The 121,896-nt window shown below is 34.5% G+C and overlaps 8 protein-coding genes across 9 annotated transcripts; 4 read left to right on the forward strand and 4 right to left on the reverse strand.

Annotated features, from left to right (window-relative positions):
- Positions 1-18,280: 18,280 nt before the first annotated feature.
- LOC130623280 (uncharacterized) lies at positions 18,281-22,253 on the reverse strand. The gene is made up of 5 exons (XM_057438749.1): positions 20,599-22,253; positions 20,318-20,451; positions 19,898-20,248; positions 18,760-19,840; positions 18,281-18,413 (listed from the first exon to the last, which is right to left on the reverse strand). The coding sequence occupies exons 1-5, from the start codon at positions 22,251-22,253 to the stop codon at positions 18,281-18,283; spliced, it is 3,354 nt and encodes a 1,117-aa protein (XP_057294732.1).
- A 113-nt stretch (positions 22,254-22,366) lies between these two features.
- LOC130623281 (uncharacterized) lies at positions 22,367-23,343 on the reverse strand. The gene is made up of 2 exons (XM_057438750.1): positions 23,295-23,343; positions 22,367-23,238 (listed from the first exon to the last, which is right to left on the reverse strand). The coding sequence occupies exons 1-2, from the start codon at positions 23,341-23,343 to the stop codon at positions 22,367-22,369; spliced, it is 921 nt and encodes a 306-aa protein (XP_057294733.1).
- A 20,957-nt stretch (positions 23,344-44,300) lies between these two features.
- On the forward strand, positions 44,301-45,019 carry LOC130623282 (uncharacterized). Its single transcript, XM_057438751.1, has 2 exons — positions 44,301-44,392; positions 44,536-45,019. Exons 1-2 carry the CDS (start codon positions 44,301-44,303, stop codon positions 45,017-45,019), a joined length of 576 nt encoding a protein of 191 aa, XP_057294734.1.
- A 27,759-nt stretch (positions 45,020-72,778) lies between these two features.
- LOC130624164 (A-kinase anchor protein 5-like) lies at positions 72,779-76,685 on the reverse strand. The gene is made up of 3 exons (XM_057439728.1): positions 76,663-76,685; positions 73,577-73,694; positions 72,779-73,500 (listed from the first exon to the last, which is right to left on the reverse strand). The coding sequence occupies exons 2-3, from the start codon at positions 73,656-73,658 to the stop codon at positions 72,842-72,844; spliced, it is 741 nt and encodes a 246-aa protein (XP_057295711.1). The 5' UTR covers positions 73,659-73,694; positions 76,663-76,685; the 3' UTR covers positions 72,779-72,841.
- A 3,063-nt stretch (positions 76,686-79,748) lies between these two features.
- LOC130624122 (uncharacterized) lies at positions 79,749-88,607 on the forward strand. Its single transcript, XM_057439691.1, has 7 exons — positions 79,749-80,136; positions 82,412-82,596; positions 83,768-83,876; positions 85,547-85,919; positions 86,387-86,414; positions 87,198-87,308; positions 88,104-88,607. The coding sequence occupies exons 1-7, from the start codon at positions 79,899-79,901 to the stop codon at positions 88,359-88,361; spliced, it is 1,302 nt and encodes a 433-aa protein (XP_057295674.1). The 5' UTR covers positions 79,749-79,898; the 3' UTR covers positions 88,362-88,607.
- An 8,723-nt stretch (positions 88,608-97,330) lies between these two features.
- Positions 97,331-103,449, forward strand: LOC130624089 (transmembrane protease serine 6-like). The gene is made up of 6 exons (XM_057439656.1): positions 97,331-97,481; positions 99,010-99,153; positions 100,153-100,401; positions 101,470-101,646; positions 102,273-102,560; positions 103,105-103,449. The coding sequence occupies exons 1-6, from the start codon at positions 97,445-97,447 to the stop codon at positions 103,371-103,373; spliced, it is 1,164 nt and encodes a 387-aa protein (XP_057295639.1). The 5' UTR covers positions 97,331-97,444; the 3' UTR covers positions 103,374-103,449.
- Positions 103,450-105,355: 1,906 nt separating this feature from the next.
- On the reverse strand, positions 105,356-118,055 carry LOC130623639 (uncharacterized). 2 transcript variants are annotated; one of them, XM_057439144.1, is made up of 9 exons: positions 117,947-118,055; positions 110,664-110,735; positions 110,297-110,412; positions 108,590-109,016; positions 108,018-108,235; positions 107,079-107,193; positions 106,894-106,995; positions 106,525-106,601; positions 105,356-106,244 (listed from the first exon to the last, which is right to left on the reverse strand). In XM_057439144.1, exons 3-9 carry the CDS (start codon positions 110,326-110,328, stop codon positions 106,130-106,132), a joined length of 1,086 nt encoding a protein of 361 aa, XP_057295127.1. In that variant the 5' UTR covers positions 110,329-110,412; positions 110,664-110,735; positions 117,947-118,055; the 3' UTR covers positions 105,356-106,129. The 2 variants fall into 2 exon arrangements, with proteins under 2 accessions (XP_057295127.1, XP_057295126.1); XM_057439143.1 differs by lacking the exon at positions 117,947-118,055 and having other exon boundaries at positions 110,664-110,864.
- Positions 111,571-114,891, forward strand: LOC130623283 (uncharacterized). The gene has a single exon (XM_057438752.1). It carries the CDS (start codon positions 111,571-111,573, stop codon positions 114,889-114,891), a length of 3,321 nt encoding a protein of 1,106 aa, XP_057294735.1.
- Positions 118,056-121,896: the final 3,841 nt, after the last annotated feature.

The raw sequence follows: 121,896 nt of genomic DNA on the forward strand, positions 1-121,896 counted from the left end.
TGACCAATATTAAAAAAATTAACCGGTAAAAAGTGACTAATTTTTGCTAAGCGACTAACTTTTTTTGCCGACTAAATTTTTTGCCGACTTTTTTTTACACCGACTTTTTTTTTACCGATAAGGTATATGATAACGGCAACAAATATAAAAATTTCTAAAAAAAAATTTGTATTTTATGGGGACGTTGCTGACGTCAGCTAAATTTTTAAACCCATATATCTTAATAACCCTTTATTAAGAGCGCATTATCATATACATTTTCTTGATCAGCGCTTCAAGCTCTACACAATGGAGGCAACATGAAAACAAGTTTCTCGATTTATTTATTTTGTATTTGCACTGCTGACGTCAGCAAAAAATCTAAAACAACCTATTTTCCACTGTCCTTCTGCCTAAGTGGATTACTCCACGGGCCTTATCGACTAGTATCTTTATATTTATCTATACTATACAGAGAATATAATTTTTAAGCAGCTACCTGAGTGATGGTCTATCATATATACATCCACAAGCAACTTCAGTAGTAGCCAAAAACCTTTAAATACCAGCAAATTTTAAATCTTTAGACCTACCATCTCGTGAGACCTTTACCAAGTCGCCAAAATTCACCTTCGTTCTGAAAAGCTCACAGCCAAAATAACGCAGTTCAATAAATTTAAAGCAGTGTGACCAAGTCTTGACAAAACATGAGTACGATTAGACATAAAATCGTTAAATGTAATTGGCTAAAAATTCTTATTGGCTTCCGTTTTGGCGACATATTGGATTTGTTCGAAATATAACGCACAAGAATCGCGCAGGCGCAGACTAAATTTCCCGTCTTAAATGGCTGTGTGGAGCGGATAAAGGCAATGTAAATTACGAGAACAATGTAAATAATAAAAGAAGAACAGAAGCAGCAGTTATCGGGGATTTGAAAAGGAAATTTTTCAACTAACAACCACCTTTTGTGTGGCTGGGAGTGTTTAATATTATTTAAGAAAATGTGTACAAATTTGTTTGTAACGTGACAGAATATGCGCACGTTTACGATCTTGTATAAATTTTAAATTTGTTTAGCAAAAACGATGCAAACAATTATGAAGAAATCATAAACTATCTATGATGAGCTTCCTAATTCTAAAAAACCTGTGTCATTTATTGCAAGCCGCGACTGGTTAAAAAAAGTTGCGCAGACATGGACTTACATCTATTGGCCAAAAAGATCCACAGCAATTAATCAATCGGCTTGTCTCATATGTGATCTATACTAGAAGAATACAAATGAGATGCAATTTTAAGCCTTCCCAAATCTATGCAATGGATGAAACACCAGTGTGGCGAGATAAGGACTTACCATGCACTTGATTATATGCGACGGTGGTATAATGGCCGTTGTCTAAATTTCTACAGTTGTTGATTGCAGCCCTTAAGTTGTAGTCTTTGCGACAAGAGACTCTATTTACTACAATGATTGATGTAGAAAGGGTAATGATGATGAGGTGACAAAACAGCTAGCTGTAATAATATTTCTTGTCTAATGACAGCTGGTTATGGAGCTCTTATTCGCAGTCGCTAGTTTCATTCCCCTTTTCACATGGTGACTGCTTCTGAAAAACAAGAGGTTTGTGAACATCTTTGAAAGCAACATAGTGAACAAATCCAACTGATTGAAGGCAATATTTTCATAATGTATGATGAGAAAGTTGCATTCTCATTTGTACCTGCTGGTGATACTGCTTAGTTGTGTTGAGCGGGGAATGCAAATGCAACTTAACACGTTCACCTTTTTGTAACGTTTACAAAAGGTAGCTACAACGCATGGATTGGTCATTAGGTTATGACTCCAAATCAACGTAACAGGTAACAATGTTCCTACCTACTGGCATTAATAAAGACACCAAACGTAAAAAATGCTTGGCTTTTTATGGCAGAAAATGGTATGCGACAACTTAGAGACTCAAGAATTGGCATATTTGCAGACCGTATGAACGCAGATACCCTGCACCTTATAATAAAAAAATAGACCCACTGCCTTAATGTTAGATACCAAGAAGCTGTTTGGCGAAACAAATTTAGGGAATTCTCCACCATAAAATGCAACAATAGTAATGCAATGAGTGGTTGTGGAATTAGGTTTGTGGGAAAATGATTGAGTACACATCTTCAAAGTACACAACAGAATTCAGGTTTCCATTAGCGGATTTAAAATTATGCTATTTTTAAACAATGGAAATAATATGTAATTATAAAAATATGTATACGTGGAACATTTTGCAATTAGGGTTTTTATGAAAAATGCAGAACTTATCTTTGCACTTGGATAGTTTTTATTTTCCTGTCGATAAACTTTTACATAATTTTGCAGAACATATTATCGTGATTTTCTCAAAAAAGATAATATCAATCGGAGTGAAAGTAAGTTTCCATTTTATATTTCAAGGTTGAAAAACCCTAAAGTTCAATTGATTGGTGCGCAAGCAATTCTACTTCCCCAATATGAATACACTAAAGATGGAAAGTGAAAGCGATGTAAAAGCTGTGAAAAGATTAGCGCTTGCTCAAATTGTGATATCACTGCATGATGTGGGGTCGTTGAATAATAAAGTTTACATCAATAACAAAACCTATGCAAAATGCACATCTTGTAAAAAACATTTTACTTAATAATATACATCCTTCAACAAAAACTGTAGAGTAACGTTATAGCCGAGATGTGAAAAAGATATGGTTTACTTTGGTTCATCAAGTCCAACATATTTTCTATCACCGTCATGTCTGCCCAACATTAGCAGCAGTCAAAAAAATACACAAGACATGGACAATGCTGTTCTTCATGTTATCAAAACAAAATTGGCTGATTCTGAAAATAGAAGCATCGAATTCCAGACTGGCGGGCCTAGGGTATGTATGTGCCTAAGGGGCAGGTTTTTATGGAAAGGAATGTCATATTATAAAACCGCCTTGGACAAACAAACTGAAAAAGTTCTTCCATTACAATCTCCCTTAGATATTGTTAAAAAAAGGGTTTTCACATAAAACCGAAAACGAATTCTAATATCTAAATTGTTGATACATTAAAACACTATAAATTATATAAACATAGTACTTCCACAATTATTTAAATAATCTTATTACTTATTTTATTTAAATAAACTGTAATGAACATACAACTAAATTAAAGGGGTGGTCCCACGAAATTTTTTATTTTTTTTTATTTGTTCTTTGGATTCTCCGCTATTCAATGAGAGAGAAAGAGAGAAGCTTTGATACTCAGATCACATATATGAACACAGACACAGCGAAGAAGAATTAGAGTATGATATTATTGAAGCAGAAAACAATTTCAGAAGTTGAGGACGGTGATAATGAGATGGAAACCTTTGATGAGCTTTTTACAGGCACAGGGCTGCAACTTTTTTTAATTCTTTTAATTCGAGACCATTAAAAACAGAGAGAAACGATATTTTTAGTAAAACATTGGGAAAGTTTTCATGTTGGGAGAAACGAATGGTGCAAGTGCGATAACTGCAAGACTGAAACTAGGGAGATTGATTGTCTTTGTTGCACGGAAGTGGATGAATTAACAGACAAACTATTCCAAGGTATATGCGCTTAAACATTATTTTTTAAATATGATTAAGCTACATAAAAAAGTATTGTTAAAATATCAAATAATAATGATATGCATCGTACAAATATCCGTTGTTTTTTTAGGAATAAAATGTATAACTGAGAATTAGGATTTCAAGCAACTTTTAATATGCTTACACCAGACAAGAAAGAAATTTCTGCAAGAAACGCCTACAAAGAATTTTTTTGGTTTGCTGCTTACAAGCAATTCATTTGGTTCGTTTTCTAACGACTTGGAAAAAGGCAATCGCCGAGTTATACCGTCGTGTGTTGTGTGGAAAATAAGACAAGTTTTCCCTGAAGAGGGTGGTGTCTATGTCTCTTACTCGGAAGAATAAACACAAAAATATATAATATATAATATGTGATTATATTGCTAAATTGTCTTAGCACACAAAAAATCATTCGCCAACTATGACGTCACAGCTATTTAAATAGGATTGTAAAAAACGGCCGAATAAGAGAAAAAAAAGAACTTTTTTTTTAAAAAAAGGTTTTTTATAATAATAAATAAAACATTTCCGATAAAATAAGATGAAATATTTTTTTTTTGATTTTTCGTAGGACCACTCCTTTAAATTTGTTATTTGCTTAACCGAGGCAAAAATAAATGAAGAAGTACTATAAAATACAAAACTCTATAAATATCTAATTATTTCTAGCCAATTATGTTAACATCAAATCCTAAACCAGTAAAACATACAATCTGTGCGTTTGAAAGAACAAAACGAAGAAGAAACAGCTCTTGCTATTTGGCCAACTTAAAACAATTTGTGGTAGCACAAAACAATCCCCCATTATCTAAGCAGGAAATTTGTTAAAAAGGTTTTCACAGAACGACAGAAGAAAATAATTTACAAAGAGGTGGCTAGCCACCGCAATGATGAACTCAACCTGTTAGGTCTTTGGAAATAAGCTAGAGGTTGTACTCCTCTAGCAAGCTAACATCATGTCTCATGGAAATTGATGAAAAATCACTTGCAGCAATGAAGGTAAACATGGAAATTTTGTAGCAAAAGCTGAGGACAATGGCAAGGTATATAAAAACACATCCAGATATTTGTATCTTTTTTATTTAGAAAGTTAAATATGCTTAACGTGAGCGTTTCTTCAAAAGCAAAACAGGGCGTTATTGCAAAAAGATGGTGTTGTAATGTGTACACAAAGTGGAATCAAGTCCTTTCCTCTTTCAGTCAAAGATGACAAAAACAAGCAAAATATATATTGGCAGCTCATATGAGCCTACATCAACACTTCTTACAAACCACTTCTAAAATGGAAATAATTTTTCATACAATGTTACATAATTAAGATAGGTAAAAACATTAAAATGCATCAATAATAAATGCCTTAAATATCAAGAGCTATCAAAAATTTAACTCTATTATATATTTGTTAGGAATGAATTGATGATCTAAACAACGAGGTTCACATTAAAATTGGGAGATCATGGCGATGCGTCATTCAAAAAGAAGAAAATAATTTACAAAGAGGTGGCAAGCCACCGCAATGATGAACTCAACCTGTTAGGTCTTTGGAAATAAGCTAGAGGTTGTACTCCTCTAGAGAAAATGCCTCTAAAAGCACAATTCTCCCTTTTTACAGGGAATTAATTAAAAAATATATATATAAAAAAATAAAAAGGACACAACACATTTGAAAAGATGAACAGAACTTTAACCAAGGGCAGGTAGGTTTCGACCCATATTTCTGAACCTAAGTACCCTGGATGTCTAGCTGGGTCACCTCGAAGAGGTCCGCGGACGGTCATCAGCAGAAACTAGACATCCCTATCTTCCTAAAGTAAACTTTGACCATTTTCTGTTCAACTGTGCTATTTTTTGTTTTTAACTCAGGTAATAAGTGGAGTCGTCACTCTCCAAAGACAAGACCTAGTATGATCAAACCCCCTTGCTAACTTATTTTTTATTTGATTTTGTTTTATTTTTGACCAAATGCAACAATTTGCATCCAAATAGCAAGGATAATACTGTGGTCTTTAGCATATTTGAAGCGAAAGGGTAGTTGGCCTTAGCAGGTTTAGGAACCAAGTTGATGATTTACAAGCATCAGTATGGCAGTGAGTATAAAATTTTAATGGCTTACATATTTATCAATTTTACTTAAGTTAAAGTTCACATTAAATTTAAACACTACAGCAAAACTGTGAAAAAAGGTAAATAAGGTATACCCTAGGGGAAAAAATTTTGACAAAAAGAAAATTTGGTGGAATTGGTGATATTTAATTTGGCAGATATGGGAAAAGAATAACTCTGAGCAAATATGCGACAGTCTACAAACAACGTGGTGATAAGAAAGAGTCAGGTCAACGAAACATCATGCATTTTGGCCAGGAAGATAGCGATGTACCTATGGTGCCACAAGATAGAGTTATGCTACGTCAAGGTCACTATTTTTAAGCCAGAAAAGAAATTTATTTCAAATAATTCAGCTTCGAAGAAAAGAAAAAGTTTTGAAGCAGAAACTACCAACAATGTTGAAGTGATAGGAGTTTCGTACAGAAAAGTTTTCACTGATACATTTTATGCTGAACCGAGATTTACGAAGAAAAATTATGTATCACAGAAATGTACATATGGTAAAGAGCTGAATGTACTTGAAAGCCGGTATGTTTGAATAAGTAAGTTTAATTTTTTATTTTTTGCTATTTTATTTGTAATTTATAATGTTCTCCTTTTACTCCGAGAGACAATAACATGGGAAATATAGATGGAGACGATGACAAGGATAATGAATTTGGAGGGGATGTATATTGGTACTGCCGATCAGAGATTGCTGGAGACTTTGTGCTTTGTGGCAACAACTCGTCCCATGCTAAGTGGTACCCCTCTCAGTTGCGTAGGGTTCGACTCAAAAATGATGGTGTATTTGTAGAAAAAAAGGTATGAATATTTTGGGTTTCATTTAAAGCATTTACAAAACAGATTTTCAAAATAAAATTATTTTCCAACTAATAATTCCCTAAGGGAAATTATTCTATATTGTAAAACAACATTAGTAATTTGTCACATTATTGATGAGGATTTTATTCCTGTGCCGACATTTATTAATCAGTTCGTTCCTTTTGTTCAATAATTCTTTAGGGTCAGAGTGTAGGATGCAAACTTTTTGCAGATATACACAGGTCACAACGTTTATTTCCAGATTTGTATTGACTTGCGCGCATTGCAACAGACCAATTAATTCAAAACGCACGGTTTTCGTCATTGAGCTTCCATAAAAACTTAGAAAGCTTGGTTTCGTTCTGATATTTCCGGTGACGGAAAGACTTGGTGTGGTAACCCACCTTAAATTCACCTTAACCGACAAAGTGGAAAGTTTTTTAAAAAGACTTAGAAGGAAAGCGCACTTCTATGATTTAAAAACAACGTTGAGCAGGAAGAACAAGAAATGCAATCGTTTGAATTCAAATCATCCCGTCTTCCACCGCAACACGAGCTTTTGCACGGCTTCGAGCACGATATGGACAACCTTATGCGCAACATCAGTTTTCGGAGAAATACAAACGCCAACGATTCCTATTAAAATTGAACGAAGACAGTAACAACATCAAGACTTGCAAAGATCTCCCTGTCTCCGCTGATAAAACAAGCAACATCTATGAGCTTTCGAAAGATAGATACAACAAGTTATTGTTAGAAAACATAACGAAGACGTATCAGAATACCGACAATGCTACAAAAGCTTCGATCGATAGGGAAACAAAAAAATTGGCAAAAAGTATCAATTTGGAGAAAAAATTGGAGTGTTACACCAACAAACCTGCTTATATCACTCTTAAAGACCATAAAGGAAATTTTCAGGACCAATTACCGTGTCGACTTATTAACCCAGCTAAGTCCGAAATTGAAAAAGTGGCTAAAGCTTACCTCGAGAAAATAAATGCTGAAATTGTATCTAACACAAACGTCAAGCAATGGAGAAACTCCCAATCTGTTATCAAATGGTTTAGTCGCATATAAGCATAGTGCAAAGTTCATTAAGTTTTATATTGCCGAATTCTACCCTTCCATCGACGAACGCCTTCTGAAAGCAGCTATAGCATATGCAAGAACCATTACGACATTACCCGATAAAATAGCAGACACCATCATGCTAGCGAGGAAGTCTCTATTGTTCGATAATAAAAACAAAGTATGGAAAAAGAAGGGGGAAAACCCCCTATTCGATGTCACAATGGGATCATATGACGGTGCTGAGGTATGCGAACTGGTTGGTTTATACCTATTGAACAAACTGTCATCTATTGTTGATAAGGAAAAAATTGGCTTGTACCGTGATGACGGGTTATGTGTTGTGGAGGAGGCCAATGGACCCATGATGGATCGCTCACGTAAAGATATACCCAACATGTTTAAGAACGAAAGACTATCGAAACCAACTTAAGAATCACAGAGTTTTTGGATGTCATGTTGGAGTTAGAAAGTGCAGAATATTTCCTTTACAGAAAACCAAATGACACGACCAAGTAAACTCTAAATCAAACCACCCTCGTAGTATCATCGCCGAACTTCCGAAAATGGTTAACAAAAGAATTACTCACTTATCGTGCAATGAGGAAGAATTCAACAAGGCGAAAATTCATTACGAAAAGTCATTAGATTAGAAAGTGGTTTCACCTAACTGCTTTAATATAACAAAGAAACCGGCATTTAACGCGTTAGAAACAGATCACGAAAAATCATCTGGTTTAACCCACCGTATAACGTTCCTGTCGAAACCAACATTGGAAGTATCTTTTTGAAATTATTCAAGAAGCATTTCCCATTTAACAACGGCTTCAGCAAAATTTTTAATTGAAACACACTAAAGATCAGCTATTCATGTATGCCGAACATGGCTAACGTGATAAAGAAAATTTTGAACATTGCAGCAAGACACAATGAAATACTCAACCTAAGTTTTAGGGTTAAATCATAGAGGTTTTGTTCCTCCAAAGTTACTTCAAAAAAGCCAGTTAAACTTCCTTTTCGCAGGATACACAATATCAGTGAAAAAAAAACCCAAAAAAAGACACACACACACAAAACACACACACAACACAGATTGCACAATCCCAACCTTGACACCAAACGGTTTCAAGTGGTCGTCAGGACATAACAAGATCTTGAGTGACCATCTGAAGGAAGAACAAAGGCCATGTAACTGTCGAACAAAAGCTAATTGCCCACTTCATGGAGATTGTCGGATTACGAACATTGTATACAAAGCAGAAGTTACCACTGATAACAAGTTGTTCTGTTATTATGGCACATCAGAAGGTGAATTTAAGCTGCGTTACAATAACCACACCAAGTCTTTCCGTCACCAGAAATATCACAAATTGTTGTTATAAAAAAATTGTATTATCAATTGGATACTTTTTTTTTAGTCCGCAGGATTTAGATTTTTTTGCTTTTAAGAAATATTTTGTTGAGAAACACATTTTATAAGCAACGTAGCGTAAAAATATTCATTTATTTTATACCGTCTTTTCTTTCACACAGTTTTCACATATACTTTGATTTAAAAACCCGCTAATATAGGTTTGCATTAAGTTTTTGATAGGATTTCGAATGTTTTAAATAAAATATATTTGAAAAGTGTGGGCACGGATTTCCTTTAGAAAAAAGACAACGTTTAGTTTTCAGCAATTGTTCTTAATAAATCTAATTGCTCTTTTATTTCTAACAAAATTGTCTCCACGTTCTAGACATCTTACTCGGTAATTGCAATAACCTTTCTCATGACTACATGCGTTGTCCGTTGCTTATTTGTTCGCTCTCTTACAGTACAGTCATATCCCTTTGCACAGATGAATCCTGGTACTTTGTGAGTAAGTCGCGGTTAAACGTTGTGCGTAATTTGCAAAATTGACGATGTGCCCGTATATTTCAAACGCTTTTTTGTGGTTATTTTGATTATATAGGGTTGTGGCAGCGTTTAAAAGGGTAATAAGGCAACCTCCGGAGCACAGACAGGCTTTAATCATGACTTGGCAAAACTACAGTTTCGTGCAAAAGCATCCCTTCTCTTCTTAATTCGAGGGTTGCAGGAAAATAAATGTCCCAGAAACTGTCTGGTGATACGGAATTTTTAATTTTTACGGCATGGTCTGGTGTAGATATCGATTCTTGGCTACTGTAAAAACAAGTTCCGATTTTATCATAAACAACAAATGCTAAGTGTAATTAATGGGTATGAACAAAAGCAACGCAAAATGCAAAATATGCTACGAATAAAATTTATTCTCCCTCCCCTTCTCCTATGCAGTTAGCTTGGTGTTTTTTAGCAGCCTTGGTCGATGGAAATTCTTGCCACACCGGCACACATGTTTTTCTCCTTCAGGTGGGTGTACCTGACGTGCATATCCATTCTGTATTTCGCCACAAAACGCTTTTCGCATATTGTGCAAGCAATATTCGTCTGCATATTTTGCTGGTTCGATCTGCTACTTCTTTATCCCTTTTTCATCTTCGTGCTCATCGTTGTTAATCTCCACTGTTTCATGCAGGAAAAAAATGTCATGTCAAAAACACCTCGTTCATAATTTAATCTGCTAATCTACCCCATTATAGCAACCTGGTTCCCAGTGATTTCTACAAAATAATTATCGCTTACCAGAACCACATCTTCCCTGCTTACGTCTTCTCGTCACTTCCATTTCCTCCAAAATTACTAGTTGTTGCTACGTCAGCCATATTTCTAAAGATAGATTAGAAAATTCCTAGCTATGGTGGAGAAAAATGAGCCAACTTAGGCTCCCTACAGAACTTGGATTATAAGTGGGGTCGTTACATCCAAAGACAAGGCAATTGCCAAGTCCCTTTGCTAAGCTTCTTATAATTGCTTGCAAGGAAAGCGGCGAGTGAGCCAACTCGTGAATAACGGTAAACTGTATCTGAAACACTTAGCAGGGGTAATTTTAAACGGCTAGTAAAAAGAGATCCCTCCCCCTTTTAATATAATGTATTCCTGTTTTAGTTTAAATATTGACAAAAAATAACACATGCACTGTGGAGTTATTTATATCAGATGGCTTGACACTAATCACTACCCTATCATCACATTTTAACTATGTATATAACACCCTGATCTCTTATGTAAGCCCAATAGTGACCAGCTGCTGCCAGTGTGCCTGAAGAAGGAAAATAATTTACAAAGAGGTGGCAAGCCACCGCAATGATGAACTCAATCTGTTAGGTCTTTGGAAATAAGCTAGAGGTTGTACTCCTCTAGAGAAAATGCCTCTAAAAGCACAATTCTCCCTTTTTACAAAGAATTAATTAAAAAAATATAAAAAAAATAAAAAGGACACAACACATTTGAAAGGATGAACAGAACTTTAACCAAGGGCAGGTAGGTTTCGACCCATATTTCTGAACCTAATGTCTAGCTGGGTCACCTCGAAGAGGTCCGCGGATGGTCATCAGCAGAAACTATACATCCCTATCTTCCTAAAGTAAACTTTGACGACTTTCTGTTCAACTGTCCTATTCCTTGTTTTTAACTCAGGTAATAAGTGGAGTCGTTACTCTCCAAACACAAGATCATGTGTGATCAAACCCCCCTGCTAATATTTTTGTGGCAGTTAATTTATATTGGTTTGTGAATGATATATCCTCTGTAGGATGGGAATAAACTTTTAGGGTGTCGTCACCTTGGGCAAGGCAGAAAACAAACTTATTATTTTTCACAGATCTTCCTTGGAGTCTGTTAAACCTTTTCAGTTGGATGATCTCCATTTTCACCACACTGGGTGAAGACAGTTTCCCGGGTACTGTCTTGAAGGGAAAAGCGCTATGGGCACATCCTGTCATTTCCAGACGTATATTCTGGTTGCAAAAAAACCTTTAATGGAGCCTGTTATGTTGTTGAGATAGGGAGTGGCAGAATGGATATACTTTTCTCCCTACTGGAAGACAAGAGGCATGAATTACAAGATATCGTTGTAGTTAGTTTGTTGGTAATACTGAATGGGTTGTTCCTAGCATTTTGCGTTGTGATGCTCGGAGAAAGGTGGAAGGGTCTACAACTGAGGTGGATTTAGACAACATGGACATAGTCAGCAAGACGGACTTGGCCAGGGAGGAAACAAAAGGGAACTCCCATGCACTTTGCGACCAAAGTGCAGGAATTAAAGATAATTCTTGCAGGATATAATTAGCATAGCATGTATTCCCTTTTTTAATCAGGGTTGGTTTCCTGCAGTGCTGTTTGTAGGCGGTGCTGGGTCTGGGGGTAAGTGACCTTTATCTACTGTTGACATTCGTTGTTGATGATGTTGTCGTTGTTGCGGGCTTGTAAGTTTTGGCAATAGAGGGGTAGGCACAGATGTTGAGCCAAATACAGAAGGATGCTTTTATACAAATGTCGCCTAATTTCTGGACGGCTTAGAAAGCTTCTTTGTTTTGGAAACCCAATCTTTTCAAACAAATTGCAACCGACCGAGGGCAATATTCACGTGCACTCACTTCGATTGCAAACAGACTTACTTACCATCCACGATAATAATCATCTTTTCAAATGTGTTGTGTCCTTTTTATTTTTTTATATTTTTTTTAATTAATTCCTTGTAAAACTTTGACCAAGGGCAGGAGAAGTCTTCCGTGGCGTAATTAATTGGCCACAGATTTAATCAGAATATACAATACTGCACTTGGTGTTGTTAGGCGTTATGGGGAACCCTAAGAAAGGGAACCTATTGTGTGGAACCTATTGTTTGGAATTTGCAATGATGTAAACATGTATAATAAACATACAAAATATCCAACCTTTTTATGGCTAAATTGAAAAAAAGGATTTTGTGCACATAACAAACTTTCTTTTCTTTTTACTATATTACAACACATTTTTTGATATGTTTTAAGCAGGATAGTACTATAACTTTTTTATAAAGTTCCTTCCCCTGTTATAAGTCAGCAAATATAATGTGGATAGTGTCATTTTAATTACATATATTTTAACGTTTCAGTTTTCCTCTCCATAGTTTGAGAATAGTCTTGTGTAGTACAGTTCCTACTTGCTTTAACGAGTCCTAATGGATCTGTGGGCTTTTTCTATTAAGTTCTTAGATTATTATTATTTTTTTTTTTTAAATAATTAATATTGTTAACTTTTTATATTTTTTAACTGGGAGAAAAACGATTGTACATATTGGATATAAATAAAAAAGTTATTATTTTATGATGGTTATTACATCCTTAACCCATGCACATACAACAGAGCCCTAACAAAATGGGAGGTTTGCCAGTATACCTGAAATACGGATTATTATTATGTCGTAACTGTACAACATTGTCTTCAAGGCTTGTTCTCGCTATACTAAATTATCATAAAGATGAAAAAAACTGAAGTCGGGGTTGGCATATAATAAGTAATACGGGAATTAACATTGTCATATTAATAAGAATAAGGCATTTATTATCCCACATTAGTGACATTATGGGTTCTTATTTTGTTGATAAGTAAGAACACGGATTTTTATTTGCAATATAAGTAAGAATACGAAATTTATCATCCTATATTTGTTAGAATGCGTATAGTCCGATAACAAAACAGCAAGCTGTAGTAATTTGACTAGCCTGGTGGATCTTATTTTAAGTTGTAGAGGTTAAACCCTCTAAAGATCTCTATGCACAGCAAGATCTCCCTTTTACAAAATGGTCTGTACAACCAAGTTAATTGAAACTGTAAAAGGAATGACATCGCAACAAAACAAACATATATTGACATGAAACGTATATATACACAATTAAATAAAAACTATAAAAATCAGGCAAACAATTGCCTATGCGCCAGGACTTGTGAACCTGGCTGTGGCTTGTTACGGGCCTTACACAGTTGATTGATGCTTAGGACCAGCCTGAAGGTACTGGTGTGATATGCGTGAGCGTAAAACTACGAATACATGAAAGAGACATTTCACACGTCCATATGGGCTACCTGTTAGCATCAATGATAACAACAACAAACTACTTTTACTCAATACTTTTATGGTATTTGTTGGTCAACCATCGACAGGAAAAAGCACGGCCATTAAATCATCTGTGACAGCACGGTTATCTCATACAAACCTTCATAATAACAACATTTCCAATTTTACAAGCTAAGGTTTAACCAAACTTCTATCCGAGAAGAACAAATTTATTGTAAACCCGGAAATTCAAGATTACATGAAATTGCTTTGTAAAATTTACAGTGGCGAAGCTTGCTCCTCTCCTTATTATGGCAAAACAAAACACTATTTTAAAGTCAGTATGTCTGAGCATTTAGGTATTTTTGCACTTACAGGTAAACGCGTTAAACTTGGTCCCGAGGCCAGTGCTGTTCTCGAACATTTGATGTTTTGTGATCACTTTCCAGCATCGCTTCACAATTTCTCAGTACTTGGAGAAGAGTCTAATGATTTTACACTTACTCTGATGGAGAGCTTATTAATTGAGCGAAACCGTCCCATTTTAAATAACACAGCAAAATTTATTTTATGCCTTTAGAATTATTATAATAGTTCTATTTTCTTTCTATTATATCGTATTATGTTTAGTATTTTATTTCCACATGTAAAAATTGAAATCAGTGTGAACATGCCAACCTGGGCGTTAGCTTGCTGAAATATATATTTGGGATATGTCGTAGATTTTGTCGTTCTTACCTTTTTAATATACCTTACTGATAAAAAATTTATAAAGTATGAATATTTTTAATAACAGGTTTAAGTGACTGATAAATCTTGTTTATCAGTGTTTAAATTCCACAGCATGTACATACCCCCATTGAGTATCCTAGTACTCCACTCCATGTGGGTCAGCCCCACTCCTTCTAGAAGGTTCCTCCCAGAATCCCTTGCCTCAGAGTATATATAGTTGGCACATGGTCTTCAGCCGAATTTGCTAATCATTGCACCCATTGCTGAATTTTACATAGCTAGCAAGCTACTAATTTTATATTAAAAAATGAATGTTTTCACTTACATTTTGCTGGCCTTTGTATCCTCCGTACATACATCAGCTGCCTCCTCAGACAACGATGCTGCATCACAAGCAGGCATCCTCCATCTGGCAGCACAGAAAAAATGTAAGCGTCGAAGACCGGGTTGCCCTGGTTGTCGAGAGCCAGTTCACAATCATGACTTTAACCCTCCAAGTCAACTTTGCCAAGGTCGAGAAGTGTTGTCCTCTCGAGTGGACTCAGATCGACATGTCCAGCAGCAACACCTTTCATCTCCTCAGTCTACAACGCCTCAGCGTCAATCCACCCACCAGAAGTCTTAAAACGAGACACAGGACCAGTCAGCAGTAGCTCATCCACTCACTGACCTTCGTAACGAACTGGCTTGCCTTGAAAACGATCATGCCACTCTTCAGCGTAGCATCAAATCTAACTTCGCCAAGAGATCGCTGAGCGACAGGCTCAAATCCAAAAACTGCATTCGGTCCGACCACAAACAGAGCCACTTGTTACTCTATCAGCCACAGCTAATCATTCCTGTGATGACCCGAACCTCCAAACAAGGCAGCAATTTATGATTGATCATCTGCTGCGCCCATCGACTATGTTTTCCGAAAATTTTGGCCATCCTTTGGATTAACGATAACAACGCTCCTTTACAGACGTTTATCACGAGCAAGAACATCGTTCCTCTGAGCTGTTTTTGCGACCATCTCGAACCTCGGATACTGGACAGGGTAAGCCTTTGCGAATTGTCGATTTTATGCTCCGTCTGCGGCCTACTGAGGAAGAAAAAGTTATCACTACCGACTCTGGTGCACAAGCTAGGCTTATGTTGTCGATTGGTCATGCAAAACCGAAATTGGAGTCCTTCAGCCTCGAACGATTTTCAATCGCCAATATGCGAATTTTTTACGAATTGTTGTGTAGTAATAGGCTTCCTACGTCTTCCGGCTTGCGAGACACACAAATTGGTACATCACTATCTGGTTATGGCAGATTTTTACAAAACAAAACAATAAATTTCCGTATTTTGTAAAGGAAATTTTATGTGATAAAGAAACCATTCTGCAATGGTGCATATAAAAGAGCTTTATGGAAAGACTAAGGCAATGTATCATATGCAACAACTTCATGCTTTTAACACAGTTATAACGACGTTCACTTATGATGTTACATGCCGTAAGGCTACTTAGATCTCAACAAAAAGATTACAACAGTTGATAAGACATTAAGCGGATAAAACGGATGGTATAGTGTTTTATGTTGCAGGGTTGAAATTATGCCTTTGTAATATACTCAAATTGTTCTAAGCGCATCATCATTATTGAACTTACTTGTCCTTGTGAGGAAAACATGGGATCTCGGCATTCCACCAAGCTTTCCAAATACTTCCCTTTGGTCGAGGTAATACGTAGCAATGGGTGGTTTCCGCATATTTTTGCAGTAGAAGTGGGTGCTAGGGGCTACTCTTCAAGGTCTCTAACTTGCTGTCTAAAAATCCTCGGTTTCGCTAGCAAATCTGCGTTTTTAAGCGCCCGCAAGCTTGGCGATATACGCATGAAAGCATCCTTTTGCATTTGGATTGCACGAGACTCACCACATTGGTCACAAGATCTTACGCACTGCAGTCCGCCAACATTGCCACGACCAAAGGATAGTATACCTCATGAAAAATCCTCGTCTGTTACCAAATCCATTAAAAGTCCATCTTCAGCCATCTCTGACATGCCAAAACCCACGGAACACCATAACCTTAGCCAGGAACTTAAACAAAAGGTGAGCATCGTTCATGCTGGTTTGATAAACAAGGGGAACACATGCTACGCAAACTCCATTTTGCAAGCATTAACGGTTTTTCCAAGACTTTGGTGTCAATTACCATCAGAGTCCTCTTTGTCATCTCCTCTAGTAAAGTCTATAGTCCTAAATATGTCACTACTGAAACGTTCTCGTTCACCAATTGATCCTTCCAATTTCTTATGAGCGCTGCAAAACAGAATGCATGCTCTTAACAATAACGCGTTTTATCACAATCACCAACAAGATGTGCCCGAGATCCTTCAAGTTGTTTTTGATGAAATTATTGGATCTTCCCCTTTGGTTGACAATCTACTGTCTGTAACTGTGACCACAACAACGTCATGCAACTCCTGTTGTTTCTCCACTTCCAGGGAACAAAAGGATTCAATTTTAATTTTACCAACGTGTAAGTCAATAGCAGACTCTTTTAACAAATTTTTACAACCTCAAGAACTTCTAGGTGACAACAAGTGGTTCTGCCCCCAGTGTTCATCGCATCAAGAGGCCACAATTGAAACTCAGATTTCTAATTGCGGTGACTTCCTTGTTGTACAATTGTTAAGATACACATCAGTAAATGGGTCTTCTTTTAAAGACAACAAGTTAGTCAATTGCTTGCCTAAAAGACATCATGTCTTAAAGGTAAGCATCTCACCCAACTGACGATGTGTCTTTCAACAACAAGTATAACTTGGTTGCTACCATTAACCACTCAGGTACATTAAAAGCAGGTCATTACTGGGCCTTCATTAAGGACCAACAAAACACCTGGTTCAAATGCAACGATCGCTGTATTTCTCAAGTAGACACATTCCACTTAAATAATTCTTCGTCATACATACTTTTCTTTTCCAGAAGTTAGCTTATTTGTATGTCACACAACAAATGGGGGAGGGAATCCATGACCCTAGCGGTTTTATTTACCCCCAGCTGATTTATGTTGGTCAGTGCACCGTGAAACCGGAGTTTGCTCACTCCTCTCTTTGTATAGAGACACTGTAAGAAGCACAGCAAGGGGGCTTGATATCATATCTTGTGTTTGGGCTTAACGATCCCAGTTATTACCCCAGTCCAGTACGGAGGCAGAGTTTGCTCACTTTGCTTTCAGGATTGACAATCCTGCTGCCCTTAGTCATTTTAGAAGAAGCTTTGCAAGGGGGTTAGATTTTCTTATCTGGTCTTCGTGGTGTTACGCGCACGCATATTACCCCAGTTATGACAGGCTAGTACTGTCATTAGGCAGGTCCACAGCAACAATTATCTGTGTAAGGCTGAGTGTTGGAGCTCCATAACACATGGAAAGCTACAGCCAGGGTCACAAGACCTGGCGCGCAGATAGTTGTTTGCTTCTTAAACACATTCTCTAAAGAATAATTTTAAATTTATCCGTTTAAGGATATTCACGTTATGATAAGTTTTATTTATGTCATTTGTACCTATTCAATTCATTTTGAATTGCTTTAATATTTATTGTTTAGTGTTGTGTTCTGTCGCTGTTGTATTTTTCTGCCTTTTACGGTCAATGTTTTTAGGAAATCCTTGCAAAAAGGGGGATTTTGCTTTTTTGAAAAATCTCTAGAGGGTTGCAACCTCTAACTATAGTAGAACCAGCTGTCATTAGACAAGAAATATCATTACAGCTAGCTGTTTTGTCACCTCATCATCAAATTATTTTATTTTCATAAAAAGAAAAGTATTGCTGACCTGGCTGCACAGAGTTTTGCTACACGATTTCTTTAATAAACAAATAACTACCGTCGCTCCTATCTCCCAATAGTATACGCCATTAGAATAAAATTTTGAGCCATATGTTTGTCACATTTATTTAAAAACTGTTATGAATATATTTTTTGCATCTTTAATAAAATAGAAAGGCAGATTAACACTTAGACTTATACTTTGAAATACGAATGTGCTATCTGTAAGTACTTAGAGTTAGAAATATGCTATCTCTATTTAGTAGGTAAGTAGTAAGTAAGTAAGTAAGTAAGTAGTCATTTATTCGGACTAAGAAAGTAAGTAAGTAAGTAAGTAAGTAAATATGTATTCTGTTTGAAGAATAAAGTTACAACTAAGTATACACAAATACAACCACAAGGGTTTTCTAAGCCGTGTACACTATATAAATATATAAACTTTCTTTTTTAAAAACTATATACATTTAAAAAAAAATGTTATGGGGGTGGGGGAACCGAGAAAGAGCAAAAAGGGGAGTGTTTTTCTTTGACAATGAACTTAAATAAGTTATAAAATTAAAGGAATAGGTATTGAAAGATTACAAAAACTATTGAGTAGTATTGGTAATACTTTGAGCAAATGATGTTGTTTATAAATAATAATAATATATTATATAGTATCGCATAAAAAATATGTTTGATATACTATAGAACTAACAATTTCTCTTTTAAGTGATGTATAAATGTTGATATGAGAGAATCTTTTTTCAAGTTTACACAATATTGATTCCAGTAAGTAGGACCAAGATATAGTAAAGGAAGATATCTATTTCTGTGAGGAATATGAAGACCCATGTTTTGAGACTGTCTGGTGTTATGATTATGTACACTATCAGATTTTTTAAATATGTTGTAAACATTAGGAGGTAGGTTATTTTTATGAAACTGAAATAACAACCTGCAGGCATTAACCATGTATATCTGATTGAATGTTAAAAGTTTCATATCGTTTATAGTTTGATTATTATTGGTTATTAGAATTTGGTGACAATTATTTACTAATCTATTGATGGTGTTTATATTTTTAGTGTTTGGTGATCCCCAGTTGATAACACCATATTGGATATGTGATTGAACTAAACTATAGTATATGGAAAGTAAAGATTTGCATGGAAGAATAGGACCGAGACGCCTTAGGATACCAATACCTTGTAAAATTCTACTTAAAACAGATTGTATATGATTATCCCAGGAAAGTTCGTCATCTATTATTATTCCCAAATACTTGACAGAATTCTTACGAGTCAGGTTCTTTCCTAGTAACTTGATCTCCGGGATATCGACATGTTTTTCTTTGCTAAAAAATAAGTAGTTAGATTTGGTAACATTCAGGCTCAAAGCATTTGCAATAAGCCAATCACAGACAGAAGTTAGCTCGTTATTAGTTTTTTTAAATAATTCTTGTTTGTTGTTACTATCAATAAATAAACTAGTATCATCTGCAAATAGTGTGTATTTAAAAGAAGGGGAAGCATTAGAGATGTCATTTATGTAAAGTAAGAATAATATTGGTCCTAAGATTGAACCTTGTGGAACTCCACAACTAATATGTAATTCACTTGACAGAATGTTAGAAACTGATACACTTTGTGTCCGTCCAGATAGATATGACTTGAACCATTTATTAGCTATTCCACGAATTCCATAGTGTTCTAGTTTTTTTAGTAGTATAGTATGGTTTACTGTGTCGAATGCCTTGGCAAAATCAAGAAAGATAGCGATAGAGTGACTCTGGGTTGCTAATGAAGAAGATATTTTGGTAATTAGATCCAGGACTGCATAGCTAGTTGACTTACCTTTTTGAAATCCATATTGCGAAGAAGATATTATTTTGTATTGATCCAAGAAAGTCATTAGTTTTTTATGCATAATTTTTTCAATTATTTTGTCAAATAACGGAAGAATCGATACCGGTCTATAGTTTTTTGCTTCATGCCTTGTCCCATTTTTAAACAAAGGAATCACTTTTGCATATTTCAATGCGTCTGGAAACACACCTTCAGAGAATGATTTATTAATGATAATAGATAATGGTTCAGATAGGAGATCACAATTTTGTTTTATGAGTTTTATAGGGAAATTATATACATCAACTGCTTTAGTGTGATCCAACTTAGATAAGTGGTCTTCCACCTCTTGTGGAGAAACTGCAGAGCAAAAAAATGAAAAAGGGTTTCTGTCTTTTAAAAAGTCGTTAAAATTTTTTTTGGAAGAACTTTTTGGTAATTTTTTGACCAATTCTGGAGCCACATTTGCATAATATAAGTTCATCAAAGAGGCAATGTCTTTTGGATCAGTGAATGTTTTACCATCTTGCTTTATAGCAGTTGGTGTGTTTTTATTTTTGTTCCTATTCAAAAACTGATTAATTCCTTTCCAGAACTTTTTGATGTTGTTTTTATTGGTGTCAAAATAATTTTTATAGTATTGGAATTTTTTAATTTTGATACTATGATTTATTTTATTCCTCAAGAATTTATATTGAGTATATGCTTGCCTATTGCCACTTCTCATAAACATACCATAGAGTTGATTCTTTTCTTTTATCATAAGTAGCATGTGATCATTTATCCATGGTTTTACAGATCTTTTCAATTGAGTTTTTGACATTGGTTTCAATGGTGCATGTTTATCTATTACAGTTGTCAAGTTATCATGAAATACATTATACATTAGGTTTACATCATCCATTGAAGTTAATTCTTGTTTGTTATTTATACCCATAAGTTCATTTCGAAATTCCTCTGTATTGAAGTTTGTATAATCTCTTACCTTTTTGTTGTTCTTCACGCGACTCGTATGAATGTCTTCAATGGCTAAAAAATTTGGTAAGTGGTCTGTTATATGTGGAATAAGGTTTCCACTGATGCATTCATCTAAAATATCATTGTAAAAAATGTTATCAATTAATGTGTATTTACAACTTTTAGCTATTCTAGTGGGTTGTATAATGTGTGGAAGTAAAAAGTTACTCAACATTATTTCCAAAAATGAATTTGGCTCTTGATGTTCTTCGAATTGGAGAAGGTTGATGTTAAAGTCTCCCATGATTACTATTTTTTTATTTTCTTTGTTTATAGAGAAAAGTAACTTTTGCATATGGGCCAGAAACTCTGTAGTGTTACATTTAGGGTGCCTGTATATTACTCCTACCAATATATTTTTGGAGTGATCATTAAAAATCTCAATAAACAATATTTCGAATTCCTCATTACTCTCGTTAACTACTCCTGAAAGATCATCTCTTACTATATATTTGAGTTCAGAATTAATATAAAAACCACATCCTGCATTTTGAGAATTTCCACTGATAAATTCATATGGGTGATAACCTGATGGGGTTATTGAATTAATTTCCTTACCTGAGGAGTGCCATGCCTCTGATAGGCCAATGATGTCGAATTTGTATTCTAGAGTATGAACTAGATCACACAAATTAGAAATGTTTTTTTGATAAGATCGTATGTTTGTGTGCAAGAAGGATAATGCAGCATTGAGTTGCTTTGATTGTGTTAGTTTATGAAAATCTTCAAGACTATAGTAGTTAAAATTTAGAACCGATGAGCTGGCATCATCTCTACCTATATTATTAGGGTGTTCAATCTCTAATTTAGGGAGGTTTAGTAGATCATCAAGATTTTTATTTATTAGATATGAGTTGTCATACTTATCAAGCGATGAGTTATACATTAGGTTAAAAAGTTGTTCACTATCCATATCGTTAAAAGGAAAGGAGTTACAATTGCTACATATCCAGTTGTTTATGTTAATGCTTTTAAGTTTAGATTTGTTTAAATTTGCACACTTTAAATGGACTTTGTGTTTACCAGTGCTGCAGGTTACGGTGGAATTTACACATTTTATGTTTTTGTTGCAGAAATCACACTCTTTGAAATTATCGCTTATACAAGAGTTAAAAGTTAGAGAATTCAATGTTATATCAGTAAGAGTTGTACATGGAAGGGTTCTATATATGCATTGTCTACAAAACCATGGGACTTCTTCCTGAGAAAGCTTATTGAAAGTACTTTTAGTCATCTTGAGACAAGACACATGTAACCATGTGTTGCACAAATCACAGAGAATACAGTTATTAAGTGCTATTTTGTTGCAGATGTGACAAATCACATTTTCAATCCTGTTAGATGACATAGTCAAAGTTCAAAATAGTCATAACACAAAAGATATAACGCGAAGAATAAGTGAAATAAAAATAAAAATAAAGAAATAAATGAAAGAGAACAAAAAAGTGAATAAAAATTGAATCACTGAAGATCTGATGCACATTTAAAAATATCATCTTTCGATTTAATGTTAATGATATCTGCAGTGTCTGTTTCTCTAACGTAAACTTGCCCATTTTTTGTGCACACATACTTTACTAATTTCTTGCTCAATAAATGTTCTCTTGCCTGACGGAAGAGTTCTCCATTCACTGATGTCAGACTTTCGTTTATGTATATTTTCGTAGATCCTTGAAACCCCAAGTCTTGGATGGTCTTTTCACTCAGCTTCTTTCGACCTTCGTAAAAAATATTACGTTTGTATCTTGAGTTGAATTTTACTATTATACTGGCCTCCTTTTTGTTGGAAGTTCGATGGCTGATGTCTATATCTTCCTTTTCGATTTTTACTTTCATCAGTTCAGCCAGTTGTGTCGTCAAAAGTGTTGTATCTTCATTCTGAACTCTAGGTATGCCTCTGATATCGACCATCACCCTTCTCCCATATTGCTCCAGATCGTTAATTTCGGCTCTGAGCTTGTTGATTTTCCCTTCTTTAGTCTTGTTCTCTTTTTTAAGATCACTGATGTCCGTTTCAATTTTTGTGTTTCGTGATAGAATGTTGTCACATGTGAACTTCAGACCAGTAATTTCTTCTGTGTGGTTGTTAATCGTAGTGTCATGACTTGCTTGTTTTTCTATAATACCGCACTGGTTTTTTTTAATTGTATCTACATCGGATTGAAGCTCTTTCATTACTGTGAGGGTGCTTTCGATACCTCCTAGACGATTTTCGATTTTGTTTATTTGTTGTAGCATGAGGTCGATCTTTTCTTCCATTTTTTCCGTTTGATACGAAATAATCTCTCGAAATTGGATATTTTTAATCGTTAGTTGGCTGTTGCTGTCTGCTTCTGCATAAACATCAAAGATTACTGAGATATACCACGGTTTTAACAAGAATTTATACCATGTTTTATGTGCGTCGAGTTCAGCGCTAAAGAAAACACATCCGCCATCTTGCTCGGTCTCCGGTTTTGTTTGAAAAACGAAAAAAGAAATTTACAAGACTTATTCATTTGTAACAAAAATAAAATACAATATAAATATAAAAATAATGATATCTACACAACTATAAAAATTATGCAGGAAACCACACTATAGCATAGCTAGAAAAATATGAGGCTACCTTTGATTAAAGAACTATGATCAGTGACAATTTAGGGATATATGGAATGGGGTATCAATTAAATAACCAGAAAAATAAATAAATAAATAAAACAAGCAAATAAAAAACAAAAACTGCAAACAATTGGAGACACATTTTACACACACACACACATGACCCTAGTGTAATGACAAGGTTTTAAACAATTGGCTTGAAATAAGCAATTTAAGAAATAAGGAACTATTGTTGGGCATAAGATTGTAAAAAGAAATCAGTTAGTGTAATCCTTAAATCATTAGGTGATAAATTGAGGAAGGATAAGTTGAAATGTTGGATAAGCTTGTTCCATGATCGAATAGATTGAAAGCGGATTGAATTTAAACCGTAGGATATCGTTTGAACAGAAGGAACACTTATGAGACCATTACTATATCCATGAGTACCGTAGTTAACAGAAAAGTCAATACCAAAAGTTTTAATGACAGAGAACGGAAGTGTTTTTAAAGTAATTTTTTTAAGAAATGGACATTATGAAGGTGGACATAATCAGGCAATTTTAAGATTTTAAGTTAGGAGAAAAGTAGAGAGGCAACAAAAAGATCGCAGCTGTGGCTCATGGTTAAGATGTGACGATAAAGCAGTTGTTAGAGTTGCACCATCTGATTTAAATAACTCTCCTGTGTATGTTTTGTTTTTTGTGAAAATGTAAAAATTGTCTGATTAACATTCACATAAAAGGGGGAGGGTTATTTTTCCCTAGCGGTTTTGTATTACCCCAACTGTTTCTGTCACAAGCAGTCAACTGTGAACCTAGAGTTTGCTCACTCTTCACTCTCTTATAGAGTAATCATAAGAAGCATAGCAAGGGGTACAAAGTGGGGTGCGACGACCCCACTTTGTACCTCAGTCCAGTAGGAAGGCCAAGTTTGCTCACTTGGTCTACAGGGTTAACGATCCTGCTGTACCCATAGTTACTCTTGTAAGAAGCTCTGCAACGGGGTGTCAAATTTCTCTTTCATGTCTTCATGGTTTTACGCCCACGCATATCACCCCAGTAACTTCAGGTTGGTCCTGACCAAGGCTGGTCCTAAGCATCAATCATCTGTGTAAGGCTGAGTGTTGGGATCCCGTAACACGTGTAAAGCTACAGCCAGGTTCACAAGTCCTGGCGCATATGTAGTTGTTTGCCCCCTTTTTATAGTTTTTATTTATTTGTATATATACGTTTAATTTCAATATATGTTGGTTTTTTTGTTTTGTTGTTGCAGTATTTGTATTGTCCAGACGGTTGCTTTTTCAGTTAACTTGGTTGAACAGACTATCCTTGTAAAAGGGAGCATAGAGATCTTTAGAGGGTTTAACCTCTACCACTTAAAATGAGAGTGATTAGACGAGTCGAATCACTACAGGTTGCTGTTTTGTTATCTTATAATCAATAATAAAAAGGATTAACCATTAACGTGAAAACATTAGGCTTATTAGCAAGAAATCCTTTTTGCTCCAAATGTTTAGCGAATGTTTGATTTAGCAATTGCGCGGAAAAAAGTAATCAAATATGGCAGCTGTTCAAGGGCTTAGAGAGGTTCGTTAAGCTATTCTTCTTGTGTGTGCTTTTGATGCGATCGCCGACGAAGAATATTTCTATTCTTGTTATCAGAGTTAAATGTGTCAGGAGAACTTTATCCTTACTGGAATTTTCCTACATTTGACATGAACTTATGGGATGATTAACGCTGTCTAACTGGACTGAGATTTCGCAAACAGATTTGAGTTACTTAAAAAATGCCCTCCAATTACCAGGTACGATTGTGACTATTCAAAGTACAGTTTGTTCAGGAATGTAGGGTTATGCATCTTTCTCAAGCGCTTAGCAATCTCTTGATTTTCAGATATTGTTCCTAGTTTTGGACGTAATTCTACCGAGTTATCCTTGATTTACAACTTTGTAATTAGACTTTCTTTATGAAAATCACAATCACAGAATAAACTCATGGAACCAAGCTTTCTTACAACCGACCAAACTGCAACAATATTCAGACACAATATATCAGAAAGGTGTACCGCTGCTGAATTGTTTCGGTTTTGTTGATGGAACAGTCATAAGAATAGCCAGGCCCAAACAAAACCAAAGAGTAGGTTACAATGGTCATAAACGTGTGCACGCTGTGGCGTTTCAGAGTATTGCTTTGCCAAATAGACGTATCACTAACTTCAAAGGGCCATTTGAAGGAAGACAACAGCACCATGCTGCTGCAATCAGGGACATTAACTACAAGCCCATGCATGGTATAACGGTCAAGCTCTTTGCATTAATGAGGAACCTGCTTATCCTCTGTCTGTGCATATACAAACACATTACACCCGCAAGCCAAGAGTGCAGTACGAGTGTTGGTAGAATGGTTGGTTGGCGATGTAAGAAATATTTTTAAATTTGTGGATTACAATAAGGATATGACATTTGCCCGAAGTCCAGTTAGCAAGGCAGTGCTGCTTTGTCGTATATTGTATAATGCACAGACATGTTTCTATTGTAACATGACCTCCAGTTATTTCGAAGAGGAGCCACCGACTCCACAAGAATATTTTCAATGAATATACACTATGAACAAAATATAAAAATATTTTGATCAAAAAATATCAGTTTCTAATATATATTATACAGTATGTAGGTGTCTTTATGAAAACATAATAAATATATTTTAAAAAATATCAAAATTCTGAGGACAAAACTTATTTCTCTTTCAAATGTGATTCCTGGTTTTTTGTATAATAACATGTTTAATCTTGTAGAAAAAGTAGCTTTTGATGATTTGACTATCACAACAAAAAATAACAACAAAACATTTCAACGTTTAAAGTTCCAAGTGTGGCAAAAGTTCAATTTTATTATTATTTTTATTTTGAGAAACATAGTCATGAACATTTAGAATTGTTGTTGTTAGTTTATGAGTTGTAAAATATTTCTCTGCTGATCTGCATAATGTACTGCTTGTTGTTGGATGCTCGATTGAAAAGCTGGGAGCATATTTGTATCTCAGCTGCGAAGGGAAGTGCATTTAATATCTTTGCTCAGCACGACGTCCCCGAGGTTCTTGAATATCTCCTACCTGGTCTGTCATTAGACTTTCCATTTCTTAGAAGTCTCTTTAGTACTGGCATCAAGACATCAACCACTTGAAATTCTTGTCATATTACCAGTTCCTCAGAAGTTATAGCACCATGCATCCAACTTTCTCTGCACCCTACGTTACAATCTTCCTTAGATAATTTCTTTGAAAGCGAGGAGTTGTCAGACACCAATGCCTACTTCTGCCATGTTTTCAACGCTCATCAAACTGCTCTAGTTGAAAAAGAGGTAGTAGTAGAGGTAGTAGGTTCCCATCTCATTTTACAGCTAAAACGTTTTGCCAGTGCCAATGGCCTTGTGTCAAAAATTGCCTCTCGTATTACTGCGTACCCTGGTACCCTTTTCATACCTTTTACTGTAGATGGAGAAGTGAAATTTCGTAAAAATTTTCAATTAAGGGCTATTATCAACCATTGCGGCAACTTAAATAATTGTCACTACACAACCATAGCCTTCGACCAAATGGTTCACAGGTGGATACATTGCAACGATAGAGCAGTAATTTTCTGTGATGACCGCCTTATTAACAGCCACGAGTCATATGTTTTCTTTTTAGAAGGGCTGAGATAATATTTTAACCAGAATAAGTCAGCAAGGGGGCTTGACTACACTCAGTCTTGTCTTTAGAGAGTGACGACTCCACTTATTACCGCAGTCAAAAATAAAACAAAATCAAATAAAAATTAAGTTAGCAAGGGGGTTTGATCATACTAGGTCTTGTCTTGGAGAGTGACGACTCCACTTATTACCCCAGTTAAAAAAAAATATATATATATATTAGCAGGGGGGTTTGATCACACATGATCTTGTCTTTGGAGAGTAACGACTCCACTTATTACCTGAGTTAAAAACAAAGAATAGCACAGTTGAACAGAAAGTGGTCAAAGTTTACTTTAGGAAGATAGGGATGTCTAGTTTCTGCTGATGACCGTGCGCGGACCTCTTCGAGGTGACCCAGCTAGACATCCAGGGTACTTGGGTCGAAACCTACCTGCCCTTGGTGAAAGTTCTATTCATCCTTTTTATTTTTTTATATATATATTTTTTAATTGATTCCTTGTAAAAAGAGAGAATTGTACTTTGAGAGGCATTTTCTCTAGATGATTACAACCTCTAGCTTATTTCCAAAGACCTAACAGGTTGAGTTCATCATTGCGGTGGCTTGCCACCTCTTTGTAAATTACTTCCTTTCTAATCCATTTAGGATTTTTGTAGGCTAATTTTTTTACATCGCTTAGCTTCCTTCTGCTCCTGTAATTCTTTATCATGAGCCATTTTTTTCCGCAAAAAATTTATTGCCTCTGATGTTGAGCGTCTATTTCTTTTCGAGCTACTTGGTTCTTCATCTTCGTCGTCTTCTTTTCTTAGTTTCGCCGATTCTTTTTATGGCTGTCTCTAGTGCTTTCTGCTGCTATAAATTTGCAGTGTTTTCTTCTCTTCTACAGCAAGTTCGTGTTTCAGAGTTTGTATTTACTTATGGTAATGTCATATTTTATAGTAAAAATCATTGTGTGTAAAGTACTCAAGATACATGCATCGAAAATCAGTTATATTTTCATGATTTGCTTGCATTTTCTTGTAAAAAGAAATATTTGAGTATGTTGGTGTTAGCCCCAGGACACCATAACATAATCCACTCAAAACTTTTTTTTGTTAGAGTGACGACTCCACTTATTACCCCAGTCAAAAAGAAAAAAACTAAAAAACAAAATAAAAATTATGTCAGCAAGGGGGTTTGACTACACTGGTCTTATCTTTGGAGAGTAACGACTCCACTTCTTACCCCAGTCTCACAAGATTGTACAGAGTAGGACAGATGAAAAGTTATGGATGAAAGAAATGTCTAGTTTCTGCTGAAGACTGTTCGCAGACCTCTTTTGAGGTGACTCAGCTAGACATTTTGGGTATCTTGGTTCAGGAATATGAGTCGAAACCCTTGTACCCTTTACAGAAGTCCTGTCCTACTCTCTCTGTCTGTTGGTTTGTTCAATTTTTGTGCGAATTATCTCCTTGGAAAAAGGAAGAATTGTGTTCCTTTATATGAGCATATTCTTTGGAGGAGTGAAACCTCTAGAATTTAAATTTTAAGACTTAACTGGTCGAGTTTATCATTGTGCGTGCACTTTGTAATTTTCATTCTTATTCTTTATAAACAATATATTCATAATAACTAGGGGAACCTAAAAGTAGAACTTATTTCTCGACATTGATTACAATTTGGAGATTATGGGTAGGCCTCAATTCAAGTTGTTTGCTCATTCCCCGTATTGAAAAAAAAGAATTAATTAAATTCAAGAAGGGCCCGATCATAATATGAACTTTTGCAATTTCATGAAATAGAGTAAAAACTACAAAGAAAAAAACAAACTTTAACTCATTTCATGACTGCATTGTTTATATGTTTAGCAATATTTCACTCGTTGGGTATTGTACATTAGGAGCCTGGGGAGCTGGAGTATACATTTACTTCAATGTACATCCAAGATGATCAGAGTTGAAAAAAAAATGATTACTAAACACTTTTACAAACAAAATTAGTCTTCTCTAAACCGTCAAAACCCAGGGTAAATGAGAACAATACGCTTATACAACCAGACCTTGTAGCCTAGGCCGCTAGAATAAGCACAAGGTTATCTCAAATGAAACACTTAGTTTACTTCGCAGTCCAAAAATCTTAAGAGTCAATTAACAAAATTTGTCACAATGACCAGAGAAACAAAAGCTTACCATCAATTTCAATGTTCAAATTTTTTGACGCTGTAGCAGATGTTTTGTCACTCGCTGCAGGTGTAGAAGAACTAACAGCTTTTTTACTGCTCGCATCTCCTGATAATGTAGTAGAAATTCTGTCACTTGTCGCAGATGTTGAAGTGTTGAATTGATCAGGCTTGGCTAATTTAAAAAAAGTACTATAAACTCTATTACTGGGGTGATCAACAGAACCATGATGCTTTTTGGAAGGCAACAGAAATGTAAAATGGCCCTTCAGAAATTTTACGCTTGAATGCTTCAATTCTATCTTGCATCCTATTTTTTTCTCTATATACTACCTTAGCTATACAATTCGATTATTTTAACTTTTCATGTTTTGTTGAATTTTTTTTTTTTTTTTTTTTGCTCATGGTACAAATTTTTCCATTTTGAATCAGGTGTAGTCATGGCTGGGAAAGATTTTTTTTTAAAGTATTACTGGTTTCAGATCCAATTTTCAATATCCTAGTAAATTGCACTTCATACTGCAAAGGTGTCTCTTGTGTTAAAGGCAAATACGTTAAACAAATGTATTTTTCCACTTGTAGCAATGAGGAGAATTTGAGCGAAACTGAAGTACCAGTATTATTATTTGGTATAGACCCATCTTGATCACGACAATGTGAATCAAATAAAAAATAATTCTTTTTAGTCCGTAAAACTCCCACCGTAAATTCGCCAATTATTAATAATAAGCCATTACCTACCTACATCATCATTTCTGGATCCCAAATAAAGTTGGTAAAAATCTTTCATTTGGGGACTGAATATAAGTTATCAGCAAAATCAATAACAGTAGGGAGTTCAGGAATGGAAAGTGGTCCTGTGACATTTAGTATGCAAAATATTTCATTACCTTTGGTTAGAATATGATCTAAATCATGTGCGGTCCATAAAGCAACACGGCGATGTGTACTTGAAGCTATAAAAAACAAACAAATACATAAGCACTGCAAACCAGCAGAAATTCCAAACTTTTCGTCACCCTGATGAGAAGATGCCTTGACAGTCTTCAAAACATTGTATGTTCCAGGACCAGGGTTAGTCTCAACATCACCTGCTTGGGCAAGCAAGAGGAGTTTGATCTTGCACAATGTAATCATCAAAATTATTGAAAGGCCTAATAGTTGTACTACCACGTCCCGAAAGCCATAGTTTTGCACAAGTTCACCAGCATTTTGAGCAATCTTTTTCATCCGACTAGCATTTTTGCATGTACCATAAAAGGCACCAATTGCAGATCTGTAGGTTTCTATTGATATATTTGTGTACAGTACACCTATTTGAATAAAAGCCACTGTATCAATGGAGTTTGATTCAAGTCGCTTTTCTAGCGACGTTTTCCTCAATCCGACCAAGTGACGTGTCTCGTATTGCCAAGAAGGGGCAAAATAATAAGTAATAAAGTGATGAAAATGATAATAAAAAATAATGATAAGTAAAATTGAAAACAAATTAAAAAATACACTTTCACTTCTTCTATTTTCCTCAGCGACTTTAACACCCAAACTCGAAAAACTAATTGGCGGTCTCTACTGTATTTCACATGTTTTTGGGCCGTTTATCAAATATTATCCGACATTTGTTTTCGCCCTATGAGCAAAAGCTACTCTGAAAATGCTCTTTGTCATCCCACATTCATCTCGCCCCAATTCAAGAAAATGACTGCTTTTCTGTTTTTATCCAAGTTTACCCATTCAGTTGTATAACATTTTCCAGATCCATTGAATTTTATAATCATTTCGCCCGCGCTGCTATCGATCTTCAATTAATTGATCTGCTCACAAAATGAGCAAGGTTGTGAAATTGGTTGATGCAAATAATGTACAAAAAATAGGATTGATGGCGTGAAAAGACATCTAAACAGAAAGATAAAAAGGAAAGTGAAAACGAAAATAATGAAGAAAAAGTCCACTGATGTTACCAGTCTTCGAAGTCGTACTACCATGGTCAGAAGACAAACACGCTACCACTGCGCCACATGCACTGACCAGTTGAGACTATTTTCAAAGATATCTCAGAAATATTCTATGCTATAACAGCAAATTGCTCTACTAGAGTACATATCCACTAAAAATACAATTTGATAGTAAAACAATATTGTTATTGTGGACATTAGGGAAGTAAGCAAGGGAATTGATAAAGAAACATCACTAAGTTAGTAACGAAGGTGTGACTCGAACTCACTTTAAATCCCGTTTGGTGCTCAGAGAGCCAAAAAATTTCCATTTTGGGACGAACAGCTGTATTTGAATACCCTAGCATCTGCGAGCTAATGTAACAATTGGTGTGTACATTTCTTTGCTGTTGAAGTAGGAGCTAGGGCGTTTTATTCCGAAACAGTTAGAATCTGCCTCCGTTGCCTCGACTTTTCTAACATGTCTGTGCGTTCCACTCTGAAATCTCTTTGTGAGTCATCTATGCGATCATCTTTTTACATCCGGCTATCTCGAGATTCTTTTTCTTAGTTGCTCAGAGGGGCTAATATTATTGCAAGAGTTGCAAGTAGTGCAGATTTTCACACGAGTGTTTGAATAATCTACCAAAGAAAGGAAAGGCTAAGGACAACTCTGGTATGAGATACTTAAGAATTTTTAGGGCATCTTGCTGGAAGAACGGATTGAAAGCAGCCCCCTGTATTAGAAACAAGGCCTTTTAATGCATTTAGAACTAAAGAAGGGTTCACTGGAACCTTGGAGGAGGATAATTTGCGCAGAGTACTTACAAAACTTCTACCTTTCGCCATATGGGAATCATTGGGAGAGATGGCTGTGGCGACTGCGAATAAGATATAAAAACATTGCAAAATGGAATTGATGTAAACATGTGTTGCCCAAATTTAGCAAGCCGCTGTTGCTGCTTAGTGATTCTTGTGCAGGCAAGGTAGTGGAGCTCATTGTTTCGCCCTGGGGATTCGTGTCCTTAAAGCTAGTGGTCGAAGTTGCTTGTGACTTGCATGATTTCTTTAAAACAGTTGGTATCAATTGAGCAGTATGCTGTTGTTCCCTACCAGAAAGTCCATTTCTTCAACCGCCCTTGACATCGACTGTACAATCTGCAGTAGATAAATTTTTGGAGAGCAAAGAATTGTCAAGCGGTAACTCGTACTTCTGTCACTACTGCAATAGTCACCAAACTGCAACAGTTGAAAAAGGGTCGCAGAGTGCATTTCAATTTTCATTCTGCAATTAAAGCGTTTTGCCTATCACTAAGTTCTTGTGTCTAAGGTTTGGTCTCCTGTCACATCTTACCCGGCACCTCTCTTGTCACAAGCACTACAACTTAAGGGCTGTAGTAACCACTCTGGAAATTTAAACAATGGCCATTACACTACTGTTGTTTATAACCAAGTGCATGGTATGTTGCTTCATTGCAATGACAGAGCAGTAGTCCTTGCAAACAAAGCTTGCTAAATGATGTACAACCTCATCCTTTTCCTTAAAGAGCTTAGGTAAATTGCAGTCAGCACCACAACTTTCGGCCTATGTCAACAACGGGGCGTGACTATTCTTTTTTTTGTAGTCCTATCTTTGAAGAGTTATTGATAAAAGAAATATCTAGTTCCTGCTGAGGACTGTTTGCAGACCTCTTTTGAGGTGACTCAGCTAGATATTTTGGGGACCTTGGTTCAGGAATATGAGTCGAAACCCTTGCCTGACCTACTCTCTCTCTTTGTTTGTTTGTTAAATTTTTGTGCCAAATTTTATATGAACATATTCCTTGGAACCTCTAAAATTTAAATTTTGAGACTTAACTGGCAGAGTTTATCATTGTGTGTCCACTTTGTAATTTTCATTCTTCTTTTGAAACGCTCACTACACTTGACTTCCAATACCAAATTTATTTCCATGATTAATTTTTCCATCTGGTGTTGCACTGAAAATTTAAATAACAAATCTAATATTAATCCACAGTCCTCAACATGGATTGTTTTTTTGCCATTCTAAAATGCCGTTCATACATATGGATTGCAATTGGCTCTCGTAAAATTTTCCATAAGCCATTTTCATTTTAACAACGTTATTAATTTTCTTACATTACATTTCCTTAGTCCAAGATAAGGAAACGAAACAATGGATTCATTGCAATAATAAATCTGTAACATTATTATACACCAAAAGCCTTAACAATAGCTTTTCCTACGTCTTATTTTTCGAAGCAATGTAAAATACACAACGAAATTAAAAAAATAGAATTCTCGCTTAGCAAGGGGTTTTGACGATGCTAGTATACCCCAGTCATGCTAAAGGTTTGCTCACTTTGTCCTCCAAGATTAGCAAGGGAGGTTGATCAGAGTACGTTTTATCTTGGGTGTGAAGACCCCGTAAAGCACAAAGAAAACAGCGGGAGTTTCATTGGATGCCTAAACTTAGGTCAGTGTTTCCATATGGGTTGGTGGTGAACTTAATACAGAAAAAGCAAAATATGCTATACCATCCAGCACTTCCAAGATCACAACCTCACAATTCTCGACTTGATAACTGCAAGGGTTACAATCCGCCACCTCTTTGTAAATTATTTTCTTATTAAGCTGTGAAGATATTTTACGTCATCTAAAAAGTATTCTGTTAACAACAACACAACTAACATGATGCAATTAATTACCATCGGGTATGTGTTTCATCAATGAATAAGGGCATATTAAAACGATTCAAATTTAGTCATTGTTTTTATGCCATACTCGATCCCATTGACTTTAAATTATACAAACCAACACCTTCCAAACCTAAAAGAAGCCCATCATCAATTTATGTCATGTATTTTTTGATAGCAAGGCTATTGAAAGAATTAACCTTGCTAGAATTTTTTATGATTCAACTATTGCCCACTGTGTTCCGTCTCAGGCAAGTACCTTCGAAACGCCAACAGTGGTTTACAACCTGACATATACTACGGGTTCAAAAATCTTTAATTTTAATAAATTTGTTTGCAATTAGGACATCAACACTTTTAAACATGCCACATCAAAGGATCCCCCTTTATTGACGAACACCATGGCCATATAATGACAGGAGATCTCAATATCATAAGTAACACCAATTTAGGAAAGTTAACGGTTCCAAAATACAGAGGACCTAAAACAGTTGATTGGCAAGCAGCACGGAAATGCATCCTGGATGGAGTGAATTCTTGTACATCTACTTCGTGCACAAAAAACAGAAAAAATGATGTTTTGCTTAAGGATTGGGTAAACAGTGTAATGAGTTTGGTTGATGATTGGATTAACATTTTTAAGAAGAGTGGATAGGAGATCTCAATATCATAAGTAACACCAATTTAGGAAAGTTAACCCTTTCACTCCCAGCTATTTTTCCCCTATATTCCCAGAGCATTTTCTTTGGAATTCAACCTTACTAACTTAAATTTTAATATCTACAAAAGTATAAAAGAAATCATCATGAAATTTTCACCCTTTTGTTGTTATATAATTTGGAACTTTCAAAAAAAAATTAAAATTAAAATTTTTGACGTCACAATCTATAAATAGATCCTTACACCGTTATTGAAAAATAACAAATATTTGTTTAGAAATGGTAAAAATCAAATTAAAATTTTTTTTTCAACACATAAATCAATAAGATATAGTTGAGAAAATCTATAAGGTACCATAAAATATAAACAAGAAAAATTATTAAAAAAAATATTTTCCATGATGGCGGTAAACGTTTACGGTGCCTGAAAAGGCTAATTTTTTGTATAAGGCCATTTCTGCTTGAATTCTTATCAAAAAAGCAAATGAAACAAAAGAAAACATTTAGAGTGTGAGTAAATATGAAATAACACTGAATAGAACCAAAAAAAGAGAAAAATTTACATCATAAACGGTACTGATGACGTCATAACTTTTAAAAAGTCCATAAAGGTGACAAAATGTACGCGTATTGTTTCTACATAATATTAGCAAGAACATCCCTTTATTCACCAAAATGCTCTTGAGTATGATAGATCTCAAAGCATTTGTCAGGGTGTAGTCCTGGCTGTGATGGACACTTTTCACAAATATAGACAGTCTTCAGCGGACGGCCTTTATCGGTGCGCTTGTTTTTTGCATAACAAACACGGCAATTTTTGGACGGCCTCTTGTCTTTTGCATCTTCGTCTGCAACTCGTACTGATGGAAAATGTCTACCAGTAAGTCACTCTCTACCATCATCATGGACATAGTTCTGTGGTAGCTCATTCTGCTTGGCTAAACTTGCAGTAACATCCTGTAGGAATTCCAAGAAGGTCTTCTTTTCGTTCCCGGTACGAAACTGAAAAAGTTTGTGGGAATTTAATACTGCTTGCATAATCAATCTGAAAGCAACCTTTTTGTACCACTTGTAGTGTTTTCTGAGGACATCTATGTTATGCAGCTGCTGATCGACCATGTCAACACCTCCCATGTGGCTGTTGTACGATTTTATCATAGTGGGTTTGCGGATCGCTACACCATCTTTGTTTGCCTGACCAGTTTCTGACATTATGGCTGAATGACATGTTGATAGCAAAAAAACAATTTTTGGTTTGTTACCAGATTTGTATTTTGCAGCTCTGTATTTTAAAACAACTATTTTGTTGTTGTTGGTTGATCTGTAAAAAGATGCTTCTCCTTTTTCCAACGCGACATCGATGATATCCTTGCAGAAATGTTTACGATTACTTCTAACTGTTCCGCAAAGATGGGTGCCATGGTTTAAAAAGTATTCAGCAAGACTCGGACTGGTGTAGAAGTTATCAGTAAATAAGATGTGATTTTCCCCATCACTTTCAGTCATAAAATTAACTATATCATTCATGTCATATGTCATTTTCCTTTTTTGTCCTGACATTTTTCTAGACAAAATTCAAAATCGTCTGAAAATCTTTGTGAATGAGATTTTTTGATTTAGATTCCTGTAAATAGCAGCGGATTTCATCAGCTTTCGAACGAGGCGCCGTTTGTGCAATAAAAACAAGGAATCGCGCCCTAAAAACGCGCCCGACTTGATCACCCGCTGGGCGGAGGACAGGGAAAAATCGCGGGTTTCTTATCACCCACTGTGCGGAGGACTGGGAGTGAAAGGGTTAAAGACTAAAACAGTTGATTGGCAAGCAGCACGGAAATGCATCCTGGATGGAGTGAATTCTTGTACATCTTCGTCGTGCACAAAAAACAGAAATAATGATGTTTTGCTTAAGGATTGGGTAAACAGTGTAATGAGTTTGGTTGATGATTGGATTAACATTTTTAAGAAGAGTGACACCGGTAAGAATGTTTACAAGTTCTGAAGGACACCTTGCATAATAACTTAGTTGTTACACCTATTGACAAAGCAACAGGTAATATTGCTGTGATTTGTAAACGGTTTTAAGCAGAGGTTTTGTTAAGGGAGCTGGGATTCTGTCAAAATGGAAAAACAGAAACCTACAATCAAATTTATTTATCAGCAACAGACATCATTACAAAACAGAAAAGTACCCTAAAAATAAATAACTTAAATGTTACCGGTGAAAATGAATGTCTTCCCCAAATTTATAGGATTCCTAAAATGAACAAAACGCCAACTAAATTCAGGTTCGTCATCGGGGCACCTAAATGCCGGTACGGAGCAAGAACCCCCCTATTTCTGAGAGTAAACTTAATATTTTACCACTACTTAAAATTTTATCATTTTCTTAAGTAGTAATGCAATCATATTGAAATTTTCACGCTTTTTTTCTGAAACCCTGTCTTAGCGGAAAATCCATTTTCCTGGACCAAAAATCCATAATGGCGGATAATTTTTTTTAAAAAAGTGTAACTTTTTGTTTTGTTCAAGCTTAAAAAATATATTTCTTCAAATAAAGTTGTAAATATGCCTTAATCCATATACTTAATTATAATAGTAACCTACTGCAAGAAAATGGTTGAAAAATGTTAAAGTGGACACAAGATATGGCGGTTTTAGTAAACCGAGGAATTTGAATAGGAATCTGCGGTAACAAGCGAAACACAATAAAAAGTCTCAGAAAAAGTTTGTTAACTTTGATTCCTCACAATTCTAAAACCAAATAAATGTAACTAAATAAATGAGAGAAAAAAAACATAAAAAATTAGAAAGAAAAGTCTTAGTATTGTTCATAGGAACAAAATTACTCATCTTCCGCGTTATAATGAAGTTCGTATATTCTGAAACAGTTCTCAGGGTGACGTCCTGAAGGGCAATAACTGCACACAAAAGTAGTTCTCAATGGCAATCCGCTCTGTGTGCGTTTTGCATAACAACTGCAAATCTTTGAGGGATGCTTATTTGACGATTCTGCGCATGCTTGCTTCAATGATAGGAAATGTCTACCAGTCAACCTAGCGTGGTTTTCCGCGACGAAAATTTTAAAAACGACATTGTTGATCCGGTTTCTGCGGCATGAATTTTGTGAGGATTAAGAATGGTCTGCATAATCAACCACAATACAATTTTACGGTTCCACTTATAAGACTTTCTAAGTGTTTAAAGATTGTGCAATTGCTGGTCCACTCTATCAACACTCCCATATGTTGGTTGTATGATTTTGCGGCAGTAGTCTTTAGAGTCTCAGCATCTGTTTTCACTGGCTCCATTGTAGGTTGATGGCATGTGGCAATTCCTCTTCACTGTTAGGGCTACCAGCTTCAGTATCAGTATCATTGTTTTCAGAATGTCTTTCTTCTTCACTAGCAGCAGATGTTTCCTCTTGTTCAAGACGAACATCTGGTGGAGCTATGGTTACAGTCTGATTTTCTTCTGACTCCAGTACATCTTCGTTTTCATAAACATGGCTTTCAGGGATAAAAACAACTGCAGGTTCTTTTTCATACTCCAAATCACCATCCATATCACTTTCATCTCCCAGAACAATGTCATCATCAGACTCGTCATTATCTCCTGTTACAATCTCATCCATGTCTTCATACTTTCTTCTTGTTGCGGCCATTTAAATGAGAACTTTTGAAAAGTGATTATTTTTGAAAGAAAAATGCTATGAACGAACGGTGTTTTTCACCGATTCGGAAATTTATTCTATTTTCGGAATATATTTCGCTTTCTAGTCTAGGAAATACCGTAGCGATTCAGTCGCCTGATCTTTTCATTGGCAGTCGGACTGCCAACGCGGAAATTTTAATGATTTCTATACGCAGTCGCACTGGAAACGCGTACCAAAAAGATTAAGCCATTATCAAAATCCATTTCTTCCATTTTAAAGCTTTTCAACTCTCAGACTCAGGCTTAGCATTAAAAGTTTCATTTTTATTCTGGTGTCTTATCTTTCTGGGTCTTGCAGAATAATAAACCAGTTATCGAAAATATTCAGAAAATAAATTGTAGGTTGTTATGCCCCACTTTCTAATAATTGGCCCACTTTCTAATAACTTTGGCCCTACTTTGTAATTTCGGAGCTGCCCCGCTTTGTAATTTATCGTTGCCCCACTTTGTATTAATGTCTTGCCCACTTTGTATTCTTTGGTTTTTCACAAGCTGATCAATATGTAATTTTTATGACGTCATCATTACATCTTGAACAGTTTCCATCACGTCTCTACAGCCATTATTTTCAGGACGTGTCATTCTGTCATTGAGTGCTCTACCTGCTTCATAAATATAAAGTTGGTTAAAAACAGGTTTTTGGCCCTCAGGAGGGTGAAGATCCCCAACACGATGCCATATTTGACCGCAGATACGAAAACATGGTGGTCCACGGCCAGGGGGGAGGACGAAAATTTGCTCCAAATGAAGCGAACAAAACTGCACTATTATACTTGCGTATATTGGCTTGAAAATTCCGTGCCTGAGCAGTATCACTATTTGTAAAAAGTTGCCTTAGCTGCTCAGGATAAGGTGACAAATTATCAAGTGAAACTTTGCCGTTATGACAGCATTTGAAACACTCTTCATTTGCAAACTTTACAGCTTGACAATACTCACATTTTTTGTCCATAGCACCTAAAAAATATTTCGGTGAGCACGAAGAGCTGTGCTCGTCATTATGCATTTTTCGAGCCATGGTTTGTCTATGAGAATATTCAGCACGTCTGTTGGCAGGCCTGCTCATTGGATTCTAATTGTCTAGCAACAACGTACCGTTGTGCATCCATAACTTGTCTGTTACGAGTTTGCCAGCTCCTTCTGCATTGCGCCTAGCTGCATGTCTAACAGCATCGTTATGCCGCCTATTATTGGCCTATTCAGTCGATTCCAATCGACGTAAAGAGGCAACACATTGAGCATTTTGCCAGCGTCTAGCTGAGGAAACATCATTATTATCAGATAGACGTGGTACTACATTTCTTTGCATTTCTTGTGGCTATTCAAAATTTTGGGACATATGTGGTCTTTGCCTCAAAATGGCACCTACCAAACCTTGATTTTTTTCATGCTGTTGCAACACAAACCTACCTAAATTATTAAACAGCCTAAAACTACGAACAGTATTTGTGCTGTCATTAATTCCAGACCCATTAGACAATATATATATATATATCCTGATTAAAACTAAGTATACCACAATATATACCACAATTCCAAAAATAAGAAAGAAAAAAATGATTTCTATATATAATTATTGATGAAGCTAAATTGTTCAAATTTAAGAACCATAAAATAATTTCTTACTCACAGTTTCTATGTTCCAAGTTATATAAATTCTGATCTGGTCTTGTATCTATACTAAAAACCATAATACAAAGGGAAACTCTTTTAACTAAGGTAGCTAGTCTTAAAAATAAATATAAAAACACAAAAAGGCTAGCTATTATATATATATATAGGATAGTTTAGCTACACAGGCTTCTTTTTCTCACATTTGTAACAGTCTTGTGGCAGGCAAACATATAAGGATGACGTGAGTGGTGATGTAAAGAAGCTAGTTATACTGCTAAAAAGTGTAGGTAAACTGATATCTTGCTGTCTTTATCTACAACTATGGCTACTTCTTTCCTTTCTTTTTCTTAACTATGACTGAAATTTTTAGCTTTTAACTAAACGTTTTATACAACACTGTAAACAACAATGCATGTGCTCGCCACATATGTGCAGCATTTTAAAATAATTAAACACCCAGATTAGTTACGCACCTGGAGATACAATCGTGCTAGCTTTGTTCTTATAAACAAATCAGAAAACGAAAGTAAGAAACATTTCCCTTCTCTTTTTATTTCGCTTTGATTTATGCGCACCTACATTTTCGCCTCAGGTTGTTTCTTAACGTAGTAAAAGTAAAACTCATAGTTAACTTGAAAGTTATTTGTTAAATTATTATTCGTTTTCTGCATTTTAAAAAATACCATCAACATTTTTATATTTTTATATTTGAAAACAAAGATGTATTAGCTAGTCTATTTATTAACATAACAATGAAAGAGGAGAGAGTATTTAAAACTTTACCTGTAAATCCCCTTCATAAACTGTATTCTTTGTTCTTTTTATTCTCTCACGATTTAATGCGGGTGTTTTTTTTTGTTAGTTCACCTTTTTCTGTCTCTTCTAATGATATTAATTTTTTAAGTTCGTCTTTTGTCGCGAGAGCTTTAAAAACAATTTTTTGTTTGTTTGTTTTTACGGCAAGGAAACTTTCTATTCGAATGCTGTCCCGTTCGAAGGTATATATTTGAGCGAATCAAACTACTTATTTTCTATAACGTTGTTTCTAACGGTTGCAAGACAAAGGTAAACAAAATAAAAAACCTCGACAAACTCGTGCATTCGAGTGGAAAAATATCGTTATTGCAAAAGTTACAGACAGACACACGGAAGCTTCGTAATATTATATAGACTAGTGACTAGTATTTCAACAGTAATCTCCCAAGTAGGCGTAAATTGTATCTAATGTTAGATATCTTTCTGATTGTTTAATTTGCAACAGGATGTTGGCATACAGCATCAGTAACTGATCATTTCTTATAACCAGGTGTAATTCATCACGTCTCATAGAAGCCAAAATAATCTGGTGCACGTTAATGTAAATACCTATGGTCACTTCAGCTGCTAAAAGAGCCCTGCTAGAATGAAGCGAGAACTTAACATCGCCACGGCCTCCTTTCATGAAGCAGTCTTTTTCGTGAATGCAAATATACTTCGATGAAAAGAATACTTTGCAATGAATGCAAGGTACATAATCTTGATCCTTGTTGTTACTTTTTGGCCTTACAACCGCAATATCTGTTTTGTTTTTATAGACAATGTAGCAAGTTAACTAGCCATGTTGAAGAAGCATCCAGACAGAATGTTGCTAAATCTGGTTTTTTAAATGGTAAACTTGACATTGTTGTTGTTTCTATCCTATGAAAATGCTTTTATCAAATGTATTGTAGGAGTTAGATATATAATCATTTTTAATGCTTCTTAAAACGTTTTTGTGCTTATTTACATTTTGAGCGACCATTTTTCCTGACGACGGGCAATACCGCTCCATATCAGCCCGTCGTAAAACTAAGCCAAGCAGAATGCCTAAAAACCCGTATTGCCTGCTTGTAAAACCCAAGCGGTTAACAATGCAAGAAAACAACTTCAAGATGCCTACGGAGATAAAGAGGTAACAAGTCTGTTACAAATACTTTTGACAGAAATCGACAGCATTTGAAGTTAAGATAATTTAGTTTATGTTTTTGGACTTCACTGCAATGATTTTACAACAACAATTGAATATTATATACATCATGAAAACACAACATTTGTCATTTGTACTAAAATTGTTTCATATTCCCAAATTCATATTAAGCAATTCATACGTCGAACAAAAGTGTATAGCTTGCTTCTCACTGAGTTAACGTGAGTCAATTTTTGAGAATTTTTTTTTTAAACTCACGTTAACCGAAATAACGAAAAATCAGAAAATCAACTCTAGCTATCCCACGTTGAGCCAGCCACATGTTAACGTAGGAAAAAATCTTCAGTAATTCGATAGTGAGAACCAAGCTTAAAAACAAGTAAATGTCTAGAATGGCCTATTGCTTCACAAAAGTATTCAGTCTTAGAGATGTTGCAGTTAGTTTTACTGAAATTCAGGAAAAAATGTGTCAAAATAGAAAAAAACCCTGTTGAGACACTGGGAAAGACCAGGACACTGTTTGTAATAGGACTGATTAACCGTTTTAAGGATGCACTTTGTATATTGATTTTGTTTTTGATTTTAACTGGAGCCTAATCCGCGGTACGTGCCAATGGAAGAATGGCTAATGGTTTAAATAGTCGCTAGTGAAACCTCACAGTCTTGGCGACGCTATGAAAATTTTAGCCTTACCCTAAGCGCCAGGCAACGCAGGGCTGACAGTCTATATCCTGTGCATAATCAACCCCTATAGTTATGACTTCTTTTGTATCCAACCTTGAAAAGAATCATTGCAAAAAACAAAGTAATACGGTACACCAAAGCACTTATTGAAAAGTTGTTCTGGAGGATGTGTGTTCTCTTAGTGTTGCTAAAAAGCTTAAGACCACAGTTTCGGCTTCGGTTAAAATCCACAAAAGTAAATTGTGTCGCACAGAGAAAGCGCAACTTCAGAACTTGGAGAAGAAAGAACCCATCCTTTGGGGTAAGATGAATGACACACGTTGGAGCGAATTGGACAGTGCTGTGCGTAGCAAGTTAGATACTTGTAACCATCTGTCTATTACTGAGAAAGTAAAAACACTTGAAACCTTGATTTATGAAGAAGGGTCAAAAATATTTGGTTGTCAATCTTCAAAACAAACCAAAAACCTCTCTAATATTAACAGGCGTACCATTCATTCTATAATTTTAGTGAAGAGAGGAGAATATTATTTTAGCGCAGGTTTTCTCGTCATTCATCGAGGAAAAACTATCTGCGCCTATTAATCAGTTTAAATTACCTAATTGTTTTTTTTGTTGTTGTCTTTTTATGTTTTTTTAGTGTTTTGTGCTATACCGTTGTTTTACGCGTCCTGTTTAATGGTCAATGTGTTTTGTAAGAGAATCCTTGTTACAAGGGGGGGGTTGATATTATGCAGAATCTTCGGAGGGCTACAACCTCTATAGTAATTAACCAGCCATCATCACTTGCGACAATTTTTACATCAAGTTAGAATAAAAATTAGGGTAATGCGTCGAGGTGAAAAATGAAGGAGAAGGAAGTGTAGTTTAAAAATACCCAAATATTATTCAAGAAGGGTACCTACCACGCAGGAAAAGACTTATTCAACCCTAAATCTTGTGTTCATCTTTGTGTCGAACAGTCTATTTTAGACAACCACAATTTATGCAACTTGAGTCACGATCTTCACGACCTTTCTCTGTCGGTTCTGCCAGGTCTTCCACCACCTCCGCAAATCTAAAAACTTTTTTCATCTTCAACTTTTAAATCTTCTGACTTTGCAAGTGTCTTACATAGACGTAGAAACGCTTCAGCCCCCTGGCTGAACGGCGTATCGTATAAAGTGTGTAAAAAATGTACAAATATTTCATCCTTCTTGTTAATGCATTTAAATGTTGTTTAAGAAATTGTATTGTCCCTATCCAATGGCGTCATGCCCAAGAAATTTACATACCTAAGTCAAAAGCTGCTACGTCGACCAACCTAAAAGACTTTCGACCTATAGTTCTTCTAAACGTGGAAGGTAAATTATATTTTAGCATTCTGTCAAAGCGTCTGGAAGCGCATATCATTCACAACAACAAGTTAATTAATACTTCCATAAAAAGGGTGCATGGAGAAAGTTCCTGGCTGCTGGGAACACATCATCGATTTGGACAGCCTTGAAAGATACACGCTCGGAAAAAGCTGACCTTGCCACCAATTGGTTAGATATAGCAAGTGCGTATCCACCAATTCCGCACAGATGAATCTTTTTTTTGCATGGAAAGATATGGCATATCCCAAGTTGGATTGGCATTGTGAAGAAATACCACTCTGGTCTGTACAGCAAATCATTTTCTAAATCTGTTCTAAGCAAATGGCACCAACACCTTAAAGGCATCTTTTCAGGTTGTACATCTTCATGAACGACATTAACCTTATGTCTTCTTCAGTTGCTGGCAGAAAAATACCCCGCCAAACCTTTTATCTTTCTGGCTCCAGTCTACATATGATGTCTTACCATCCCCTAATAATCTAAAACGTTAGAAAATAATTACGGAATCATATTGTTATTTGTGCCACAAAGAAATCTTCACCTCTGCTCACATTCTGGGTGCATGTAAAATAGCTTTAGTTCAGGGAAGATATACGTTTAGGCACGATTCGGTGCTAGTGCACTTAATTGACACTTTAAAACATTTCCTATCAGCACTTCCACTTACCATCTCTAGGAAATGTAATTCTACGACTTTTGTTGAGGCAGGTGCTTATATTAGTCCCAAATCAAAGACAAAGGTTACAGGTATATTGCATCCCACCAACGATTGGATAGTTGTTGCCGACACTAGTCCAAACTTTGTATTTACATGCCACATTGCTGTGACACAACTAAGACCTGATATAGTTATCTTTTCAAATAAGCTCCAACGAGTTATAATTATCGAACTCACTTGCCCTTGCAAAGGAAATACAAACTATTGGCACTTCACCAAAGTCCCTAAATATTCTTGCTTGGTTAACGTAATTCTGTCATATTTCTTTGCTGTAGAAGTAGAGGGTAGAGGTTATTGCGCGAGAACAACCACGTCGTGTCTGAAAAGGCTAGGTTTGTCCAACACAATGGCATATTCCACCGCATAAAACCTTGGTAAAATCAGTATGAGAGCTTCTTTCTGTCCATGAATTGCTCAGGAGTCAAAAGACTGGTTTCAAGGCTCCTTAATTAAGGCAACCGGAACGAGAAAGACTTTTCCACCCAAGTCTGTTGCATCTCGTCAAAGTAATCCAGCTCCAGGTAAAGAAATGCCCAAAGTCGTTTATCAAGTCCACGCACTGCGGCCTCTCTAAAAATCAACCATAACAAAACTAGTGCCAAAAAAAAAGACAAATATTATAAATGTACGATTTGTCACCAACAAAGGCAATACGTGCTATGCTGTGTCATTTTTATTTTGCAAGCACTAAGTATTATTCCATTCCTATCGTCCCAGAGTGCTTCGGAGTCATCCCGTTTGTCAGCACTTATAAGGGCAATTGCTCTTAACATGACCATGCTAAACCGTTCTTTGACCCCTGTCGATCCTTCAAACTTTCTCAAAGCTCTAGAACATAAGATACACTCTTCTGGAAATACAAGTTTCCAATACAATTCTCAGAAAGATGTAGCAGAGATGTTACTTCTTGTCTGATGAATTGAAAGGGTTCTCAGTGATTGCGTTTCAGAACATCTCGACAGAAGTATCGGTGTCAGTTAGCTGTAACACCTGTCTCTGTTCTTCAGTTACTGTTGAAAATCTTGACATCTTAACACTGTTACCGTCTTCCAGCGTCCAATTGTCAGTTAGTATATTTTTAGATTCTGGAAATCTGGAGAATGAAAATAAATGGTTTTGCCCACAATGTTCCCTGCACCAAGAGACCACTAGGGAAACAAGGATTACGAGGAATAGCGAAATTTTAACATTGCACCAGAAAAGGTTTGCAAGAGATGGAGAACATCTGGTTAAGGACAGATATGTAAACATTTTGACTACGGACAGCGAGTCACAAGTTCTGTCGCGCAGGAGTGTTTTATTTAATTCTCTTTTATAGTAATGTATTTTTGGCATTTTTTCTATTTGGAATCGATCTGTAACCAGTCCGTTTATGTTGTTAGATGTGTCTTGTGTCGTATTGGTTGTGATAGAACGATTGTTTTTTCTCTCTACGATTTTATTAGGAAATAGTTTTAGGTCCAAGTTGTACAATACTCATGCTTGTAAGAAGCAAGAAAGTTTTCCTCAGCACCTTCTTCTGGGAGCGTAATCCCAGTTTTGACAATCACCGTCCCTGTAGACAAGATGCTTCAGTGCGGCTTGCTGTATTGTAAACCTTTTTTATCTTTAATCAATCTGGTAAAACAACTTTCTTGTCCTTATAAATGCTGCCTAACAAAAAAATATAAAACAATCAGGCTAAGCAATCATCATTAGCCTGATTGTTGCAGAAGTTCATCTTTGCGATGAGTATTTGGCAACTCGCATGTTCGTAAAGCATAACATTGTTTGTCCTTCAGAGATTTTTCACTGATATCAATGAACAAAGTGATTGGTACAGTTCCTGTATCGTCACTTATTGTTGCCTTTCTAAATTTCGAAGGTTTACCATCTTTCTCACATGTTTGATTTGCTCCAATATCGAACATGATTCCGACTACATTTACTATGTTATACATAGGACATTCATTAGAAATTGCTTCAATGCTTTTGTAAACTAACAAGTTTGTTGGCTTCACAAAAGCAGGAGTGAACTGACGTACGCTGGAGAAATCAGTTATGAGGACGTCATTGCTATCGGTTCTTTTAAACTTCTTTATTTCACAACCAGAATGTTGTTGAAAGATACGGCTTACCAAAGTATGTTTCTCTGGAGAACAACATACGGTTCTCTCTTGTTTTTCTTCTGTATTCAACGTGAAGTAAAAATACTTTCTCTTCTGATTTTTCATAGCTTTAGTGGGAGATACTGCAGTTACATATCCAACAATCAGGTTTGCAGAATCTGAATATAAAAGATCTTGTCAGTAGTGCAGCTACATTATGCACCTTGAAAACAGACAAAATAATTTTAATACTCACCATTTTGTTTTTTAGGAGTGGTAGGTGGAGTTTTGCTGAAAGATGCCATTTCAACCTTGAAATAATTCAAAAATATGTGAATGACACAAAATAAAAAAATTTATGATTTAAGTTTTTTTCAAAAAAGGGTATTATGCCTATACATAAAACGGTCCTCTATGTCGATATTATTTATCAACAATACTGATGCTGATGTTTTGACAATCAAGTTTTTTGCTAAGCCGCCTGCTTGGCTCTGATTGCGATTTGCTGCAAGCTCAATTTTAGAATTACTGATATTTGGAGGGTGCTTATCAATAGCAGGAATAGTCAAAACATCTCCTTCTAATTCTGTTAACTTTTTGAGATTTAATTCATCCTTAAAACTATTTTCTGCGAAAATATAAACAGCATCAGCAGCAACAGTGTTAGAATCAATCAACCGTGAAGTTAAGAGTGACATGTTCTGTTCTGTTACACAACCAGTTCTCGCATTATTTAAAAGATCAACAAATTCATTATCACCTTGTTGGCGCATAATTTCAGTGGGCTCAAAAAGTTTTCCATGGATGACATAAATTCATTAAATCCTCTTTGTAAGTGGAAAAAACAGGCAGCTGACGAATAAGTCGTAACTGATATAAATCACCTACTACTAAGATTGTTAATCCTCCAAATGGAACATCATTTTTGACATTATTTATTTCACAGAGACGCTGATGGATATGGTGAAGCCTGATGTTAGACACCATGGAAAGTTCGTCCATTATTACTGCCTTCAATTCAGCATACATTTGCCTAAATGAACACCTTAATTTATCACTTAATTTTCCCAAAGTTACAGATTTGCTTTGAATTGAAATACCAAGAGCTGTGTTTATTGTTGTTCCATTTATGTTAATTGTAGCAATGCCTGTAGGCGCAATCTTTAAAACTTTTACTTTATCAGGTGAGCCGGCATGACAGTTGAAGGTCTTTATAGGATTTGCCCACACCTGCACCACCGGTAATGAAGAAATGTAAAGGCTCGATGATGTTTTTGAAAGTGAGTTTTCAAATTTGACCTTTTTTTTCGACCAGGAATAGACCGTTTAAAAAAGTTCTTTTTGTTGAGAGTATAATGATTGAATTAAATTATTCAAAGAATCATCAACCAGAAAACGATGTCGGGGCAGAAGGGACTGAGTCAAAAAGAACCGTTTAGGGTTAGGGTTAGGGTTAAAATGATGCATCAGACACAGCATCATCATTTTCATCATTACTTAAATTACTGAGGTTCAACAATGCTTCATCAAGCTGATCTGCATTTGGTTCAAATATTTTTATGTTTTCAGTAACAATTTCTGAAACCTCAGGCTGCAATAATTTTTGACAATAACTGCGATCGACTTTCAAATCTTTGTCGCTTCGAAAAGGAAAAAATAAATATAGGAGATACTGAGCATACTTTTCTGGTTACAACACATCATTTGGTATATGATACCTTAATACCTGTCGTGAAGATCGGCATTTCAATATTTCATTTGAGGAAGACATCAGAGTAAGAGAGCGAGGAAGACTTAACAATTCTTGATCACAATTGGGAACACTGTCGAGTAACACATCCGGCTGAGAATCATTCTCATCTATATCTCTAAAAGGAACAAAATAATATGCAAGAAACATCGCTAAACATAATTAAAGATGGCATAACGCCCCTTTTTGAAATTTCGATCAGGCCTGTCTATATAGCGATCAGCCATGTTTTGTTTGAAAACATCAGTACTTTCTGGGTCAAGTTCATCAATTTCAGTTTTAGATTTACACATCCTAATTTCTGAAGGTATATTAGTGTTGACATATATGGTCTTAGGAGAGCATTTTCGAAGCCATAATTCAGGTAAACAATGGTACACTGCTTCTTGCAAAGAAACTTGCCTGGATGTGGCATAAGCAGATGCCTTCTTTAGCCTTCAACTTCATATTTTTAACTTCTTTTGAAGCTTGTAGCAATGCTTGAGATGAATCAGATTCAGATTTTGATAAATATGCAGCCATGTACGACACGGCTTTGTAGTAATTGAAAAACGGCTGCAAATCCATATTCGCTTTCCATGCTCTCAACATCACAGGATTGTAATTATTGATAAAACAGGAATTAGGAAGCCTATACATATGAACCTCAAAGTCCTCTGAGGTTGGGATAGACAATGATTTATAATATTTATTTTCATTTATATGTAATTCATCTAGAAATTGGAAAAGCGTGGAGATTTTGCTGACGCATGCAAAACAGACCATTGTATTTTCTCATAGTTGATTGGATAAAAAACAAAAGATTCTGGCGATGAATTTCTGAACGCGTGATCAAGCCCATGGATACACAGACCCGAGAGATCAGGTTTTTAGCTATATTCGACGGCAAAGAAAAAACGCGTGTGATACTAGAAACTGTTACCCAGTTAATTAAAAGAAATGGAAGAAGCTCTTGCTTTTAGGCAATAGCATGCATTATATATTTGCTGTAAAAAATTGTGTAAAAATCGTTTTCTACCTTAGCTTTGATAGGGCGTCGGAATATTCTCCAGCGAGAAGCTAATATGCCAAAAGTGTTTTCGATGGTTCTACGTGCCCTGGATAATCGGTAGTTAAATACCTTCTGAGACGCGGACAAGTTGCCAGGATATGGTCTCATCAGTCAAGGCTTTAAAGAGAAATCTCCAACGCGCAAATTTGTTTTGTTTTTTTCACCTGTTTTCGAGAACCAGTCTTTAACTTGTAGAAGAGTTGCTGCGCCTCTTTAAACTTCTAAAAGCAGATCTTTAACAACTCCTCTCCTTAAATCACCTCAATATTAGTCCAATCTGTTCCATGTTTTTATTTTCGAAATGCTTAGCAATAGGCAATTGGTACAGCAACCATTTCTACTTCACTGATTGCCTTACTCTTAAAATTCCAAATATGTTCAGTTTATTAATGAATATACATTCTTCTCAAAGTACCTAAGTGTACAAATTTTCGTGAGGATTTATTTTCGCGAGCTAAAAATAATTGCATTTCGCGAAATTAAATCATGGAACAGATTGGCCTAATATTGAGGTTTTTTAATTTCGCGAATCAATTGTGTTCAAAAATTTTGCGGGGATTTATTTTCGCGAATCAAGGCGTTTCAAAAATTTCGTCAAAATTTATTTTCGCGTAACAGACAAAATATGGTGGCAAATATATGTCAAATGCGCTTGGAATGAATGAAACTCATCCTTGTCCCCAGGTTTAAATGAAGAGGTTATAAATTTTTCTACTTTTTTATCACTTATATTATTTTGAGTATTATATTTTTACAAAGGTTAGACCAGAGATTATAATGGGATCTTTTCTTGAAAAATAAAACATGCCTAACTGTCTATGGAGCTTGTACAGCCAAAAAAGAGGAAAACTTCAAGGGAAGTGGAAAAACCATCAAAAGGATGTAAAGATATACAAAACTTCTTCCAAAAAAGGCGAAGGAAAAACGAGACTACACAAAAAAAAGTCCAGAAAAAAAACTTCCAGATACTGATTTCGCTGTTACTATTGGCTGAAGTGACTTTTTATATATTTTTATTGGGATACTTTTTGTAACTATTTTGATATAACTAATACTTTGGAACGAAATGGTGAAAATCAAAAAAAAAGGATTCATTTTCGCGAATCAAGGCTTTTTAAAAATTTCGCGAGGATTCACTTTCGCGAATTGCCCATTTGGTAATATTTTGATTTATTTTCGCGAATTTGGGCGAAAATCGCGAAAATTTGTGCACTAGGTAGGTTGAAAGTTCTCATTAAAAGTCCTCAAATGTCCTGAAACTTGACTCTATAAAAAAGAGACATCCCAGATGCAAATTGCTCTTGATATATAGTTAAGTAACTACCAAGGCATAAGTATAAATGCTTTGCAAGTGCAACTAAAAAACTGAGATATACATAGAGGAAACGTAGGCTTTTGACAAACTTGATTTGTGCTTAAAAAGCATCAACGATACGATTCTTTTACAGCGTTTTACAAAAGTTAATTGTTTTGGCGGCTGGTGTTGATGAATGTGGCTGGTGTCTTGCAGGAGGAAAGGGATTGTTACTCAGGGACCCGCACCAGGTCCTAAATACATTTCACCAACTCCATGTTTTCACATTCATAGAAGTTTCTTTTAGCACAGCGTAATTCCATTAGCTTTATGATCATCTTTGTAAAGGGTAAAATGCAATAGACTAAGTTTTATAGCGGCTTTTTTTCTTTATAGAAACCTGCATTTTTTATTATTTTTTTATTAAACTTTTCGTCTTCAAAGACTAGTTCTGTCTGTATTCCAATGTAGTTACTTATATTCCCCCAGGAACTTGTTTACATGAAAAAAATCGCTGCGACCACATGTTCAGATGTTATCTCTTTAATAATAGCTGTTGTCTGTTTGTGCGCGAGAAGCACGTCGTGTTACGGAAACACGAAATGTGATATATAAAGGACGGGCGACCCGTGGATTTTTCGACAGGCTACCGGCAAGTATACCTATACTCCTACATAAGTAAATTATTTGTATTGCCGCCCTAGATGTAGGTAATAATGTTTTAAAAGTGTTACTAATCTTTAATCGATTCTCAGGATAAATGCTTAAAAAGCACGTGCCTTATGATCACTATTGGAAACCCCAATATTAAATCTTCTTGTCCTATTGGGAACATTAACAGACCAGCTATGGTAAAATGGTGCATTTTTAATATTTTTTTTCTTGATATTTAATTACACAATTTCATAGACAAAGAAGTAGCATTTTCATTTTAAACTTTTATATTACTTTTCCTTTCTAATTTAAATATATAATCTGTTTATACATCTACCTCAATTGAAATTGTATTGGATTATATCAGTGCGTGCTGTATTTTGCAGCATCAAATCAACCTAAAAAAGCTTCCTTATTATTTGAATCTTACAATACTTAATCTTAGTAACTAATTCACAGAATGAAACAAAAACAACATGATATTTAATGGATTACCTCCCATAGTGGTCTGAGAACGCCACTTGTATTAATGCGTGCCACCAAGAAGTCTTTGATTGTAATTGCCAGACACTTATGAACAAAAAAAATGATTCAATACGACAATAAGTTGAGTAGTTTGTTAATAAGAGATATTAAACTGTTTTTATAAAACAGTCCCTAAGAACTATGGCACAACTATTAAAAATTGAGTTCCAAAGATGTAAATTTTTTAATTCTACTTTATACCAATAAAGCAGTTAATAGGTTGCGAAAACAATTTTTTTTTTTTTTAATTGAACTAATATAAAATCTGAATAATATAAAATCAGACTGGCACATAAAAAAAAGTGCAGTAGATGTCCATACATGAAAGATGCATGAAACTAACTGGCGATTAAATTTAGACTATAGATTTAACAGATTTGAACTAACTCGAGTGTTAATATTTTATTTATTTTACTAAAAAATCATTCAAAAACGCTCTTTGGGACGTAATAACTATGTTCCTCAATCATGTTAATATTGGAAATTCATCACTTACACTTATTTGTCGATTCCTAAAAACAAACTTCATAATATAATCTCAGCGCCAGACGGTCAAGAGAACACTAAGACTGACATTGGAGATTTGTTTGAGGGATAAAAACAAAAATATTTATTAGAGAAAAAGCGAGTTATGCATCAGTACTTGTTTTCATCGTAATGGACAGAGCCTGTCTAAATATTTTACGGGACGTATTTTTTTCTACGAGACCAGATTATTTACAGACTGCACTTGATGGAGAGCGACGTCTTCGATGGAGTGAACATAGGACACGCTTTAAATGACTATTAATATTTAAAACTTAAGCTTCATATAATGACGTAAATGGTTGTTCCTGCTTAAAGGTATCATCTCTATATACATTCGTAATAGCAAGAGGTTTTTAGTTGTTTGTGCAGTAAAACATTTTAATAGAAAATAGCGTGTCTTGGCAAGAAAAACATGTCTCCGGTTTTACTCCCTGGTAATATTGTAACGCAAAGACTGAAGAAACTTCAATTTTTACTACTTTAGAGCGTCGCGTGTCACATTATGTGTATAAAGATGGTCAATTAACAAGTTAAATTTCATTGTAGCATCCATAACACTTGTAAAATTTACGAAGATGTTCAAATCAAGGATTGCGCTAATTTTGTTTTTATTCAAATTTGCCACGACGCAGGTGTTAGCTCTACCAATACATAAGTATGTCCCAGCTCATGTAGAGATAAATACACCGTATTCAGATGTAAAAAAAGTTGCAAAGGAGATTAAACTGTTAGAAGAGAATATTAAAATCACAGAAGATATAATTTGTGGACGGCTATGTCAGAACAAACTCCGTAAAATGTTTAATGAAATGGAGAATATTGCAACAAGTTTCCCAGCATCATTTGAATAGAAGTAACTAGAATGCACCGTGCATCACTGCAGATTTGCACTAGTTGCTAGCTATTCAAACTATGTGAACTAAACTGCTAGATAGCGAGCGTATTTTTATCTACTGAGTTGGAGATATATGCTACCGTATTTATACAAGTGCACTTTTCCGATTAAAGCATACAACACGGACAATTGTTTGATTTTTTATGAATTAGATATTCATTGAATGTTGTTTTATCACTTATTCCTTTTTACTTAATTTGACATTACCATTATATACTGTAGTTCAATAAACTGTCTAGTGTAACTCTTGAGTTGTTTATAGCCTTATTAATGTTATTTCTTCACTTTTATTGATATTTTAGATTTGTAAATAAGCTCCCCCGTTGACAACCTTTAAGGCTCACTGCTGCCTCCCCAACAATACAATATATTTAAACTACTTAGAATCTTTGATAACTTTGACCATGAAATATTTGGATCTGTCTTATTGAATAAGTACAATTTGTTCTTTTTTTGAAAGTCGTAAAAACACTTTTTTGCATCAAACGATCTCAATTCGATTTTCTTACCCAACGGCACATTAATTACCAACAGTTTCGGATAGTTTTATATTCGAACAAAAACCCTTGTTCGCAAATTTTTGGTTACCAAAATTCTCGTTGTTTGCGTCGTCTGAATTTCTTATAAACTTTTCGTTAGCCCACGTTTACATTCCATGGAAGATCGCCCGTCGTACATATTTCATAACCTGTTAGCCCGTAAGGGGTGGAAATCTTCTGAGTTTCTTTCTCATATATACTCAGGTTCAAACACTTCATTAACGGGACATATAAAAGAGAGAAGCTGATTTGTTTGCTTATTTGCTTACCTTATTTTGTAATACCATTGCAAACTGTTGAAGGCTTGGTTATACTATTAGAAACTGTTGAGAGCAACGCCTGATTGTTTTTATGTGAACAACGCTGGGGTTCATTGCTACTCAAGTCTCTGTATTTTACAAGCGTAACTGTTGCTTGTTGACTATCTACTTGGGCAGTCTAAATGCACGTAGTTACTGAATCAGTTAGTCTGGTCCGCTAAGCTATAGAACACGTTGTAATGTAAATCTCACACGATTTAAGACAAGGAAAGTTTCTGAAACAGTTTCCACTATTTCTAATATTTGTCTTTTTTCTTTTTTTGTTGTTTTTTCACTTCAAACTGGCTATCGCTTATAAATTGCTTCGTTTTTAAAAGATTTAAGTGTTGCATAGCTTATAAGATTATAAGTGTTTTTTTACATATTATTTTTTTATACTAGCTTTCACCGTATACTGCAGCCATGATCACGCTAGAGAAATTACAGTTCTGTTCTCTCTATATATAGACAAGTTTCAAGATCATTAGGAAAAAATTACGAAAATGAACTTCAAGAAACGCTTATGAACTTTATTTCTTAACAAGCTGTATTCAAAAAACAAGTGTAGAGCACTAGTAGTTATGCAGAGGAAGCTTAAAATTACGCTGCAAAAATCTAAAAAACTGCTGTAATATTTGTTTCATTGTGTTTAGATTTGATTTAAGTAAAGAAAATTTAAAACGAATTTGTATTAAGTAACGGGCATATAAAACAGGTTAATACCGTCATTCTTCTAATTTAATCCGTCCTCTAATTAGTACGAATTAATTATTTTGGCAAAATGAAATAGTTTATTTAACTCTAATTATTAGTACGAGTCCATAATTACTAATTTCAGATTTTCCTTTTTAATTTAGTACGATAAAGGTCAAATTTTCTTCTAATTATAGTACGAATAGTAAAAAACACGTAATTTTTTTTGTTTCAAACTTTCTTTTTTAAAAAAACATAAAAAATTTTAATCTAATTTACAAAGTAAATGGATCGTCTTCAGTATCGTCACTGTCTAGGATGGTTTTAGCTTTTTCCATGCATTTTGAATAAAATTCGCCACTTCGGACTTTCGAAGGATCTGTGGTAGTTATTCCGCATACATCAAAGGATTTCATTATCATATCCTTGTCATCTGAAATAATTTGGAATGCCTTTTCAACCCAATCCACCATGTCCTGTCTAGTTGGCGGAGGTAGCTTATAATCGCTAGGTGTAGGTGTGGGCATCTTCTCGATTGCTTTGTTGACATGCTCGACCCAACATTTTCGTAAAATTGCTTTAAATGGTTTGTTAATACATACATCCATTGGCTGACACTTTGAAGTACAACCGGCTGGGATCATTAAGGCATCTGATTTGTTTTCGTTCAGCTTACTCGCCACAGTGTCTGTCTTGTGAGCAGAAAAGGCATCATAGGTTAACAGGGAGTTTTCCAATCCGAGCTCTTTGTTGATTTTCTTCACATATTTGACCCATATCTCATCCAGCCAAACAATCATGAGATCTTCATCCATCCATGCTTTCTCTTGAGTTTTTACGACAAACCCTTCAGGAACACGCAATTTTCCGATAGTTCTTTCAGTCTTCCCTTTAAAAATCAGCATCGGTGGTAGCAAAGTACCGTCAGCAGCAGCTGAAAGAACGATGGTGATATGTTTCTTGTCATTCCCTGACGTTCGAACAACACATTCTCTGCTACCGATCTTACAGATGCTCTTTGTTGGGACCATATCGAAAAAAGCTGGAGTTTCATCCATATTTCCCACCAATGATCTGGGATATTTCCCAATTCTCATGAAACGACCGGCATCTGCATAAAACTTCGAAATCGATTCTTCCAATTGACGTGGAAGCTTTTGGCTCACTGATGTCCTGCTGTGCAGTGACAAACGATGTTGTTGAAAGAACTTCGCGACCCAGCCTCGGCTAGCATTAAAATCAGGATTGTGAGGTTGGACGACACCTTTTGCTTTCTCTTGTAACGCAAGAACAGACACTGGGACATGCAAATCTCTAAGTTCAAGAATCCATCGAATCAAATCATTCTCGACTTCCAACGGATATGTTATTGGTCGACCAGCTCCTGAACGATTCCCTTTATCACTCAGCTTTACTGCTCTGCCTGGAGTTTTCACGATGTTTCGAAGAGTTGACTCGTGCACATGGAAAGCTTTGGCTGATTCGGTATGACTTTTCGTGAGTGCGTAGTGTTCTCGCATTTCGATTTTCGTTTTTTCAGTGAATCTCTTACGTGTTGTGTGTTCGTTTCCACCGACGATATTGGCTTGTTGGTGTAGATAGAAATTACATATGATCGATTCGAAATGCTGAGATTGTTGCTTTAGATTGTTGAAATCGTGATTTTTTTCTATCATTCGCTCGATCTGTACACCTGTGTACGGTTTGGGTGGCCTACCAACAGGCTTCTTACTTGGAGGAGGCGCTATTTTTCCTGAAAATAATAATAGAAAGAATCCTTGAGCAAATAATAACTTAAACTCAAATGTATAGTATTTGAGAAAAAAAATCACCCCTATGAGTTATTCTGTCACTTTCATTTCAAAGTTGAAATCATAATTTGAGTCACATTAAACTAAAGTTTTACTTACTGCCTAAATAAACCACGTCGTCATCTTTTGCAGTTCCAGGAGCAAAATAAGAGGATATTGTTGATTGACGCTTTCGTTGGTTTTTAACGTTGCTTTGAAAATAGCCAAACAGTTTGGTTTGGGTTGACATGATGATACCACGCGCGACAGACTAACAGCACTGACAAAAGAAAAGAGTGCTCCAAATCGATTGTTTTGAATTTGTAAAATCATTTGGGTTTTCCTCTATGAAAAGAAACATTCGATTTGCAATGCAATAAGCTCGCAATATCATTTGGATTTTCCTCCGAACAAAAACATTGGATTCGAAATGCAAAGACGTCAGTATTTGCCTGATGCTAGCTTCTACCTCGACGTACTCAGAAAAGTTGTAGAAAAATGACCGACGATATTACTCCATTACTACTTCTTGATTTAGAGATACCAATACCATTGGAAAAAGAATTTACTGTTCCTTGTTGCATCAGAGGTTATCATATTTACAGATGGAAGCAATGGAAAGCTGAAATAGGATCAATTTTAACGAGCGAACCAGAAGTGAGACCGGGTGCTTTGGTTGAAGATAAATATTCCATTGCTGTGCCTAAATTTCTCTCGCAACTGATATTCTTTTTTCTTAAATACGAAGGCACGTTATCAATAAAGGTAACAGGAGAGCGAAGATTCTCATTCGATCTTCCACAAGGAGGTATGGAGATACCAGCTGATTTTGTCTTCAAAACAGTCGATGCAAAACTTCACAATCAAATGAGAGAGAAAGTTCTCAAGAAACTGGAAAACTTTGAAGGGAGAAGAAAAGTTGGTATAAATAAGAGTTTAAAAAAGAAAGAAAAAAAAAATAAAAAGTACCAAAAAGTGTGTTTTCAATTTTAATACGATTTGATTCCTATTTTACTCTAATTATTAGTACGACAATCAACTTCAATTTCCAAGGTATTTTATTTCCTCTTATTATTAGTACGACTCCTTCAAAATAATTATTTTTACCGGAGGATTAAATTAGAAGAATGACGGTAAAGGATGATGTTGTTACGTCATATCTTCAACTACATATTTTTTCTCAAAACACAGTACTAGTAAAATAATTTTTCTGCGTCAGAAACATTTGTCTTTATCAGCAAATCATTTCTTGAACATGATAGTTTATCGGGCAAAGTAAAATGATGTTGAGCATGTATTTATATAATTGCAGAGGATCGAAATTCATAAAAATCAGAAACGAGCTGATAATTACAGTTAATTACAGTGATTAACATTTTCGGACCTAGATGTAGGTAACTACTTCTTCTGTAGGGCTGGTAACCAAATCTCAGGAAGTTGATACGAGATGCTGTTATTGTGTTTGTTACGTTCTACGCTGTCGATGGTTTCTTTAATCTTCCTGGCCGTTGTTCTGGATCCTCTGTCAATGATTTTCCTCTCATCCCAACTAAACTGGATGACTTCTGCTCCAGCTGTGGTCCGCAATTTCGTTTTTCTTCACATCTCCGTTTCTCACCGTGCGCATAGGTTGACGAAGGATCTCGCTGGTACCTGGTACGAAGGGTAGAAATGCTGATGCGATAGATTCCTCTGATGTTTCCTTGTTGTCTCCGTTGCATTTGTCCTTCATTTTATTTTCTACTTGCGTGATAACTTTATGACTGTATCCATTTGCGATTAATGCATTTCTTACACGTCGAATTTCTTTTTTCCTTACTTGTTTGTCACTGACTACGCTGTTGGCACGATTCAGTAATGAAGATATGACACTTTCTTTGCAAGATTTCTGATGGTTTGATTCGAAGTTAAGGTACTGGTCAGTGTGTGTTGGTTTACGATACACTGAAACTGAAATGGAACCATTCTTGCGTTTGACCAAAGTTTCCAGGAAAGCGATACTTCCATCGTGTTCAAGCTCAACAGTGAATTTGATTTGTCGATGTAGGCCGTTGATGTGTTCATGGAACTCTTTTAGATAAGATCTCTTGATTATAGCTAATACGTCGTCAACAAATCTTTTCCAAACCTTTGGACGTCTGTCTGATGTGACTAATGCTGTTGTCTCGTGTGCTTGCATGTATATTTCTGCGACTACTGATGATGCAGGGCCTTCCATGGCAACTCCGTCTGTTTGAGTGTAGAAGTTCTTATTGAAGAGATACCATGTTTTGCTGCTGTGCTACTGTGATAATCACCTTCACAAATCCTACTTCAGAAGTAGAATGAATGCAAATGGCGTTATCTTAATTAACTTCAGGAAGGCGGGGATGCTATCAATAGCCACATGGGAGGAGTAAGTTTTACAAGAAGTACTCAAGGAACAACCTCGATCCCAGGGCCTGTAGCGTTTTTTATATGAGGATGAAACGCGTAAGAGGCACTGGTACAACAGACTTACTCAACCAATGAGATTGCTTGTACGGCTTTTTTAAATTATGTTAAAAAGATAATTAATGCAGAAGTTTTTTTGCAAGCACTGCATTTTTTTATCCACAACAAATAAGCATTACAATAAGCATTAATTACGATACGCATTACGATAAGCATTACAAAGATTTTGGTTACTTGTTTATGAAGAAAATATTTATATTCACGTTATTTTTGACTTCCTTGCATCGTTTACAAATTTATCAAAGCTGTTCAAAAATTTTAAACATTACTTTTGTTTCCTTACTGATGGTGAAAAAGGCGACAACTCAAATAGAATAGTGCGACAACCTGTCCTGCGACCTTTTGTTGGGACACAATACTTAATTTTAAAAAAGCTAAAATTTTATTTTTGTTTTCATATGCTAAAAAGTTAAGAAAAACTTTGTACAGGTGAAACTCTGTAGTGTGTAAGCTGTAGTGTGGTAGCTGTAATAAATATATATATTTATTACAGCTACCACACTACAGCTTACACACTACAGAGTGTAAGCTGTAGTGTTATATATATATATATGTATATGTATATATATATATATATATATTTTATATATATATATATATATATATATATATATATATATATATATATATATATATATATATATATTTGACACAGTATAAAACCAAATCTTTCCAGTCAGGTCAAAACTCCAATGTAAAATAATATTAACACACAGGAATGCTGGAAATGATGAACGACTGCATTTGTAATTGAGTGATAAAATCACTCAATTACAAATGCAGTCGTTCATCATTTCCAGCATTCCTGTGTGTTAATATATATATATATATATATATATATATATATATATATATATATATATATATATATATATATATATATATATATATATATATATATATATATATATATATATATATATATATATATATATATATATATATATATATATATATATATATATATATATATATATATATATATATATATATATATATATATATATATATATATATATATATATATATATATATATATATATATATATATATATATATATATATATATATATATATATATATATATATATATATATATATATATATATATATATATATATATATATATATATATATATATATATATATATATATATATATATATATATATATATATATATATATATATATATATATATATATATATATATATATATATATATATATATTTGATAATGGTGCATAAACTCCTGTCACTGCGGTTAGAGAGTGTAGCAGTAATACGCTAAGTGGGGTCACTTGATTTTCATCCAATGGGTAGGGACTGTTTTATGTATTAGTAAGTGTGTCTTAAATGTCTATCTCTTACTCGTTGATTTATTTATTTTCTTTCTCCCAGCTACGTCGCTATTGTTAATTTACCACACTTTTAATTGTCAAAGATTTTTTATTGTAAAAATTCTGTACATAATCATTTTTAATTGTTTATATGTTAAAACATCCGTAATTTTAAATATGTACATATGCAAATACTTCTCTTTTAGCGATTTATACCCACAGAATTAAAAACTGTTTATGTTATTCTAAACGTATATATATAGCAATGCTTTTGCCATATAGCACAGCAGGTGTTGAAGCAGTAAGCCTCGTCAATAACACAAGCATTGACTTTTTTTGATAAATTTCTAATTTCAATAATTTTTTTTCTTTTTTACTCTTTTTCTTTTTTACTCAAAATTGCCCCAATAATGACCATCCAATACAAATGATGAAAACACATCTTCTATTTTATTGTTAAGACAGAGATCCTCAAACAACATCTGTACAGCATTCTTCTCAAAGATTAAACCACGTAAAATGTATCAAGTAATTCCTATACATCTTCAGGAAAATTCACTTGATAGCTAGCTAACAGTTGAGAAATTAAAGGTTTTCCATATGCTTTTGATAAAAGTCCAATGACGTCCTTGTCCTCATACTATTGACTCTAAACATTTGACTTGTTATGGTTAGGAAAATCTTGGCCCTGTAAAGATCTCTGAAATTTCTCCAACATTGCTAAGTGGTGTCCATCCTTTCATCTGTTATTTTTGCAGCTGATGTAAATTATTCTGTAATATTTATAAGTGCTGTAGTTTTTACTACATGTATGATACACCACAAAATGACTAGAAAGTCACTAAGGATTGTATCTATTCTGGAATTGTACGGTGTATAGCTAGGTACCTCCAGCTACAAAAACCCAGCAAAACACTTTACAAATTCACGCCACTAAAACATCATCTTTGATTGGAACTTCACGCATACATTACTTTTCTCTGCATGCTCAATTTTGGGCGAATTTTAAGTCTGTTGTACCAGGGCCTCGTACGCGTTTCAACTCCATATCAAAAAACGCTACAGGCCCTGGGATCGAGGTTGCTCAAGGAAGTGCGAAAATATATAATACCTAGTCAAAGGATTGTTGACAAATGTTTACAAAAATATATATTTTGATCTATGAAAGATACAATTAAAGTAAAGATATGTTAGAAAGTAACAAACTTGGAGTCGCACTAATTAGCAATCATTTATTTAATTGGCCTAGAAATCTAATTTTGTCAAAATACGGAAAAAAATCATCAAAAATTAGGAGCTAACTTTGTTTTTGCAAATACTTGCAAAATGTTTTGTGTTCACCAATGATATCTAATAATCACTAAGAATGGTCGTCAAGAAATTGACATTCCGGCAAAATAAAACTGTGGGGCCTTCATTAGCTAAGGGAGACAGAGATATTAGCAATTCTCTAATATCTGCTACCTTTGGATGTCATTTTTGTTTGTGTTTAAAAAAACCATCACCATGAAAGGAAATATGGAATATATTTCCTGTTTTTTAATTTAGCCACCCGTTACGCAAATGTGTAAAAATACTCAATCATAAATAATTCAGCACTCACAAAGATGTAAACAAAATTGATTTATAATGGGGATTTTTTATGGAGCAGACGACCAAGCCAGTCGATCTGCACTTTAAAATCAACACTTATCATAAACTTTTCTTCAGCAGCCGTGCCGCAGCGCAGTATGCCTATCCCTTAAAAAGAAGTCAAAGGATGCGAAACGCTATAAAGCCTAGTGAAACGATTGCTAACAAACTTTTAAAAATTATATCTTTTGTTCTATGAAAAATACAATTTAAGTATGCTAGAAAGTAGAGACAATTCAAAAGTTAGAGTCGTACTAATTGGCAATCATATATTTTTGCGGTCTAGAAATCTAATTTTATCAAAACACACAGAAAAATCATCAAAAAAATTTTTGTGGACTATAAATTCAAATACTTGCAAAAAGTTTTGTGTTCACCAAAGAGATAGGAAAATCATAAACGTGGACTATTAAGACCATAACATTCCGGTAAAATAACGGTTTAAAGCGTTACACTAGTTAAAGGGGACACACATAGCAGAAATTGTCTAATATATGCTACCTTTGGATGCCATTTTGTTTATGTGTAAAAAAAATCTGTATGTGCAATTTAAGTTTCTCTGCCGTAAATTTACATTTTCTGTTGACGCCGGAACATCAGCAATCTCAAACTCCTCCTTTTACCATATCTGAAGTGTAGCATAATACAAAAACCTCTTCGTAACCAAATTTTAAAACCAAAAAAGATTCTTAGCTGACAAATACCCTTTTATGTTAGAAAGTTAAATTATTTAGCAAATAGTACAGATATCTTAGTCATTGTGAAATTTGAAGAAAATGACCTATTCAGAACTAAACGGTTAAGAATTCTCTATTTCTAATATAAACATCTTTGTTTGTTTTCTAGTTTTTTTCGTTTTACGTGTCACTAATTTCTAAGAAAAATTCTAAGTAAAAACAAGGTATTTGAATTTATCTATAATCAAAACACGTTCCTTACACATTTCATGCACTACAAAAAAATATGTACAACATCTCCTGTACCCAACTGAAAAACAAAACAGCGAAATATAATGTGTATGTTCTAAAGGCACAACAGTGTTCTAAAAAATTTGTTTCTGTGAACTAAGCTATAAAAAAGTAATTTTGATTCGTCTGATCAGAAGACGAGATGACAAATTTATATATGAATTGTTTTTAAGTGCTTTAACATTTAATTAACAGCTATAGAATATCCAATTAGTATTAAGACATTAGGAGTGAGTGAAGTCTTAATTAAAACGAACAATTTAGCAGTCAGGGAGTTTTAAAACAACGTTTTTCTACATATACATATACTAATTGTTCGTATCTACTAAAAATATATACACACTCTTTATATCTTCTTGATTATATAAACTTGAAATTAAAAAATAAGTCGTTATTGTTATGAAAATCTCAATCAAGGTTATTTCAACAGGCGAAACTGGAATAATGGAGGAAGAAAGTTTTAATTTGTATTATGTCCATGATTCAACCTCCTGTTTTACACTTAAAGTCGAAAAAATCTTTCATATGACGAGTTTTCTTTTTTCTTGATATTAATTTTATAATTCACATCCAAACTTGCCATTTAATTTACGCATATTGTCTTTATGTGATACTTGCATTCCGGATTGCATATAAACCAATGGCAACGTGTTGTACATTTTCGACGTAACTTGTACGTGCACACCTGCGTTGGAACTGCTTTAACGTTCGTAGTCTTCAGCGGTGCGCAGTTGATTTCTTTAAAATCAGTTATCTCCGGAACTAACAGAATGATTATAACGATCGTTGAAAGCCTTTCCATCCTTCAAATCGTTGCACTATTATGTTCAATTGTGAGCTGTTTTCAATTTGCTTTAACAAGTTTTTTACTTTCACTGAGCTATCGTTTTATTTACGTAACTCTCGAAACTAATAGATATAACTTTTCTCTGATGTAAGCTTCGTCTTGCCACTTGTGGTTTTGTTGAAAAGTTTATTTCAGAGGATGGATTAAGAGCGATATTTATAGGTAATATAAACAATAGGATTTTAATGATTCTCAATATTGTAAATTAAGCATTTCGTATTAAAAGTGTTCACTGGGAAATTCCTAGAACTTGGAAGACGTTTTGTCATTTTTGTACAACAGACAAAAGGGAATTTTAAGAAATAAATCAGAGAGTGTACACGTGTTGTGATATCCACGTGTCTCTCATGGTAAAGGGAAGTTTAAGGTTGCATTACACCTTTTCCGATTTTTCATAAATTATAATAATGACGATGTCCTGCAAAATTTTATAATGGTTCTGTACTCTTCAAATAAGGATATTCAGATAGAATATTATATTATCATGACAAAAATAAAGTTTTTAGAGCAATATAATATGCTGATTGGATTTTATTTAGATTTAAAGAATATGATTATTTTGAAAAGGAGGCTATTCTTAGGAAGCTGGGTTATATGAAGGGCTTGACCGTAACTTTAAGCTCGGAATTGAGGCACTTAACGAACAGAAATATTTACGAAATTAGGTAATTTGTTCTACCTTTTGCTAAGGAACTTAGGGATTAGAATCATTTTTAGTATCGATTGACCTCTTTAATGCTGTTATCATAACTGACCCTTATATAGAAGTCTATTTATCTATACTTATTGACCTTGTTACAAAGCACTATTTAAAAAAACAACAAAACAAAAAAACAGTCTGTGTAGTTTTATGTACTGAACGGGTTAAACGACGGGCAAGCAGCTACGGCACCGGTACTGACCAAAGTGGCAAATTTTGCCGAATCACACATTTAGTTTTAAATATGATTTTCCATATAATTGACAAATGGGTGGCTAAATTCAAAAACAACAAAAGTTTTTCTGTTTATTGTGATGCGCTCACATACTATAAAAATAATAAGAAGAAAAGAATAACATGACGAACTTACTTTTTTTTTACATTAATAAAAAATTACAGAACAAATATAAAACCATAGCCACGAGAAAGATTTTTTTCATATGAATATTATAAAATAAACTTTCGCTGCATGTTATGTACTCGTATGATTATTGAATGTTTGCGGTGTGTATTTATCGTTTCAAGTTGGGAGCATTTTGTAGAAAAGCGAAACAAATCACAAAAAAATATTATTATTAGCCATGTAAGATGTTTCTAGAGTTCCGAGAACTATTAACGAAAGTTACAAATATTGTTGATCAATAATTTGTAAAATATTTGAAACTTGTGTATTTTCACTCCTCGCAGCTATAAAAGTTCTTTATAAAAGCTCCTACCAGAAGTATAGATATTTAGTTATGAGACATTTATTTGTTGTTTTTAGTAGACTTTTACTAGACTTTTAGAATCATAGGGATATTTTTTATCTCTATGTTAGTATTTATATACATATTACTTTTTTCTATCGCTGAAAATTTATTTTTGCGGATGCAAAAATGCAGTTTAAAGTTCTTCCCTCATTTGAACTTCTACTGATGGTCTGGTATATTATTTAAACTTTATGTTAGGTATTGCTTCATGCATGGTTAGGTATTGCTTCATGCATGTTGTTGAACAGTAATCCTTGTTATCTGAGAATGAAGCGGAAGAAGGAAAATGATTCGCAGTTGTTATTCTTTGTTTACATTTCATATTGTACTTATAATGTTCTTTCCAAAATTAGCGCATGTGTAATCCGAAATGTAAACCAAAGGAGGTGATTGATTAAATATGTAAAAAACTTTATAATAATTAAAAATTAAGCAATAATTGAAAATTTAACCTAAGTCTGATGACAAATATCTTATCGGGGAAGAAACCGGGTAAAGTGAATAATCTTTAGGATCGGTAGCTTTCTCCGACTGACTTAACTCGACCAAAAATCTTTATAAGTCACTTAACTCGTTTTCGTGATAAGTACACTTTTTTTTTATAAGAAACATCTTTATAACAAACCTACATATAGAATCTTCAGAAATTAAGAAATTTTTACTACTACATTCTATGTCTATTTCGGAAATAAGAAACTTGTTTCTAACTAATTCTTACAATTAATTGAAGAAGATGTTACAATCATCGCTAGGAAGAGACTGTGAAACGAAAAATGCATTATTTTTGTTCTACGGCTTTAGCCGGTAGAACTTCAAAACGGGCTTCTTTTTTTGTCGCCTTTTTTACCATCGAGACTAGTGAAGCACGAAAGGGTACCAGTCTAGTGTAGCGGTACGTGAATTAATAGTTTTTGAGTGTTGGTAACAGAACTACCCTGTTAAACGGTGCAAAAGGTACAAAAACCTTTTTTTTTTTTTTTAAAATAAATCATTTTTAATTTTTTTTTTTTATGTTTAGTTGGTTTCACCAGTTTTACCAAGCTACAACAGCCGTTTGTTTGTTTTTTGTGATTTGAAATTTTAAGCTAGATTTCTATTTGCTTACAAGGAGTTTCAACAGGCTAAAATTCCTTTTAAAAAAAGGATAAATAGAATGTTGTTTTTATTGATTTTTACATTTCATTTAGGTTTCATAAGATCAGTGTTTACAAACTTGAAGCCATTTTTTATATTCATATTTCTCTTTTCCCGTCCTGTATGGGACTGTAAAAAATCAGTAATACGCCGTAGAACTTCCTGCCAAAACGGCTGGTTTATTTTATTTTACAACCAACTAGTCCATAGATTAAAGAAACTTTTAGAACTAGCTATCTATTCGATATAAGAAACCCTTATTTTACCAGAAAAATTAAGAAACTAAATAAGAAATTTTTGGAGAAAAAAAATTTCAGCCTACAAATAAGAAACTTTTAGAACTAGGCCCTTCGCCAGGTTTCTTATAAAAAAAACGTGTAACGAAATTTGAAGATTAATGACAAGAGAAGATGAAGAGAAAGAATCTTTTTCTTTTACCTGAAGCACAGCTTTAGTCGGGGACAGGTTTTTTTTGGTGACTGAAATTTCCCCGACTAACCTACACCCCGTTTTTTTCCCCGATAAGCAAATTACATACTTAATAAGTGGTTTAATGATGAAGGACTCGTGATTTCGCTTTTTTCATAATAGCTCTGTATTTCATTATTTAGTTGTCTTTAATTTTTTAGGATTCTTCTCTATGTTAATATAACAAAATTTATTACAGAAATTAAAAAAATAGAGGCGCTTGACAGAATGATCAGCCTCCAAAAATAAACGCCCCGGGCGCTTAAAACAATTGTGGGCTTTATAAAAGTTTTAGTTTAAAAACATTTATAAAAAGAACCATAAATGTCCTAGTTTTGGCGAGAATTGTCAATTTAAAGTGAAATAATGAAGCATAAATCACGTATTGTCTATAATCAACTGATGTCCTATAACCTATGTCCCATTTGCTTTACAAGATTGGGAATTTCCCAAACTATATTTCTAAGTGTAAGGTTTTGACACTAGAATAAACGTTCTTATTTTTGCGCGTTAGCGTTTTTTAAAAATTATTTGGTAATTTATTTGACTTATTGGATATATAGGAAACAAATTCTGTCAAATAAGAATGGTAAGTAAGTAAGTAAGGGGAAGTTTACCGTCCTTGCGGATTCCATCGTCTGACTTTCGTCAAAAAAATGTTATATTACCGGTATAACATTGCTCCAGCTTGCTTTCCTGCCACATAAGCTGGTTCGCCGTCAGTGGATATAAAGTGTTCTGGAGCGGGGAGTCGAAGCTGAAACCTTATATTACAAGCCGAATACACTACTACTACACTGCCTTCGCATCTTAAAAGACTACTACACCATCTTCGTATCTTATGAGATAATTTTTTTTAAAAGAATTAATAAATTCGACCTTAAGGCTAACTTTTCTTAAATGTTCTCTTGTACTTAGGCTTAGATATATTGGATCGACTTTTAATAATTTTGTTTTCCTCGTTAATAAGAAAAAAAAACAAATGAAAAATAGCTTACTATATAAGTATAACAGGAAATTATGAATTTTAGTAGTTATGGATATAAGTTTTCATTAATCAATTTTTAAAAATTCTACTTTTGTTTATTCTCACGACACTTTCTAAAATTAAATCTCGTAATCCTATAAAATGTTGAAGCATTGTATTGGGCAAAAATGTTATCATGTTTTGGGAAAACTGTTTACAAACACGAGAGCATTCTAAGACCTAAATAACTAGATTACAATGTCTTTAATAAGGGTTCGAGATTAACAACTTGTTAATTGGTTGAGCATTAATTGGGGAAATATATTTTAACGAAAAAAGTTCTCGGATATTGTTTGTTCTGTCTCTCCTTTCATACTTCTTATAATACTGTTGGCAGAAGGTTTTGCAAGTATGTGAAAAGTCAAATGTTTACCTTAATGAACTAAAAATCTTATAAAATCTAAAGATCTTACATGCAATAGTAAATACATGTAAGTTCGATATCCTAGAATACTGTATTCAGACAAAATACATAAACTGTCTGCCACAAAAAACTACATGCATCTCCTTCGGGGAAAAACCTCTTCACCTCTTAAAATGTTCATAAGTTTTTTCCCAATTTAAAAAAGTTAACTGTCATTATTTTATGAAAAAACTCTCGATGTAATGAACCATAAAAATAATCCATCTTCATTAAACAAAGAGTTGTTTGGTCAAAACATCCGGAACATGTTATTTTAGACTTTGTTAATTCACTCTATGTTTGAAAAAAAGAGAAGGAACGTAATCTAAATAAACCAAAAAATTCTGAAAGACTTTTTATTGTTTTAGTAATTAGCACACCGATTCATCTCTTAATAGCCGTTATATGTTTGTCGGCTAAAAATGACCAAGCTAAGTAAAGTACGAAATCCTTAGGCTACAAATAGCAAATACGATATGGTTTTTCACTTTGGCTGTGACGGGAGAATTTCCGTGGATTTTCCATGGGTTAAGGACTAATAAAAATTTATCTCAGGTATAACGGGAAAGTACGAGATGTAACATTGATAACAACCAACCAATTAAAAATCACTAAAGACAATATTCTTGATTTCCCTAAATTAAAAAAGAAAAAAAAGATCAGCGCAAATCAGCTATTTTGAATTATTTTAAAATAAAGTGTGCGATCCTGTGTTTCTTAATATTCAAATGATTACTTATAGCATCGACATCTTTTTACTAGGCCTCTTAGTAGAAGAGCTAGATTCTACGTGACTGAAGTTAGACGTTTCAGGTGATGAAGACATGGATCTTTCCCTTCACCTAGGGTGATCTACAAACATGGAAGCATTTGCTTCATTTTGCTTATCTGCACCATGACTTGGACTAGAAAAATTGTCTCCACGTGGAAAATATTATCTTGGTTTAGTGAAACGTTTGCTCGGAGGCTGTTCAATGAAGTGAAAAATGTTTCTTCTAGGGCTATGATTGCTTCCAGTTGCTGTTGTTGCATGGCTCCAAAAAAATCAATTGGAGTTGCTAAAACTATGGGGCAAAGGGAAACCTATCAGAGGACCCAGACCAAGAGGCCTGGTCTAACCTTATCTAAGAATATAACGATGAAGATTCCTTTGGCAAAAAAGTAGCTCCACCTTTAGCTTCTATGGCTAAACTCATGTGGTCGAAAGAACTTACCAATGAAAAATTAAAAGGCAGACTGAAAAAGGTCCAAATTTCCACCAATTGCCGTTTTTTGTCTGTAAAGGGCTGCAATAAACCTATATGGGCCTAAGCAGGCAGAAAAATATCAAATGATCTGGTATTGCAAAACTGCAAACGACTCTTTTGAAAGCCAAGTGTATATATGTATCTGTTAGTTATATATACGATTCTTATATGCAAGCTGATGCCAAAGAAATATTGCGGCAACTGTCTCACTTTTGAGCAGCTTAGGATACACTGTACATCCAAACAAGTCAGTTCTAGTGCCTAACCAATGTATGGTGTTTATAGGGATTGTGTCAAACTCTGCTCAGATGACAATAGCCTTAACTGAGGAAAAGGTCAAAAATAAAAGGTGTCTATGAATTGTTGTGCATGTCTAAAGCCACAGTTTGGTTAGTTTCCAGGGTTATTGGAACATTATTTTGATCTTTGATGCCGTGAAGTATGATAAGTTACATTATGGGTCTTTAGAAACAGATAAGAACCTACGACTCGAGCTAAGTCATGAGAAGTTTGATTCAAAGGTTCTGTAAGACGATTTCTGTAAGAGTTTTCTTTTAAGGATGTACAATGGCATGGCTGTACAACTGCCTAAAATTGATCTATTTTTATTCTCTAATGCTAGTCTTCAGAGCTGAAGGAAACTCTGAAATGGAGGTACGTTGGTCTGAGGGAGAATTACCATAGCATAAATACCTTAGAGTTCTTAGCTGCATTTTTACACTTAAAGCCTTTCTCAAAAATAAGACAATATAGACATGTTCAGTTAAGATTGGATAACACCACAGCTGTGGCCTACATAACAAAAATGGGGGACCTTCACTCCAATGCAAATGTCTTTGCTCAGACCAGGTCGTATTTAAACTTTTATGCCTTCCAAACATTGAATTTGATCGAAAAAGTTCTTGCAAAGATAAATATAGATTAAGTCACAGACATTCTTGTAGTACCTTTCTGATCATCGCAGTCATGGTTTCCTTAAGCGATTAATACGTTATACAGAACACCTGTGTTATTTCCAACTTCGTCTAGATTGTTGTTTCTAACGGGAACAAAAAGACAACATCCTCTACACCAAGCCTTGTCGCTGCTCATGCTGTCTGTATTTAAGAATAGTTACAAGGTGAAGAGCTTCCAGCAGCCACTGTCGACAACATTGCAGTATCATGGAGAGAAGGTACTCAGAAAAAATACCCGGGTCCAAACCGACGATGGATACAATACTGCAATGCGAGGTCGATTGATCGATATCATCCAAATGCGAAAGATGTGTTAATATACCTTACTAGAATTACTCAAAGGTGGGCCTGGATACCGTGTTATATGTACAACTAGACGTGCTCTTGCTTCAGTTGTTTCGATCAGTGGTTACAGTCCTCTTTCGGAGCATCAATTGATAAGCTGTTTTATAAAAGGATTTTTTAATATAAAACCAAGTACCCCTAAATACTCCTTAATACGGGATACAAACGTTCTTTTTACTCATTTAAAGTCTCTTAGTCCTAAAAAAGTTTATCATTTACGAATATTAACATCAAGCTGGCTTGTCTCCTTACTATTTTAGCAGGTGGACCTTGATGTACAGGGTATTTCCTTCTGAACCAGATTTATGCTCACTCCAATGTATCAAAGCCCACCTGTTAAAGAACCAGTTGATATCTAAGGAAATTGCTCCGCTTTTATTAACCTTTGCCAAACCCTATCATGCTGCCTCTAAGGATACACTATCAAAATGGTAAAATGAGGTATGACCTCAGCTGGTATTGATGCCAGTATTTTTTCCCCAGGTAGCGGTCGTTCAGCCTTTTGGAGCAACGCAAAAATTATAGGGGTGCCTGTAGATGTCATATGGCACTTGGAGTAAGGATTATACCTTTTGCCGTTATTATCGTAGAGATGTTATTGGTAGAGTGACAAGTATTTATGATCTTGATGCCTCCCTCTTGGACTCAGTTATGGAAGCGACAAGTCATGAACCTTAGTTCGCGTTTTTAACATTTACATACTGATTTTAACATTATATTGTTAAAAGACGTTTGCTCAGTTATTCAAGTTTTCTTTATGTTATTCTTCTCACTGTTTTTTTCACCACGCTTGCTGGCCGCGTTTATGCTTTGAAGTCACATCCTCTGCTTACGCAGAAGATTTGGAAAAATATTTACTTATGCAATTACATACACTTGATGATTTTTGCTAAACGAAGTCATAAAATATATTTGAAAGAGTGCTATAAGCGCGCCACGCAGATTTTTAAAATAATTTTCGAAAAAATAAAAAAAACGCTATGCCAAGTATATTATACTTGTACCAAGTTGTTCACCCGGAAGTGTGGCGCGCTTTACCAGTATTTAAGCGCTCAACCTAGCGTTAACGCTGTTTTACATAGCTAGTTATAAATATACACAAAATAGCAAGTTCAAAGCACTGTTTATGCCGTTAAGTGATGAACGTAAGAAACGGAATTAAAATCAGATAGGTTAAAGAGGCAGCCGTGAGGATGGAATCCGCAAGGATTTATTGTTTCCTAAAGTCCCTACTACCAAAACTCCACAGGTAAACCATGACGCACATCCCTATGGGTAGTGCTACAGTGCTCCAAATAACGTAACAAAAAAATCACTCAGCAATTTTGACCCTACATCCTACAGCCTGTCATTAAAGAACTAGTTCTGCGTAAGAATTAGCCAAAGTAGACTTTTGATATAAAACGTGATATATAACACGTGATTGTTGCAGCCAACTGTATATGAAAGCTTTCGCTAATTAATCAAGTTCGTAAGCAGCTAGCCTGAGAAATAACTATGAGTCTATTTATTTATCTGGCTGTAGAATGCTCGCTTAATTTGAACGGCTTGGTGGCAAGATGTACTAATTGAAAAAAGTTTGTTTAGGATCAAAACGACCATGTAAACTTCTTTTCAGCCCGATGCACATAAAAGCATGATATTCTGAAAAATATCCTAGGTATAGATTAAATGCCACTCCAACAAATACGCGTTTATAGAAAATTATGTTCAATCGCGTTTATAACTTCTATTAACTTATGTTCATACTTAACGTGCAATAATTTATTTAGTGATATTAAAAATGGATACAGGATGTGTAAAGTTGTTTTCCTTTATATAGAATTTGGATTCGGTGACACTCACTAGAAGTTTTATGATGCTGAGCATCGCCACTCGCCAAGCGTTGAGCATCTCCACTCGCCAAGCGTTGAGCATCTCCACTCGCCAAGCGTTGAGCATCGCCACTCGCCAAGCGTTGAGCATCTCCACTCGCCAAGCGTTGAGCATCTCCACTCGCCAAGCGTTGAGCATCGCCACTCGCCAAGCGTTGAGCATCGCCACTCGCCAAGCGTTGAGCATCGCCACTCGCCAAGCGTTGAGCATCGCCACTCGCCAAGCGTTGAGCATCGCCACTCGCCAAGCGTTGAGCATCTCCACTCGCCAAGCGTTGAGCATCTCCACTCGCCAAGCGTTGAGCATCTCCACTCGCCAAGCGTTGAGCATCTCCACTCGCCAAGCGTTGAGCATCTCCACTAGCCAAGCGTTGAGCATCTCCACTAGCCAAGCGTTGAGCATCTCCACTCGCCAAGCGTTGAGCATCTCCACTCGCCAAGCGTTGAGCATCTCCACTCGCCAAGCGTTGGGCATCGCCACTCGCCAAGCGTTGGGCATCGCCACTTGTCAACCGTTGGGCATCTTTTGCCGCCAACGACTCAATGTCCTTTAATAATTGATCTAGTATTGAAGAAAAAGGTATTGCTATTTGTCTGAAAAAAGAAAATTACAAGTTCTATAAAAATTGAAAACTTACCAAGCTGGTTGATGTTCAGCGGAGCGCTATCGACGCAAAAAAAAAATAAGAAAATTAGTAAAATTCTACTGTGAAACTCCATGTCTGTATAACAACGCGCGTTTCTGTGCAATTCTTAATCAATAAGACAGTGGAGAATTGAAGGCTATTTTATACATCGTTGTTTTCAATCAAGCGTAAAGCTTTTCATGCCATTTTTGAATGATTTTGTTTTAAAGTAGTATAAAACATACATAGTGTAAACCTTATTGATCCCTCCGAGAGAAATTGCTGTATTATATTTATGTCAAAAGGTTTCCCAACAAAAAGTTTATAGTGTTCATTTCACCTTTTTTTTTTAACCCGACAGTACCCATAGGGATAATAAAACAATTTTTAAGTCACAAATCAGCATGTTAAACATAATTGACATTTTGAGAAACGGCTTATTTCATTTTTATCTCCAACAAATAATTTCTAAGGCCTTCGTGTGTAGATGAGAAACGAAATGTTTCACATTGTTATACAGAACTTAAAAATCGATCTGTCTTTTGCTGATTATTGCGGAGTTAAACCAGCGAGCAAGGCGAGCTGAGCTTGAGTGGCGACCATTTTCCATTGAAGCGAGTGGAACATTTCCGAAAAAAATAGTCAGTTGTCCACTTATGACTTCACTCAAGTTCCCGTTATGACCGGAGATAAAGAAAACTGTTTTAGCTCTTTGCGTGTTTCAAAGAATACATTCTTTGGAACTATACTTGCAGGTTTATGATAGCTTCTGAATTCAGTTTATAAAAAAACCGCAGTCTGTGATTCAACCCTATCCGGTCCGGGGTATTTCGAACATATATTATACAACTGTCTACCTAAAATTCAATTACTTTCATTTTTTTAGAGCGAATTTTTAAATTCTGTTTAAAGTTTCTATCAGCTAAATAAAAGTTATTCAACATTTTTAACCATTCTTACATAGCTCACATGAATAAAGGCCAAACATGGCCCGAAAGTTATTCTTTACTGATTTTAAGATAAAAACCAACAAAATCAAGTAATCAGATCAATCACGTGACCAAAATTATCACTAAGAATCCCCTCGACGAAATAAAGTTTTCTTGTAAGTTTTAAGTTACAAGAATAATTCTAACGAAAGTGATTATATTTTCCTGATTATAAGGATTTCACAGAGATTTTCAGGGTTGCTTTGGATTAATAGCAAACATTTAAAGCTCTGAGAAGTATAGAATCTAAATCTTTGGTATAAAAGTGCCTAATAGATAAATATAAAAACTCAGTAAGTATAATAACCATGCAGCAAGCAAAAAAGAGTTGGGGGAGGCAGAATCCTTCCAAAGGTTGGCTTAGCGATAGCAATAAGTTGAAGACTTAGTATAGACCCCTTAGTATAGAATCCTTCCAAAGGTTGGCTTAGCGATAGCAATAAGTTGAAGACTTAGTATAGACATCTCCTTTACCAAAAATTTTAAAGAACTTTAAACTTGCTCGTCGGTTAAAAAATGTTCAAAACTGTCTTTTCTTTTATTTTTTTATTTTTTGAAATTTAACTTAGTTTAGAGAAAAAGAGATTAATATACTGTAAAACACAATAGTATGTCATTTTAACTGGTATTGATCGATAACTCTCGGTAAAAGTCAACGAACGCATAACGCATCGTATCGCGAAGTTGTTAGCGTTATCAAATGAAAACATAACAAAAAAAATAAAACTTAAAACGATGTTTATCCGTTATGTTGTGAAAGTTGAAACTTTTAATTGATCGAATTCAGACACACCGCATTGCGGGTCTGGCATGACGCGTCATGTGTATTATGCGCTGTATTTGTAGTTGTTGTTGGTAATATGATAGAAAAAGAACTCTCAAGTTCCCAAAACCAAACACCTGAAAAACGGAAGACATGTTTTGTACCCCTATTCTAAAAAGAAACGCTGGAGACCTGTAAACCGCTATAATAGAAAATCTAATTTTTGGATTACACCGTCCAGTATAATTTTTCGCCTGCTATAGTCATATTTCTCTTTTTACCTTAAGGTAATCAAGAAGATTTTGTAAGCACATAAAAAAAACCGCTCGATTGTCACTTTTCGCGGCTACCATTTTTAGTTCCTCAGACAAATGGCGTGTATTATAAGGTAGACTAGCCGGTGGAGACGGCATCGAAACGACGGGTTAAGCCACAAGGAACTGTGTAACCCCCGGTGGGGAAGGTCACGCTGAGCGCTTTAGTGTAAATAAAATCTAAGGAAATAATTCGTTGTTAACACCAGGAAAGATTGCTTTATGCAGGTAAACTGTCCATCCGTATAGGAGCAATACTATTTTCCTGCAAAAATAGTTTTAAGGAATATGTTAATTAAAATACGCAAATAGGTAAAATCCTTTTTAATTTGGAGATCACAAGCGGAAATTGAGTAAACGTTCTCAAACTTTTAAAAAATGTTCCCTGGCAAGAAATATTTCCACTCGCTTTAATGACAAACGGGCTTTGTTTGCGTTTAACTTGCTTCGACGGCTATAAATGTTTCTGAAACAATAAGCATCATTCTGTTTTTCAATCTACACACCAAGGATTTAGAAATTATTTGTTGGAGATCACAAACTTTTTATCCTGGTACATTAAAAATGAAATCAGCCGTTTCTCAAAATGTCAATTATGTTGATTTGTGACTTAAAAATTGTTTTATTATCCCTATGGGTACTGTCGGGTTAAAAAATAAAGGTGAAATGAATACTATAAACTTTCGGTTGGGAAAAGTTTTGACATAAACAAAATACAGTAATTTCTCTCGAAGGCATTGCTAAGGTTTACACTATGTATGTTTTATACTACTTTAAAACAAAATCATTCAAAAATGGCATGAAAAACATTACGCTTGATTGAAAACAACGTGTATAAAATAGCCTTCAATTTTCCACTGTCTTATTGATTAAGAATTGCACAGAAACGGAGGTTGTTATACAGATATGAAGTTTCACACTAAAGTTTTACTACTTTTCTTATTTCTTACCTGTGTCAAAAGCGCACCCCTCAACATCAATCAAATTGGTAAGTTTTCATTGTAGAATAATGTTTTTTTACTTGTAAACTAGATCAATTATTAAAGGACATTTGAATCGTTGCGGGCACAAGATGCACAACGCTTGAAAAGTGGAGATGCCCAACGTTTAAGTGGAGATGCCTAACGTTTAAGTGGAGATGCCCAACGTTAAAGTGGAGATGCCCAACGTTAAAGTGGAGATGCCCAACGCTTGGCGAGTGGAGACGCCCAACACTTGGCGAGTGGAGACGCCCAACGCTTGGCGAGTGGAGACGCCCAACGCTTGGCGAGTGGAGACGCCCAACGCTTGGCGAGTGGAGACGCCCAACGCTTGGCGAGTGGAGACGCCCAACGCTTGGCGAGTGGAGACGCTTGACGCTCGACGCTTGGCGAGAGGAGACGCTTGACGCTTGGCGAGTGGAGATGCTCGACGCTTGGCGAGTGGAGATGCTCGACGCTTGGCGAGTGGAGATGCTCGATGCTTGGCGAGTGGAGATGCTCGATGCTTGGCGAGTGGAGATGCTCGATGCTTGGCGAGTGGAGTTGCTCGATGCTTGGCGAGTGGAGTTGCTCAACGCTTGACGAATGGAGATGCCCAGCAGCGTAAAACTCTGTCACCAAATCCAGATTCTGTATAAGGGAAAACAAATTTACTCATCCTGTATCCATTTTTAGTATGAAAATTATGTATCACAAACAAATTATTGCGCATTAAAAGAAATATAGAAACTTCACATCATAAGCATTGTTAATACTACTTTAAACAATGCACGTAATTGATTCTTTTTTCGTTAATTCTTCCGCCTGTTGCAAACGAATGCGTTTATATTAGATCAATAATTTTTACCCCTTTTCTAAAAGGAAACTCTGAAAACCGCTATAAGACCTGCGCACAAAGTACTTCTTCCCCGTTGAAGCCGTGTCGCACATCAATATAGGCGTAATAACCTTTTCCGACAAACCGCCTGTCGTTACCCTGTCCAGGTAAAACAATCACTCAGCGATTCATGACAACATTAAAAAATGTAGCTATCTAACCAACTGCATTTAGATATTTCCACTTTTTACGTAGTGCTAGCAAGCTGAAAAGCCACAACCCCAACGTAAAAATAAGTATAATTATACGAAATTGGATGAAAACTTTAAAATAATAGAAATAAATAAGCCTAACCATAGCTAGCTGGATTTAGCAGGTTTTTTCAGTTTCTGCCGTGATTCTAAAACAAATATAACAAAGTCCGCAAAAGTCGGGTTCTGCGGGAATTTTCTGAAACAAAGGAAACAAAGTAAAAAACATTACAATCCAACTATTCAATTTGTTTATTTACATCTGGACAGTTAAACAAAATATATCAATTCTTAGTTTCTACTCACACTTTCTTTGTAAGCTAATGGTAAAAATATATTACATTTGCTATATCCTGTGTCCGCAAAATGCCCATAAAATCGCGGACAGACAGACAGCGAGTGTTAGTAAAGGAGACAAGTTGTTAGCCTGGGGAAAAATAGAGTGAGATTTGCCTGTCATACATATTTCAGCGAAGATGGTGTATGGTAGCAAATTCGGCTTGTTATCATATGGTTCCAGGTTCGACTCCGCACTCTGACGCACTTTAAACATAGTGTTGTCAGCCCATTTGGTTTGGTGCCATCTAGTGACCGCTAACCAGCTTGTGCGGCAGGCAACCAAGATGGAGCAATGCTAAACGTATCTCTGGCGGCAATGTAACATAGTTACATCGAATGGGCGGAAGAGCCAGCCATTAGTATGGAATTCCCAATGAGTTCTTGTTACTTACTTACTTATTTACTTTATTTTTCGCACCGCTATATTTTATCCATTTGTTCAACTGTCAGCATTAAATTAAATTGAAATGTACATTTAATTGTAATTGTAATTGAATTACTCTGGCGCAGTCCGAAATAAAGCTGTCAGCAACCATTTTGGACAGACAAACAGCGGGTAGTATTAATATAAAGACATAAGTCTTCCATCTGAAAGAAGATAATATATATTGATTAGTTGCGCAACAGAAACTGATTAGGCATAACGCAGTTATCATGACAAAGATCACACACTTATCAACTTTTTAAATAAAACCAGAGGGACAGGAGTGCCTTTAAAAGGAATAAAGATTTTGGATTCGAGATCCGTGATTTCTAACACTGTTAAATTATTATAATAAGGGGGAAGCTAATCTTCCTAGGGAAACCATGGAGATAGAGCTTAATTCAAAACTCTCACCGTTCAAATCACGCTCAAACCACGGGCGTTTAAGTCATTGGAATTACTTCTTGTTAGGCATATCTGAATGAAAAGCTGTTTGGGTTGTTATCGTACGCAAAGGATGCTAAACATATGCTAAACGGTATCTCTTGCATTTAGTGATTGCCGTTGCCCTTTTCGTGTCTTTGTCAAGCTGTTACTCTGTTTTAGCTTTTGCTTGTCGTAATGTTTTCGTGCGTGTCGTTTGACTTCGAAGACTTCCGTTATATATATAAAATAAATCATAATAAAAAATGCGTAAGCATTGTAATATTAAAATGCGATTTTTTCCTAAATCCCTAAAACAACTTTAAATACCTCTACACAAGTGGAGTAACAAACCGAGAATAAGAACCATGTATTTATTGCTATTTATACCTTGCTTGTCTTGATTAACCTGACTAACCAACCTAGCCCTGTTCTTCTAGAACCGTAAAGAAGCTTGGTTTCCTTTTTTCTACGAACAGCGGAAATCCCACTTAACAGTTTTTACTCATAAAACATTAATTGGTCTTAATTTATGTTTTTCTTAAAGTTTCTATCTTTCCTGTCCATATATTATTCTATCTGTGATATTTGATTTTGTTTTAAAGAAAAAAGGTCCGCTTTATGACATAACTTTTCGATGCATATAACTTCCGGCATTTGAAAAATATTCGTCATTTTCTTTCCGACATAATTTTGTCAAATATGGCTACAATGTGGCGCATGTTTTTTTTCATTGTGCTGACTACTACAACAGGTTTGATGTGACGTACGGCTTCAAAGTGTTCTTTCCTGTTTTCGTTAATTACCAAAAGATTAAAACAACAATAAAGTTTGTTGTATAATAAAACGAGCTGTAATTAGAAATTCATTAAACATAATCAAAACAAACTTACTAATAACGAAAGTTCGTTGTGCTAAATTAAAATGGGGTCTGGTTAATCGTTAAAGTTAAAGTTTAAATAACAAACATTCTCACTACTTTGAAGGCGTATTTACAAACAAGTTTTAATACGATTTCAACTTTATATACAGACATGCGCCTTTCCTTGTGTGTATTCTTATTAATAAATGCATCACTGTGTTATGGACTGGATGTTCAGGTCAGACGAGCAAATACAGATATACTTGATGTTAAAAAGAATCATTGTAATGGTATAGCAAATGCAAGGTTTGCTAAAGGAAGATGCAGATGCACAAAAGGCTTTGGAACGTTTAGTGTAGTTAATGGTAAAGCTGGATGTTATTCAAAGACTGCTTTAGAAAATATTTATGGTAAGGGTAAAAATAAATTGTTTTATTTTCTGTATGATTTCATGCTTTTCATTTTTACACACCATGGTAAATCCTTATTACAGCAGGTGTTAGTTTGGTACCCGTTACTCTGTTTTCACAATCTTCCGCAAAGTATACTGACACAAGACGATAAATTTCTAGTTCTCCCCCACAAGTAATAGACCTATTTCCATATCCATTTGGTTCCACGAAATATGCATGCGAAAATGCAGAATAACATGAAAACGAGATTAGTTATGAGCAAACTTCAGGATGCTGGTTGTTTATATACAAGTTTGAAGAATGTATCAACAAAATGTTGACTTTTACAGCTTTTAACTGGAAGTTTTACATAATCGTAGTTAACACAGTTATATAGAGGATATTAGTATTGGTAGTGTGACAAAAAATTTAAAATATTGCTGATTTTAAGGGCGTATCTTTTTTGTATATGTTAGCTAACTAAACCTAAAACCTAGCCAAGTTTTTAGAATGATGTGAATACATTTTTATTTTACTGTTTCCAAGTAAATTTAGAACTAAAACTCAATATATAGTTTATTAACGCTTAGTGGCACTCCAAACTACTCTGAACAGTTCTAAAAATTAAGATTTAGTTTGGTGGTAGCTAGCCAAAGTAGCTAGTCAAGCTGCATTCCTGGAAAAACATATTGTGAATTTTATTTTGAGCGCTCCATTACCTCAAAATCAATGTTGAATATTGAAAATGCTTGACTGATGCTAACAGAAGTACTCACAAGTATTTTCACAAGTATTTTCCAGGGTTGTACCTATAGCTTAGCTGCATGAGTAATCAACAAATCATTTTTCAACATTTGTTGCGTAAAGGATATTTAAAATTAACTTTTTTAAACTATTGGCTGTTGTGATTATAAAACTGTTGCACTTCCTCCGTCACTACTCTCTCTCTTACTGACTGTCAATAATCGTACATTTGTATCAAGCATTGTGATGGTTAACCTTAATACTTATAGTTTGTAAGTAATACGAATTCATAGAGCATAGAGCCTATCATAAATCCGCATATATAGAAAAAGTAGTCTTTTTTTAAGACTAGTCGTTAGCCCGTGGAAAAGTCCTCGGGTTCGCCCGTCCTTTTACAACGCACTGCGAGCGTCTCGTTACTTGCGCAGCTAAGCTACCATTTTGCGTGACAGACGGACAGACGTATACGGGTATTATAATGGAGATTTAAACCTAACTAAATAACCTAATTACGCTGTGTTCGACAAATCTAAACAAGTTTGGAGGACGTGTTACGTATATAGAAAGGCACTCTTAATTGCTTGTGGTCGATTTGTGATTGCTTACGGTCTTTAAAAATTTCACTTTTCCCCGAGATATTATCTCGAGGTTGCAGATTATTCAATAAATCAGGCGTATTACAAAGTGTCACTATCCCAATTTAAACTCAGCTTATCTAACCTCATTAGTAATTAAAAAGATCCTGCAGCCTGCCAGTCGGACAAAAATCTGCGGGTCGATCCTTCTTACCAACTTCGTAATATAGCCAAGAATGTACCATTGTTCAAATTTCAGTGTAAGTTTGCTGTTAAAAATTTAACTTTGTTTAAAACGAACTTAGCACAAGAAGGCTGCGATCCAGGGAAAACAAACTGTTGAAGGTTCACGCTAATGTTATTTCGGTTTATTTAAATCTAGAATGTAAAATTCAATAAAAATGTTCAACTTAACTTCATCAAGCCGAACTTTCACTGATTTACACCAGTACACCACTAAAGAAATTGTTTTGGATATGCTGTTTTGAAGACCGCATGCATTCTGAATTTCTTGAAAACAGTTCCATGTTGGGTGCGCATTACGAGTGACTTTTTTCATGTACACACTAAGCCCATTTTTGAAATCTACATTTCAAGGCGGTTTGAATGCTGAAAACCGCATGTCAAAATTCGCACGGGAAGTGCGTTTAATTAGCGAAAACATTTGTCTCTTTAATAATAGCCGTATTCCGTCTGTCTGTTCGTGCGTCTGTTTGTCTGTTTGTCTTTTTGTCACGGTAACACAAAATGCAATATATAAAGGTTAACGACTAGTCTATTCAATAATAGCCTTATTTTGTTTGCTCAAAATGGCTGCTCGCATCTCCATTCCTGGTCCCCTGCAAAGTTGATAATTTTCTGACGGGCGTCCCCGTGGATTTTTCTACGGGTTAATTAATTACAGGGATATAATTGAACATGGCTAATTTAATTTTGCCAACAGTATATTTACCTATGTTAAACTCTTATTGCAGGTTGTGAAATGGCCTACAGCAGCTCAGATAATGCGGTAGTGATGGAAAAAAGAAGAAAAGTTACGCTTAGAAAAAATACGATTCCAAGTGGTTGCACTGCTGGTGGTATTACTTTAGCACAACAGGGCTATGATGGGGATACGGCTAATACCACGGTGAAGATTAAAAGGGAAAATGTCATTGAGGCAAGTTTTTTTTTGGCATTTAAACCATAAAAAAGTGCATTTGAGCTGATGCAAATCGAACTATAATTCGAAAAATTATTTACACATTAAATTGATTCTGAAAGAACGGAAGTCATGTAAAAACACAATAAAGTTCCTTTGAAAGTTAAGTATGGCACATTAAAAGGATAGGAAAGGGAAGACTCGATAAATATTTTTAAAATATAAAAGATTTTTACAAAAATACTTGTCGTGTAAAACACGCGTGTTTTGTTTTTAATTTTGGGCTATAAAACATGAACTTTTAAAATTCAAAATTTATGTAATCCGAAAAATATTTGTGATCCCTATATGATTCAAATTACATAAGCTCAACTGTCCGTTAAACAACAGTAGACTTGCGCCTAAAACACTCGTTCCTATATCTTGATGTCTGTCTATATGTGAATTACCATATTTGGTTTCTGCACTAAATGGGTGCACCAAAGCTTTATTTTATTGCGGGAGATATATACTTCGTATTACGTCATATATATTCTTTAATTTCCGCATTTTGTGTGTCCCGCTACTTGCGATGCTATTTTACGCAGAGACAGACAGACGACGGCTATTTACTATGGAAATTAAGAGATATAAATGATACGAAGAAATATATACGACCAGGCAATTTCTATGTATTTTTCATTGATTTACGGCAATGCGTTTAGAAATAAAAATGTGAAAAATTTTCAAACTCGTAAAATAATTGTAACAAAAGAAACACACTGAGTCCAAATAAGGAATAATGAAAACAACGCCGCATGGAATGTGAAAATTACCAACTGATAGAGATATTGCCAGAAGGCAATACTTGACGAATTAATTGTAAAATATTGTCCTATTTTGTTTTTTATCAGTTTTTTTACTTTATTGAAAAGTTATGGTGCAAGTTTCAAGTTCTAATCACAACCCTAATGACATTATATTTTACCAACTTCATAGAGATCTAGTAATAGAAATACGCTCCGTATATAACTGCTTCCATCTCAGCACATGCATAGATAATGTGCCCCTGTTATTTGCACCCTATGTAATTGTCCTCAACTTTATATTTCTAAATTTTTAACTATTCATCGATGTAATGCTATTTCAAGTAATAACGTTGTCTAGAATGTGACAGAACTTAACTTTTGCTGTATTTTGTTTAATGTAGATTGGAGATACTAGAAGTATAAAAGGACGGTTGATAAAAATTATATTTTACTGCGATACTAACTATAATGCACAAGGCCTGTTAGCGAAGGTTTCAGGTGACTTTACATGTAAGTTTTTTATTTTATTTTACTTTTATGTGCTCTATAAGAAAATGGCTTTATTTCCATTTACTTGCATTTTCTGCAGTACGCAATTTTCATCGTGCTTCAATTTTTACACACGAAATGAAAGTTACAACGTAGTATGGCAGCAGTTGTTAATAAGAAATCGTTTTTAAATTTTAAGCTTACATATAACTTGTTAAGTTTAGTAAAAAATATCTCATGTTGTTTGACCAGCAAGGAATACCTTTATAAGACAAATGAGAATACGTTGTTTTGTCAAAAATATTTTTCATAAAGCATTACTTTGCTTCTTCCTACATGCTCGAATTGCAAGCGTCGAGTACAATCCCCTTACAATGCAGTCTGATTTTGGACTGTTGAGCGCTGGTTGGTTCATTTAAAACAATACCTATAATTTAAAAATCAAAGCTATAGTGCTGGCAACACTTAATGAAATAAAAACCATAAATATTTATTAATCAAAATGGTGTTTGTACATCCAAGATAAAAGGACTCCACCGGAAAGAGCACTCCACAGGAAATAAAGGATTTTCTTTCGATTTCTTTATATGAAAACCTGATTTTAATCATATTGCGATTTCGCTAAATCATTTAAACCATAGGTGTTCTTTTTTGCGACCTGAAAGGTTGCTAAAACATTTGTGACCCTTAATTATTAACCTTTGTTAAAGAAAGGGGTAAAAACAATATTGTAGCTGTAAGGGTTACTTTTAATGAGATTGCTAATATAAAGATCAGAAGTCTGAGGTTTTGAATTTGTACCGGTGTGGGCCTGCAGGTGTCTCCTTTTAACACGTGTGGAGGAGCTTGATTTTACTGCATGAGCACGCGTTTGCACATATAGTGATGCCTGTGCTACGTGACAGATCAAGGAAATAAAAACGTGTATAAAATATTGCAGCTCTTTCGGTAAACGCTTGGGAAACCAACAACAACAAAAACTTTTGGTGCTAGCCAGCGCACCTTTACAAGATCGTTCAATTTAAGATAAAAAAATATGTTTTTTTTATGTTTTTGTTTACTTATTGTCGGTTAATTTTCTTAATTAACAATTTAAAGTCAAAAAATTTATCTAATATTAGGTACCTATAAAAATAAGATACAGTCGTTTTTCTGTCCCTCTCACCTCATCAGAATTATACGCAAAATGTTACGTGATTACAATGGCATACATTACTCCCTTTAAATCCTTTTTTACCCGACGCCTACGTTTTGGCACGAGGACAAAAGCATGGCCAGAGAAGGGCGTTTTTCCTGCGTAGGTTCCCCTACGTCATGTATGTAGAGAATCCTCCCCTGCACCGTATTTTAGTTTCCCATCTGGCCCTTGTTTTAACCCTATTCCTCATCTTGAAGTATTTACGCCCCGTTACTAAATTTATAATTTTTGATTTTGACGTCACAAAAGTTTTTTTCCGAACAATTCCAAAACAAAAACTAGATAAACCCTTGAAGAATAATGACAAAATAATCTCTAGGTGATGGAAATTTTGTCTGACATAAATTGTGCCCGACAAGTTTTGCCGATTAAGAGAAAGTTTAGCAAAAGCGCTGGCTCGTGTTTACGAAAGATTTACTTTACTGCAATAACTTTCTAATTCTAAATTACTGTTTAAAGTCGCAATCCGATACTTCTAATTTCTGTTTTGCAGTTGAATCAGTAAACATACCTAGCCAAACGTTTACGACAACTACAACCCCACCACCGCCACCTATAACAACAACAACAACGACGACGACGACGACAACGGAGGCAACAACCACAACAAAAAGAACGAAACAAACAACGACAAAGAAAACGACGGTTAAAAAGCCGATAACAAGGACACCTGAAGTAAACCCTTCTCACATATTCACAAACGAATTAATTCAGCCGACAGCTACAAAATCTACTGATAATTCAACACTATTTTGCAATTCTCCCAAACAAAATGATGGAGCTGACAACTTAGGCCTTATAGTTGGTGTGGTTTTCGGTATATTGCTATTCATCTTGGCTGTGATTCTAATTGTCTTTTACTTGAGGTATGCTTTGTTCAACTATAGCCGTTATTTAGGCAACTAGGAAAGCATTTTGGTCCACACTTTCGTTGACCCTAGTTATCTGTCACTATCCCGAAATTTCATACCTTAAGGGGATAAAAATTTTGTCTTACAATAAATTTGATTGTTGTTTAATCAGGGGTTATTAATGCGGTAAATGCAGAAAAATTTTATGGTCAGGTAGCTGGTACCGCGAAAAATTGACGTCAGTTCAATATTTGCGGATATTTCGATTTATTAGTTAGTTAAGGATTTTTTTGTGGTATTTTTAAAAACTGTTTTACATATATTAACTGAACCCAATTATGCGTCGGCCCACAAGTACTTTGTTGGTTTATAGTTTCATTAGACTTGATGCTTTGTCTCTTCGTTAGTAGAAAACGAACTTTTCGTTCTTTATTACACGAAAATTCCAAATTCAATAATTTTTCTTATTATTTGTATTTCAGAAAAAAATCAACATTTTTCAAATCGAAGGTAATGTAATCTTTTAACGTTATTCGGTAAAAGCAATACTCCCTATAAATAAATAAATGACTGCCTCGTTTTCATCCAAGGCCCTAGTATTTTTAAATCGCAGCAAAGGTTTTACTTTTCGGAATGCAGTTAATCCCGAATTTTATTCAAATACTCTTTTTGAGTAATTAGAGAGGTTAGAATTTTTAGAATTCCAAGATGGATTGCGCACACATTGGAAAGGCATAAGAAATCACTACACCCTATAGCTACATAAATGCATTCATCTTAAAGCTGTTAGGCCTTCAAAAAACCGCAAATTAGCCAGAAAACTAAAAAAAACGGGCGTTGGGATACCCATTCATGTCGTATTACTTGGTGATTGAAGTAACCAGTGCATCAATTTTTTTATCTCAGTCCTCCTAAACCTACCCGGCTCTAGAAATACTTCAACAAAGGTTTTTTTTTAGAAGCTCAATTTGTTCGATTCGTAAAATTGCTAACACTTTTTGCAACCGTCTGCATTAACTTTTCTGAAAAAAAAAACAGTCCCACGAATTTAAAAGACATAAACTTATTGTATATGAAATCATATTAAGCAAAGGCGAACGTATCCTTTCGAAATTTGCATTAAAAAATTCGCGCAATACACCATGATCACAGAACAACAAAATATAAAAAAATCATTCAGCGAGTTAAATACGTGATAAATAAGTAAGATTCCTTAACTTTATCAGTGCTAACGAGTGTTCTAAAGACTCTCCCTATCATCGCATAAACATAACTTTTAAATTTCTTTTATAGAGATCTTCAATAATGAATCCAGCATATAGCAAATCTGAAAAACCAGGCAGGGAAGCTGGTCGAAGCACGTCTGACTATGATTATGTTGGCACAGTGATACCATCAGATGACGTGAGTATTATAGTTTTATTTAACAGCTTATAGTAACAGGAATGACCTCAAGCATTATATGACTGCTTGTACTGATTTCAGGCAACGTTATTTCGTAGGTAGCGATTCAACTACCATTTTGGACACAATGTGGCTATTATTATAGTCGATGACCCGTGGAAAAATCCATGTGGTCGTCCCGTTTTTAAATTTCACTCTTTATCGTGTTCCCTTTTTTCTCGCAGATAGGCAGACAGGAAAATACGCGGCTATTATTAATATAGAGTCCAATTGTTAGTTCATGAGATCTAAGTCGATAACAAAGGCGATCAAAATATATGGGGTTCGTTATTTCGTGTCTCCGTGGCACCATTTTTTTTCTTGAGGACAGACAGGCAGAACACGACTATTAATAATCGAGGTAATTTTTGTTCAAAATATTTAAAGTTAATAATAATATTAATAATAAGTTAAAAGATATACTAACAAGCAATCATTTATGTTTTTCCATTTTATCTTCCTGTATTTCTCTCACTGAACTTTATTGCAAGCTAGCTACTGACACATGCTAGCTTAACTATTAAAGTACTTGTGATTGGTTTTTGAGAGGATGTATTGCATGAACCAAGTCTACAGTATCCTTTACACATCTTCATCCTTGACTAAAATCACACACATAAAAACTCAATACTGTAAATTAATATAGACACATCCTATTGCCCGGCTAATCATAATAGTGTTGTTAGAGCTTTGATCATCCGCACTAAGCGTAAACAACAACTAAAAGTCTAAAAACGCTATTGCTTATTCTTTTAGCCACCTACGCAATACGATTATGCGAGCGTACATACTGGTCAGCAAAACAAACCACTTCAACCTATATACGCAGAGACTGGAAGTGCAAACGCTAACCAATCAAGCAACGCTCCGGTATACTTCGAAACTGAACCAATTTACGCTGACACTGATGGTCCAATGCTTGATCTTAGTGAGCAAGAAATGGCACCGAGTAGTTATAAGGAGTTATTAGAATTTGATCAAAATGAAACCGTGTACGCTGCGCTTAATTCATAGATCCTTTAATTAAGCTATTATTAAAAGATGGAGAAAGACTTGCTTGGACAGCAAGGCAAACATCTTTGTCATACTGGCGGATAAAGGAACAAATTCAAATCAAAAAATCGAATATAGTAATTACACTAGAATAGAGTGTTTGAAAAATATTTTCTAGAAAGTTGTGTAAATTTTTTTATGTATAGTTAAGCCGTAGTACATACAACTGTATTTTACTAAATTATTTTAAAGAATCTGGTTGCGCAAGTCCTAATTTTTTCCCTCTAAACGCAACAATGCACCAAAATTAAATGTTTTGCTGAGCCTTTTTTTAGAAGGGAGTTAATCTTTTTGTAGCCAGGTGCAATCATCTAGTGATATAGCATCTCCCAAAGGAACTGCGATGGTTAGGTTTTCAAAGAGGTTACAAAAAGCTAGCTAGTAACTATAGTTCAAAAGAACCATTACTGGTGACTGATGTTAGCAAAATTAGGATTTTCTTTTTTGAATTTGTAAAGAGAGATTATGCATAATACCTTTAATCTAATAAGGCTTTAGGGAGCTGAATATTGGTAAACATCTCCTCAAAATTGTCAGTAGCCAACTAGACATGCAAATAAATAAAGAAGGTTCAATGACAGAAACGGGAAATGTTTGTTTTAAAAGAAGATATGCATAGCTAGCTAGTTAATTAAATAAAAGAAGGTATGTTGACAAAATTGACAAAAGATTTTCTATTTTTTAATTTGTAAGGAGAAATTATACGTAACTAGTCAATAAGGCCCGTGGAAAAATCCACTGAGGCAGTATAAAAATGAAAAAGAAGACTTATTTGAATTTTGATGACGTCAGCAACCCATCCACAAAAAAATAATTCAGAAGCTTGTTTTTACGTTGCCTCTATTGTGTAGATCTTAAAGCGCTGATCAAGAAAATGCATATGATCATGTGATTTTGATGAGCGGTTAATGAGATATAAAGGATTAAAAATTTGGGTGACGTCAGCAATGGCCCGTCAAAACCTAAATAATTTTTTTTGGAAATTTGTATACCTGTTGCCTTTATCGCATAGATCTTGAAACGCTGTTAAGAAAATGTATAGGATCATGTACTTTTGATAAACTGTTGCAGAGATATTAGGGATTGAAGGTTTTGTGATGACGTCATCAACCCGTTTATTCCGAAACGGATTAGGGGACTAAGGTTTGGGAAACTTACCCAAATTGGTCCCAGGTGGTCCCTAGCTACCCACGCGGTCAAAAATTTATGCCCTGCTGGTGTAATGGCTATGACAATCATGCAAATGAGAGATCCAAGTTCAAATCCTGGACAGGGCTAGGAAAACATAATTATCTTGAACCTACAACAACCAGGTTTTCATATCATAGGTAATCTTTGAGTTGTAGAGGGGGAGTTGCATACATTTATCACTTTCATTTATAGAGCCTTGTTTGCTTTGTTTCTTTGCCTTGGCAACCTCTCCGCAACACTTTCTATATTGATTAAAATTTTGGCGCTCAGGTAATCTCCATTCACAATTTAGTTTCCAATTGGTGGAAACAAAGGGCAAACAAGACAGTCAAACATTGAAGCGTTAAAAATAATATTTCAGGATCAGCTATAAAAATAAAGGTTCAGAACATGCATAGAATATAGCATACGGCTGGATTAGCCATAAAAAACCATGCGTCTGTTCAGGAAAATGCCTTAAAATAACATGCGCCAGGATATGTAAAAAAATAACATGCCTCAGAATAAAGATTAAAAATGACATGTCCCAAAACTCTTTTTTAAAATAACATATTCCAGAATCAGCTGTAAAATAACATGTGGCAAAATATGCTGGAATAACAACATCCGTCAGGATAAGGATTAAATATGACATGTACCAAAACCTGTTTTTAGAATACCATATTCCAGGATCAGCTGTATAATAACATGCGCCAGGATATGCGTGAAAAATAACATACATCAAGATAAGGATTAAAAGTGAAATGTTTCAAAACCTGTTTTATAAATAATATTTTCCAGGATCAGCTGTAAAAATAACATGCGCCAGGATATGCTAGAAAAATAGCACGCGTCAGGATTAGGATTAAAAATGACATGTTCCAAAACCTGTTTAAAAAATAACATGTTCCCGGACCAGCTCTAATATAAAATGCGCCAGGGGATAAAATAACATGCGTCAGGATAAGGAATAAAAATGACATGTTTCGAAACCTGTTTATAAAATAACATATTCCAGGATCAGCTGCAAAATAACATGCGCCAGGATATGCAAGAAAAGTAACATACATCAAGATAAGGAATAAAAGGGGCATGCTAAAAAATCTGTTTAAAAAATAACATATTTCAGGATCAGCTGTAAAGTAACATGCATCAGGATATGCATGAACAATACTATGCATCAGGATCAGGCATAAAATAACACGCGTCAAGGTAAGTATGAAAAATAACATGTTTCAGAATATGGTTGAAAAATAACATGTTCCAAGATTAGCTATAAAATAACATACGGCAGGATAAATTTGAAAAATAACGTGTTCAATGATCGGCTATAAAAAAACATGTTGCAGAGGATGCATGGAAAATACAATGTGTCTTGATCAGCCATAAAATAACATGGGTCCAGAATAGCATAAAGGACATGCGCCATGATATGTTTGAAAAATTCTTTAAAAAACATAATCAGGATATGATATGCAAATAGTGTTCTTAAAAGCATCGCTTGAAATTAGACAATCAAATTGCCAATCCAACAATCCAATCCATACTTTACCAGTAATCCTAAATGAGTTTTAAAATTCTGTCGTTCTGTGTGGCTGTGCAAATTTGATCGGCATTGATTGGGAGAAAGTTACTTTGCAGTTTATTGGTGTTGTTGAGTGTTGCATTGCATTCATTTTGAAGTGGTAAATATGATAACATGTCAGCATTTGCATGTTGCGTAGTTAATTTACATTCAATGTCCTGCCTTTACGCGCAAAGTGCTACTGACCATCGTTCCAACCGTGCGGCAGCTAGTGTGGGTATTGTAGTTTTACCATCAAATATCATAGAAAGTGCTTTATTGTCGGTAATCAATGTCAAATGGCGACCAATTGCATAATAGTGGAATTTCTTTAGGCCGAACATAATAGCTACACCTTATTTATCAAGTTGAGAGTAACTTTATTCGTACTTATCTCATGAAATTTCTTTTGGGTGAGAAGTTTCTGTACCATCGTTTTGGACTACTCGTTTTATCGAGGTAGTATTGCCTGACTTATCAGGAACCAGTTTTTTTAGGGTTTTCCAAAGTTGTTTTGGCCGTTTTTGAAAGTCCTGCAAAACGTCATTATAGTACTCGTTTTTGAGTCGATTTTTGAGACCTATTACCTGGTTCCTTTTTTGTTTGAAAGCTTCCCAGTCTATGATGGATTTTGTTTTTGATGCTTTCCGTTTCAAGAAGTCTCTTTCTTTGATGGTTATTATTAATTCATCAGTGACCCATGCCTCAACACGGCCAGAAAATCTATGTGTTTTGAAAGGGGCATGTTTGTCAGCCACTGTTTTAACATTTTTATTCAGTTTCTCACATACTTTATCAAGGTCATCATAATTATTAAAATATGATCAGTCTAAATTCCTGAGGTCCTTCAGAAAAGCCTCTTCACTGAAGTTCTTGTAGCTACGAACCTTGCATGTTTTAGGTTCAAATTTTGGCCTTTTGAATTTTCTGATCACATAAACTAAATTGTGATCACTGATGCCTAAATCCATGACACCAGTTTTAGAAATACAAGAACTGTTAGAAAGTATCAAGTCTATAAGAGTGCTACTATTTTCAGTAACACGAGTTGGCTCCGTAATATGTTGTTTTAGGAAAAGAGTGGAGCATAATTCCTTTATTTTGGAGGAAAGAGCATATTTTGAAAGCATGTTACAGTTAAAATCTCCCAAGATAAAAACTTCTTTTTCTTTTGGGAGCTTGTTAAAACACTGTTTAAAATGAGTACACAGGTTTTCGGTACTCTGCAAATCACTACCTCCAGGTGGCCTGTAAACCCCACACACGTAAATAGGTTTAGTTTTTTTCAGGCACACTTTCACCCATAGTGATTCAACATTTTCGAAGTAAAGGTGTTTCAAAAGGTGGCTATCCAAGTTTTCATTAACAAAAATTAGAACACCCCCACCTCGTCTATTCCGATCATTCCTATAACAAACATAGCCATCAATTTTAACGTCATTGTCAGTGATGGTGTCATCAATTTTGGTTTCACAGATGGAGAATACATCAAGTTTTGTTTGATGTAGCAGAAGTTCAACATAGTCTAGTTTGGATGACAGACCATTAATGTTGAGATGGGCCATTTTTAAGCCCTTCCCATTTCTGATTGCCTTAAAATTAAAGTTTTCATCAATAGTAATATTGATGTTGTCCGGAATTTCGTCACCAAATGACTCCTCATTAGCAAAGGGCAAATTACGAGAAAGACAGGGACTGCAAACGAAAAACAGTTTATCTTCAGGAGTCTTCATAAATTGTTGATATTTTTTATCAGAAATACGCTCACATTTTTTATGAGCCCATAATCCACACTTGTCACAAGAAAGTGCTTTGTGTGTTTTTGCCACAGGTTTTAAGCATGAAGAACAGGGATACTTAACAGGACCTGGGTTGAGGCAGATGTCCCCTGACAAGAGGATTAAAAAATAGAAATACTTGTGCCTGCTTGGCTTAAGTTTTGATAAAGCCATTAATTTTAATTGGAGAGTGAGCTGGCTTTCAGAAACTCTATTGCAGGCATCAAGTGAAGAGATAGAAAAGAAACTCCTATCTAGTCGACTCATTTCGTTGTTGTTGGGTGAGCTACTTTTGAACGAAGGTTTTGTATTGCTCAAAAATACAACGAACACAAAAATCAGTTTTAGCGTAAATGTGGGGTTTCCTACCTGAGTAAAGTTATTTTTAAGTCGTAGAGAGATCATTCTACGGTTATGTGCTCTTCCAAAACTATGTTTGAAGGATCTGAGGCAAGCCCATTTCCTTACGATGTTACACAGAAGGAGCAGCAGGAACCCACAACACAGCAAAGCTACCATATTAGATGATAGATGGATAAAAAACTGACTGGGATAAAAACAATTTATTAACAAAAACAATAATTTAAAAAACTTACAAAACAACAAATTAAAGAAATGAAAAGATATAAATGAAGTAAAGAAGGTAGTACAGTATATAATAAATCAAAAAGGACTTAGCTGTCAAAGCAGGAGCTCTTCAAGCTTTAGTCTTCTTTTTTCTTTCTTCGACTTAGCGCGCCAAGACCGGAGCGTTTTAGATACGTCCGACCTCAACGAGAGCTATATTAAAAGTGTGTAGCCATCTCACTAAAACATATGGTTGCAGTACGGTATTTTATTTTGTTATTCAAATTAAGAATTATCTTATCGCAGTCACTGATAAATTTAACGCCATTTATTCACTGAGTTTCAATTAACATGTTGAAGTTGTTTAAAGACAAGGTTGGATAAAGCGCTAGGCTATATGTCCTATTCATTTTACCCATGTATCCTGTTTTACACGAAGCTGTGGTTACTAAGTCGGCTCTACCATAAACTGGTCTTAAGATGCCTTGTTATCTAAAAAAGAAAGGAACATTTATCCTATGAAACAATAAATTAAAAAAACGGGAAGCTTACCATCATCGTTATTTACGAATCTTTTGGCAGTAATCCTATATTTTAAGTCAAGTTACAGCGTGTATAAACGCGATTGCGAAGGTCCCATTTATAAGCCTCCCTTCTGGTGTCACCTGCTCATATGGTCGAAGACGGGTTATAAGAAGTTGCATCAGATTCAGAAACAGATTTTTCTAAACATGTAAACTTTCAACCTCTAAGCTATAGTCAGTTGCTTTAGGCATAGACATTTCTGTGTTGGATATCTCATCCAAGGACGGATTACTGAAAATGTTGACCAAAGGTAGCCGTGGTAATAATAGCACTGTTGTGAAAAACCTACAATTGTGACATTGTAGGTTTTTGTGTGTTAGCTAATGAAAACCTAGATGTCTTAAGGATTGAATTTGTTGAATTCAACATATCAACATATATAAATGGATTCAATATATGACTGGCACTAGGAACTATGACTTTGATTTTTCAATCATCCTTTCGCAAAAAGTGTTAGTTATAAAACACATTTGTTATTAAATGTAATACTTGTAATAGCCCTAATGTAATACTTAATGTGAGTGCCTCCTCTGAAGATACCAATAAAAACGTTAGGACTATAACCCTTAGCTCTCTATATATAAGGCTCCGTGTTTGAAGAGGTATTCTGGTAAAAAGTGTTTACCAGGCAGATTAAAGTGGATACGAAACATTTCAATAAGCTCAATCCTCGTGTAATAATTGACTACTTAAAATGTCAATGTGCAAAAAATCATATACACTTTAGAACCATAGACGTCTAAACAACCTTTATATAAATAATTATTAATTTTGCATGATGGGTTTGTTACATGTTTATCTTTATTTTCTAAAAAAACAAAAAAACAACAACAACAAAAAAAATAAATCCTTCAGTGCTTTTTTTAAAGGTAAATAAGTTACTGTCCGTAAAATGTATTTATTATAAGTAAATCAAAGATTGTTTTAACGAGGGCCCAGAGACTACACGAGGAGCTCTATAAAAGAATTTTAAGGATATGGCTAGCTACCTAGCTAGTTCGAAAGGTTTTTTAATTTATTTATTTATTAGCAAGGTAAGTGCTTCTAAAGTGCTAATATATGCAGCGGATTTATTCTGTCATTTTCAGCTATATTTAGAGACCCAATAATATATTCAAGGTGATTAAGATATTGTTTTTGAGTGATCATAAACTTTTTCACCTCCATTAGATCGACTTTCGTGTAAGTCACTAAATTCGAAAACAATAGCTGTTTAGTAGTCCATTCGAACAAAGTTGCCGGGCCTGCTGATCTAGAAACGTCCCTGAGAAGACGAGTAAAGTAAATACGTAAAATTTGTATTTTTATTAATAATTAAGTTCCTGCGTCAATGATTACAAAGTCAGGACTTCTAAAACATCTGGCCTCACAAAGAAGAAGAACTACACTAGTTCATCCTCTTTGTTTATACAAGACATAAGATGACGTGAAACGTAAGCGACAAAACAACAAGCACTCATTAAAGCTGGGAAAATATTTATTGACAAATACTAGCTGTCGCCGTATAATAGAATAGTTAAACAAGACTGATAAGTAAGTCAAATTAACGACCTGCTGTGTTGACTTTTGTATTCAGTTTATTTGTTCTGTAGATTATATTCTTCTTATGCGGAGAAATGGTGTCAGAGAATTAAATTCCGTTCATATTATGAAGGTCTTTCATAAAGAGAAGAGGTGGAGCTGTTTTTAACCTGCCTAAAAAAATATATATTGCAAGTTACTACGTAGAATAGTATGTGTGTCCATACAGCCGGAAAAGACAATCAAAAAACTATTGCATTCTACTACACGTGTAGCATTTAAAAGTGACAGGGGTCTAAAATTTGCCCAGAAAATGCGTTGTAATTAAAGATGTGTTCTTCTTAAGCTTATCTTGCCAAAATCTTCTGCAAATTTTATCTAGGACCAGTTTTTGAAAATTTTTGACAAGCTTGGCAGGCGAACTGTAGATTGTTGATTCTCTGTCCACATTATACCAGATAGATAACGACATAAAACTCTATGCCGTATGGTATGAAGAAAGTCGTTTCAAACGGCATATATCGTTGCCAACAAATTAACTGCCTGGTAGCCTTGTGATAGAGTGTTCGCTTCCAGTGCGGAAGGTCTTGGGTTTTAACCCCGGCCAAGTAACGCCGGAGACTATAAAAGTGTGTATAGCTGGGTCTGCGAAGCTCAAAATGAGCTTTAATTACTCTGGGACTCCACCTCTAAGCCATGGCCCATTTTGGAAATATACACATCTATCATGCTCAACACCGTTAAAATACACAAAATAAATGAATTTGTGTCGCTGTTAAGAACGTGTACTTTAATGTGACATTTTCATGAGAAAAATTTTTGCAAATTTCTCGAATTGATATGTTTAGCAGTTTTTTTTAAAAAAATTTGATATTGATATATTTTTTGAATTCATTTTTCTTGTTAAAATCGGTAAACAAAGTGACAAAAGTTTGACCGGTTGATTTTTTTACCAACTTTTATCTTAAGACCAACCATCTTAACCGACTTCGTCTTTTGCCGACTAATTTTTTAATGCCGATTGATAGAAAATAAAAAGTAAGTTCCAAGGGTGTCCGTCCAACTTTTATTTTTGTAGAAACTTTCAGTTGGACAATGTCAAGTTTAGCTATATCGGTAAAAATTATCACGTATAAAACAAATTCGATTTTTATTCAATTCACAAAAGCATTCCTAATTCTCTGGAGCATCAAAAACTCTTTAAGATACAAGGCTCTCCTTAGTTCTGCATGTGGCACCGCCCTCTGTGAATTCTCTTTAACACCGTCGTGAATCCTTTTTCGCAATGACCTTGGCAGATGGTTTTCCATAAAAACACCATTTTTCATAAATGAAAACAAGTTAAGGTGGAGACCTTAACTTCTTAGACCAAAAGCAAGCAGTCTATCCAATGATACGTTGCCTGTTTAACATTTGCGTGACATTATTGCATGATTATTATCGCATTGACGTATTGTGTTATTAAATCTCAAACAAGTGCAGCCACCTATTGCTCAGTTTTATTGTGGTTATATATGTATGGCTACCTTCAGGAGGTCTGGGATAAAACGTCTTTCCTAAACAAAAGACTAATAGAACAAAAACAAATGCAATGTTTAGAATCTTTTAAGATCTTTAAAACGTTCAGCAATTCACAAATCAACAAGAAATTACGTTTTCTTCACATTTGCTTCCGATCTTCCACTTGTTCATCTTCAAACATATATTAAAAATAATAAAGAGTAATACAGACTAATACAAACACAGCCTGTTTACGAGTGCTATCGAGAAAGTCAACAGTATAAAAATGGCCTCTTTTTGCTCTAATGTTTCTTTGTAAGGTCGAATAGGAGGTGGTGTTACGCAGTGAATGTAAAAAAATGAATGGCAAGATAATTTTAAGTCTCTATGCCTTATGTAAGTATTTGTAATTATTATTTTTATTGGATTTTTTTATTTTTCATTCCAATACCTCGTCAAAATTTTTCCTGACTGAAATCTTTTAGCGGCGCATATTTTTTTCTGACTATTTTTGTTATTCGCCATTTCCTGATAAAAGGTTTTGGGACGAAAAACAAATCCGTCAAGTTTCTGAATATTATTGAAGTAGATTCGGTAAAAAGATGACTTGATGGCAAAAAAAAATTAAAGCAGTAAATGACAAAATGAAAAAAAGAGATATTTCATACTGATATTGTTTTTTCGCAAAAAAAAAATTTTTCATCAAAAATCAAACTTCTTTCAATAATTCTTTGGAAGTACGCTTTTCGATGCAGAAAATAGTTGGAATCTTAAATATTCAAAGTAGGAGCAATTCCCATGAAGTATAGCATTGGAAGCATAAAGAATATATTTTAGCAGTTATCTTAGCCGACAAAAGTCAGGATTATTGGTCTAAATCAATGAAGTAACTTCTGCATAGTGTTTATTGCATTTCGAACAGTTTGAACTTTTACACACTGAATAAGTCAAGTAATCTCGCCATGACTAAAAAAACGAGGACGGGAGTTATGATTTGAAATTTCCAGAAACATGATTTTTAAAATTCCGTTTTTCTTTTACAATCATTAAAAAAAGTATTGGCACATAATTGCAATTTTTAAATTCGTTGTCAAAAGTAGTAGTTTCAACTAATTTGGATAGGTCACTTGTCCATGTTAATTAGAATCTTAATTATTTGGTTATATCCGAACACATAAACGTGCTAACTGTTGCTGACGTCAGCACTCTGTTTCGCGATATTTCGATACTTCGTGGGACCTGATGTCGATTATTCCGTTATTCCAATATGTTAGAAAGCACAACTAACACATTCTATCCACGGGTTAGCATACCTAGGTGTATATAAAAGTGATACATTCGCAACTTACCCCGGCGCGGTGTGTTCTTAAATTGCTTCTCTACGCCAACTTTGAAAAATGCTCAAATATCTGCCGTTATGACCGATGGTAGGTTTTGGCCTATGGGAAGCACAATTGGTATTTTAGGAAGGAGGAAAGAGGGTCGAGGGACTAATATTTAGTGTCTCCTCGAAATCAAACTATGATTTTTCCAAAGGGAGATTGCTTTAAAATTCATTAAAACAATTGTTCAATTGATCGGTTTTTAATGAGTGAAAAAACGATACTGTCACTTTTATATGTTTTTTGAAAAATATCATCTTGAAGCAAAGATTGGCAGATCGAAGCATTCCATTTATACGTAAAGAAAAAACGAAGTTACGTCACTCAAGTGTTGTATAATATTGAAAAAGCTGAAAATATGATGTAAAATTTCGATGATGTTAAACACGAAACAATGAAATATCTTCCTATAAAGTTAAACAAGGATAGATCTATTTTAAATTTTAGTTTTCTTATGTTGTTTTTCTATCTTTTTATTTATATATTTATTTGGTAAAATGTCATTTCAAGCCATATTTCATAGTGTTTCTCCTCACTTATAGGTGTCATTACCAACGCTCAATCAAATGTGAAGACTACAGTTGATCACAGCCCGTACTGTGAAGGACTGGCCAAAATTACCAACCTCTGTAATGAAGTGTTTATACACATGATGTGCCCACGAACTTGTCAAATGGAAGACAGGAGTAAGTCTGGTGCAATCTTCTTGCATGTGGGTAGAAACGGGATTCTGGTTCACGGGACTCTAGGAGTGGGGCCGAGACACAGGTTAAGTTTTTTAAATAAAACATATTAACCACAATAATATCTCGGCATATGGGAAAGGCAAGACCAGGTATTGCATTTGAAGTATGCTTCTATAGCTATGGCTTTACGGGGGTATCACACATGTGCATTTATTTTTTCCCAGCTATACGAAATAGCTGGGGAAAAATAAATGCACAAAATTTTATAAATGTATTTCATTGTATTTATATGAAAAAATTGTAATGGTTAGAACAGGAGATCCAGCAACGCCAAAAAATCGAAAAAATACTCAATTTTAACATCCTCGTATCTAAGAAAGCTTAGTTAACTAGGCCAAATTTTTCTTTAAATTTCAACTCAAGACGATGCTTAAAAGACAACGTAGAGACAACACTTCTTTCCTAGACGAGGCTTAAAAAGAAATGAGTACAGTAGAGAATGTAAAGTTTCTAACATGTACTGAACTCATTTTTAGTATCCTCAGAAAAAGCTTGGTTAACTAAAATAATGCACTAAAAGAATCGAATAGTAAGGGAAATGTCAAAAAGTATATGAATAAATCCAACTTGACTGTTAGATTTGGGTGTACTATATTATTCCAGTCTAAAACTAACTGCTGAAGCTTTACACTACTTTCGTTTTACAATGCCGTCTATCACTGTTTGTTCTTTAGAGAACTTTGAAAAGTGTCCGCCATTTTTACCATTATGTTAATTTCTTGTTGCTCTCGTGTCTATACAGCTATTTTTTTCAAGAATATTCAAAATATTGTAGAAAACAAAGTTGATTGTAAAAGTCCCTTACTTGCGTTATCTTTTTGCCATGTTTGCGTTTGCAGCATTCTTGTCTATTTTAAATTTAAAAATTCCCCCCCTTCTCCTAGGTCCTTTTCCTTCTCCTTCTTCTTTGTCTTATTTATATCATATTTATTGTCTTAGTTAAAAAGCAATGCGGGCATCGAAAGTTTGGTGATACAGGTACATTTGAATCAAAAAGAAAGAAAAGATTCGACCAGCAGGAAGAAGACTTGAATCCGCTTCACCAACGTGTTCGACGCATTGTTGGTGGCAAAGAAAGTGTTAAAGGCGCTTGGCCATGGCATGTCGGTTTGTATTATAATGGTGAATTGCATTGTGGTGGAGCAATCATTTCTCCAGACTGGGTAGTAACAGCTGCTCACTGCTTCGGTAAGTGAGGACTTATGGTAGAAGCTCCAAGAAATCCCATGCTCAAATTAACACGCCGTAAAAAATAATGAACGCCCTCCGCCCTAATAAACACCTTCTAAATTAACTTAACTAATGTAATTGAGAAAGTGAGGCGGGCAGGAATTTTAGTTTACTACCTATAAAAAGGACGTTGTTAATACACCACTACGGTTAGCTAAGATCTTACCACCTGCTTTTATAAACGGGTTGACAAATTGCTGTACGTACAAAAATGATCAAGTTTGTGCGCATAAAAAATGTACGCTCAAGTACCAAATATTTATTGCGCGAGGATAGTTTTTTCACTTTTATTTTGTTTTTTGAGCGATATTTTTTAATACTTAAAAACACAGTTCATTGCCAAAAATCTTACACATGTCTCGCACCTTACACAAGAATGTGGAATAAAAGTAATTAAAAGACGTACACAGGGTTCTTTATGTGTGTACGTTGGCATCGACAAACATATAACAAAGGTCTGTGTACCCAGTTGCCGGGTACACATCGTGTCCAGTGGATACTGAAAGGACAACACCCACTGGCGCGTAGAAACATGTGATCTACGTGTAGGGTAAGGACACAAACACAGCTAAAAATAAAAAATATTTAACCTAAAGCTGGCTTAAGAGAAAATTACAAATGTTATTAAACATACAAGGTACATTCTCTTTTGCAGGGGATCATGTCCTTTGTTTTGTTTTGTTTTGTTTTGTTTTGTTTTGTTTTGTTTTTGTTTTGTTTTGTTTTGTTTTGTTTTGTTTTGTTTTGTTTTGTTTTGTTTTGTTTTGCTTTGTTTTGTTTTGTTTTATTTTATTTTGTTTTGTTTTGTTTTGTTTTGTTTTGTATTATTTTGTTTTGTTTTGTTTTGTTTTTGTTTTGTTTTGTTTTGTTTTGTTTTGTTTTGTTTTGTTTTGTTTTGTTTTGTTTTGTTTTGTTTTGTTTTGTTTTGTTTTATTTTGTTTTGTTTTGTTTTTTGGTTTTACTTTGAGGATTTTTCATTGTGCTCTTTTGACATTTTGTTGTTTTTGTTATCTATACTTGATATAGATAAGGACTCGTCTTCGTATAATGAAAAAGACTGGTTTGTCATGGTTGGTGAACATAATCAATTTTTGAAAGAAGGGACAGAAAAACGACATAACGTCAAGAAAATTATTGTTCACGAAAGAAACTACAAATACTGGAAAGTTGGATATAAAAATGTGCCAGATGACTACGACGTGGGTAAGCAAGACAAATTTGCCTTTGTTATTTAATTGGGTTTTTTTAGCTATCAGGAAATATGGCATTTGCGTTTCGCCCAAATTGCAGTGTAAAGAGACTTGAATAACACGCCTTTTCTGTTTGCATTGATGCTTTGATTAAAATTTATTTGAGGTGCTGTTTGTATGAACAATATTTCCCTAGAAACCCGGGAAATGTTTCAGCATGATTATACATCTAATGTCGTTACAAAATGCTTAAAAGTTTAGTTTACGACGACAGCTATCATATGGTTCGAGTTTTTCTCGCATTTTGATTCGCGAATACATGCTATCTTTTTATTTCCCAATTGATACTTGTTTGTTTCCTCCTTAATTAAATCTATGTTAAACTTAAACTGGCGTAAAGTTTTTTTGATCGTAACATGGAGCCACTGAATCTTAAATCAGAATAAAACTTCTATCCGTAGCCTTGGAAGGCATCTTCAATAAATTAATTGATTATAAACCATTTATGAGTGTATCAAAGTCAATAAACTCAATCGTAAGACTCAACCCATCTGCGATGAAATTTATATGGCATTTGTATCAAGACTAGCTGAAATACCACTGCCCATCCCATAACCTATGTTTTTTTCACTTCCTTAGCGCTATTGAAACTTTCCACGCCAATAAATTATACTGAGTACGTCTCACCGGTTTGCTTGACGGGTTTGAATACAGTCTTCAATTCTCACACTGAATGCAAGATCATGGGATGGGGTGCAAAAACTTCAAATGGAGCCACAGAAAATAAACTACAAGAAGCCACCGTGAAAATCATACCACGAGACATTTGTAACTTGCCTGTTTCGTATAATGGTAAAGTGCACGAGAGAGCCATCTGTGCTGGTTTCAAATCAGGAAAAGCTGATGCATGTAGATATGATTCGGGAGGTATGCTAAATTTTAGTCAAATTCTTTTATGTAGCGGGAACCTACTGAGCCAATCGAACCGTTTTCTTCCTAAGGCTTCTCCAACCTACAGGTGCTCTGCGGACATTGTACACTATAGTATAGCTTTAATCATACGCTTTTATACCCAATATTTTATAACCAAGAACAAAAAAAGAAAAAGAAAACTTTAAACACAACAGTAATTAATTAAAATTAAATTTAATTTTGATTTGCGCAATAGTCTAACTTAGCAAGCAAACACATGAATTTGGCCTTCCTAAGTCGATAGAAAACAAGCTAAAAGTAAGCAAATTTGATCCAAAAAACCCATAATCTTGTTGCATATGACGTTAAAAAAATAGGAAACCTGCAATGATTTTTCGATCTCCATCACCAACATTTGCACGATATTCTAAGTGGCTTTCATTTTAGTTAATTTTATTTCTTCTCTGTCGGATTAAGGTCGGTAGAATAGAGGTAGTTTAAGCACCAGTATTTTGGTTTCTGAACCTCAAATCTATCGAAATTAATTTCTCTGTTCTAGGTTCTATGTCTTGTAAAAATGGAAATTACTGGATTGCAGTTGGTTTGGTATCAAGTGGTTTCCAATGTGGTACACCTAATTATTACGGCGTCTACACGAATCTACCGCTCATGAAAAGCTGGATAATTGAGACTCTTTTAAGTTATGACGACGACACTAACTCGATTATAACAATCTTTGAACGCATTTCATCTATAAACGCGAAACGAGAGATGAACAGAACTGGTGAGGTCAAAACTGGTGAACATCAACGACCATATTATTATTAAGTAATCGCTTTGCACTTTATCTGTAATTTCATTGGTTCGTTTAAAATTGAAAATGTTGAACTTTGCACTAGTATAATTTTGTAGTTTTCCCCCTGTTTACGTAGTAAAAGTCCTTCTTATATCAAACCTAATCGGCCCAAACTTTTTTCGCCCTGAGTGATGTGATTTTAAAATGTTGGTAAAGGTTAGGCCTGACAAAAAAAATAAGACGGAACAAATTATTGCACTGTGAACTGTTTAGACTGGCAAAGAATTAAAGATTTTTGCATCAAGTGGTCGATTTTATTAGGACGCTACAAAATATTGTGCATTTATGATGAACTTGTTACGTCCTTTTGATCAATAAAAAACAGATTCCATTTTAAAGGGGTTACAAAACGGCCGCTGGATTTCGACTTTAGTGATTTACACGATCTAATGGCGATGGAAAAGTTTATGATTAATGAGGGCAAAAACAACAATTTAAATCATCTTAAATATCATATTGCGCATTCAAATATAACTGAGAATGATAAAAATGTTCCATACATATATTGGATATTCATGATTTATTCCATATTGGTACTCACCTTGCTTTCAACTTAAACTTCCTAATAAAATAAACTTTAAACCTTTTGAACTAGAGAACTAGCTACATCACCTCGCGTTGCCTCTGTTCCCTCGTCAAAACAAACGTTTGATTTACTGATACTCAATATTTTTTACAAAACGTAGCTTATGTTATCGCCAAAAAAAATCTGAAGGGAAATAAAAATAAAAAAGTATAAAAAAAATAAACAGGTTGTCTAGACGTCTATGTAGTTCTAAAGTTTGTATAACTTTTTGCACCTTGACATTTTGAGTGATCCGTTTATTACGCGCACCAGCTAGCTATCGGACTATGAGGTTTCCACGGGAACAAAATGTGAGAATGATTTAAGTTATTCGTCGGACCTAAGTGACAAATATTTCGAGGAAGTGATCAAAAAAAGACCCTACAAGGTTTGGGACAATAAGGCGCTTAAAAAAGAGATAAAATTGCAGAGAAAACTAATTCTTTTAACCTACCATTGAAGAAAGTGGGTGTATTTTTTTATTTGTTGATAAAGTCTTATATCAATGACCAATCTTATAGGTAAAAACGTCAACATAAAATAAAGTCGATATATATAATAGTCGATAAAAAAAGTTAGTCAGCTGCACCAGATTTCGTCACTTGTTACTGACTAAATTTTAACTCTGAGGAAACAATACAGATACAGTATTCTTTCCTCCAAGATTTTACAAAGATAGTCTCTCTTTGCCGACTAAAGTATAAAATATATATGCAAAGAAAATTATTGCAAATCTTCCCTTTTTATATAATTTAGTATTTTTTATATAGTATTTTAAATAAAAAACGTTAAACTAATAATATCCAACATTTGTATCGTCACTTTTATGGAATTCTTGTTCTTAATTTGCTTAAGGCAAAGTTTGACAAAGTCAGTAAGGGTCAATTGTCGATAAAATAAGTCCGTATAACGTGTTTGTTCGGTATAAAATATAAGTCACTGAGCCAAAATTTGTCACCAACTTTTTACCGATAAGGTGTAGCTAAAGAGGAGATGTGAGTGACAACATAAATATTGAAAGAAAGAAACTTTTGCGCACAGTGCTAAGATGACTTTAAATACTATACTGGTACTATTTTGTTGCGTAATTGGACATCTAGAAATTTTAACAGTTTTTATTGTATTTCCATCTTATATCGTTTATAAAATTTTACAACTTATAAAAGGGTTACTTGCTAATATGAGAACTTCTGTATAAATAAAATTAATACAAAAGTAAATTACAAATATATAAATTGGTAGTGGTTAACTCATAATTGCGCATAATGTTTGGAACAATTTCTCTTTCCTGTTTTCTCAGCGTATATTACACTTTTTCTTACAAAAAGGTCTGAAAGATTGACGAAAAAAATGATTGCTGGTAATTATTTAAGTGGCTTCTTCAGATATGAGTCTTAAATATTTTTGATGGTGTATACCATCCTCAAAGAAAAAGGTTTTATTTAAAGTTTCACAAAATGTCAACACGTTAAATTCTCAAAGTGAGTTCCAAAATTTTAAAAAAAATTTCCCTAGTTGCCTTGGTAACCTTCTAGCACATACAGTCCTTTTTAACACTTTACCCTACGGAATGCAATTGTCAAAGCCAAAACTAGGCAATAATAGATAAGCGTTTAACGGAGAGAAAAAAATTTCTCCGATAAGATGCAGGAAAGAAATTTCTAACTTGCGCTACAATCTTGAAAGTATATAAAAAAATATTTTACTGTAGCTGTTATTAATGCTAGGGAAAAGGTGATATTTTCACGTGAAAACTTCTCAATAAAGGAGTAATGACTGCAACTTCTAAATATGTTGCATAAGTTCAGGGCAGCTGTTTGTTCATGTGATACAAAAAGCAGCGTCACCGCGGAATGCGATCGAAGCGCTTATACTAACCTCTCTAGTTTGTATATTATGATTAGAGAAAATGCAATATGGTGCATCTGTATATAAATATTCTAATACTGTGAAGTAAAATGCTAACATTTATTGTACTGTCTTCATATGTGATCAAACGAAGTCTCGACATAGTTGGCTGTAAAATGTTTTTTTTTTATGTTTATCTTCTCATGTTTCAATTTGTTACAATTCTAAGAATATTGATAGGCTGTATAGTCAAAACTAATACATGAATCTTCAGGCTCCGATTTAGAGATTCACCAACAAGCGAATTGCGAGTTTTTACTGACAGCATATTGATGGAGCTGCCATTTTTCTCTTCGAGTAACTTAGACTGCATAAATTGTTCTCGAAATTATTTCGAATAAATACGGTATCTTCACGTTCTAACAAAGTGCTACAAGAAAAAAATACGCACGAATTTATTGCTAATAGTAAGTACAAATAATATATAACATAGGATACATAGCAAAAGTAATGGTGCATTCATTCTTTTTAAGGGTTTAATTCTACTATCTTTTTCTTCGCTTGCTTATGCGCCAGAAACTATTTCTCTGACAAACCAGTTCATTATCATTCGAAGACACTAGAGTCATCAATCTTACAGTTTAAACGTGATATTCTATCAGTTGTGTGACGTATACAACTTATTCCATTAAAGACACAGCAACACTTACCTAGCTATCATATCGCAGAGAGTGTTTACATTCTCGCCTGTTTTTGCGCTAGTTTCTACATACATAGCATCATGAGCCTGTAAATACAGAAAACATAATTAAGCAGGATACATAACGACAAAAGAATGCAGTTTTAAGTTCATGTTTGTTCGTCCTGCAGATTTTTGTCAATATATCAGAATAATGGAATGTATCAGAATTAGCAAATACTGTAATTATATTTTGAGGAAAAAACAAGAAAATTTAAACTATTTAATTCTATGATACCATTTTTAAGATAAGTTGAGTTTCAAAACATTCAAAAGTTTTTGTTGGAATTAACACAGTTTGGAATTGCTAGTATTAAAAAATCCAACTGTTAAGTTTTACCTTCGCAAGTAGCTCCCCTTTTTCTTTTTGTACTCTTCGTTTATGATGCAAATCTGACTTGTTTGCAACCAAAACCAGGAAGACATGCTCAGTCGTGTAGTCCTGAAATAATTTAACCGTAAATGTATGTAATTAAGCAATTAAAATGACGCTGCTGTATGTAGCACAGTTGCGTAATCACTTACGTGAATTGTACGTATCCAGGTTTTAGCGTTAAAAAATGAGGTGTCTTCCTCAATGTCGTACATCAATATAACGACGTCAGATTTACGAAAATATGACGGGGGTATACTGTTAAATCTAAAAAAGCAATGTGAAATAGTTGCATTATCCAATTTGACAAGTACAGTGTTTAGAAAAACTAAGCTACCAGTATTCAACGGTAACCCTGCGTTGAATGCTAGGTTAAGTGTCTGAGCCGTAGATCTAGCTGGACCACTTAGTACAGGTATACTTTACACCAGACATCTGCTGAATTATGCCTCAAAAAATAACTTTCCTGATTTAAATAAAAAAGCGCTTCTGATTGTTACTTTACTTTATATTGGCGAATAATAATATATAAAAAAATTTCATGTTTGGTTTGTCGTCCCTGTACTAGTTTCATGCGCTGTTAACACGACTTAGACGGACCACGGGTATTATTAATAGAGATTTTTGCATGGAATTCAATTACATATATAGAACATACGTACAGTATTCTTTCAAAAACTCACAAAAAAATTGTTGCCAATTATCTATCAGTCCAGTTATAGAATCATTTAATGCTCGAATTGTGGCTTAAAAAAACTGATCTGTTTGACTATTTTGAACTGTTAGCGAGGATTTGCAAATGCTTTGTGTATTGGAGGAAGGACGTTTATAGATATTCGAAATTAATTTTAAACTTTTGGAAAGAAAGAATCAACTTTTACAGATTTTGTCTACATTTTCTGTTGCAGGGGAAGGGACGGAAGTAATTGTGGCTTAAAGACCTCTAAAATAATATTATTGAGGTTCTACCTATTAATGAAATTTGGAGAAAATATTAGTGGATGTTCAAGGCGAATTCTAACCCATTTAGAGTATTTGACTTCTCAGGAATTCTAAATCAGGATTATGCTACGTAATCCGACATTACTTACCTTTCCTGACCGACTGTATCCCAAAGTTTTAAACGGACTTTTTGGTCTTTATGTTCGACCACTTTAGTTAAATAATCTGCCTCATAAGTCATTTCCCTGTTCGCACGAAATTTATTGTGACAAATACGACGAATTAAACTTGTCTTGCCTACATTAACATCACCAGTGAAAATGACTTTAAATTCTGTTTGGTTTGATGAGGCAAGTCGTATTGGAGTCTAAATAAAAAAAATGTCAAACTTTTAAAAAAGCAAAAAAAAAAGGATACGTTGATTCTCCAACATTTGCATGATAACAACCCTGAAATGATTTTCTGTAACCAGTACATTGCCATCTGCTTTGTTTTGAGAAGTCGATGTCAGGCTAAAATATTCCAAAGTTTGCGTCGTCCCTAATATTTTGCACTATCTCAAAATTTAGTCCTTTAGTCCGAGTAAGTTTGAACCTGCAAGGCATGTCAACTTTGTTCTTCACAGAATAGAAAGGAATTGCTTGCATGTCGTTTAACACTTTTCTGTAAGTTCCTTTTACCAGACTAAGTATTGTTCAGCAATGATTAAAGAATATTATACCTGGACAGAATTTTTGTAAATTTGTTTTCTCGGTGATGAAGTTAGAATATTTTTGCTCTGATCGAATGAACGTTGTTTCAAAGGTGTCAAGCCATTTGGAGTTTGAATAAGCGGAGTAGCAGGAGTAGCGGATATTTGAATGTCACTGAAAATTGACGATGCGGTACTCTTATTTGCCATATTCTCAGGAGAAGCAGCACGATATTGAAACATGTCCGTGTTGGAGTTAACATCAAAATTATCATCTAGTGGGTCAATTGGAGAAACAGGGCGTTCATAATGGATACTGGAATTAGTCCAGTTTTGTTGTTGGTCTAACAGTGATTTGTTTTGAATGCGTAGATCTTCTATTTCAGAGGAGAGATTGCTAATGTTGACATCTAGAAATTCTTTTTCTTCGACTAAATCTTGATATCGACGCAAGCATCTAAACATTAGAATATGTTCGACCTTAGACGTGGATCTGCAGTCAAAATTCGCAAAAACGCTACCCCATCCGTAGACCGCCATGAATGCCCGAACACTTGGTTGTTTTGAGAAGTGACTACGTTCTGCGATGGATTGACCTACCCAAAAATCAAATATTTAGGTGTTTTCCTTGACCAAAAATTGCAACCCAAATAGTGGAAAACGAATTATTTTTGGACCAAAAAAAGTTTTTTTTCATAAACAGTCAAAACTTTGCTTTTTTTATGTTGTTTTTTTATTTTTAAAATTTAGTTAAACCTGTCTACGAAAAGGTTTCGAAGAAAGAAATGAAATCAACAAATATATGTGTAGAGATGCGTTGTGTTTTGGTTCTGACAAGATTCTTAGAACCAAATTTGTAAAATATTTGTAATTTCTTTAAAAAACATAAAATTAATTCAACGATAGTTTTATGCTTTCGTCATGGATCAATAAACAAGTTCGCTTCATTTCAAAATCCCACAAAATAATTTCCACAAATTATTTCATCAATCTCTCTGAGATGCATAAGACATTGATAGTTATTTTTTTAGATAAAAAATCTTCACCAAGTAAACAGAATTTTTCGCAAGTACTAATCTTCGAGAAAATAAAAAATTGTAAAGAAAAGAAATCAGCCAAGTTATTATAGAAATCTGCATTGGACTAACCAGCTCAACCAGCATGGCGAATATAAAAACAGAATATTTGTTATTAAATTTGGTTTTCTATTTTTTACGATAACCCGTTTAGTATTTACTCTTTTACAATGCGTAAAACTTAAAAATATATACATTCCATTTGCATTCCCTATATAATGCATAGACAATGTCATGGAATTCCTTGGACTTAAAAAATAATATTTCACTTATGACACTTCCTCTAAGATACATAAGGCGTGCTTTAAGACGAAAACGTTCGCGGGCAAAAAAGTGTGCGGGTTTTGTCGCTTTCGTAAAAATTTTATCTATCTAACCTAAAATTCTCGCATTGTGAAAATTTTTTCCTTCCTTAAATTTTATTTTGATTAATTGACATAACTGCAAGGTATTTTAGGGCGTTTTATGGTCCCAGACACAACGAAGAGTGCAAAGATTTACATAAAGATAAGATTTTCCCCAGAATTTAACATATTTTTACTCGCGAATTAAGTTCATATTCTGTTAAATGTATAGACCTAAAATGGATGTAATTGAGTTACAACAATCGTCTAAGATGTAGCTACCAATGTTCGAGTTCTTTAATATGTAAGCGACCTACTGTTTGTAATTTTCTTTTTCCAGCTCCGCCATTTTTGTTCTCTGAATGACATGGTCTTGTAACTCTTTCAAGCTACTGTCGTACTCCTTAATTTTTTCGACCAAAGCAGATTTTTCCTAAAGATGGTGTACAAAAGGAAACGTTATTTCGTTAACAACTTTCGACAACGGAAATTAAGTCGTAGAAGTATGATTTCGGATTATTTATGGGAGATATGCAACGGAAACAAAACGCTCTACATAACAGACAGATTTAATTTCCAAAGTAATACAGTAGACAATAATATTGCATACTTACCAATGCCATCTAAAAATTGATAATGAGTAAGTAAAAAATTCAAAATACATAACTTGTTTTTATACCATACCTCATTTAAAGCCTCGTTCTCGTTTCTTAATTGTCTTTCATGTAAAGTGAGTTGGGAAATTTGACTTTCAATCTAAACAATAAAAAAACTTTGAAGAACCAATCATCTTCTTGAAAACCAATCATCCGTAATATTTTTCTAATGAGCTGCCAAGAACACTCAGTCATCACATGATTTAATTCCTGTTTCTCCAGTTTTTGATTAAAATTTTAGTTGATTAAAATTGATTTATTCTATATTTCTAGGAGGAAAGAAAACATTTTTTTACATATACAAATTAACTCCACCAAGGCGAGAGTATTTATATAAACGGCCAATTAGGTATTTTTTCTAAATTTACTATATTTTAATGATTTTTTATAACTCCTTTTAAAACTATGTCAACAAGTCCTCTCCGTCAAATAAAAATTAAATGCAATAGCATACAGAAGCACAACTACAGAAAGAAAAGGATCCATTTGCATCAAATGGTAAGCATAGGGTATTGAAAAGTAAAATATTGTAAAGAAATATTATAAAGATAAAATATTGTAAAGTAAAATATTGCGATTTGTTAATTCTTTACTCTTTTGTTCTTTATTTGGATCCAGGGGTAGTGCGACTAAAAAAACAACAGATAGTTACTGACATATTGAAGAAAAACAAGAGGGAGGTCGGATGTGTTTGAGGTCGGACGTGTTTTTTTACAAGAGCTGGATTTACTTGTGTTCTTTGATACGATATTACTTATTTAATCACTCACGAACTTGCAGCTATTAATATTGATTTAGTTGGTATTTGATATTATTATTCAGTGGGTTTATGATCGTTGGTTGTCTACAGAATTACAGTTTTTGACTCATGGAAAGTAAAATAACGTAAACGAAAAAGTTTGTCATAATTTTCTTCACGCAACAAATCATCTACGATGGAGTTCAAGTGTTTTCAGATTATTTTAGTTCTATTGATATTTAATTATCGCGATGGGTCAGATTTTGCTATCACTGATCAACAGCATACTATATCGCAAACCCCTAATGGCGGAAAAGTGAAAAGATGTAAATCTCGTGTATTGTATTATGCTAACCATTGTGCCACGCAACAACTTGTAATGAGTGGCGATGTTGAAAGCAATCCTGGTCCCGCACTCCAACGCGGATTGAAAGCTCCATCTTGTTCAATCTGTGAGAAATGTGTTAAATGCAATCAAAGACGATTCATTTGTGATACATGCTGGGAAACCACTCACGCTGCTTGTTTGAACCAATCAAATTTAGTACTCAATGGTAGAATTCCGAAATATTGGACCTGTTCAGATTGCCATTTTACTGTGCTTCCCTTTTCGAATGTACGTGATGTTTGCGCATTGTACTCATCTATTCTGAGTGATGGTGGTGAATACGAGGAATTAAGAACCATACCAAGCAATCCAAAACATACGAAAATTTGCCATCTAAATACGCAATCCTTACCGAGCACATTTGACGAGTTCTCATACATGCTCGAATGTCATAAATTTGACATAATCACGTTGTCCGAGACATGGTTAAAAAATAATCAGGTATTGATTGATTATGTAAACATTCCAGGATACCAATTTGAATATAAAAACAGAACTGATAAACGAGGAGGTGGTGTTGGAATGTACATCAAGGACGAACTTATTTACAAAACTAGAGACGACATAACCAAACTCGACAATTCTATCGAACATGTCTGGATCGAAGTGAAAGGTAGAAATAAAAATTACTCATATCTAGTTGGAACATTTTATCAGCCATCTTCTATAGAAAGAGAAAAAAAAGATTGGCTAGAACGATTTGATATTCTTTTGCGTCACATCACCGCAAAATGGGACGGTATTATCATAATTACAGGTGACTTCAATATCGACTTATTACAAGGTGATAAATCCACAATCGAATTATATCAAGATACACTTATGACTTATGACCTAAAACAACATATTACAAAACCAACCCGAAAATCGACATCCCTTATTGATCATGTTATTAGTAATATACCGGAAAAGGTAGTTAGTGAGAACGTTTTATTGTGCGATGAAATTTCTGACCATGATGCCCCGCATATCGTTATGAATATCAAAAAGGATAAATTCGAAAAACGATACAAATTTATACGTGACGAGAAGCAGTTGAACATCGATGAATATATTAGTGATATCGAGAAGATTCCTTTTTCCTTGATAGATACTTTTGATGATCCGGAAGATCAACTGTATGTTATGAATGAACTCATACTGTCCTGCATTAATAGCCATGCTCCTTTGAAAAGGTGTAAATTTACACGACCACCAGCTCCCTGGATGAAGGACCCATCCATTGTATCGTCGAAACTGAAACTTGATGAACTTCGTAGTGAATTAAAATCTTGTGATGACAGAGAGGCTAAACATGAGTATGTTGAAACGAGAAATAAATTGAAGAAGGCTATCAAACACTCTAGAAGAACCTTCTATCAAAAGGCTTTATCAAGTAACCGTTCAAAGGAAGTATGGAAAACCATAAGAACTATTATTAAACCACAGTTCAAACAAATCAGGCAGAATCCCGATACCATCAATGATTATTTCAATTCCATTGCAATAAAGTTAAGCAATACAAATGAGTTAAACATTTCTCCCACCATGAATGATGAGGCTGTACCGGCAATGGATTTATTTGACCTTCGTCACGCTACCCAAGAGGATGTTCTCAAACATTTGAATTCATTGAGAAGTGATTGCTCTACTGGTGGTGATAACATACCAGCGAAATTCATAAAACCAGTCGCAGCCCAATTGTCGCCAGTCCTAACAAAGATTTTGAATAACTGCATCGATGCAAACGTATTTCCAACATGCTGGAAGAAATCACGTATCTGTCCGGTACCTAAAGTTCCAGGTGCTTCACAACTAGAAGATTTTCGTCCAATATCAATACTTCCTGTACTGTCGAAAGTATATGAGAAAGTCATTTTATCACAGCTTTGTGACTTCATTGATAGATATAACATTTACGCTTCAACTCAATCTGGTTTTCGCAAAGGTCACTCGTGCATCACGATACTCTTAAAATTAAAGGACGACATTTTGAAGGCTATGCAAAGAGGTGAAGTAACTTTATCAGTGTCAGCAGATTACTCCAAAGCATTTGATACTGTGAAATATGACGTTCTGATTAATAAGTTGAAGAAACTCCAAATGTCTCCTGCATTCATCAATTTGATCTCTAACTATTTGTCAAATCGCCAGCAGTTTGTGCAAATTGATGACAAAAAATCGGACACCTTGCTGATCAAATACGGTGTTCCCCAGGGATCTATTTTTGGTCCGATCTTGTTCAACATCTATGTCTCTGACCTATCGTTGAATTCGTCGTGTAATTCTATCCAGTACGCAGATGACACAAATCTTTACATACACTTCAAACTAAAAGAAATGGATATCGCAACAGCAAAGCTTCAAAGTGACATTAACCAAATAACAACATGGTCAAAGATAAACAATCTGATGTTTAATTCCATAAAGACAAAATCAATTATGTACTCGACAAGCCAGTTAAGCTGTATAAACAATTTAAACTTCAGTAACTTATTCAAATTCCATAGTAATGGTGCTGAGATTGAGCGGGTATCCTCTCTCAAAATACTGGGCATAACATTCGATGAACATATGACGTGGTCTACACATGTGAATAACATCATTAGATCATCATACGCTACGATTTCGACATTAAAGCGATTGAAACGTTTGGCACCTTTTCACGTGAGAAAGAATCTCGCTGAAGCACTGATATTATCAAAGATAGACTACGGAAATCTTGTCTATAATAATATTCCACAATATCAAATGAAAAGGTTACAAAGAGTTCTAAATGTCGCTGCCAGCTTTGTTCTTCAGAGATATGCTTCCACTAACGATGTGTTAGTAATACTGAAATGGCTGCCAGTGCAAGAGCGTGTAAATTTATCGATACTAAAACTGGCACACAAGGTGTTGTATGACGAATGCTCACCTGAATACCTTACACTGAAATGGTACAAAAATGGTCGAAGCCTGCGATCTGATGCAGAAAACAAAAATAAACTACAAAGCGACACATTCCGAAAAACGTTTATGGATTGCTCATCAGCGTTGTTTAATGATCTTCCTGGCAATATTCGTTCCGTTGTCAACCATAAAGAATTTATCAAAAAAGTCAAATTATTTTTACACGATAGTGCTTTGTGCAAACTTTTATCCAAATAATGTGAATAACTCTATGCATGTAGGCTACCTATTTCCCCCCATCTTTTCATTATAGTTCTACCTTTTTTGTGTGTCCTTACATCGGTGCCATCAATTTATTTATTTTTAATTAGTCTCTTCTTTTTTTTTCTTTTTTTTTTTTTTTTTTTTTTTTTCTTGTTCAATGTGTCTACTTACTCTACCGGCACCATTTCGTACTCTGTGAGCCCATTTATTTCATTATGCACTTAGATTCAATATATTTTTTTACTGATCTTATAGATTTTATAGATTTTTTAGTTTTTATTGTTTTGTAGGCAGAAGAACCATTTGTAAATTATGGATGCCAAATATATGTTTAATAATAATAATAATAATAATAATAATTTTTTACCAAGTTTGTATATATGTGATATATACAAACTTGGAGTCGCATTAATTAGCAATCATTTATTTAATTGGCCTAGAAATCTAATTTTGTCAAAATACGGAAAAAAATCATCAAAAATTAGGAGCTAACTTTGTTTTTGCAAGTACTTGCAAAATGTTTTGTGTTCACCAATGATATCTAATAATCACTAAGAACGGTCGTCAAGAAATTGACATTCCGGCAAAATAAAACTGTGGGGCCTTCATAAGCTAAGGAAGACAGAGATATTAGCAATTCTCTAATATCTGCTACCTTTGGATGTCATTTTTGTTCATATTTAAAAAAACCATCACCATGAAAGGAAATATATTCCATTGTTTTTTAATTTAGCCACCCGTTACGCAAATGTGTAAAAATACTCAATCATAAATAATTCAGCACTCACAAAGATGTAAACAAAATTGATTTATAATGGGAATTTTTTATGGAGCAGACGACCAAGCCAGTCGATCTGCTCTTTAAAGTCAACACTTATCATAAACTTTTCATCAGCAGCCGTGCCGCAGCGCAGTATGCCTATCCCTTAAAAAGAAGTCAAAGAATGCGAAACGCTATAAAGCCTAGTGAAACGATTGCTAACAAACTTTTAAAAATTATATTTTTTGTTCTATGAAAAATACAATTTAAGTATGCTAGAAAGTAGAGACAATTAAAAAGTTAGAGTCGTACTAATTGGCAATCATATATTTTTGCGGCCTAGAAATCTAATTTTATCAAAACACACAGAAAAAACATCAAAAAAATGTGGACTATAAATTCAAATACTTGCAAAAGGTTTTGTGTTCACCAAAGAGTTAGGAAAATCATCAACGTGGACTATTAAGACCATTATTCTAAAAAATTTGTTTCTGTGAACTAAGCTATAAAAAAGTAATTTTGATTCGTCTGATCAAAAGACGAGATGACAAATTTATATATGAATTGTTTTTAAGTGCTTTAACATTTAATTAACAGCTATAGAATATCCAATTAGTATTAAGACATTAGGAGTGAGTGAAGTCTTAATTAAAACGAACAATTTAGCAGTTAGGGAGTTTTAAAACAACGTTTTTCTACATATACATATACTAATTGTTCGTATCTACTAAAAATATATACACACTCTTTATATCTTCTTGATTATATAAACTTGAAATTAAAAAATAAGTCGTTATTGGTATGAAAATCTCAATCAAGGTTATTTCAACAGGCGAAACTGGAATAATGGAGGAAGAAAGTTTTAATTTGTATTATGTCTATGATTCAACCTCCTGTTTTACACTTAAAGTCGAAAAAATCTTTCATATGACGAGTTTTCTTTTTTCTTGATATTAATTTTATAATTAACATCCAAACTTGCCATTTAATTTACGCATATTGTCTTTATGTGATACTTGCATTCCGGATTGCATATAAACCAATGGCAACGTGTTGTACATTTTCGACGTAACTTGTACGTGCACACCTGCGTTGGAACTGCTTTAACGTTTGTAGTCTTCAGCGGTGCGCAGTTGATTTCTTTAAAATCAGTTATCTCCAGAACTAACAGAATGATTATAACGATAGTTGAAAGCCTTTCCATCCTTCAAATTGTGTTCAATTGTGAGCTGTTTTCAATTTGCTTTAACAAGCTATGGTTTTCTTTAAGTGACTCTCGAAACTAATAGATATAACTTTTCTCTGATGTAAGCTTCGTCTTGCCACTTGTGGTTTTGTTGAAAAGTTTATTTCAGAGGATGGATTAAGAGCGATATTTATAGGTAATATAAACAATAGGATTTTAATGTTCTCAATATTGTAAATTAAGCATTTCGTATTAAAAGAGTTCACTGGGAAAGTCCTAGAGCTTTGAAGACGTTTTGTCATTTTTGTACAACAGACAAAAGGGAATTTTAAGAAAAAAATCAGAGAGTGTACACGTGTTGTGATATCCACGTGTCTCTCATGGTAAAGGGAAGTTTAAGGTTGCATTACACCTTTTCCGATTTTTCATAAATTATAATAATGACGATGTCCTGCAAAATTTTATAATGGTTCTGTACTCTTCAAATAAGGATATTCAGATAGAATATTATATTATCATGACAAAAATAAAGTTTTTAGAGCAATGTAATATGCTGATTGGATTTTATTTAGATTTAAAGAATATGATTATTTTGAAAAGGAGGCTACTCTTAGGAAACTGGGTTATATGAAGGGCTTGACCGTAACTTTAAGCTCGGAATTGAGGCACTTAAGGAACAGAAATATTTACGAAATTAGGTAATTTGTTCTACCTTTTGCTAAGGAACTTAGGGATAAGAATTATTTTTAGTATCGATTGACCTCTTTAATGCTGTTATCATAACTGGCCCTTATATAGAAGTCTATTTATCTATACTTATTGACCTTGTTACAAAGCACTATTTAAAAAAACAACAAAACAAAAAAACATTCTGTGTAGTTTTATGTACTGAACGGGTTAAACGACGGGCAAGCAGCTACGGCACCGGTACTGACCAAAGTGGCAAATTTTGCCGAATCACACATTTAGTTGTAAATATGATTTTCCATATAATTGACAAATGGGTGGCTAAATTCAAAAACAAAAAAAGTTTTTCTGTTTATTGTGATGCGCTCACATACTATAAAAATAATAAGAAGAAAAGAATAACATGACGAACTTACTTTTTTTTTACATTAATGAAAAATTACAGAACAAATATAAAACCATAGCCACGAGAAAGATTTTTTTCATATGAATATGATAAAATAAACTTTCGCTGCATGTTATGTACTCGTATGATTATTGAATGTTTCCGGTGTGTATTTATCGTTTCAAGCTGGGAGCATTTTGTAGAAAAGCGAAACAAATCACAAAAAAATATTATTATTAGCCATGTAAGATGTTTCTAGAGTTCCGAGAACTATTAACGAAAGTTACAAATATTGTTGATCAATAATTTGTAAAATATTTGAAACTTGTGTATTTTCACTCCTCGCAGCTATAAAGGCTCGAAAGAAATTGAAACACTCGAATCGACAAGATAAATAGAGACGATATTGGAATCAACCTGTTAGAATTTATATACATATTACTTTTCTCTATCGCTTAAAATTTATTTTTGCGGATGCAAAAATGCAGTTTAAAGTTCTTCCCTCATTTGAACTTCTACTGATGGTCTGGTATATTATTTAAACTTTATGTTAGGTATTGCTTCATGCATGTTGTTGAATAGTAATCCTTGTTATCTGAGAATGAAGCGGAAGAAGAAAAATGATTCGTAGTTGTTATTCTTTGTTTACACTTCTTATTGTACTTATAATGTTCTTTCCAAAATTAGCGCATGTGTAATCCGAAATGTAAACCAAAGGAGGTGATTGATTAAATATGTAAAAAACTTTATAATAATTAAAAATTAAGTAATAATTAAAAATTTAATCTAAATTTGATGACAAATATCTTATCGGGGAAGAAACCGGGTAAAGTGAATAATCTTTAGGATCAATAGCTTTCTTCGACTGACTTAACTCGACCAAAAATCTTTATAAGTCACTTAACTCGTTTTCGTGATAAGTACACTTTTTTTTTATAAGAAACATCTTTATAAGAAACCTATATATAAAATCTTCAGAAATTAAGAAATTTTTCCTACTACATTCTAAGTCTATTTCGGAAATAAGAGACTTGCTTCTAACTAATTCTTACAATTAATTGAAGAAGATGTTACAATCATCGCTAGGAAGAGACTGTGAAACGAAAAATGCATTATTTTTGTTCTACGGCTTTAGCCGGTAGAACTTTAAAATGGGCTTCTTTTTTTGTCGCCTTTTTTACCATCGAGACTAGTGAAGCACGAAAGGGTACCAGTCTAGTGTAGCGTACGTGAATTAATAGTTTTTGAGTGTTGGTAACAGAACTACCCTGTTAAACGGTGCAAAAGGTACAAAAACCTTTTTTTTTTACAAATAAATCATTTTTAAATTTTTTTTTTATGTTTAGTTGGTTTCACCAGTTTTACCAAGCTACAACAGCCGGTTTTTTTTTTTTTTTTGTGATTTGAAATTTTAAGCTAGATTTCTATTTGCTTACAAGGAGTTTCAACAGGCTAAAATTCCTTTTAAAAAAAGGATAAATAAAAAGTTGTTTTTATTGATTTTTACGTTTCATAAGATCAGTGTTTACAAACTTGAAGCCATTTTTTATATTCATATTTCTCTTTTCCCGTCCTGTATAAGACTGTAGTAAATCAGTAATACGCCGTAGATATTCCTGTCAAAACGGCTGGTTTATTTTATTTTACAACCAACTAGTCCATAGATTAAAGAAACTTTTAGAACTAGCTATTTATTCGATATAAGAAACCCTTATTTTACCAGAAAAATTAAGAAACTAAATAAGAAATTTTTGGAAAAAAAATAATAAAATTTCAGCCTACAAATAAGAAACTTTTAGAACTAGGCCCTTCGCCAGGTTTCTTATAAAAAAAACGTGTAACGAAATTTGAAGATTAATGACAAGAGAAGATGAAGAGAAAGAATCTTTTTCTTTTACCTGAAGCACAGCTTTAATCGGGTAACAGGTTTTACGAATTGGTGACTGAAATTCCCCCGACTAACCTACACCCCGTTTTTTTTCCCCGATAAGCAAATTACATACTTAATAAGTGGTTTAATGATGAAGGACTCGTGATTTCGCTTTTTTCATAATAGCTCTGTATTTCATTATTTAGTTGTCTTTAATTTTTTAGGATTCTTCTCTATGTTAATATAACAAAATTTATTACAGAAATTAAAAAAATAGAGGCGCTTGACAGAATGATCAGCCTCCAAAAATAAACGCCCCGGGCGCTTAAAACAATTGTGGGCATGATTAGTACTCGTAACAAAAAGAAACTTTATAAAAGTTTTGGTTGCAAACATTTATAAAAAGAACCATAAATGTCCTAGTTTTGGCGAGAATTGTCAATTTAAAGTGAAATAATGAAGCATAAATCACGTATTGTCTATAATCAACTGATGTCCTATAACCTATGTCCCATTTGCTTTACAAGATTGGGAATTTCCCAAACTATATTTCTAAGTGTAAGGTTTTGACACTAGAATAAACGTTCTTATTTTTGCGCGTTAGCGTTTTTTAAAAATTATTTGGTAATTTATTTGACTTATTGGATATATAGGAAACAAATTCTGTCAAATAAGAATGGTAAGTAAGTAAGGGGAAGTTTACCGTCCTTGTGGATTCCATCGTCTGACTTTTCCACTCTTTCGTCAAAAAAATGTTATATTACCGGTATAACATTGCTCCAACTTGCTTTCCTGCCACATAAGCTGGTTCGCTATCAGTGGATATAAAGTGTCCTGGAGCGGGGACTCGAACCTGAAACCTTATATTACAAGCCGAATACACTACTACTACGCCGTCTTCGCATCTTAAAAGACTACTACACCATCTTCGTATCTTATGAGATAATTTTTTTTAAAAGAATTAATAAATTCGACCTTAAGGCTAACTTTTCTTAAATGTTCTCTTGTACTTAGGCTTAGATATAATGGATCGACTTTTAATAATTTTGTTTTCCTCGTTAATAAGAAAAAAAAAACAAATACGCTTACGCTTAAAAATAAATATGAAAAATAGCTTACTATATAAGTATAACAGGAAATTATGAATTTTAGTAGTTATGGATATAAGTTTTTATTAATCAATTTTTAAAAATTCTGCTTTTGCTTATTCTCACGACACTTTTTAAAATTAAATCTCGTAATCCTATAAAATGTTGTTGCATTGAAAGGAGCATTCTAAGAACTACATTGTATTGGGCAAAAATGTTATCATGTTTTGGGAAAACTGTTTACAAACACGAGAGCATTCTAAGACCTAAATAACTAGATTACAATGTCTTTAATAAGGGTTCGAGATTAACAACTTGTTAATTGGTTGAGCATTAATTGGGGAAATATATTTTAACGAAAAAAGTTCTCGGATATTGTTTGTTCTGTCTCTCCTTTTATACTTCTTATAATACTGTTGGCAGAAGGTTTTGCAAGTATGTGAAAAGTCAAATGTTTACCTTAATGAACTAAAAATCTTATAAAATCTAAAGATCTTACATGCAATAGTAAATACATGTAAGTTCGATATCCTAGAATACTGTATTCAGACAAAATACATAAACTGTCTGCCACAAAAAACTACATGCATCTCCTTCGGGGAAAAATCTCTTCACCTCTTAAAATGTTCATAAGTTTTTTCCCAATTTAAAAAAGTTAACTGTCATTATTTTATGAAAAAACTCTCGATGTAATGAACCATAAAAATAATCCATCTTCATTAAACAAAGAGCTTGTTAGGTCAAAACATCCAAAACATGTTATTTTAGACTTTGTTAATTCACTCTATGTTTGAAAAAAAGAGAGAAGGAAAGTAATCTAAATAAACCAAAAAATTCTGAAAGACTTTTCATTGTTTTAGTAATTAGCACACCGATTCATCTCTTAATAGCCGTTATATGTTTGTCGGCTAATAATGGTCAAGTTATGTAAAGTACGAAATCCTTAGGCTACAAATAGCAAATACGATATGGTTTTTCACTTTGGCTGTGACGGGCGAATTTCCGTGGATTTTCCACGGACTA

This window comes from Hydractinia symbiolongicarpus, chromosome 13, assembly GCF_029227915.1.
Source record: "Hydractinia symbiolongicarpus strain clone_291-10 chromosome 13, HSymV2.1, whole genome shotgun sequence".
Taxonomy (NCBI): Eukaryota; Metazoa; Cnidaria; class Hydrozoa; order Anthoathecata; family Hydractiniidae; genus Hydractinia; species Hydractinia symbiolongicarpus.

Coding starts and splice junctions, on each gene's coding strand:
- LOC130623281 (XM_057438750.1), bottom strand. CDS start 23,343: ATGGCGGATGTGTTTTCTTTAGCGCTGAACTCGACGCACATAAAACAT. Junction 23,239..23,294: donor CTCGACGCACATAAAACATG/GTATAAATTCTT, acceptor ATGTTTATGCAG/AAGCAGACAGCAACAGCCAA.
- LOC130623283 (XM_057438752.1), top strand. CDS start 111,571: ATGGAGTTCAAGTGTTTTCAGATTATTTTAGTTCTATTGATATTTAAT.
- LOC130623282 (XM_057438751.1), top strand. CDS start 44,301: ATGAACGACATTAACCTTATGTCTTCTTCAGTTGCTGGCAGAAAAATA. Junction 44,393..44,535: donor GGCTCCAGTCTACATATGAT/GTCTTACCATCC, acceptor ATATACGTTTAG/GCACGATTCGGTGCTAGTGC.
- LOC130623280 (XM_057438749.1), bottom strand. CDS start 22,253: ATGTCATCTAACAGGATTGAAAATGTGATTTGTCACATCTGCAACAAA. Junction 20,452..20,598: donor TTTATGAGAAGTGGCAATAG/GCAAGCATATAC, acceptor GTTTTTGAATAG/GAACAAAAATAAAAACACAC. Junction 18,414..18,759: donor CATCACTTAAAAGAGAAATT/GTTAGTTCTATA, acceptor TTCTTCAAACAG/AATACATATTTACTTACTTA.
- LOC130624122 (XM_057439691.1), top strand. CDS start 79,899: ATGCGCCTTTCCTTGTGTGTATTCTTATTAATAAATGCATCACTGTGT. Junction 80,137..82,411: donor TGCTTTAGAAAATATTTATG/GTAAGGGTAAAA, acceptor CTCTTATTGCAG/GTTGTGAAATGGCCTACAGC. Junction 86,415..87,197: donor CAACATTTTTCAAATCGAAG/GTAATGTAATCT, acceptor TTTCTTTTATAG/AGATCTTCAATAATGAATCC.
- LOC130623639 (XM_057439144.1), bottom strand. CDS start 110,328: ATGGCGGAGCTGGAAAAAGAAAATTACAAACA. Junction 106,602..106,893: donor AAGGGGAGCTACTTGCGAAG/GTAAAACTTAAC, acceptor CTGTATTTACAG/GCTCATGATGCTATGTATGT. Junction 106,245..106,524: donor CTCTGCGATATGATAGCTAG/GTAAGTGTTGCT, acceptor TTTTTCTTGTAG/CACTTTGTTAGAACGTGAAG.
- LOC130624089 (XM_057439656.1), top strand. CDS start 97,445: ATGAATGGCAAGATAATTTTAAGTCTCTATGCCTTAT. Junction 99,154..100,152: donor TTGTCAAATGGAAGACAGGA/GTAAGTCTGGTG, acceptor TTATTGTCTTAG/TTAAAAAGCAATGCGGGCAT. Junction 100,402..101,469: donor AACAGCTGCTCACTGCTTCG/GTAAGTGAGGAC, acceptor TACTTGATATAG/ATAAGGACTCGTCTTCGTAT.
- LOC130624164 (XM_057439728.1), bottom strand. CDS start 73,658: ATGGAGTTTCACAGTAGAATTTTACTAATTTTCTTATTTTTTTTTTGC. Junction 73,501..73,576: donor GCTGAACATCAACCAGCTTG/GTAAGTTTTCAA, acceptor CTTCAATACTAG/ATCAATTATTAAAGGACATT.